At 35.7% G+C, this 132,795-nt stretch overlaps 1 protein-coding gene across 6 annotated transcripts; it reads left to right on the forward strand.

Moving 5' to 3' along the window:
- Nucleotides 1–5,564: 5,564 nt before the first annotated feature.
- LOC127877874 (serine/threonine-protein kinase Sgk2-like) lies at nt 5,565–118,596 on the forward strand. Of its 6 annotated transcripts, XM_052424182.1 has the most exons (16): nt 5,565–8,429; nt 9,360–11,376; nt 24,978–25,176; nt 34,319–34,402; nt 50,737–50,882; nt 70,897–70,996; nt 88,623–88,669; nt 89,444–89,501; nt 94,326–94,541; nt 95,881–96,030; nt 102,016–102,102; nt 104,105–104,200; nt 108,340–108,447; nt 109,503–109,640; nt 110,393–110,450; nt 114,844–118,596. In XM_052424182.1, exons 3-16 carry the CDS (start codon nt 25,018–25,020, stop codon nt 114,957–114,959), a joined length of 1,563 nt encoding a protein of 520 aa, XP_052280142.1. In that variant the 5' UTR covers nt 5,565–8,429; nt 9,360–11,376; nt 24,978–25,017; the 3' UTR covers nt 114,960–118,596. The 6 variants fall into 6 exon arrangements, with proteins under 6 accessions (XP_052280142.1, XP_052280139.1, XP_052280141.1 ...); XM_052424179.1 differs by having other exon boundaries at nt 5,565–12,063; XM_052424181.1 differs by having other exon boundaries at nt 5,565–12,058.
- Nucleotides 118,597–132,795: the final 14,199 nt, after the last annotated feature.

The raw sequence follows: 132,795 nt of genomic DNA on the forward strand, positions 1-132,795 counted from the left end.
AGGTCACAGTTTTCATCCAATGTTTATGGAATTTGGCCAGAATGTTTATCTTGATACAATCTGGGTTGAGATTGAATTTGGATCATCTGGGGTCAAAAACTAGGTCACTAGGTCAAAAACTAGGTCACTAGGTAAAATAAAAGAAAAACCTTGTATAGACAATAGAGGTCGCAGTTTTCATCCAATCTTTATGAAATTTGGTCAGAATGTTTATCTTGATGAAATCTAGGTTGGGATTGTATTTGGGTCATCTTGGGTCAAAAACTAGGTCATTAGGTCAAATAAGAAAAAACCTTGTGTAGACAAAAGAGGTCACAGTTTTCATCCAATCTTCATGAAATATGGTCAGAATGTTTGTCTTGATGACATCTGGGTTGGGATTGTAATTTGGTCATCTGGGGTCAAAAACTAGGTCACAAGGTAAAAAAATAGAAAAACCTTGTGTAGACAATAGAGGTCACAGTTTTCATCCAATCTTTATAAAATTTGATCAGAATGTTTATCTTGATGAAATCTGTGTTGGGATTGTATTTGGGTCATCTCGGGTCAAACACTAGGGTCAATAGGTCAAATAATAGAAAAACCTTGTGTAGACAATAGAGGGCACAGTTTTCATCCAATCTTTATGAAATGTGGTCAGAATGTTTATCTTGATTAAAACTGGGTTGGGATTGTATTTGGTTAGTCAGGTGAGCGATTCAGGGCCATCATGGCTCTCTTGTTGTTTTTTTCGTCTTTGCGGTATCAGAACTGGAAGCTTCACTCTATGATGCAATTTATATGGTAATACATAGCTATTATTGTGATAATAATTCTACAGTGCTTCTTGGTCATGGCAGAGGCACCATCTGATCCATTTTCTGTGCTGACACTTCTCTGCGTGAGAACATCTTGTTTACACGAAGAGCCTCATATCCTGTGATATTACTCGTGTCATAGCAAATATTGCAAGATTTCATTATTCTTTTACTACATATTTGTTCTTCTGTAGAATCGCTAACACATTGATCATCATTTCTTGTGGAGAACGACCTGTTACAAACCCTGCCCCTGTGCTGTACCCTGGAGTCGCACACTTTTTTATCGCAAAGGAAATTTTTTCTTTTCCAATTCTTTTCTCTTATATGATTCGTAGAAATCCTGAACCCCTAAAATTCAGAGTCTTCCAGGAGCGAAAGCTTGTCATCCATTTTGGCTCAAATTGTTAGCAAAACAAATTAAATACTAGGACTATGTCCTTAGTAAGGCAGTATAAAACAATAAAGAATAATATATCAAATCAATGGGTAATTACCATCCTGCAAAGCGAAACGAATCACTTGACAGCATACCAAAACAATGGTAATAATGGGTTGAACATTCTGGTATGTAGGTGAGTGCATGTGAAAGCCATAGGCTTTACGGAAAATAATGTTTTTTGGAAGCCTGATGTTTGTCCCCTACCGGTTTCACCGGAGGGGACCTATGGTTTGCGCTCTGCCTGTCAGTCAGTCTACCTGTCACACTTTTCTGGATCCTGCGATAACTTGAAAAATTCTTCATATTTTTTCATGAAACTTGAAACATGGATAGATGGCAATATGGACATTATGCAGGTCATTTCATTTTGTTCCTACGTCGAAAATTCTGGTTGCTATGGCAACACATAAAAAAAAATCTGAATTTCTGATAATGGTGGAAATTTCTGACAATGGTGGAGCCGGTAGGGGACATAAATTTTTTGACAATGGTGGAGCCGGTAGGGGACATGTATTGCTTGGCAAGAGTTTTGTTTGTTTTTGACACTTTGCCCTGGATGTAGAATTCAGATATCATATCAATCTGTATCTGAATCAGAATTGTTCAATTCCTTCAGGCTTTTCTCATATGTTGAATCGCTCACATTGCCATCAAATTCTGATTCATTTTCAGCGTTCCTTGGCTTAAAATGGGTCCTTTTAGTTCTTAAATGTCCATTTTGAATAAGCTTTCACAGAGGAATGTTTAAATCTCTGTCAGAATCACTGTCCACATTTTCACTGCTTCAGGATTGGTAGAGTCTGGATCTGAAGTGGTATAGTCAGTTGGAATATACATGGGAGGCAATATACCAAGACTGACGTTCAATTATATCTTAAAAGATGCATTTAGTTACAACTTTCTTTGATAGCCTTAATGTGCCCAATATTTTTAATTAATAAGTACATGGGATTTAAATTATAACCCAATTGAAAACAAGTAGCTGATAATCTTGAAACTATATGAATATTGTTAATACAACCTCATCACAACAACAGTTGTTGTAGGCAATGGGTCTTGTCAATGTAACCCAGGATACATTGGCATTGAAGTTTACACCTTTTCCTTTTACAAGTCTTTTTTCCTTTGCCAACTCTTACTGGATTTAAATCATAACCCCAGCACACAATCATGAAGTCTATTCCCTGAGAAGGTATAACACTTTTGCACTCTCTTCCATCTCTGGCAGTATCCACTTGAACTTGGTGAATATCGGCCGCCATTGCTGCTATGTGGTAGATCTGGCTTGGCAAAGACCAACTCTGTCCCTCTTAAGTGAACTATATAGGGCTCATCAGTCTCTAGCTCAAGATGTATACTTCAGCTGTTGAGGTAAGACTTCAGGGGCTGAGGCGTAAGCTGCAGGTGTTGTGGTGAAGACTGCAGGGACTGAGGCATAGACATATATTTGTATATTTGACTTTCCTGGTTCTTAACTTGCTTCTACAAAGTCGTATCGTATTTCCTGCATGCTTTTTTGTAGATGCTGCTAATGCTTTATGCATTAGCATCCTTGTTCTTTCAAAATAATAATACAAAATAATAACTAAATATTAAACATATGACTATGTGATATAGTTCTATTTCTTTAAACTTTGCTTTCCGAAATATGTGAGGATGAATGTTGCTAATCATGCTGTAAAAAAGCAATACCACAGGTCGGTCTCAACCACAGAACTTGTCAAAGTGGTAGATGAACTTCCCAAAAGTACATCACATCCTTTTGTGTTTAAGCAATATCCAATCCCTTATTGGAACCACAAAGTGCGTTTTGTCCTTTGGGTTGGGGTTTCGGCATACACAAAATAGGATGGCAACATTTACAGTGATGCATTACTTCAGAACATTACAGTTAGTCTTTGCTTTCCAGGGGTTATTTGAGGAACTGGCGAGTCCTTATTTGTTGGTTCAGTCATTTTGCTCTTGTTGACCCCATATTAAACTCTATTTCATCAGAATTCTATATCACAATATAGTCACAGAATTTTTTGTACCACTCACCACACCTCTCATGGATGACCTTCAGTTCCAAGTCAAACTCCTTCGGTATAGTAATGATATGCTTATTTCCATTCAAAAAGGAACAATACCACTTTTGTCATTCTCTTCCATTCTTGAATGGTGTTTTCCTTCCACTCCTGAGTTTTTCTCGCTCTCCCCCCCCCCCCCCCCCAGCCCCCATGAATAATTAGAATTCTATTACATAGGTAATTGTCCTCTGCTTCTTTTCGGAGGAACTGTTTTCCCCCCCCCCCCCCCCCCCCCCCCCCCCCCCGTGTTAGAGGGTAGGTATCTATGAAATAATCATCTTCACTGGTTGTGAGAAGTGCCCACAGTCTGCCCAACACACTCCAGTGTCATAAATTGTGAAAAGACCCTGCCTCCTCCCCCGTTAACCTAGAAATAGCCTCAACAGTCTCTACCTGGGACAGATTTTCCCCACCCCCTTGAGGTCATATATGTAAAGAAAATCTTGCCAAATCCCCCAGAGAGGTTCCTTCCCAGACCACCCTAGCCCCCAGGGCCATTAGGAAAGCCATTCACTCAAAGGGACCCTTATGTCCATAACCTGCGGGACGTGTGACCTAATTAAATGTCGTAAACTAAAAGGTTCATTGCAGGCCTCGGACCGGACAGACAGAGACACCCCTGGGCCTCTTAGGTGGACCACCATATTTCCCCCTTGAATGTTTCCACAGACCCTGAGGCCTTTTCAATGGACCTCCTATTTTTCCACCAGGCCTTTCATGCTGATCGGTTGGACCCCCTGAAAGTACCCACTGACCTGGTGTGAGACCGTGGCATGTGGCCACTGGCCATTGGGTACTGATCTATTGCCTCCCCCTATACTCCCATTTTCCACCCTTGAGATCAACCCCAACGGTGAGGGTTAAAAACTCTCCGGTCCACGCCCACTTTAAGGCTGGGGTTGCTCCCCCTCGGGGCCAAGCAAGCATGAATCGTAATCAATCTCAATCTCACCTCTATCGATCGACTGCAACTGATCGGAATCCATTCTAAAATGACAAGGGTAGAAAAAATGGAGGTGATAGATCAGTACCCAATGGCCAGTGGTCTTAGTAATCATTTGCTGCCACATAGTCTAAGAAAAAATATTAAAACCAAAAATTAGTTAAAAACATTGCTAATTTTTCAATTGAAAATTCAATAATTGTGTACTGATATACAAATAGCTGTTAAAACGAATGTTTTTAGATAATGATAATCTTGATTGGTCATTTTTTGCTCAGGTACTACTTAAATGTACCCCGGGTACTCTTTAAGTGTCCTTTCAAGATCAATATAATTCTGAATTGAAAGAAGGATCAATTGTGCGTATATATTGCGTTCAGCTTTAACTTGAACCAGTTCGTAACTAGAACTTTTAATTGTCTTACTCACTTTTGACGAAGAAAATGTTTTACGTGTATTTCGCTTGATAGGATCATGGAACAAGATATTCTTTCAATGAGCCAATCAGTGATTAAGGCTTCCATAGCAGCACGACCAATATCTACTGCCTCAAGTAGGTTGGCAGCTGCCTCAGCTTAAACAGGAACACCAGATGATAAACAATACAACTCATCCATTCCGTTCTCCACATCAAATGGGTTTGTAAAGTTGCATAGAGCATCAACGACTTTCTTAACAGACTATCCTGAAGTTGAGATGGTTCAAGTTCTTTGTGAACTGAGCAATCCTCAGAAACCATGTCTGTGATTTGTAGAGCAGCTTCAACATACTGGGCCCTGCAGTGTCGTGTGGTTCCCCAGCGATAGTTAGCAGAATAGTTTCCTGCTAAACCAAATAATGCCACCATGGTATTTTGCATGTCTGTTAATTGTTTGTTCAGTTCTTATGTCCGCTGGGTTCCTTGATTTAGGAACAGATGATCGACTTACACTGAATCCATTTCTTTCAAGCAGTTCCTTGGCACCTGGGTGCTAAGTGTCAAGATTCAAGAGTGTCATAAGATATACTGGAACATACCTTGCATAATTCTGATGGTCAAACGCAAAGTACAATGGGCACAAATGGTAGAGAGCAGCTATGTTAAGATTCAAGTCATTTTTATGCCCCCGGTAGGGTGGTTTTATGCTCCCGGTAGGGAGGCATATAGCAGTTGAACTGTCCGTCAGTCTGTGCGTTTGTCCGAAAACTTAAACATTGGCCATAACTTTTGCAATATTGAAGATAGCAACTTGATATTTGGCATGCATGTGTATCTCATGAAGCTGCACATTTTGAGTGGTGAAAAGTCAAGGTCATCCAAGGAATGTAATAAGCTTTAAAAGGGAGATAATTTCTAAACCTGCCAAATGATATTTTGACATTTTATTTCAAAGCGGGGCAATAGGGGGCATTGTGTTTCTGACAAACACATCTCTTGTCTTTTGTTGCTTGGATAAGTGTGTTTAGCATATGAACAATGTCAATGTACTGCGTCCAGAATTTCGCTGTTTTGCCTAGATTGCCTGATCAAACTGATGTTTTGAATGATCTCATTTTCTCAAAATACTGTTGTGCATCTTTATCATTGACTACTTCCATAAATGTTTCAAAGTTTTGATTTGCGCGACTCTTTATCTTGTCAATTGTCTCCCCGCTGAACAATTCATTTTGTTGATGTTGAATCTGGAAATGCTTTAACAGCAGTCTTTCAAGGCCTTCAATTAAAAGCTTGTGGAACCGTAGAGCTCGATTTAATTTCATTTCCTGAATGGTGTTTTCCTCCTCTCTTCCACTCCCCCCAGCCCCCCATCCCATGAATAATAAAAATTATATGAAATAAGTAATTGTATTCTGCCGCTTTTCTGAGTGACTTTTTCCTTTACTTACACTAGGGCTGCTTCTTCCCCGCTGTCATTTTTTTCCCATACTTCTTTAGCAGACCCTTGGCCAGTTTCTTTGGTTGAGGGTGGAAAGCTCTTTCCTTTTTGGACCAATTTTTTGAAAATTAAAACTTGCAACATAAATTGTGTTGCATGAATTTATCAATCAATATTTCAGTCAATATGATAAATGAATTCAGATAACTTAATAAATGAATAATTTGCCACATTTTTTTATTATTTATGCATCCAGATCAGGTTGAATTTGTCATGTTGCATAATAGTGTTGGAATCAGTATGAAATATGCGCTTCTTGACCCACTAATAGTCGTTCCTTGATGGAAGACATAGAACAACCATGCAAATGCAAAGAATAATGAATGGTTTTATAGTTGCAATTTCCACGTGAACCAAACCTTGAGCAAATAATTGGGTTGAGTTGGTCTGCATATTGGTTGGTCTTAGATACCATATGCTGCCACTAATCCTGACCCATGATTAGTTCAAAATAGTCATAGGGCTGGGCATCTTCAGGATGAAGGAGTGTAGATCCACCAATATAGCTGTAAGTCCTTTGGTTTCTATCATCCAAGTTTTGGTTATTCCACCAGGCATTTTATACCTCAAGCTCGTCATCATTCTCGCCGCCAAAAAAACCCAACAGGAAACCATTGTTCATCATTTCTTTGTTCTTTGCATTCATAGCCATCTGTCCTTATTTTTCATTTCAATCCCTTTTATTTGTGTCCAAATCAGTATCAAGTTCCACCATAATATTACTTCCATCATAGCAGCATCTTTGTCTGTCTATCTGCCTTGACAAACACTATTGATTCATCTTGAAAAAGCGTCTTGGAAAACCGGCCTAATACATATGTACATAAGGGCCTAAATTCTAATGGAAGTTTGTGGTTATTTCCATGGAAACTTTTGTTTGGGAAAATAGTATTTTATTTAGTTTTTGTAAGAAAATTATCCATGTGAATGGACGATATACCATGGAAATTCATTTCAGAGAAATTACCAGATATAATCTCGAGTACAAAAACTTAACTAGAAATGGCTCTGCAGAGGCCGATGCGTATCCCCACGCTTAATGTTGTTAGTAAAATTAGTGAAAATCTCTTAACCGGTCCCACCCCAACCCCCATTACTTTTGACCCAGGGGTCAGATCAAAATTCCAAATAGTGCACTGTCGCACATATGCTCATAGATACCATGTGTGTAAGCTTGAAGGTTCTAGTGCTAATAGTGTAGGAGATTGTGGCCAGGACGTACGGCAGAGAAAAACACATTTATATAATCCCCACGCTTTCTCCGAAAAGCGTGGGGATAACAAATAAATAAAACAATTAACAAATTATTATTATATGACTATTTAAATGCATTTTTTTTATTCGGTAGGGGATCTATCTGAACAATTTGTTTTCCAAATACTTGTGCTTTCTCTTCAATATTGGGCAGTGAATAGGATTGTGACAAAAATGCATTAGATTTCTTTACACACTATAGAATAGTCACCATTATATTTGTGTTATGTGGCCATATTTAAGTTTTTAAAACACTGTTGTAAATTCACATGTATTGTATTGCTATAATTTATATTGTTAAATAATGGTTCACATTTTGTATGTTGTATATACAGTTAACATTATACCCCCACAAACGAAGTTTAGGGGGGTATATAGGAGTGAGCTTGTTGGTCTGTCGGTCGGTCGGTCAGTATTAAGTGTCCGCTCTCTATTTCAAGTAGTTTTCATCAGATCTTCACCAAACTTGGTCAGAAGTTGTATCTACATGATGTCTAGGCCAAGTTCGAACATGGGCCTTGTCCAGTCAAAAACTAGGTCACGGGGTCACTGAGTGCGTTTTAAACATTCAGCATGTTGTCCACTCTCTATTTCAAGTAGTTTTCATCTGATCTTCACCAAACTTGGTCAGAAGTTGTATCTAAATGATCTTAAGGCCATGTGCGAACATGGTCTTTGCTGGGTCTAAAACTAGGTCACGGGGTCACTTAGTGAGTTTTAAACATTCAGCATGTTGTCCGCTCTCTAATTCAAGTAGTTTTCATCCGATCTTCACCAAACTTGGTCAGAAGTTGTATCTAGATGGTGTAAAGGCCAAGTTTGAACATGGGCCATGCTGGGTCAAAAACTAGGTCACGGGGTCACTGAGAACGTTTTACACATTGAGCATGGTTTCCGCTCTCTTTTTCAAGTAATTTAAATCCAATCTTCACCACTCTGGGTCAAAAGTTGTAACTAGATGATGTGAAGGTCAAGTTTGAACATGGGCCGTGCCGGGTCAAAAACTAGGTCACGGGGTCACTTAGTGTGTTTTAAACCTCACCATGTTGTCCGCTCTCTAATTCAAGTAGTTTTTATCCAATCTTCACCAAAATTGATCAGAAGTTGTATCTTGATAATGTTTAGAGCAAGTTTGAATATGGGTCATGCCAATCAAAAACAAGGTCACTTAAGGCGTTTTAAACATCACAATGTTGTCCGCTCTCTAATTCAAGTAGTTTTCATCCGATCTTCACCAAACTGGGTCAGAAGTTGTATCTAGATTATCTTAAAGCCATGTTCAAACATGGGCCTTGCCGGGTCAAAAACTAGGTCACGGGGTCACTTAGTGCGTTTTAAACATTCAGCATGTTGTCCGCTCTCTAATTCAAGTAGTTTTCATCTGATCTTCACCAAACTTGGTCAGAAGTTGTATCTAGATGATCTTAAGGCCAAGTTAGAACATGGGCCTTTCTGGGTTGAAAACTAGGTCACCGGGTCACTTAGTACGTTTTACACATTGAATATGGTGTCCGCTCTCTTTTTCAAGTAGTTTAAATACTATCTTCACCAAAATTGGTCAGAAGTTGTATCTTGATAATGTCTAGAGCAGGTTTGAATATGGGTCATGCCCGGTCAAAAACAAGGTCACGGGGTCACTTAGGGCGTTTCAAACATCACAATGTTGTCCGCTCTCTAATTCAAGTAGTTTTCATCCAATCTTCACCAAACTTGGTCAGAAGTTGTATCTAGATGATCTTAAGGCCAAGTTCGAACATGGGCCTTGCCGGGTCAAAAACTAGGTGACGGGGTCACTTGGTACCTTTTACACATTAAGCATGGTGTCCGCTCTCTGTTTCAAGTAGTTTAAATCCTATCTTCACCACACTTGGTCAGAAGTTGTAACTAGATGATGTGTAGGTCAAGTTCGAACATGGGCCATGCCGGGTCAAAAACTAGGTCAGGGGGTCACTTAGTGTGTTTTAAACCTCACCATGTTGTTTGCTCTCTAATTCAAGTAGTTTTTATCCAATCTTCACCAAAATTGGTCAGAAGTTGTATCTTGATAATGTCTAGAGCAAGTTTGAATATGGGTCATGCCAGGTCAAAAACAAGGTGACGGGTCACTTAGGGCGTTTCAAACATCACAATGTTGTCCGCTCTCTAATTCAAGTAGTTTTCATCCAATCTTCACCAAACTTTGTCAGAAGTTGTAACTAGATGATGTCTTGGTCAAGTTCGAATATGGGTCATGCCGGGTCAAAAACTAGGTCACAGGGTATCTTAGTGCATTTTAAACCTCACCATGTTGTCCGCTCTCTAATTCAAGAAGTTTTCATCCAATCCTCACCAAACTTGGTCACAAGTTTTATCTAAATGATCTCAACGACAAGTTTGAACATGGGCCATTCCAGGCCTAAAACTAGGTCACGGGGTTACTTAGTGCGTTTTTAAACATTCAGCATGGTGTCCGCTCTCTAATTCAAGTAGTTTACATCCTATCTTATCCAAACTTGGTCAGAAGTTTTATGGAGATTATCTTAAGGCCAAGTTAGAAAATGGGCCTTTCTGGGTCAAAAACTAGGTCAAGGGGTCACTTAGTGCGTTTTAAAAATTGAGCATGGTGACCGCTGTTTTTTGTGAAGACATGCAAAATATTGTGTCAATGCGGCATGTGGGGGTATTCATCACGTTTGTGACAAAGCCCTAGTTTATATTGTTAAAATAATGATACACATTTTGTATTGTGTATATACAGTCTTCGTTATTGTCCCCTAGCGGTTTCACCATCTGTCAGTCTGTCAGTCAGTCACACTTTTCTGGATCCTGCGATAACTTTTAAAGTTCTTAATATTTTTTTTCATGAAACTTGAAACATGGATAGATGGCAATATGGACATTATGCACGTCATTTCATTTTGTTCCTACGTCAAAAAGTATGGTTGCTATGGCAACAAGTAGACTAGAAATACTGCTGAAGATGGGGGTTTTCTGGATCCTGCGATAACTTTTAAAGTTCTTAATATTTTTTCATGAAACTTAAAAAAAAAATGGATAGATGACAATATGGACAATATGCACGTCATTTCATTTTGTTTCTACGTCAAATTCTGGTTGCTATGGCAACAACAACAATTCTGACAATGGTGGAGCAGGTAGGGGACTATATTGCTTAGCAATTGTCTTGTTTTTTGTTTTATAATGCTGTTGTAAATTCACATGTATTGTATCGCTATAATTTATATTGTTAAATAATCTTACACATTTTGTATGTTGTATATACAATTTTCATTATTTTTTATGCCCCCGGATCGAAAGATCGCTAATTCCCCCGGATCGAAAGATCGGGGGTATATTGTTTTGGCCTGTCTGTCTGTCATTCCTTGTGTGTGTCCCAAAACTTTAACTTCGATTAAATTTTTGCAATAACTTTTGCATTATTGAAAGAAGCAACTTGATATTTGGCATGCATGTGTATCTCATGGAGCTGCACATTTTGAGTGGTGAAAGGTCAAGGTCATCCTTCAAGGTCAAAGGTCAAATATATGGATTCAAAGCGGCGCAATAGGGGGCATTGTGTTTCTGACAAACACATCTCTTGTTGTTTTATAACACTGTTGTAAATTCACATGTATTGAATGGCTATAATTGATATTGTTAAATAATGGCACACATTTTGTATGTTGTATATACAGTTTCCATTATAATTTGTATTAAATTATAATATAACATAATAATTTAGTAAAAGCATGAAGATGATCAATGTTTTTGTTTAGTTTTGAATTATTATAAATACCATGTCAAAATTGTTAAATGTCTGGAGGCAAACAACTCTTAATAACACTCAATACTTCAACATGTACAGATTGTTCTCCCTTGTATTCTAAATAATTTAAAGATATCAAAGGTGAAAAGTCATAGGATAAGGGTGGATTACACCCATACATGTACATATGGATGATAACACCAAAACATGGTAAGCTTTTTTTGTATTTGAAGAAAATGATTTGATTTCAACTTCATGGCATTCACTATCACTTCTATGAATGTTTCATATGCAGTGTATACGCAATAACTTCGAAATTCACCAATTCGATTGATATGAATATACATAGATGTTAAACAGTGTTATTGTTTAACATATGTAATTTTGTGTAAGGAATGTCTTTTATGGGTGCACAACCATTTCGTGGGATAAACACACATTTAGGCCCTTTCATCTTGTTATTGATAATATATTTATATTTATTATTATTGTTTTAATTGTCTTTCCATCAATATGTACCGATATGTATTTGTCATTGTATATATGTTAATTATTTGCTTTAAGTATGTCAAATTTTAAAAACTACTTTGAGCTGGTTTGATGTCTTAACAGAAACAGCTGAAAAGATAATTTCAACACTAATAATGTGCAGAATACTGGGCCTGGGGCGTGCATTTTTGATTAGATAACTTAAGGTCAGGCATACCATGTAGCTACTCAAGTAAAATGTTCACATCTTACCAGCAGTTTTCAATGCACATATCTGTTTGATTTAAATTGTTTCAAATTGTAAAAGCATCTTTATTGTGTGACAAACTTAAAGCCACTACTGGATTTAAAGTTAATTGAAAGAAATTAAGTGTGATATTATTAAAGAGTTTTAATAATTCTTGTAAGGTATCAGATATTCCCATAATATCTCATTAAAGTATTTATTCTTGGATGTCTAATAAACATAAATGTTGCATTATATATGAAATTATGACAGTATAATTGAAATAGTGATTTATTTGGAATAAAGAAAATCAAAATACACAAGTGTTGTTAAGTTCCCTTGGACAACCAGAAAAAAATACCAATATCTGGTCACAATATTGAGTATAGATGTGTTTAAGAATTTCATTTACACAAACCTCCAATTTCTGGAAGTACACACGCATGCACAGTATGCGGATGACTCCAACAATTGAAATGTGAAGCATGCCTCTATATACCATCCAATCAGGAGGAACATTTGTAAATAGTCTAACACGATGTGCCTGTATCACTGGCGTTTTCGGAGAAAACCCGAGGTATTGTCATAGCCAGCTCGTTGTGTCGTCCGACGTCCGTGCGGTGCTAAAACCTTAACATTTTGTTAAGGTTTTGAACATTGGCTCTAAAATCAAATTGCTTCCACCTACAACTTTGAAACTTCATATGTAGATGCACCTTGATGAGTTCTACACGCCACACCCATTTTTGGGTCGCTAGGTCAAAGGTCAAGGTCACTGTGACCTTTAAAAAAAAATATTCTGACGAGCCTTCATTTATTCAAAACTGCACCCGTAGCCGAACGTGGCACCCATTATGCGGTGCTCTTGTTCAACCAATCCTCAATTAACTCTAAATTTTTATTGATAAAAAAAATTTCATACAATTTTTGGCTCTACTGCGAAAGGCAGGGATGGCATGGTGTCTGTCTGTGTGTGTGTGTGTGTGCGTTAGACTTTTCTTGTTTATCCGATAAAGTCTACAGTTTTCATCCGATTCTGTTCCAACTTGTTCAGTGTCTTAATATTAATGAGGACTCGAACCCTATTGATTTTCAGGTCACTGGGTCAAAGGTTAAGGTCACAGTGACTCGAAATAGTAAAATGGTTTCCGGGTGATAGCTCATGAATGCTTTGGCCTAGGATCATGAAACTTCATAGGTACATTGATCATGACTGGCTGATGACCCCTTCCCATTTTCAGGTCACTAGGTCAAAGGTCAAGGTCACAGTGACTGGAAGAAGTAAAATGGTTACTTTTTCTTGTTTATCCGATAAAGTCCACAGTTTTCATCCGATTCTTTACCAACTTGTTCAGTGTCTTAATATTAAGGAGGACTCGAACCCTATTGATTTTCAGGTCACTGGGTCAAAGGTCAAGGTCACAGTGACTCAAAATAGTTAAATGGTTTCCGGATGATAACTCAAGAATGCTTAGGCCTAGGATCATGAAACTTCATAGGTACATTGATCATGACTGGCTGATGACCCCTTTTCATTTTCAGGTCACTAGGTCAAAGGTCAAGGTCACAGTGACTCTAAATAGTAAAATGGTTACTTTTTCTTGTTGATAGTCGATAACTAGTCGATAAAGTCCACAGTTTTCATCCGATTCTTTTCAAACTTGTTCAGTGTCTTTAAATTAATAAGGACTCGAACCCTATTGATTTTCAGGTCACTGGGTCAAAGGTCAAGGTCACAGTGACGCGAAATAGTAAAATGGTTTCCAGATGTTAACTCTAGAATGCTTAAGCCTAGGATCATGAAACTTCATATGTATATTGATCATGACTGGCTAATGTCCCCTTTCTATATTCAGGTCACTAGGTCAAAGGTCAAGGTCACAGTGACTCGAAATAGTAAAATGGTCACTTTTTCTTGTTTATCTGATAAAGTCCACAGTTTTCATCCGATTCTTTTCAAACTTCTTCAGTGTATTTATATTAATGAGGACTCGAACCCTATTGATTTTCAGGTCACTGGGTCAAAGGTCAAGGTAACAGTGACTCGAAATAGTAAAATTGTTTCCAGATGTTAACTCAAGAATGCTTAGGCCTAGGATCATGAAACTTCATAGGTACATTGATCATGACTGGCTGATGACCCCTATTGATTTCGGGTCACTAGGTCAAAGGTCAAGGTCACAGTGACTCGAAATAGAAAAATAGTTACTTTTTCTTGTTTGTCCTATAAAGTCCACAGTTTTCATCCAATTCTTTTCAAACTTGGTCAGTGTCTTCATATTAATAAGGACTCAAACCCTATTGATATTCAGGTCACTGGGTCAAAGGTCAAGGTCACAGTGACTCGAAATAGTAAAATGATTTCCGGATGATAACACAAGAATGCTTTTGCCTAGGATCATGAAACTTCATAGTTACATTGATCATGAATGGCAGATGACCCCTGTTGATTTTCAGGGCACTAGGTCAAAGGTAAAGGTCACATTACTTGAAACAGTAAAATGGTTTCCGTATGATAACTCAATGCTTACGCCTAGGATCATGAAACTTCATAGGTACATTGATCATGACTGGCATATGACCCCTATTAATTTTCAGGTCAAAGGTCAAGGTTTCAGTGACTTAAAACAGTAAAATGGTTTCCGGATGATAACTCAAGAATATTAAGGCATAAGATCATGAAACTTTATAGGTACATTGATCATGACTGGCAGATGACCCCTATTGATTTTCAGGTCACTAGGTCAAGGTCACAGTAACAAAAAACGTATTCACACAATGCTGCCACTACAACTGACAGCCCATATGGGACATGTTTTACAAACAGCCCTTGTGTAAAAAGAGCAATATCGAAGCAATAAGTCCAGAATGACTTCCTCGTGAAAATGAAAAAGTTTTGAAATCCCGCTTGTTTACACAAGTAATTCCACAGTTTTCATCCAATTATTTCCAAATTTGCACAGTATCTTTATATCAATGAGGACTTGAACCGGTATTGAATATGAGCAGTATAGGAGAAATAAGTACACATTAATCTCCCCTTGGATTTGAGAAAATTCTACTTTTTTGTGCAATTAAGTACACAGTTTCCATCTTATTCTTTCCAAACTTGCACAGTGTTTATAGCAGTAGAGCGATTCAGGCCCTCATGGCCTCTTGTTTGTAAATCAGTTGTTAACGAAAGTATATATATTTGAAACATCAATGTGTATCGGTCAGTGCTCCACGTGTTTGATTTTCAAAATTGGTGATTTGACAGGTTTTTTAGCCTCTGGTGGTATTATACACATAATACTGCGTAATAGTATTTTTGGACTAGAATGGACCATGAAATACAAAAGCAGTCGGCTCTTAATTTAAAAATTAAACGAGACTTACCTTGGTTAAGTCGATGTTTGAATGTAATTCTATGAGTCATAGACTCACTGGAGGGATTAAATGAGATTGTGCTGCGCATGCGCAGATCAGGCTTTAAAGAAATTTTGTCATTATAATCCATAAGCAAGTCGTGGTTCTATAAATCTAACGACTAAGTGTACAACTTGCTGTTCTAAAAAACCTTTACCAAATATGTGTGGGGAGGGGGGGGCGGCATTTAATCCCTCCAGTGAGTCTATGACTCATAGAATTACATTCAAACATCGACTTAACCAAGGTAAGTCTCGTTTAATTTTTTAATTCTATTTCGTCATATCACTGTCAGTCTTAAATGAGATTTCAAAGCTGATAATGACAAAATTAACCATGTAATACAGTACTTACATGTACTCTAATGATGTTACTGTAAAACTGCATTTTCAAACATTGAATCGTCTTCAATGTTTAACGAATAGTACTTCTTAAATGTAGAATCTGCTGTCCAACCAGCACGCTTCATTATAACACTAATTGGCACATTGTTGTCTCGAGCTTTTGATGTTGATGCACTCCTGACACTGTGAGCACCATAAACTGTTACATCAATCCCCGACTTAATCATGACTGTCCGTATCCAACGTGATACTGTGTCTTTAGAAACAGGCCCATGCGGCCTAATATAGCATGATTAACAGTTTCTTATTTGTGGATGGTCGGACTTTCTTAGTTCGACTGAGATACTCTTTCATAACAGTATATACACAAAGCCTCCTATCTGGAGGGTAACATTTTAACAATAGAACTGAATAATCAAAGCCCGGCCGGCTTTGTTTTAACAATGAATCGAATTATACAACAAACTGTGATTTTAACTTATTAACACTCAACAAATGAACTGTCTGGGATCGAGCGGCATTCGTTAATGCAATCAACATGACTAATTTCAGAGTCAATTCCTTCATGACAAGTGTTTCACTGGCGAAAGGGATTTCAGATATGTCAGTACGTTTTGAACATCCCAAGTCTTGGTGTACTTAGATTTGCAGGGCCGCAAATTAAATACTCCTTTCATGAATCTAATAACCACTGGGTGAGAACCTGCTGGAACGTTTTCAAGTCTTAAAAACGATGACAAAGCTCCTCTGGCTGTATTAAGGGCACTATATCCTACTCCGCGTTCAAATTCTTCAGTCAAAAACTCCACTACGTCCTTTACAGAAACCGAAACTGAATCAATTTTGCACTTGTCACAATACCGAAACCATCTTGATATATACGTCTGATATTGTTTTTGGGTTCCGGATCGCCATGAAGACATGAGTATTTTGGTTGCCCTTCTAGAAAAACCTTGACATCTGAACGATTCCCGGACACTAGACATGCAATCAGAACTAAGTCTTTTGCCAGCGGATGGGTTTGATCGGAGTGTGGTAGATATAGAACTTTTTTGGTTGCCGGAAGAATGAAGGGCTCCTTTATAATCATTCCCATTAGTTTTGAAAACCAAGTTTGTGTTGGCCACAGGGGTGCTATTATCAAACACCTGGCTCTGTCTAAGGAAATTTTCTGAACGCATCGTCCCAGCATGCTGAAAGGAGGAAACACATAAGAGCATGAAAATACACTCCAATCAGTTGTAAATGCATCTACCAAATAAGAATTTGGTTCAGGCTTCCAAGAGCAGAAAACTGGCAACTTAGCATTTAGCCTTGTTGCAAACAAATCAATTTCCGGTTTTTCAATAGTTTGAGAGATTTTTCCAAACACATCAGGATACAAGGACCATTCAATTCGATCATTGAATCTCCTAGAGGGCTTGTCGGCCAAATTTTCTTTCCCAGCAATGTGAGAGCATGATAACCAGACATTGTTTTCTATGCACCAAAACCAAATTTGCTTTGTAAGCATATCACATTTATCAGAGCGAATGCCACCCATATTTGTTAGGTAGCACACTGCTGTCGAGGAATCTGTTAAAACCTTAACATGTTTCCCTATGATTTCCTCTTTCAATGATTTAACAGCAAATAATATTGCTTTGAGTTCTAGGACATTAATATGCTCAGAACTTTCGTCTTTAGTCCACCTACCGCCTACTGTTCTACTATCAATGACAAAACCCCAACCTGACAGAGAAGCATCAGTCTGTATAACTATGTCTGGATTGCCGTGACTTATAACCCTATATTGTTCATGGACATGCTGTATCCACCAATTGAGTTCCCTTTTCATCTTCCAGTTAATACCCATCTTGGCGTCAAAATTATCACAGACAAGCTTCAGCGCAACAGTTTTGCCCTTTTCTAGCTCTCTATAGTGTAGCTTGCCAAATTGCACTGCTGAAAATGCCGACACTAACAAGCCAATTACATGTGCTAGCTCCCTAATTTTTGTCTGCTTTGCATAATACAACTGCGTACATTCCAAAACTATTTGATCAATTTTATTTTGGGGCAAAAACACTTTCATTTGCTCAGAGTCTATGATATTGCCCAAGAACACCAGCCTCTTGGTGGGAATTCTAACAGATTTTTTGAGATTTACGATAAACCCAACTCTGGACATGAGGTCTTCTGTATGAAAAATGTTTTCACAGCTCAGCTGGTATGTATCCCCACAAAGAATACTATCATCAATAAATCCACTATTGACATATCCTTGACTGCGAAGTTTAGCATATACTGGCTTGAGTAGCTTTGTAAATAATCTTGGCATGCATGCTAGCCCGTTGGGACAGGCTGTGAATTGAAAAAGTTGACCTTTCCAAACAAATCTTAAGTATTTCTGCTGTTCTGGGGCAATACCAATAGAGTAGTATGCATGGCGCAAGTCAATAGATCCCATGTATGTGTCTTTTGTGATTAAATTCAAGGCTTTCTCGAAAGTATCCATTTTAAAATGGTGATAAGGAATAAACTCATTTAATTTTTTCAAATTTAAAATCATTCTATGCTCACCATTCTTCTTTGGTCTGATAAAAATTGGTGAAACAAATTGTCCTGGCTCATACACAGCCTTTACTATTACCCCAAGATCCATAAGTTTCTGAATTTCAGTGTCAATGATCTCTGAATCACGAGTGTTAAATGGTATTTGATTGCAATATTCATTTTTTGTGTTATAAAATTGCTCATGAAAAACAACATGAAAATTTTCAACCATATCAAGAATAATGGGATCACTAGTGAGCTTGCGCCATTCATCAACAAAATATTTAAGCCTTCCGGCTTCAAATTTCGATTCACTGACCTGATTTGTTACTGACGTGGAGGGCGACTCTGCCCCCGTCTCATCACGTTTTTTGGCGGGTTGGAGAACGAGGGATTAGGTCCATGTGATGCGTAGGAACCATGTCCCCTCGTATAACCCCTTGGGCTTGCCCGTGACCGCATTCGGAAACCGGGTCTTCTGAAACTACCTCCGTAACCGCCTCTCTGAACACGATTACAGATTCTGTTAGAATCTTCAATCTCTTTTGCTTGTTTGCCTACATCGTCACCGAACAGCTCGGAAGTGAATGGCAAAGAGTGATTGCAAAGATGAGCATAGTCACTACGCAGTTCTGGCCTGAGGAGATCTCTCCTTGTGAGATTTATCTGTCTGTTGGTGTGCCCCAAAAGGGCTAAGGCATTGTTGCATTGGTCAACAAGGGGGTTCATCTTTGCAGACCCCTGTTCTAGACACGCCATTTCATTCACTGTTTTAGCTAATATAGTAGCTGCCTTAATCACCGATATCTCGATGTTTTGAAGTTTTTTGTCTGTCAACCTAGCGTTGTGTGAGATGGCATCCCAAATAAGCCTATTTGTCTTAACCACTGAAAGGCCTTCACAATTTCCTGGCCTTGCAAGTTTCTCATCTTTTATCAATTCATCGTACCGATCGTCATCGATTCCATTATGGAAAAGATCATTGATATTGTCAGCTAATGTCTGATCGATGTCCTTATCAACTGTTTCCGTCGACCGAAACTTTTTTGCCATGGACTCAAATCTGCTGTGGCTTGCTTCGTCAGCAGGTCGCTTTCGCGAATTTTGAGTTTCTGAGCCATGCCCGACAGGCTGGATTTCTTCTATATCATCCGACTCGAAGCACTCACCCTCTTCGTAATAACCGTAGCCATCATCATACATCTCAACGTTATGCGATTCGACATTTTCAAGTCGTGCTCCCAAATCAGTCATTTTTTCGCTTTGCTTGATTATAGAGTCTTGCATACTTTTTAGAATCGCTAACATTTCAACGTTCGGCGAGTCCTGAATTGCCGAGTCCTGACATTTGGAAGTATCAAGTGTTTCCGACACTGGTTTCGATGGCACTTTTTTCTTTTCAGAAAGTTTAGCTTTGTCTTTAACTGAAAGTTGCTTCATGGCCTCTTTGCCGTCCGCCATCTTGTTATTGTATTTCGCACGTGGCGAGTAAACCACTGTCGAAAACTGCGGTTACTGACCGAATCCGATAGATTGGTCGATGTAAATTCTCTCTAAAGGAGAAAAAACTCCCGACAGGAGTATTTTATTATTAAAAGTTATTAAAATAACACGTTAATCCTCGAAATCTATGAAATTTTTCTTAGCAAATTTACGCCTGTTAATACTGCAAACGACGTCAGCACACTGATCTGCGCATGCGCCGCACAATCTCATTTAAGACTGACAGTGATATGACGAAATAGAATTCACTACAATGTGTCTATCAATAGCGAAAGGGACCCCTATCATAAAAACACCATGGTGTGAATGCCTAATAAAAGCAATGATGCCGATAAATTGCTGAAAAGGTGTCAAAATCATCACTGGTGCACTGTAGTGCTAGAAATCGTTTGTTTATAAGGGGCAATAAAGGGACTAGCGATGGTAAATTAAAGCAAGAGGGAGCTTGAATACAGAATTTTTTTGTGAACTTATAGAATGTAAAAAAAAATAATGTTGCTTTTTACAAATGTCTGGACACATTGTCTCATACTGGAACGGCAGGACAAACACTCCAAAAGCAGGACTGTCCCGGATGTCTGGCATGTATGATTTTTAGCTCACCTGATTGCTCAGGTGAGCTTTTGTGACCGGTCTTTGTCCGTCGTATGTCCGTCCATCCTTAAACATTTGCTCGTAAGCACTCTATAGGCCACATTTCTTGTCCCATCTTCATGAAACTTGGTCAGAAGCTTAGTCCCAATGATATCTCGGCCCAGTTCGAAACTGGATTGTGCCGGGTCAAAAACTAGGTCACTAGGTCAAAATTAAAAGAAAAACCTTGTAAACACTAGAAGTCACATTTCATGCCTTATCTTCATGTAACTTTGTCAAAATGTTTGTCTTAATTATATCTTGGTTGAGTTCAAAAGTGGTTCCGATTCGTTGAAAAACATGGCCACCAGTAGGCGGGGCAGTTTTCCTTATTTGGCTATAGAGAAACCTTGTAAACACTCTAGAATTCACAATTTTTGCCCAATCATTATGAAAGTTGGTCAAAACATTGGTTCAATTGATATCTTGGATGAGTCGAAAATGGTCGAGATCGGTGAAAAAACATGCCTGCCAGTGGGGGGGGCATTTTTATCTATATGTATATAGTGGCAGTTTTCCCTATTTGGCTATAGAGAAACCTTGTAAACACTATAGAAGTCACAATTTTCGCCCAATCATCATGAAAGTTGGTAAAAACATTGGTTTTATTGATATCTCAGACGAGTTTGAAAATGGTCGAGATCGGTGAAAAAACATTGCTGCCAATAGGCGGGGCATTTTTCTCTATATGTATATAGTGAAAACATGTGAACACAGTTAAAAGTCATTTTTGGACCAATTTTCATGAAATTTGCTCAGAACATTTGATTCCTTGATACGAGAGTTGAGTTCAAAAATGGTTCTGGTCAGTTGAATAACATGGCTGCTTGGAGGGGGGCAGTTTTCTCATTATGCCCCCCCCCCCCTTTCGAAGAAGAGGGGTTATATTGTTTTGCTCATGTCGGTCCGTCAGTCCACCAGATGGTTTCCTGATGATAACTCATGAGCGCTTATGCCAAGGATCATGAAACTTCATAGGTACATTGATCCTAACTCGCAGATGACCCCTATTGATTTTCAGGTCACTAGATCAAAGGTCAAGGTCACGATGACCCGAAAAGTAAAATGGTTTCTGGATGACTACTCAAGAACGCTTTTGCCTAGGATCATGAAACTTCATAGATACATTGATCATGACTCGCAGATGACCCATATTGATTTTCAGGTCAAAGGTCAAAGTCACGGTGACCCAAAGCAGTAAAATGGTTTCCGGATGATAACTCAAGAACGCTTATGCCTAGGATCATGAAACTTCATAGATGAATTGATCATGACTCGCAGATAACCCCTATTATTTTTTCGGTCACTAGGTCAACGGTCAAGGTCACAATGACCCGAAATAGTAAAATGGTTTCCGGATGATAAATCTAGAACGCTTAGGCCTAGGATCATGAAACTTCACAGGTACATTGATCATGACTCGCAGATGACCCCTATTGATTTTCAGGTCATTAGGTCAAAGGTCAAGGTCACGGTGACCCGGAATGGTAAAATGGTTTCCAGATGATAACTCAAGAACGCTTATACCTAGGATCATGAAACTTCATAGGTACATTGATCATGACTCGAAGATGACCCCTATTGATTTTCAGGTCACTAGGTCAAAGGTCTAGGTAACGGTGACCTGAAATAGTAAAATGGTTTCCGGATGATAAATCTAGAACGCTTAGGCCTAGGATCATGAAACTTCACAGGTACATTGATCATGACTCGCAGATGACCCCTATTGATTTTCAGGTCATTAGGTCAAGGTCACGGTGACCCGGAATAGTAAAATGGTTTCCAGATGATAACTCAAGAACGCTTATACCTAGGATCATGAAACTTCATAGGTACATTGATCATGACTCGAAGATGACCCCTATTGATTTTCAGGTCACTAGGTCAAAGGTCTAGGTAACGGTGACCTGAAATAGTAAAGTGGTTTCTGGATGATAACTCAAGAAGGCTTATGCCTAGGATGATGAAACTTCATAGGTAAAATGATCATGACTCGCAGATGACCCCTATTGATTATCAGGTCACTAGGTCAGACGTCAAGGTCACAGTGCCAAAAAACGTATTCACACAATGGCTGTCAAGGTCACGGTGACTCAGCTTAGAAAAATGGTTTCCGGATGATAACTCAAGAATGCTTACGCCTAGGATCATGAAACTTCATAGGTACATTGATAATGACTCGCAGATGAAATAATGATGAAACTTGACCAGGATGTTTGTCTGGACAATATCTAGGTCAAGTTTGACATTTGGTAAAGATTGAATGAACTGACTCCTCTCGGGCCATCTTGGCTGTCTTGTTCAAATAAACCTAAGACAAGCTCAAGGGCATATCCCTTCAAAATGGCTATTATTCCATGATACATGATTGTATCCTTGAAGAAAATGTGAATGTTTCTCCTTGATTACAGAGGTTTCTGTGGCAACAAAAATATGTACAGCATTGCATTTGAAATTTTGCATTAACATGTTGTACATATATAATAATTGTTCATAACAACAATTTAACATAAATTAGGTAAGTAAAATTAGCATAATGAAGTCATTATATACTTTGTGTTTTTGCTGTTTTGAACAAAGTGGAAATAATTTAGTTTTATATCACACGACATGGCCTTCTTTCCTTCTTGCAGGTGTTATGATGAACACAGGTAAACATTTGCTGGACATGTTTGCCTAAGACTGACTCTTAATACTTATGCATTCAATGGAAAAGGGATTTCAGTAAATATATTGTTCAAATGCACATTGGGGGGGTGATAGGTGGGAGAGGGGTCTCAGGTAAGTTCAGTTTGTTTGTGGTGACTGTCATTATCAACTTTGCATTATGTGTTTATCTTTTCCAATATTTTGATAATCAAGCAATGTCTAACAGGAGTATGATGATAGCAACAGTATTATGATAAGTTATCATTTAGTATTAAATAATGCTAGTATCAGGTGTGTGTGTCATTTTTGATTAGAAGGATTATCCCAATATTTCTATTCAAGCAGTATTTCAATGCTTAACACATATAGACACTTAAAAGTGGTATTCCTATTTTCAATAATGCAGGTCTTTTTGATAATGCTTGTATCTTATCTATGATAATTGTCATTCCTTTGTGACATCATTTTGAATTAATTGTAAGCGATGTTTGGTCAGACTGATTTCTGGTTGGATTTGGCATGCATCTTTATCAGTTTTACTTTATCTTGAGCTGATATTAATTGATAATCATAAATTACATTGTATCACATATAGGAACTCATATCACATACACTTTAATACGCGCAAAAAAACATTGTATATTATCTGGGAATGGTCAAATGACAAGCATGGCTAACTGCATTAATTAGTGGATGTTTTCCTGTATTTTGTTCTGTAATGTTTGGGGAAAAACTTGGTTTAATAAATTAATTTGCCTAAAAATGTCATAAAAACATGAGGCTGGTCCATAATGCCATTTTCTCAGTTGAAAATATTTTTCTGTTTCCAAGAAATTTGATTCGAACTGTAAATTCAATGTTGTTGAAAACTGCCGTACTAGCCTATGTATGGACTTGGAGGACTCTTGCACCTTTATTAGGCCTGTTGTCCCATCGTCATTAAAAAATCAAAGCGCTGAAGGCACTGAATTTGTTCGCTGTTGTATAATCTTAGACGCAACTCAGTTTCAAAATTATGTTATAGCTTTTTTTTATCGCAAGTTTGAAATGATCACAACCCATTCAAATTTATAAAGAGTGTGTCTTTAAACACAGGTTGAGATGTGTGGTGTTTTTTTTTCAAATAATTGATACAGCCAATCAGTGTACAGAGGCTAATCTTATTTGACATCCATTAAAAACCAGAGAAGCAGTATAAAAGGGCCACAAATTCACAAAATGTCTACTTTTCAGATGTACACTGGTGTGTAAACAGCAGAAAACATCAATTATTATTTTCATAATATTTAAGTATGTATTTAATATTTTACAATGAAATTTGGCAAACATATACTTTAGTATACAAACAATATGTATGTGTAATTTGGTGATTGAAAGTTATATAGTTATTGACTTACAAAAAAAGTTTTTTGTTGTCTGCTTGAAATTCAAATTTCCCTGTAAATGCTAAGCACCGCCCACTTGAAAGGTTATGAACTTCTCTCAGCCAGTAGCTAGCTCAAATGACTCCAATCAAGTTAACATGTAAATACAAATTCAACAGTATACCAAATGCTGTCTGCTCAAACACGTCTTTCTATTTATAAACACTCTAATGTTCGCAGCAAATCACTGGCAGATAAACCCAGCCAACTAGTTAATGTTGGTTAATATTTTACCACCACAAAATCAAGCAAATGAGATCCGGCTTTTAAGCCCCATTTTCCCTGAAAGCAGCCAATATGTACAGATTTCAATGATAAACACTAGACTGGCCAACGTTGTCTTGCTACAAGTTGCTTAATAGTCTATGTACTGTACCAGTGAGAACAGGTAGATGCGGTGATTAAAGCAGACACTTTTAGCATTATCATCTGTTAAACTTTACTGGAGTTATCCCATAGGCAGTCACGGGTTACAGTTCCTGCCGTACCTATGCCCATACTGATCCATACTGATTTGCAAAATTGCGTCTGCATTATTTGTGAGCTTTGCTCACAAATAAAAATTATTTAAGTAAACCAAATTCTTCTTTTTTTTATCAGTTTGTCACCATGATATTCCTAACTCTCCTCTGAACACGCCATGATGAGCAGCACTGGTGATGCCCAAGTGGCTACTACTACAACCACTGCTTCTGCTGCAGTGACAGATGCTGCGGGTTCTCAAGGGGTCAAGAAAGGGGCCAGGCCCTCTGTATCAATATCAGATGCCCAGACCTGGGAGAAGGAAAAGAAATATGTGGTAAGAGTGATTTCTGAACAAACATATAGGTTTTCTATAAACTTTATCTGCACAGATAATTGTATCCATGAAGCAGTAAACTTATGTGAATCAAGGATATGCCAATACTTCATTATAAAGAAATATGTTTCAGTTCTTCAAAAACCATGCCTTCTGAACATCTAATGGCTTTTTATGCCTAAGGTAGTAGGGTGGCATAAAAATTATAGCAGTTGAACTATCTGTCCGGCCGTCTGTGCATCTGGCTGAAAACTTTAACATTGCCCATAACTTTTGCATTAAGATAGCAACTTGATATTTGGCATGCATATGTATCTCATGGAGATACACATTTTGAGTGGTGAAAGGTCAAAGTCATCCTTCAAGGTCAAAGGTTAAAAAAACAAATCCATGGGAAGTAAGTTTTAAAGGGAGATCATTTCTATAAATCATTTGGCAGGTACAGATCATTTTCACATTATTTGTTTAAGGCATATAATTAAAAAAATATATAAATAAATCCAAGCGGCGCAGTAGGGGGCTTTGTGTTTCTGACAAACACATCTGTTGTTTTCTTTCTTTAATTTTGTTTTGTTAAATACTGTAACTCTTTAGTTTCGATTTTAACATTAATTTATCAATTCAAAGCATTAAATAACAAATTTCAAAACATGCCAAAATCTGTGAAAAGGTCCCTTTAACCAGAAACTTTACATGTAGGTAGATCACATTGAGAGAGTTATATTGTGGCTTTTATTGCACTATTGTTAAAACTATTTGTAGCCATGACAAAACCAAATGGTTTATTTATCGTGCAAAAACTGCAAATCAATGTTGCTATGACTAGTAACCAATTGAATCTCCACACATCTGTTCTGTGTCATTGTGAAGGGGTCACTAACCATAACTCTGAACTGCGCAATAAAACATTGAAAACCTTGTTTCAAGGCATGGCCATGTTGCTGGTTGTAACCCCGGTATTTATAAATTAAAGTTAAATCTATGCAGAGTGGTTCAAGTCTTCTAAGATGTATCATGATTCTGATTTTATTTTTATGCCCCTAAAGGAGGGCATATAGTGATCGGACTTCCTTCCGTCCTTCTGTCCGTCACACTTTGCGTTTAGGTTTTGAAAAATGCTCATAACTTCTATGTCGTTTCAGATAGCAATTTCATATTTGGTATGCATGTGTATATGGACAAGGCCTTTCCATACGCACACAAATTTTGACCCCTGTAACCTTGAACTCAGGGTCCACGTTTAGGTTCAAATCTGCATTTAGGTTTCGAAAAAAGCTCATAACTTCAATCATTTGTAGGGGGCATAAGTCATCCTATGGTGACAGCTCTTGTTTCTTGTTCAAACAATATTTGATTGCTGAAACATCACTTTATAAGTCTCCAAATCTCCATGCATTTATTGTGAGCCAAACTTGTGTCAATATAATATGTATTATGTCAAACTGCAAATACATACTTGTTCTGAAAAATATTCCATATGAAGAGATGAAAGCCATCTGGGGGAAATTTGGCATGAATCTGAATATTAATTTTATTCTGCTTGCAATTGCTTCCTTTAGGGGAAATATACCCTGCATTATATTGCACAATTTGGATAAAATGTTCTTTATCAACCTTCATGCGTTAAAACAAGCCATCAGAGATCGATGATGATATCATTATGATGAAATATTGTTTAGTTTCCGCTTTATAGGGCCTATCCTAAATGATTTTAGTGGGGGTGGTTTTCATATGTTATACAAAAGGAAGTAGCATTTTGTTAATACACTGTGCATGGTTGGAGAATGTCTCTAGATTATTCATTAAGATAGTTTTCGATGTTTTTGGAGTTGTGTAGAAACAAATGCAATTATTGCAAAGTCTGATGGAAACTTAAATGATTTGAAACCAAAAAGTGTGCAGAAGGGTTTGTGCACATTTGTTGAGAATTAAATGGTGTCATTATCTGCAGTAGTTTTAAATTGTTACATTATGTAATGGACAGCACAAGAGAAAGGAATGTAAAATAATGTGAAATACGCTGTAATACAATAAAGGATGTACTTATTTACAGCTGGCTTCCCTTTAAAGTGCTTTCTTTGTCATGGATTTTTTCACACAACGTTGATTTCTGGTATATAGTATTGTGGAAGACAAGAAAGTCAAAAGCATTTCCATATTAGTACATGCCCTATGACTAATGGTCTATAGGCATAGAAAGTTAGACCTGCCTATGGATTGGTCCATACAAAAATGATTTCTGGAGGCTTTTTGTGTCCGATGGACATATTTCTAGTCTCTGTTAATTTGATTTCTGACCCTGTGAACTAATATGCTGATGAAACAATTCAAATTGTTGTGAAATAACAAAACAATTTTGAAGTGTGAAGCAAGTCTGTAAGAATGTCTTATATGATGGGAAACATTCCATTCTGTCGAAGCCTTGACGGAGATGACAAGGTATTTGCTTACTTTTGTTGTGAAATATAATTTCTGTAAGAGAAAGAATGTTCATTTGTAAACTACGCCAATTTTGATTTTCTCATACTGAGCATCATTAGCATTAAAGCCAACTGCCTCAGGTCACACAAAAGATAATGTTTGTGCACCAGATATCAACTGCTGGCCCATATTTGAAACACATGGGAAAGACAAATGTTTTTTCTCTGTGGGGATGCATACAAATGTACTGCACCAAGTTTCAGTAGTGTCAGTAAAAGTTCAAAATCCTATACTGAGGTGTTGCTGTAAACTCATGGTTTAGCACGACATTACAGTCAAAACTGAAAACAGCGGTCAGTCTGAAGGGGTATAATCAAAGTGGCCTTTGTCCACAGGTGACTGTTGTTTTTGGATCACAATTTTTAGATGGTTGGTCAGTTTGTAGTATTGCTACGTCATTACCCCACCCAGTCGTTTGCATACAGTGTAAAAAAGGCTCATTGCAGATACCTAAGCATAATAACATAATTAACTTACATTAAATAGTACAGAATAATATCTTATAAATTTATTTTATTTCATATTGTTTAACTAAATCAATGACTATCAAAGCTAGTATAATTGTTTACTCATGCATCTTATTCATTCAGTAAATTAAGCTTGTCACGTCCTAGCAAGCATAAAAAGTGGAATCTCTGTCATAAACGGAAAGAACGGTGTAACTGTACCGTTCTCATCCAAAGAAAAAGATGCCAAAATGTTGTAAAAATGTATTCATACGCAAACATCACTCAAACAGCGTTTTCATTCTAACAACCTCATACAAAATACAAAAATGAAAAAATCCTCTTTCATAAATGCCTAAAGTTTGTTATAAATGTTTCAATTCAGTGTATGTTTTGCTTTTATGAACAATCACTAATCCTTTTATTGCCTTTATAAAAACACTCGCCTGCTTAATGTTGCTTTTAACACTTTTTCAGCGATAAAAATCAATTGACTTTGTCACGCGCTAATGCGTTATGCCTGCAGCAGATAATTGTTACTAATACATATTGTTATTATTACTTTCACCTGTTTCATGCAATTAAAATGCAAAATCAATAATAATGGTGAGACAAACTCTGACATATTTTATTTTGAAGGTACCCCCATAATTATCTCCAGAAAACAAACCTTCTCAACAACCTATTTTTTAGCTTGGCTGTTTTCGGAGAAAACCCAAGGTATTGTCATAGCCAGCTGGTCGTGTCGTGTCTCAGACCTTAACATTTTGTTAACCTTTTGAACATTGGCTCTCAAATCAAAGTGCTTTCACCTACAACTTTGAAACTTCATATGTAGATGCACCTTAATGAGTTCTTTACATTACACACATTTTTGTGTCATTCGGTCAGGGTCAAGGTCACTGTGACCTCTAATATAAAACTTTAACAAAGGCTCTAAAATCAAAGTGCTTCCCTCTACAACTTTGAAACTTCATATGTAGGTGCACCTTGATGAGTTCTACACGCCACGCCCATTTTGGGGTCACTAGGTCAAAGGTCAAGGTCACTCTTACCTCTAATATAAAACTTTAATATAAACCTTAACCAGGGATCATATTTTTTTCGGTTTTGTCGGTCCTAGACCGATTGGGCTCATGAAAGACCGATTGAAAATCCCTAACAGGCGGTCCGATTCTGTTTGCTAAAATTCCCATGTCATGAAATCGATTACACAGTGAACATGCTAACACACCCTAATTACAATCTTATCTCGATAAGGTGTGATAAACCATTTGCTGCAGTCTCTAAACTTGTCTGGACCAGTTAATTGCAAGTCAGCCGACTAGTATCAGAGTATGCCCAAGCAGCGCAGATTCGCACGGTTGTGTATTAGTCATGCGCGAATAACCCCGTGTCAAAATCAATCGATAATTTCACTAGCTTATACCTTGCACACTAATCGGTCGGTAATGTGTACTCGTCCCCGATAAAATTGTTGACAGTTACTTCGGAGATGAAAACCTCGATGTTATCCTCGTGGAAATTGTGCATTTCATGCATGATAGAGTAAACTTTCATATGAACAAAGAAGAAAATCGGATATTCTGCAATAATTGTGAATGCCGATACATTTTCCACCAGCGTAATAATCCGGCAATAAATGAATGAAAGTCGCGGATCTGATCGACAGAACAGCCGAAAGTTATTTTTATGGGCGGGATGTCACATAAAATAGTACACAAGAAAAATAATATACATTGTATAAATTTTTAGTAAAAATCGTGTTAAAATCGAAATAATTTGTGTACTTTATTGTTTATTGTTGAATAACCCACGACCGGAAGTTAAGATGCGTGGTTTCAAATCACTCGTGCTTCGCACTCGTGATTTAGTCCCTACGCATCTTAACTATCGGCCGTGGGTTAATCGACAATAAACTTTCACGTACACCAACCTACGCACAGACATTTATTCGATCAAGGCATGTTTGTAATCTATTATCAAGTCAAAAACGACTTAAAACATCGTTATAGACTTACACAGATTTATAATAGACTCTATTGACAACGATGAAAAAAGTCAGAAAAAATAGCAGACGAAACAACAATGAAATAGCAAATGATAAAACCAATTAAGAAAATTTGTATGTTCCGTTTTTAAAAAAGTGCCTAAGGCAATTAAACTTGCACATTTATTATACCACCTTCATGAATGGCAAAATCAATAGTATATATTTTAACGTAATTTGTCACGATTTCGGATGAAAATTTTCGGACACTTTTTCCCCATTTAAATCCAGACCGATTGATGTTGCGGGAAAATATGATCCCTGACCTTAACATAGGTTCTAAAATCAACAAGCTTTCACCTACAACTTTAAAAACTTCATATGTAGATGCAATTTGTTGAGTTCTACACACCACACCCATTTTTGGGTCATTAGGTCAAAGGTGTAGGTCACTGTGACCTAAAACTGACAAACTTTCATTTATTAAAAACTGCACCCTCAGCCAGGCGTTTGCACCCGTTATGCGGTGCTCTTGTTGTTTACTCGCAGCGGGCTACATTTATCATATAAAATAGACGGACAAATGATGTGCTGTGGTTTTACTTTTCATGACTCGAAAGGACTGATGCGTGACTGTTGTTTTCAGTTCGAACATGACTTTCAGAGTGATATATACTGGCTGTTATGGACAATTGACCGTTATTCTCAAGTGTAATATAGATTGATTTTTCGTATGTGGGGGGGGGATCCAAACTGACTGTTGTGTGCAGTTGACCGATATTCTCAAGTGACAAATAGATTAAATTGATGGGCATGTTTAAAAAAAATTCAACCATACAGGAAAATACCAATTGTAGAAATTAAATGAAACTTTAACATCTTGTATTCTTTTTATGCCTTGAAGGAGGGCATAGTGTTATTGGACTGTCCGTCTGTCTGTCCGTCACACTTTGCGTTTAGGTTTTGAAAAATGCTCATAACTTCTATGTCGCTTCAGATAGCAATTTCATATTTGGCATGCATGTGTATATGGACAAGGCCTTTCCAAATGCACACAAATTTTGACCCCTGTGACCTTGACCTTGAACTTAGGGTCCGCGTTAAGGTTTTGAAATCTGCGTTTAGGTTTTGAAAAATGCTCATAACTTCTATCAAAGCATTTTTCGGGGGAATATGTCATCCTATGGAGACAGCTCTTGTTGTGAAATGTTGGTTTGCTGAAATTGCAAGTTCAGTTCATTGACAGAACTTTATCACAGTTTCACAATGGAAGAGTCATGATGATGTTTTTTTATTTGGGCAAAAGTAGCTATCAGACTAATTTGCCTAGGCTACAATGCTTGTAATTATGGTCATCATTTACGTAGCTCCAATATTGGCTGTACAAAAGACACCCAATTAGTCAATCCGTCTTGATATCCTGTGAGGAACTTGCCCATTTCGTCTCTGGTTACACTTGGATGGGCAATGAAATTGGGAATCAATGATACTGGACAATGGAAGTAAGCGGTCATACAATTGGTTTTTTGCCTAAAATGTCCAATTATGTGAGCGATGTATTAATTATATCATTCTCAGATGTATTTAATTAACTCTTCTCATGTCCTGGCTATAAGATGATATTAATATCTCATGATTGCACTAATAAAATCTTCTAATTTTATATGGAGAAAACTGACAAGAAAATAATGTCCATGAAGTGTAATTTAGTGATGTTCTTAATATGCCCCCTTCTATGAAGTGGGGCATGTTGCTTTGCACTTACCTGTTTGACAGTTTGGTGGTTGGCCAGTCCATATTGCATCTCTGCACATATCTAGTGAAGTCTTGGACCTGCATCCATTTTAATTGGTATGCAGGTTACTTTTAATAGGAGGTAAGAAAAGCACACATTGATTTTGAGTTAAGCAGATCAAGGTTCAAGGTCACAGAGGCTAATTGTTACATGTTTTAGTCACAACATATTAAGACCGCTGATTAGTGCTGATGATAAATACTTATATTTGTTTTTATCCCCCGCCATAGGCGGAGGGATATTGTTTTGGCGTTGTCCGTCCATCCGTCTTTCCGTCCGTCAGTCCGTCCGGAGCCATATCTTGGAAGTGCTTTGGCGGATCTCATTGAAACTTGGTAATCTCATTGAAACTTGGTATTAGTATATATAGATAAGAGGAAGATGCGAGCCAAATGCCATTGTACCCCATCTGTTTATAACAGAGTTATGGCCCTTTGTATCTTGAAAAAATGCCCTTTTTTGTGTCCGGTGCAATATCTTCGAAGTGCTTAGGCGGATTTCACTGAAACTTGGTATGAGTGTCAAGAAGCATATTGGCGGGGATATCAATTCAACAAATTTGCTTGTTATGTTTACATCTGTCATAGAATGTTTTTATACAAAATGAGCATGTGTAATAAAATTTAAAAAAGTATGGTGTTATATTTAAACAACATAATAGTACAAGCATAAGTTGTCTTCCCTTTGGCATTCTAGTTGTCAATTGAGCCGCGTTCTGAGAAAACTGAGCAAAATACCTGTGTGTAAAGTGTCATCACAGATAAGCCCGTGCAGTCCGCACAGGCTAATCAGGGACGACACTTTCCGCCTAAATTGGATTTTGGCTTAAAAGAGACTTCATTTAAACGAAAAATGTCATAAAAGCGGAAAGTGTCGTCCCCGATTAGTCTGTGCAGATGCACTTGCATTAAGCCCAGTTTTCTCAGAACATGACACAATTGTTCCCAGTCATGTCTGTTTGCATACAGGTGCCTGTGGATCATTAATTCATGTCTCTGCTGATGTAAGGTTTCCTTCTAGGGACATAAAGTGTCAAAACAAATAGAATGTGCTTATTGCATAAACACCTAGACCAATTTCACAGGCCAACAAAAAACACAACTTGTGAATGAATTCGAAGACTAATGCAAGACATTCATCACCATAATACGATTTTTTGAGAAAATTATTGATCTCTTGTGGAAATAATTGTCAAGAAAGACAGTTGTGTGTAAAATTATCACCAAAAACATTTTATGTGAATTTTTGTTAGACCTTGGTATAATCGTTGTGACAAATGAGAAGGGCTTTGGAAAACCTGGCCTAATGGATATTTGTAAAGTATAGTCCCAGATAAGCCTGTGCAGTCCACATATTCTTATCTGGCACAACACTTTCAGACTAGACAGGAAGTCTTATCTTTTTAGAAGCGACTTCCATCAAAGGATAAATTCCATTAAAACAGAAAGTGTTGTCCCTGATTAGTCCCTGATTACCGGTATTCAAGAACAATACTTAACATACATGCAATTGGTCTGGTTTTCCTGTAGATCAACTCAAAGCTTTTTGCTAGCAATAATTAGGAGACCTTTACTGTTACAGTCTTCACACGGTGGTCACAACATGTCTGTGTTTTGAGACCCTTGGTCAAAAGTTGAGGTCAAACAGACCATAATCAAAATGAATATTATCAATGACTTGTAAGGATACCTACAGTACAGTGCAGACGTTCATTACATGTACTTGTTTTATTGTATAGTTAAAATTCTCAAGACAGAAAACTATTTGTTTGTAAGCATTTAAATTAGGAAAGGGATCCTAAAATTTTATTTGGCCACTGGAGTCGTGCGAGTCGTGTCCGCATTAATACAAACAATGGTATTGAGAAGCCAATGCTATTAGGTACAGGCCTTCTCAGTGAGGCCTCTGTCTGTGAACATAATGCATTGGAGACTGCGTTATTACTGCTTCTCAATAGCAGCGACTTATGATTTATTGCAGTTGTGCATTTAAGAGCTAGGGATATAATTAGCTTTTAAAACATACTGGACATCTGAAGGAAATCTGGAACTATTTAATGTTCTCTATGCAACAAATTTGAAGGTTTTATTTGCAAGTGAAATTACTGTATCATACTTCATGACATGAGGGACCTGCCCAAAGAGTGTTTTGTTTTTGGAATTGTTCTGAACTTTACTTGTATTAATATTTGCTTTGATTGAAAACTTGAAAAGTTTTCAAAAGTATTTCAAACATACAATTAAAATGATGGTGGAAAAAAGATGCAGAAATGATTTTGATGGCAAAAATGGGTAGCTAAGATCAACAATGAAACCAATGATAACGCGTGTTGAACAGTTAAGCAAACATGAAGAAAAAATGCTGAAATATTACGGCACTTGTAGGCGTAGTAGAATATGGAAGTTATTTAAAGGCGGCCTTTCTCTTCAGGTTTACAAGGTCGTTGTAAATCAGGGGCCAAACTCCTGGTTCATCTTCAGACGATACAATGAGTTCCACACACTCTTTGAAAAGGTAAGGTACTTTTTGGTACTTTTAATCTTGAACGTTATGCTTTTATCCACTGTTATGATTTTATCCACCTTTTATTGCATGACTTGAAATATATTGTGTACTTTTAGTCTGCCCAAATGCTTTAGATAAATACACATGCACCTTTTTAATTGTTTGTATTTTGTTCCTTAATCTTAATGGATGTAACTTTGAAGAACATTCATCAAAGATGACAAATCATGTATTTGGTAAATGTTACTATATTGCCATACACGAAAAGATATTGTGTTAAGTTTCCTGAATGGCTATGTCTTTATTTAGCTATTTTAAATGATTTATTTATACGGCATCTCCTTCAAAAGATTATGATAAAGGACATATTTGGTAGGTAATTTGCACAATTTAAATGATGACACTTTAGAGGTCAATAACTGTTTCTGTAATTATCTGTCGAAGTGCACATTTTGTGGTTACATGTTCTTAACTAATGTTTAAAAATTTAAGTTTGTCTGTATTTGCCTTGAAACTAAATAAATAGAGAATATTTGTTAACTATTGGTTATTTAATACTAAAAAATATGTTCGCAGTTTATACAGATAATACTATTTTGACTTGCAAATTTATTCAAGCCAAAGCTGCAATCTGAATAAGTTGAAATTTTCTGCTTATGTGATGACTATGAGTAGATCGGTCATTTCACAATAATGGACACAATGGTTTTGTAGCTCCGGTATATTTATTTGTTTTGCAGATAAGAAGTACATGTTACATCATTGAATTTCTTTAAGGTGTGCCACAAGTGTGTTTCTTTTTATGCTCCCTGAAAATATTTTCTGGGAGCATATATGATATAGTTGCCAGTTTGTCCTTCCTTCCTTCCGTCACAGTTTCTCATAGTGCCTTCAATATTTTATCGGTCTTTTACATATTTGGCATGTAGGTACCTTGCATGGACCTCTACCTTTTGATAAGGTTTGAGGTCACTGCATGGGGTCAAGGTCACCGAGGCTAATAATAGATTTTCATTTACACTTTTTTAGCTCACCTGAGCACATCGTGCTCATGGTAAGCTTTTGTGATCGCTTTTTGTCCATCGTCCGTTGTGCGTTGTGCAGCTTCAACATTTGCCTTGTTAACTCTCTATAGGCCACATTTATTGTCCAATCTTCATGAAATTTGGTCAGAACATTAGTTTTAATGATATCTTGGATGAGTTTGAAAATGGTTACGTTTGCTTGAAAAACATGGCTGCCAAGGGGTGGGGCATTTTTCCTTATATGGCTATAGTAAAATCTTGTTAAAACTCTAGAGGCCACATTTATTGTCTGATCGTCATAAAATTATGTCAGAAGATTCATCCCAATAATATCTTGGACGAGTTCGAAAATGACGCCGCATGGTTGAAAAACATGGCCGCCAGGGGGCGGGGCATTTTCCTTATAAGGCTTTAGTAAAACCTTGTTAACACTCTAGAGGCCACATTTATTTTCCGATCTTCCTGAAACTTGCTCAGAAGATTTGTTCCACTGATATCTTTGATGAGTTCAAAAATGGTGACCTTTGCTTGAGAAACATGGCTGCCAAGGGGCGGGGCATTTTTCCTTATATGGCTATATCTGGCTATTGTAAAATCTTGTAAACACTCTAGAGGCCACATTTATTGTCCAATCTTTATGAAACTTGGTCAGAAGATCCATCCCAATAATATCTTTGATGAGTTAAAAAATGATGCCGGTTGGTTGAAAAACATGGCTGCCAGGGGGCGGAGCATTTTTCCTTATATGGCTATAGTAAAACCTTGTTAACACTCGATCTAAAGGCCACATTTATTGTCCAATCTTGATGAAATATGGTAAGAAGATTGGTCTTAATGATATCTTGGATGAGTTCAAAAATGGTTACGTTTGCTTGAAAAACATGACTGCCAAGGGGCGGGGCATTTTTCCTAATATGGCTTTATCAGGCTATAGTAAAATCTTGTTAACACTCTACAGGCCACATTTATAGTCTGGTCTTTATGAAACTTGGTCAGAACATTCAACCCAATAATATCTTGGACGAGTTCAAAAAGATGCAAGTTGGTTGAAAAAACATTGCCACCACGGGGGCGGGGCTATTTTCCTTATATGACTATAGTAAAACCTTGTTAACACTCTAGAGGTCACATTTATTTTCCGATCATCATGAAACTTGATCAGAAGATTTGTCCCAATGATATCTTGGATGAGTTTGAAAATGGTTTTGGTTGCTTTAAAAATATGGCAACCATGCAGGAGCGAGGCATTTTTCCTTATATGGCTATCTATGGCTATAGTAAAACCTTGTTAACACTCTAGAGGCCACATTTATAGTCCAATCTTCATGAAATTTGGTCAGAAGATTGGTCTCAATGATATCTTGGATGAGTTCGAAAATAATTATGTTTGCTTGAAAAAAATGGCTTCCAAGGGGCGGGGCATTTTTTCTTATATGGCTATAGTAAAATCTTGTTAACACTCTTAGAGGCCACATTTTACTGTCCGATCTTCATGAAACTTGGTCAGAAGATTCATCCCGATAATATCTTGGACGAGTTCAAAAATGATGCCAGTTGGTTGAAAAACATGGCTGCCAGGGGGGCGGGGCATTTTTCCTTATATGGCTATAGTAAAACCTTGTTAACACTCTAGAGGCCACATTTATTTTCTGATCTTCGTGAAACTTGGTCAGAAGATTTGTCTCAATAATATCTTGTTATCTCAGGTGAGCTACTTTGGGCCGTTCAGGCCCTTGTTTACAGTTTCTCATAGCGCCTTCAATATTTTACCGATCTCTTGCATATTTGGCATGTAGGTACCTTGCACGGTCCTCTACCTTTTGATGAGATTTGAGGTCACTGGGGTCAAGGTCACTGAGGCTAATAATAGAATTTCTCAAGGTCAAACAATGGGAGCATCCATTGTTTTCAAGGATACTTGTTTTACTGCAATGTCACCAAATTTAAAAGGTTGCTCAACAAACATTTAACTGAAACATTCGGCATTTAACTGTGCAGATAAAAAAACAGAGTCATTTAAATCAAATATTGTTTAAGTGCCATGTATTGACTTAACCTTTCTATATCACATCAGACAGTGACATGCTCAACCTTCAAGCATATCATTATTAAATCTGTCAGCTTGTGTTTGCTTCCGGAAATTGGTACAACCTGCTGTCAGCTGTAACTCCTTGTTTCACAGTTGATTGTTGTGACTAACGTAAACAAACATGACATGTCTTTCACCGAATGTGTCCAGTTCGAGTATACTGAGCAGAAAAAGTACTCCCCTTGACCTGTTGTAAGCATGGCATAGTCTTCAAATTGGCATTTACTGCAAAATAATATGTCTACAGATAGGAGCATATAATTTCTAATACACTTTTACTTGGCAATTGGGGCTAATGACTTTTATCAAAGCACTTTTGACCATAAGCTGTTCCTCACATTAGTAATTAATGTGTCTTTAAAGGAGTTTAACATCTGCACTTGGCTTTCATCACTTGACCATTTTATTTAAGAATAACTGTCTAATAATTTACTTCAAATCTGCAAACTGATTCCATCTGTGTAAAAAGAATCGGAATGAAAACATTATTCAAATTCAGATTTGTATTTTTTTCCGGACTTATGTAAATACACAATGTGTTGGTGTTCATGTGTCAGAAAAGAAAGTCATACTGATACCTGTTTTGTTACGATGAAATGATGGAAGTGCATATGGTTTTATACCTGATACCTGTTTTGTTACGATGAAATGATGGAAGTGCATTGTGCCATATGGTTTTAGTAATGTTAGTGTGTGCATATCTGTGTGCATATGTTTGGCAAATTTGGGTCCAGCTTATATCTTTGTCGTTATTATGGATTTTGGACATAAAATAGCCCAAATGATCATATCAAAAGGTTGCTTGGGTCAAGGTTGCGGGGACACATAGTGTTTTCAAATATAGGAAAAAGTGGAAGTAAAATAATAATAATGTTCATTGGTGGCCCATAACCTTGTCCTGCACGATGTTGTTTCAAAATAAAGTGGTACATTAATGATCATCATATCAAGAATACATGTCCTGTGTAACAACCATGTTTCTCTGTCAATGTTTCAGTGGACACTTTAAGTTTAAAATATTCCTTTTATAGATCTCCTGAAAGTAATGGTCGTGCCCATAACTATATCCTGTCCTTAAGGAATTCTTACTTAAGTGGCACATATGATAATCATATCAAAATGACAAATTGCATGCAAAATCATGTCATTCACTTAACAGACAGGGTCACAGCGGACACTTGGTGAATATTCTTCATATAGATATGATTAAAGTAAATGTTCACCCAGGTCAACAGCAAAGGGACGTTTTAGCGTTTTTAAAATTTTTATTTGACAGAAAAAAAAGATCTTATCAAGACGAATCATCACTTGCACCAACCAAGCCTCAGGCTTACTTGTCAATGTCATAATTGTTAAATACACTTAAGATGTAACAGCAGTTACAATGGTACATACATGCTGTGTTAATTGTTTATGTAATGTCTGTCACATATTTGTTTCTGTGTTCAGTGATATAGTGGGGGCATCCATGTCCTTTGACATATATCTATTCATCTTGGTACAGTTCCATGAGACTTTAAAAAGGAGTTGTTTTTTTCCAAAACATGATCCACCATAACTTTTTCTTGCCAACCATAAACTATTTTGCTATTCCAGGTCGAATTATTGTATATTTTTCATACATTCTGTCAAATGGACTTAAATAACTTTAAATTAACTCCAAACATAATTAAACAAGCAATTTTTATTTGAATTTGCAAGATTTCTGCCATAAAACATGCTTATTGAATCGTGAATCCAAGAAGAAAATCGAACAAAACATTTGACTGACCTATGAATCCTTTCTCTTGTTCTTGTTCTAGTAGAAACAATAAATTGTGCTTTAATAGTACTCTTGCTATACTGGAGCAGCAGATTTATATGCCTTTATTTATTCAAATTCGCTATTTTAGTACTATTATTTTGATTCTTTATGTGCAACATTATTTCATCAAAACTTAATAGCTTAATGATTTACTAAAATCCATAGGGTATGTAAGTCAGAGCTCTGTTTTACAAACCACTATTGTTAACTAGAAATCAGTGTAATTTAATTCATAGTATTCCTATTCCTTTATAGTGTGATTAACCTATAAGTTTTTTGTACAACATCAAGATGTCAAAGGCTTTCACAAACAAACATGAATGAAGGTGTCAGCATGTCTCTAAAACATAACCAATCTTGTAGCTCAGGTTAGTCCAAGTGTTGTCTATTGTATGCAAGTATTTAAGAACAAACAGATGAAAAGGACATTGCTGTATGAGACATTCTAATTAGTCATATGACCTAAGGAAAGTTATGGCATTGGCCGACAGTCCTGACTTGCCAAACTTTGAGGGATTTCTATTTATGATGGGAGATTTATTTATTCATCCTTTAATGACTGACAGTTACGTAATATTGTACGTCTTGTCACAAGCTTGACGTTTGACAGGAGTTAGTTTATGGTCAGATGATGCACTGATATAGGTAACACTTGTTGGTGATAAAAAGTCAAAATCTATTATAATAGTGTCAGGGATAATAACACAATTAATCTCTACTGTTTTGGTATGTATTTACTTTCATATTCTTGTGGCTGGAATCTTTGGGATTATACACATTTGTAAAGGGTAATAGCTTGGTTGAGATTATTATATAGATCAAAGACAAGGAAAATTAACCTGCTAGTTGACTTTATAAAGAGATAAATAAGGACTCTAATAACTGATTGTAGTGAACGTTCTATGTGTATATTTTGTTTAAGTCTTGTAAAACATATAACTGATTGTAGCAGGAGCGGATCCAGGATTTCTGGTTAGGGGCGGCGGGATATTGAAAGATTTGCCAGGGGTCCAGGTGCAGGGCAAAGCCCTGCTAGGGGATCCAGGGAGGACAAAGCGCCATAAGCCCCCAATTTTAGTGATTTGGAAGGCTTTGACAACCACTTCTGGAGCATGTCACGCCTTATAATGCCAAAAAAGTGCATAGTATGTACGTAACCAGATGGATATAGCCGGAAGAAATACTATGAAGAAAAATGAGTTTAAATGGTTGATTTAGTTCTAGTTAAGTGTGAAACATCAAATTAATTTACTTTAGTTTGGCGATTTTAAGGGGGTGGGGGGATCTTGGATCTGCCTATGTGTAGTAATTATATTTATCAGCTGTTTGGTTTGTTTTATGACCAATTTGTGTTAAATGTATATGAATGACTTTGAAACCAGATAATAATGATTTTGTCCTTATCTTCTTCACTTGAAAGCAAAAATGCTCAAATATGAGAATGGCACTGGCTTTCTACATAAGATAAGCTTTGTCTTTGAACCAAAAGGTCAAATGCCATCGCCATTGAGTCAAAGGACATTTCAGCTTGTGAACAAAAATTACAATGGTGTAACAGTTATGTTAATTGTGCTTCAAGATGTGTTGTTACAATTCTTTTTGTACTATGTACATCATGGTGTCAGCGTCTTCAACTTTTAGGTCGTAGAGGCCACATTTTTAAGCCCCCAGTAGAGTGGCATATGTTGAATGGTCTGTCAGTCAGTATGTCTGTATGTCGGTCTGTCTGTCCATGCGAAAAAAAATAATTTAACGTTGGCCATAACTTTTGTATTATTGAAGATAGAAAATTGATATTTGGCATGCATGTGTCTCTCATGAGGCTGCACATTTTGCGTGGTGAAAGTTCAAGGTCAAGGTCATCCTATAAGGTCAAAGGTCAACAAAAACAAAAAAATACATAAAAGTTTCTAAGTGGCGTTCTCATTATGCTGCACATTTTGAGTTGTGGAAGTTCAAGGTCAAGGTCATCCTTCAAGGTCAAAGGTCAATTTTTTATTCAAAGCGGCGTTCTCACGAAGCTGCACATTTTGAGTGGTGGAAGTTCAAGGTCAAGGTCATCCTTCAAGGTCAAAGGTAAAAAAATTAAAATTATTTCAAAGCGGCGCAAAAGGGGGCATTGTGTTTCTGACGAACACATCTCGTGTTTGCTCATGCATTGTAACAATGTTTACTAGCAATCAGTGTCAAGTGTGTCCAATAGACAGGTCGCCAAGTTAAAGCCTTAAAAAAGCCTTGTTATCACTCTAGTAACAACATTGATGTCTCAATTATGATGTACCTTGGTAAAAATGTTGTGGTGACAATGTCACAGAGTTACAAATATTATTATATTATTTTTTTATTTTGAGTGTTGATTTTGATTGAGTACTTTATAAATTCATGCAATACAATTGTTACATTTTTAAAGACATTGAATTGATTTCTGTGAATATGTTTGAATATGATTCCTTTCTCTACTGAATTGCAGTAGAAGGTTACTTGGAACCACATGTTAACTTGATATTGATTACATTGTGTTACAGTCTTGGAAGTCTTCTCATGTTGAATTCACACTCAATATGCAGACTGTATGCTTATCAGCTCTAGCTATAAATAATGACTGTGACTAAAGATTCTTAGACTAGGTGCTAATTAATTACAGTCTTATAGAAAATAAGGAAGTGAGGTACTTTATGATGGATGAGAGATAGATATGTTTGGTCAGTGAGATGTGTGGGTGTGACTTGGCATTAAGGATCTGTATGATCGATGGATGAATGAGAGATATGATTGGTCAGTGAGATGTGTGGGTGTGACTTGGCATTAAGGATCTGTATGATTGATGGATGAATGAGAGATATGATTGGTCAGTGAGATGTGTGGGTGTGACTTGGCATTAAGGATCTGTATGATCGATGGTTTAATGAGAGATATGATTGGTCAGTGAGATGTGTGGGGTGACTTGGTATTAGGGATGAAAGGGTTTCAAAAGAGTGACAAGTAAGTTTTTTGAAGGAAGATAGTAGAGGTCAGTAAGAAAAAGTTAGAAAGTCAGTTACAAGTTAGAAAGACAGTTGGAAATAGGAGGATGGAATTTGTTAAGAAATTATGGGAACTTAAAATGAATGAATAAAAGAGTTAATGCAGCAAGCAAGTTGTGTTGATATTAATAACAAGGGCACAGATTTCCCCGGTCCGGTTACAACAATATCTTGGACAAGTTTGAACTCTTGTCAAAAGTTAGGTTACCATGTCAAATATAAGAAAATACTTTAAAGGGGCCTTTTCACAGATTTTGGCATTTTTTAACTTATTCATTAAATGCTTTATATTGATAAATGTAAACATTGGATCATAAAAGCTCCAGTAAAAAATCAAGAAAAAAATTAAAAAAAGGAAAAGAACATTGCCCGGAGCAGGTTTCGAACCAGTGACCCCTGGAGTCCTGCCAGAGTCCTGAAGTAAAAACACTTTAGCCTACTGAGCTATTCCGCCGAGTACACATTCTCGAGGTATTTATACCTTATATAAGCAATCTTCGTAGTTTCACAAAATTTAACGACAAAAACAGAACTCTCCAAATTATTCAATCGTTTCGCGTTGCAACGCTTTATAATTTTTAGGTTTTAAAATCGTCAAAAGATGCATATAATGGCTATATTAGAGCATGGTTAATGTTCAGTATTACTGTTTCCTCACAAATATCATAACTAAAACGAAAACTAACGAATCTGAAACAACTTTTTTCAATTTTGTCAATTTACCAAAGCGTGAAAAGATCCCTTTAAACCAATCTAGAAGCCCTATTTATCACTCAATCTTGATGAAATTTGGTCAGAATGTATGTGTTGACAACATCTATGTTAAGTTTATATTTAGGTCATATGGGATCAAAATGTGGGTTATCATTTAAAGTCTTAGAGAAACTTTGTCACCAATTCAAAGCCACATGTATGACTGAAAGTTAATGCATTTTGGAAAGATTATCTTATCAATATTGAGGCCAAGTTCAAATCTGGGTGGAGTGTTGTCAAAAAGTAGGTCATTAGGTCAACTCATTAAAAACTATTAACCACTCTAGATGCCATAGTCATTACTTAATCTTGATGTATCATGGTCAGAATGTTTATGTTGGCTTTATCTATGGCTTAGTGCAATTAAGGTCGACTGGGTTTAAAATCTATGTCATTTTGTTACATTACTCCAAAACCCACATATATGTCTCCATCTCAATGAAACTTATTTGGAGGTTCTATCTTGATGATATCTAAGCTGGGTCAAGTGGTTTTAACCCTTTCAGTGCGGGAACCGAATTTTGAAGGCCTTTGCAAACAGTTTGGATCCAGATGAGACGCCACAGAACGTGGCGTCTCATCAGGATCCAAACTGTTTGCTAATCTGATAGTATTCTTTGAAAAAAGATCGAAGAAAATGCTAATTTAAGAAATTCAGCAGACGACATTTTAGCAGACGACAATTTCCCAGCATGCAAAGGGTTAAAAATGAGTTAATCAGGTCAAGTCTCTAAGACTAATAATGGTGTACATTGAACTCAGATAAGCACTTTAGGGTCATAGGTCAAGTCTCTAAGACTAATAATGGTGTACATTGAACTCAAATAAGCACTTTAGGGTCATAGGTCAGGTCTCTAAGACTAATAATGGTGTACATTAAACTCAGATAAGCACTTTAGGGTCATAGGTCAAGTCTCTAAGACTAATAATGGTGTACATTGAACTCAGATAAGCACTTTAGGGTCATAGGTCAGGTCTCTAAGACTAATAATGGTGTACATTGAACTCAGATAAGCACTTTAGGGTCATAGGTCAAGTCTCTAAGACTAATAATGGTGTACATTGAACTCAGATAAGCACTTTAGGGTCATAGGTCAAGTCTCTAAGACTAATAATGGTGTACATTGAACTCAGATAAGCACTTTAGGGTCATAGGTCAGGTCTCTAAGACTAATAATGGTGTACATTGAACTCAGATAAGCACTTTAGGGTCATAGGTCAAGTCTCTAAGACTAATAATGGTGTACATTGAACTCAGATAAGCACTTTAGGGTCATAGGTCAAGTCTCTAAGACTAATAATGGTGTACATTGAACTCAGATAAGCACTTTAGGGTCATAGGTCAAGTCTCTAAGACTAATAATGGTGTACATTGAACTCAGATAAGCACTTTAGGGTCATAGGTCAAGTCTCTAAGACTAATAATGGTGTACATTGAACTCAGATAAGCACTTTAGGGTCATAGGTCAAGTCTCTAAGACTAATAATGGTGTACATTGAACTCAGATAAGCACTTTAGGGTCATAGGTCAAGTCTCTAAGACTAATAATGGTGTACATTGAACTCAGATAAGCACTTTAGGGTCATAGGTCAAGTCTCTAAGACTAATAATGGTGTACATTGAACTCAGATAAGTACTTTAGGGTCATAGGTCAAGTCTCTAAGACTAATAATGGTGTACATTGAACTCAGATAAGCACTTTAGGGTCATAGGTCAAGTCTCTAAGACTAATAGTGGTGTACATTGAACTCAGATAAGCACTTTAGGGTCATAATATGCCACTTTTGCAGAAAATGTTTTGAAACTGCAACTATCACTGAGCATGCTGTTCTATTGGCATTGTCTTTAATTGGGATGCATTGCTATACAGATACTGCTATTTCATTATTGTTGCAAATACTGATGACATAACTCTAAAATTGGCGTAGTTTTACTGAGTGTTGTCTCTGGTTGCTTCATCATAAGTAGCATCAGCAGCAGGAGACTTGATAAATGGTGGTGCCAAAATTGCAGTGGTGTGCTTGGAAATTATTGATCTTTGAATTGTCTGTGCCTGTTTGGGACATTATTTGCACAAAATGTTATATAATGTGTATCTTTAAAGCACACATTGCTTTCAATCATCCATTCTTTCACTGATACCAAAAATCTCTTGTGTGCTCCTGATTTAGCTTTTTGGTTTTAATGAGACGAGTGATTTTTAAGCTGAATGTCTATATTTCATTTACTACAAGTTTTGTCATCTTCATGAAATATTTGTGAATCAGTCAGCAATATGTCCAAGTGTTTAAATGTTTAATGTTTAAATGTTTAAAAAAATAAAAAATATATTGGCGGCTCAAACTTGAAAATGCTCAAGGGAGCAACACTGGTAGGAGTCATTTCTCCCTGCAAGCAAGTGAGTGGACTTCACAGAAAGGATGCTGGTATTTACAATCATCCACTACAATGTAAATTGTTGTTTGCCATTAAAAAATATCATTTTAGTCAATCACACATGACATAATAACAAACTGGCTTGCCATTTTAATGTTCTATTAAAAAAACACATAACTGTATAATAATAACAATAGAAAATACTGATACTTTACTGACCACATGGCTGATCTGATATTAGGGTACTAAAAGAGAAAAAAAGGTATTTTTTATTGCATTCATTAATCTGTAGAAGTTTATATTTTTGTTATTTTGCCGTGTGTAATTGATTTGAAGATTTTTTTTCTGTAAATGGTTCATTACCTTTAAACTATGTTTGTCTTACAATTTATATAATTTGAGAAAAATATGTCTCGTATATTACCTCTAGCTCTTTCAGTGCTGAAACTGAATTTTGAAGGCCTTTGCAAACAGTTTGGATCCAGATGAGACGCCACAGAACGTGGCGTCTCATCAGGATCCAAACTGTTTGCTATTCTGATAGTATTCTTTGAAAAAAAATCAAAGAAAATGCTTCTTTAAGAAATTCAGCAGACAACATTTTAGCAGAGAACAAATTTCTGGTCAGCTGTGATGGATGTTTATCCCTGTAGACTTTATGTTTGGTCAGACATAATTTGATGCAAACTGACTGGCAGAATTTCTGCTATCATTTAGCCTTATGACGAAGTATTCATGTAAATGGATGCCTCTGTAGTGTACATTTTGCGGAACAATAAGTGCCATTGCCTTAAAAATTGTCTTAACAGTGTACATTTTGTGCTACAAATAGTGCCTTGGCAGCGTACATTTTGCAGTGCATTAACTGCTGTATTAGTGTACATTTTGCAGTACAATGAGTGCCTCATGGCAGTGTACATTTTGCAGTACAATAACTACCTTGGCAGTTTACATTTTGCAGTACAAGAAATACTTCAATGGTACATGTAGTTTACTTTTTGCAGTACATCATACTGCCATCATAATGCCATGGTAACATTAGAAGTTTCCAAACAAGGTCAAAGGTAAAAAAAACAAATCCAAGGGAAGAAATAAGCTTTTAAGGGAGGTAATTATCTGTACCTGCCAAATGATAACAAAATTAAATTAATCAAAGCGGCGCAGTAGGGGGCATTGTGTTATTGACAAACACATCCCTTGTTTTGGCTTATAATCATGAAACTTGTTTTAACTATATCTTGGCAAATTTGAAAATGTTTTCTGTCTGTCTGGTGTTACAATTACGGGGGGTAAAGTTCATAACTTCACAACACAGTATATACACTTTACATTTTATTTACACACTACGAGAATAAATATATACACCAATAATGTTTATTTGTTAACTGTCTTCACATTCTAGGTAAATTCCATTCTCTCTCAAACTTCCACCAACTCTCTCATTTACTATTTGTATATTTACATCTCTACGTTCAATTCTACTCTCTCCCAGCTTCTCACTGCACCTGGCTTTTTATACAAATCTGTCCACCCTCCCATATTTTGATGTGTGGAAAGACACTGATAGGACCTACCATTTAATTGATATTTATTATTGCAACTGTTGAAATATTTGACAAGCAGACTTTGCAGAGCAACACACCTGACTAGTCTTAATTATGAAATGATGACCACGTGGTATCGGGAGGCGGAAAACTACAACGGGCGAGGCATGGTCAGGGGTGATAACTCCAAAAAAGGGTTAGGGTACGGGTTAGGGTTAGGGGTCGGGTTAGGGTTAGGGTTGGGTTTAGGCTAACCCTAACCCGACCCCTAACACTAACCCTAACCCTCTGACCCCCCCCCCCCTTGTGCAATACCATACCATGCCTCGCCTGTTGTGGTTTTCCGCCTCCCCATGGTATCCTGTTCTGATAACACATGTCCACCATGCCGTGATGGCATCAAACAAAGCAGTCTAAATTGAGTTCAGATATTAAAAATTACAACACTGGGGGCATAGCAGTTTTCCGTATATTGCTACTGTTAAAACATGTGAAAACTCTAGATGTAACATTTTTCCAGAATCATCATGAAACTCCCTCAGATGACATTTGTCTAATGGCATTGCAGGCAAGTCTAAAAATGATTCAACTCTGTGGAAAAAACATTCTTAGAGTTCATATTTTTTGTTCATTTTAACGAAACTTGGTCAAAACATGACATTGTGTTCTGATGATATATTAGCCTTACATTGAAAATAGTTTGTACCATTGAAAAAGACCTGCTGGCAGTTGGGTTGCAATTTTCCTAATCTGGCTATATAGTAAAACATAAGCAGCTCAGCACAGTCAAGATCCTGCGGGTCTTAGGTGAGCATCTGAGAGCCTTTGGCACTTTTGTTTTATTGTTAATACATCAATACAGTTCTATTGTTTACTTAGCATATTCATTGGTAATATCTGGCTTTGATAGATTGTATGTTCTGTGACCTGTCTACACTATCTGACCTCTGGCAGACTCTTCCAACCACCAAGGGGGTGTCAGGAGTAATCTATTAGTGGGATACTGAGGATATGTTGTCATGAGGAATGCAAGGATAGCTATTGACCCATCCTCAGAAATGTGTATGTTTGAAAGCTACAGGTTTTGTCATGTTAATGTTTTTGCACAGTTAAAGCAAAAAGAATCTCTGTATCACCCTTTGCTAATTGTTAAGCCAGAATTTACTTTTGTGTGTGTCTGTTAATCTGAGTTGATCTAAAGATAAAAATTGTGCATTAAGTTGACCATTAAGTGATTGACCAATAGCTGTCCCAATAAGTGATGTGCAGAGTCATAAAGTATGTCAAAGAATAATGAAATATTTATAGTCAATGAAGTGAGGATTTATGCAGAAATACAGACACAAACTTGAAAATCATTATTGTAACGAATACATAATATTTCGGTTTACAGCAGGTCATATTGAGTATGAAAGCATTCGAATTAGTTAGGAATAACCAACGAGCCAGAGTATAAACAGTGTGCTACTTCAAAGGGAAGGATATATGGTCTTTCTGCAAGTATTATTGTTTAAAAGATTTCAAGGAAGTTGATAATGCAGTCTATTACATTTGAGTATGGCGAGCAGCTAGATGGGAAGAGTTTAGCAAACAGGTGTTCAGTAGTCAGAACTTCTGTTTACATAGACCAATTTTGATGAAACTTTTGATATAGAAAGTTAGTATTGAGATCTAGCTTGATATTTTATTCAAATAATTTCTGGTCAGGGTCGAGGTCACTGTAACTAAACATAGAAAAGCTCTAACTGTTAATAACTCTATGAGATCAAACACTTTTTTGTGTTCTAGTAGTTAGTTTCTTTGTTTTTGCATTTAGGGTCAGTACAATCAAGGTCCAAATCATTATTACTAAAATAAGAAAAATGGCAAAGGCTGAATTACTTAAGTATTGATGGAGGTTTTGTATTCAGTTAGAGCTCAGTGGAAGCCAGCTGGATAAAGTTAACTTGATGGAGGTTTTGTATTCAGTTAGAGCTCAGTTGGGGCCAGCTGGATAAAGTTCAGGAGGTTTTGTATTCAGTTAGAGCTCAGTCGAGGCCAGCTGGATAAAGTTCACTTGATGGAGGTTTTGTATTCAGTTAGAGCTCAGTGGAGGCCAGCTGGATAAAGTTCACTTGATGGAGGTTTTGTATTCAGTTAGAGCTCAGTCGGGGCCAGCTGGATAAAGTTCACTTGATGGAGGTTTTGTATTTAGAGCTCAGTCGAGGCCAGCTGGATAAAGTTCACTTGATGGAGGTTTTGTATTCAGTTAGAGCTCAGTGGAGGCCAGCTGGATAAAGTTCACTTGATGGAAGTTTTGTATTCAGTTTGAGCTCAGTCGAGGCCAGCTGGATAAAGTTCACTTGATGGAGGTTTTGTAATCAGTTAGAGCTCAGTCGAGGCCAGCTGGATAAAGTTCACTTGATGGAGGTTTTGTATTTAGTTAGAGCTCAGTCCAGGCCAGCTGAATAAAGTTCACTAAATGGAGGTTTTGTATTCAATTAGAGCTCAGTCGAGGCCAGCTGGATAAAGTTCACTTGATGGAGTTTTTGTATTCAGTTAGAGGTCAGTCGTGGCCAGCTGGATAAAGTTCACTTGATGGAGGTTTTGTATTCAGTTAGAGCTCAGTCGAGGCCAGCTGGATAAAGTTCACTTTACCAATAAATAGAAAAAAAGTATCTGCTTAGTAACTTTAGTTTGGATGGAGATTTGGTGCTGAAGCAGGTAGCTTACTTGTTAATCTGACTTCTGATTCATTTTGGAAGTAGTTTGATCAATTTAAGGTAATTATGTTCCACAGTCTATACTGGGTGACATACTGTTTTGCCCTGTCTGTTTGTTTGTTTGCGTCAAACTTTAACATTGGCCATAACTTTTGCAATATTGCAGATAGCAACTTGATATTTGGCATGCATGTGTATCTCATGGAGCTGCACATTTTGAGTGGTGAAAGGTAAAGGTCAAAGGTTAAATATATGGGGGGCATAGTGTTTCACAAACACATCTTGTTTTTTTCTTAAAATAGAAAATATGTTACCTCTGAAAAGCTTGAGTGCTTATGGGGGTACGCATCTGAAATTGTGTATTTTAGTAGCTTACATGCACACCTAGCTTTTGATTGCATTTGTAGCATTTGCGTTGAAAACTGGTTCTGTGGCATTGCCTTGTTTCTTGCACCTTTTAGACACATCACCCTAAAAAATTATTTGAGCTAACATATATATTCATATACAGTCCTTGCAATTTTCAGAAAAACACCCTTCAGGTGTGTTATATATGCCTATCAGAATATGAATAATTGTGTAATTAAAGATGAACAACAATAAACTAATAATTATTTCTATTTTAACATGGTCTGAGTGTATATTCTAAAAAAAGATACCTACTTACTATACCTGTCAGGTTTTGGAATATTTCGCAAACAATTTTATGTTTAATATAACAATTACAACTTCATGCTTTGTATTAATAAAAAATGTGTTATTCTTAGACAGTAGCTAGTGAGTTGGTATTTACTATTATGGCAAAACCTTTAATGGTCATTTCATTAACCAAACAGTAATATTATCTGGAAATCTTTAACCATTGAGTTGCATTTGGATATAGATTGTTTTCTCTTTTTCCCCATAAATATTAACAGACATATCCATTTGTTTGCGACCATAATTTGGCCACCATATGAGCAGATTTATCTCAGTGGATTGTTATTATTGTAATTTTCCTTTGAAATACTACTTTACTGTTTTTAGGTGAAGAGGATATGCCCAGACGCCAATTTGCGATTGCCGGGAAAGAAAATATTTGGGAACTTGGATCCACAGTTTATACAACAGCGACGTGAGGGTCTGGACGAGTTCATAAAGAATCTAATACTTCATCCAAAGCTTTCACAACAGTGAGTGTTTATTGATAAAATGATTTTTCTCTTTTGCAGATTCATATCTAGAATTATGACATGGCCAAGTAATAACAAATGATTCATTTCTTTGCCACAGAAACATTTCTTAAAAAGGCAAAAGTTGATGTATTTGTTATTATAAAAATATGCTAAATGTACCAGTATAATGATTTATGTTGGGAATATTCAGTATGGACAAGTAGTTGAGTAGTTTATATATATTGTATATTTATGATAATGTGAAGCTTTTTATTTTCTGACACCCCTGTACAGTAAGCATCTCTTATATTTTATTATTAACTTATTTTTAAAAGCCCTCATTCTTAGGGACAGGGGGAGGGGTCCAACAATTGGAGTTGTGGCCCCTCTTTTAGCAAATAATTAATTATCCCCCGCCACAGGCGGAGGGATATTGTTTTGGCGTTGTCTGTCCGTCCGGAGCCATATCTTGGAAGTGCTGTGGCAGGTTTCCTTGAAACTTGGTATGAGTATATATATATGGATAAGAGGATGATGCACGCCATATGGCATTGTACACCATCTGTTAATAACTGAGTTATGGCCCTTTGTATCTTGAAAAAATGCTTTTTTGTGTGTCTGGAGCCATATCTTGGAAGTGCTTTGGCGGATTTCATTGAAACTTGTTATGAGTATATATGGATAAGAGGATGATGCACGCCAAATGGCATTGTACACCATCTGTTAATAACGGAGTTATGGCCCTTTGTATCTTGAAAAAATGCTCTTTTGAGTGTCAAATATAACACTTTTGTGTCCAGAAGCATATTAACGGGGGATATCAATTCAACGAATTAGTGTCATGCCTCACAAAAGTGTTGCTGCAAGAGTGCTTAAACTTTACAAACTTATTAGCCACGGTATGAAGTTTTATAACTCCATATATTGGTTCATGTTTTTCCAGTGTAAGCAAAGTGTTTCACTCACCCAAGCATGAAGTGCCTAATCATTAATTGCTGAGTTATTGTATTCACTCTATGTCTGTTGTTGTGTGGCGTGCAGCGGCAGGTATGCTTCATGAACCTTAAGCTGGTTACCGCTCTAGAAGCAAAATTTGTTTTCCAATCTTTATGAAACTTTGGACATATTGTGTATCTAGACCCTCTGAAGTGTATCAAGGCTGAGTTAGAATCTCGATTAAGGTGAGACATTAGGTTTCTAGGTCAAATCATAGAAAAGCTTTTTAGAGGCAATATTCATGACTTAATCTTGATGAAACTTGGTAAGAAAGTTAATGTAGACAATGTCTAAACCATTTGAATCTGGGTTATGTGCCTCAAAAAACAAGGTCAACTGGTCAAATGTTAGAGACACCTTTAACCACTCCAGAGGCCTATTTATGAATCAATCTTGATGAAACTTGGTCAGAATGTTCTTTCTGGTAATACCGGGTCTTTTTGGAATCTGAATAACCTGCACACAAAAATAGGTCACCATGTAAAATTTTAGAAAAACCTTGTAACCTTTAGAGGCCACATTTATTGCTCATCTTCTTTGAAACCTTGTAAGAGTGTTAATCGTTACAATACTTAGGCCAAGTTTCAATCGGGGTACCTTTTGTCTACAAACTGGGTCAGCAGATCAAATTTTGTCACTCTTGAGGCAACAGTATGACTCAAGCTTGATGAAACTATATCAGTATGATTATCTTGACAATATGAAGGCCAAGTTTTAATCTGGGTCAGAAGCGTCTAAACACTAGGTCACCAATATGTTTGCTTTTAACAACAAAAAGACTTATTAGACTAAAACACGTTAATTGCAAAAAAATTAAAAATTATATTCAAGTAGCACAGAAAAGATGGATGTAGGTTTCAAATATGCACATGAAACAAACTTAATAATGTTTAGAGTAAATGTGTTCCTTTTGACAAAAAATTGTGTGTGTCATACAAACTGTTTCTTTCTCTTATCAGTGTTTCCATGACTCTTGGATAAATCTATTTGCCCTCTAAGTACAAGTCCAATTTAATCCCGACTATAATCGTGGTCTCATTGTCCCAGGTTGCTTTAAAGTGGTTCCACTGTAGTTTACCATGCTCCATGGGTTATCTGTTTATAGGGATTCCACTGTAGTTTATGATGGTCCTTGTGTTGTCCTGTTTAGAGAGTTTCCTCTCTAGTTTTTCATGGACCCTGGGTTGTCAGTTTATAGAGTTTCCACTATAGTTTATCATTTAGGGATTTTTGATGCAGTTTATTATAGTCCCTGGGTTTTCCTGGTTTTAGGGTTACCGCTGTAGTTTACAATGGTCTCTGTGTTGTCCAGTTTTAAGAGTTTTTACTTAAGTTAACCATGGCCCCAGGGTAGTCTGGTTTAGAGGGTTTCAACTGTAGTTTAATCAGCCAGCACATAATCAATACTTTGAAGGTCTGATGCATACTTCAAGGGCATTTAAAACCATGCATCAGGAAAACAAAATGTATTGATTAGCATGAACAATGTTAAAGAGGAATATAAATGTTTTGAAACCAAAATAAGGTGGGGATTATTTGTGTGCAGTCGCTAAAACTACTTTTGACAGACATTGCTCAGAATCAGGGCTAGTATTTGTGTTGTTAATTGAGAAGTTTAACAAAAATTGCATCTTTTTAGTGCACCTGAGAATGCACAGCTCATTGTTAGCTATTGTGGTCACTGTATGTCAAGTTTTAGCTTAATGAGACCACTTTTTATGCCCCCAGAACATAGGGACTGGGGGCATATAAAAATCGCACCGTCCGTTAGTAAGTCTGTCCGTCTGGATTAGTTTCCGCTCAATAAGTCAAGCAGTTTTCATCATATCTTCACCAAACTTCATGAAATGTGTAAGGCAATAACATCTAAGTCAAATTGAATAATCAGCCAAATTGACCCAGACACTCTTGAGTTACGGCCTTTGAATCAATCGTAAAATTGTTTTTTTTCTCGAATCCGCTCAATAAGTCAAGCAATTGTCATCAGATATTCACCAAACTTCATAAAAATGTGTAAGGCAATAACATCTAGGTCAAATTCTATAATCAGTCAAATTGATCAAGACACTCTAGAGTTACAGCCCTTGAATCATTGTAAAATTGTGTTTTTTTTCTCGTTTCCGCTCAATAACTCGAGCAATTGTCATCAGATCTTCACCAAACTTCATGAAAATGTGTAAGGCAATAACATCTAGGTTTCAGTTTGATAATCGGCCTATTTGACCCAGACACTAATGAGTAAAGGCCCTTGAATCATCATTAAATTGTTTTTTTTACTCATTTCCGCTCAATAACTCGAGCAAATGTCATAGGATCTTTGACACACTTCATGAAAATGTGTAAGGTCTTAATATCTAGGTCAAGTTCGAAAATCAGCCAAATTGACCAAGACACTCCTGAGGTATGGCCCTTGAATTATTGAAAAATTTTGTTTTTTCATGTTTCCGCTCAATAACTGAAAGCAATGGTCATCGGATCTTCACCAAACTTCAAAAAATATTTAAGGCAATAAAATCTAGGTTAAGTTCAATAATCAGCCAAATTTATGTAGGCATTTCTGAGTTATGGCCTTCGAATCATAAAAAAAATGCGTTTCCGCTCAATTACTCAAGTAATTGTCATCGGATCGTCACCAAAACTTCATGATGTAACCTTCATATTTGGTATGCATGTGTATATGGACAAGGCCTTTCCATAAGCTTACAAATCTAGACCCCTGTGGCCATGACCTTGAAGTTAGGGTCAGCATTTACTGGTAGGTTTCCAAAATTTGTTCTGTTATTTATCTGTCTTACATAACTATCCAAGTGTTTTTTCAGGGGCATATGTCATCGGATGGAAACAGCTCTTGTTTCATCAAATAATGATGGTACATTTATGAGGGAAGTTAAAGGATAGATAACATAACCCTGTTGTCCTTAAAACAAGATTTATTACTCACCTTTGAGCCAGAATGTTTATCTTGAGAATATTTTGGCAAATAAATCCTGGGTCACTTTTGTTTTAAACCTAGATCACTAGGTCAAATTGCTAGAACTCTAGGGCCGCATTTATGACTCAATGTTGATGAAACTAATAATATTTGTCTCAACAATGTCAAAAGATTCATGTTTGAATCTGTGTCACAAGTCACAAAAGTAGGTCACCCGGTCAAATCTTACAAAACTTGTTACCAGTTGACAAGCAACATTTATAACTATCTTAATGAAACTTGGTCAGAATGTTTATCTTCCCAATATCTGCACGGAATTCAATTCTGGGTCATGTGTATAAAAAACTAAGTTACTGTTTATAAAAACACTTTGTTACCATTCTACAAGCAAAATTAATGACTCATACTTGATGAAACATGGTCGGATTGGTTATCTGGACATTTTTTGGGCCAAATTTGAATCTGGGTGACGTGAATTGAAAAACTTAGTCACCAGGTAAATTCTAGACAAATTTTCTTACCACTATAGTTGCCACATTTATGACTCAATCTATATTAATTTTATCTAACAATCATGAATGTCTTTGACAAGCCAAATCTCAGAAAGAAGTATCCAAAAACTAGGTCACCAGATCAAATGGTATGCTACTTACCTTTTAAAATCTTAGAAAAACAACAACATGTTGGAACTCTAGCATCAACATTTATGATGCAATCTTGATAAGACATGGTCTGAATGTTTTTCATGACAATGTCAAGGCCATATTTGAATATGGGTCAAATAAATAAAAAAACTAGGTAACCAGGACAATTCTTGAGATTAGGTGAGTGCTTAATTTTATATGGTTTTCTTTATCTGTATAAACATCAGCTAGTATCATCGTTCTTGTATCAAAGGACTGAATGGACTTATTTCAGGCTCTTTAAACTGTGTTGTTTGTAATGAATAGTACATGGTTGCATATTAGCAAATCCATTTACTTACTAACAAACAAAAGATATAACTAGAAATGGCGCGGCAGAGGCTGACGCGTATCCCCACGCCGCATGTTTGACCCAGGGGGCACCCTAGGGTTGGTAATGGGGCCATGCATAGTTGAGATTGGCCGTATCGTCATAAGAGATGTTCAGTATCAATTTGAAGTAAATCGGTGCAGAAATGAAGAAGTTATAGTAAAAGGCAATTTTGGGTGGGCGTGGTGTATGTGGGCGGGGGTGCCCCAGGGTTGGTAAATTGGGCCATGCATACTTGAGATTGACCGAATTGCCATAAGAGATGTTCAGTATCAATTTGAAGTAAATCGGTGTAGAAATGAAGAAGTTATAGAAAAAGGCAATTTTGGATGGGCGTGGTCTTTGTGGGCAGGGGCGCCCCAGGGTTGGTTATGGGGCCATGCATAGTTGAGATGTAGTGTATTGTCATTAGAGATGTCCAGTATCAATTTGAAATTGGTGTAGAAATGTAGAAGTTATAGTAAAAGGCAATTTTGGGTGGGCGTGGTCTATGGGGGGGATGCCCCAGGGTTGGTAATGTGGCCATGCATGATTGAGATTGACTGGATTGTCATAAGAGATGTTCAGTGTCAATTTGAAGTAAATCGGTGTAGAAATTAAGAAGTTATAGTAAAAGGCAATTTTGGGTGGGCGTGGTCTATGTGGGCGGGGGCGCCCCAGGGTTGGTAATGGGGCCATGCATAGTTGAGATTGACTGTATTGTCATAAGAGATGTTCAGTATCAATTTGAAGTGAATCAGTGTAGAAATGAAGAAGGTAATGTAAAATAACATTTAAAAAATGAGTGAAAATCTCTGACCCGGCCCCAACCCAACCCCCCTTACTTTTGACCCAGGGGTCAGATCAAAATTCCAAATAGTGCAGAGTCGCACATATGCTCATAGCTACCATGTGTGTAAGTTTCAAGGTTCTAGTGCTTATAGTATAGGAGGAGAAAGTGGCCAGGACGGATGGACAGACAGACAGACAGACGGCGGAGATAACCACAATATCCCCACGCTTTTCAAAAAGCGTGGGGATAACTATTTTATGTCTACTGTATACAAAGTTTTGTAAATAATACAACCTCTAAGCACTTAAAGCTAACAGTTTATAATAATGTTGAAATGCTTCATTCGCCTGTTAAAGCAGATGTATTAAGTTTACACTGTAATCTTGTTTGTTATGCAAGAGTGACTGCCCTTATAATTAAGCAAGTTAAAAAATCAGTGTTTATTATAAATGCTAATTACCATAAATAATCAACTTAAGTAGAGCATGATACAAATGTTAGCATTAAGGAAATCCTCATAAGTTTTTTATGAGCCTTAGTCATAAAGAGAAGAATCGCTCTTATGCTTATAGATTTGTCAGTTGACATACAAAATGATCGATGTACAAAGAATTTCAGGTTATTTCTTGGTATAGCAGTTTATATGATTACTACTATTTAAATTTTGTGGGGGGCTAGACATGCAAAAGTTGATGATTGTGTCCATTATGTGCCTTGCTATAATAAAAGAAAGCATTATATAACTGATAAGAGTTTTGCCTTATTGGCTTTTTAACCAGGTTTTCCGAAGGAAAAAACTGGTTATTAGATTGGCGAATGCGGGCGAGCTGGCGGGCTGGCTGGCTGGCGGGCTGGCGGGCGGGCGGAACAAGCTTGTCCGGGCCATAATTATGTCGTTCATTGTCAGATTTTAAAATCATTTGGCACATTTGTTCACCATCATTGGACGGTGTGTCGCGCGAAATAATTACGTCGATATCTCCAAGGTCAAGGTCACACTTTGAGTTCAAAGGTCAAAAATGGCCATCAATGAGCTTGTCCTGGCCATAACTATGTCATTCATTGTGAGATTTTAAAATCATTTGGCACATTTGTTCACCATCATGGGACGGTGTGTCGCACGAAAGAATCACGTCAATATCTCCAATGTCAAGGTCGCCATGACTAAAAATAGATTTAAAAAAAAAAAAAACTTACAAAGGGGGTTAATTTTGTTTGTTCATTTCAAAAGTTCAGTTTGAGTTTTCTCCCTTTATCAGATTTTTTTTCACAATGAAAACCTGGTTTTGTGACAATTTTGTCCCTTGTTTAAGATTTCTCTGATGCTTATGCAGCTTAAAGGGGCCTTTTCACAGATTTTGGCATATTTTAAAGTTTGTCATTAAATGCTTTATATTGATAAATGAAAACATTGGATCTTAAAAGCTCCAGTAAAAAATCAAGAATAGAATTTAAAAAAAGGAAAAAAAAGTAGCCGGTACCAGGGCTCGAACCAGTGACCCCCGGAGTCCTGGAATAAGTCTGAAGTAAAAAGGCATTAGCCCTCTCGGCTATTCCGCCCGATATACACAGTTTAAGTATTTTATACCTTATATAAGCAATCTTCGTAGTTTCGTAAATGTAAACAACATCAACAGAACTATCCAAATTATTCAATCGTTTTGCGTTACAACGCATTATAATTTTTAGGTTTTCATATCGTCAAAAGATACATATAATGGCTATATTGGACTGTGGTAAATGTTCAGTAATACTGTTTCCTCACAAATATCATAACTAAAACAAAAATTTGCGAATCTGAAACAACTTTTTTCAATTTTGTCAATTTACCAAACCGTGAAAAGATCCCTTTAAGTTGATTGATACATTAGCGGGTTCTTAACGGAATATTTAACTTAGGTAAGTGACATATAAATCAGTTTAAGACCATGTTTTAAAAACTTTAAGTTTCAACCTTTTTGGTTTTGCTTTATTGTAATTAAAGTTTGAATAAAATACTTAAGAGGACTTTAACTTTTGACCAGTGTCATGCGAAAATGGGTCTTATGCCATATGCTGCTAGCATAGGGCAGTCTGGTCAGGAGCTACCCTTTCTGCTAGTGAGACCACAAAGCCTTGCATGACTTGATTGCAGAGAGGGTAGCTCCCGTTCATACTGCGGGTATGCCCAGGCTGGTCTGGAGTGTGGCTTGCAGTATATGGCATAAGATCCATTTTTAGCTTGGCTGTTTTCGGAGAAAACCCGAGGTGTTGTCAAAGCCAGCTTTTCCACCGTCTGCGTCATGCTAAAACCTTAAAATTGGCTCTAAAATCAAAGTGCTTCCACCTACAACTTTCATACTTCATATGTAGCTGCACCTTGATGAGTTGTACAGGACACCCATTTTTGGGTCACTAGGTCGAAGGTCAAGGTCACTGTGACCTCTAATATAAAATTGACAAGCTTTCATTTATTCAAAACTGCACCAACAGCCGAGCGTTGGCACCCGCTATGCGGTGCTCTTGTTACATTATGTGGTTCTTATTGCTAAACCTGTACATGGTGTCATTGTAACAGACATCATTTAAAGACTTCCAATTAAAGTTGCACTCAGATGAAAAGATTGTCTAAAGGAACTATGCTATTTCAACATTTATATATATACAGTCAATCTTGTGGATGCGACAACTTGTATTAAGCAACCTTTGTCTTATGCGACCATTTTGAAATCCCACGGAGCTTTTTCGCTATATAATGATATTGTATTAAGCGACTTTTGTCTTACGCGACCAGCGACCGCTGATATTTGTGTATTTTGATGTCCGAATCTTGAATTAAGCGACCACTAGGAGGTAAAAGTGGTTAATCTATTGATCTTTCAGGGACAAATCCGTGTTATTTGTTTATCTAAGCCGATGTTAAACCTCTGCTTTGTTTTCACACCAACCATTATGATTATGCTTTGTCTCGTTGACCAGTTCTGACCGGTATTGTTGTAGACTGCGTATCAATTTATTGAGTTGAAAAATAGAGGAATGTATTGCGCACAGTCTACAGCATAAATAGTTTACTATGTGGAACATTAAGAGACAACGTCGATTTTTCTCGAGTATAGATAACAGGTGCAGAAACAATGCACTGTACGCGACAAACATTTCCTGAGAAGTGCAGAAAATAAACTATTAATCGGCAACATCTGTTGAAATCCGTACATTACCAATTTGTAATTATGCTAATTAGTAGATATTTGTTATTTACTTAATAAATTTTCCTATCAGGTCTGTTTGTTTGTTTTCAATTGACGTGTTTTAATTTTTTCAGCTCATTATGTATCATAATCGAGTCAGATTTCTTTAAGCGTACATGCAGAAATTAAAATGTCAAAACGAAAAGTGTTAACGTTGAACAAGAAAATTCGAGTTTTGGACGTAAAATCGCAGATGAGTCGGTAAAACTCAAATTCAGAACATTCTTAAGCGTAAAGACGAGTTGCTTGAAGATGTGGAAAATAATGTGTCAGGTGAAAAAAAAACGCGAAAAATATTATCTTGTCTATGTTGTTTTTGCAAATAAATATGTACACACAATTCATTTATAATAAATGATAATTTATAATAAGTGAAAAAATAAAACACATTTTAAGTAAAATATTGTTTATGTATTGTGTTTATATTCATTTTATTATAAAAGTTAAAATCATTGTTGACATAAGAGATTATCCTTCATATAGATTTAAATTCCAGAATGGCCTTTTTTATTTAAAGACCATTTAATTAAGAGACCACTTTTGATTACTCCCTTAAGTGGTCTCTTAATACAAGATTGACTGTATTATGAGGAAGCAGCTTCCAAACAAATATATAGGGTGTTAAAACAGTGGGCATAGAGCAATACAATATGAGGAAAATTATCTATGATCTCAATCTTTTTTAGTTCATAGATCTCATTATGACAATTAAATTGATATAATAGTCTCAATATTGACAAAAGTACATGATGAAAGAGGTCAGTGTATTGGTTATTTTAAAGACAATTTAATTAGCAAGTCTAGTCTATTGGCAGACTTGAATCTAGAATCCCATATGAGGAATGTCTTGGCACCCAGATCATTCATTACATGATGTTTGGGTTTTTTTGGTCAGAGAAACCTTTCTCTGCATTCGACTTTGTAAGAGAGAACTTTCTATTTAAATTATCAAGTGATGTTTAGTTTGATGTGATGTTATTATTATTTAACCATTTATGGCAAAAAGCAGTCAAAGTAAAGATCATGTATCTTTTGGTTACCATTGATGTGTCAGATGTCATAGCTTGATGCTCAACCATCTGAAATGTTGCCTGAAAGCGGTGGCATTTAAGGTATGCAAACTTTCATACTGTGCTTTTTGGCTATGCAGTAATGCATTGCAAGGTTCATAGACCATAGAAGAAGCATGTATTTTAATATGACTGGGTACTTAGCACCTTTGGTAGTTGACCTCATGTTCACATTACTTTTTACATAATTGATTACCTTAACACCCTCCCTAAATCAGATAATTTGATCATGTTATGAAGGTAATTCATAAGTACTTCTTTGTTCATTGTGTCTTGGTTTGGTTTATGGCGGTATGCAAATGCTGCCTGTGCATTAACTACATAATACATATTAGCTGTATACTTGTTTAGTATAAGCATAGTGGATTGCTCGTTAAGGTTATTGGAAATTATAGGGTATGTTGAATGTTGTTTACTCTTTGATTTTCTTTTGCTATACTTTAGGACCAACCTTTGATCAAATTACTGACTTATTAAAACTATATTTAAGTCAAACAGTAGAAGCTTTACTAAAAAATTAATTACCGACATATAGTAACTGTCATATTATGACACAATCTGCTATCAATCCCTCACTTGATTACCAGTTAAAAGAGTTGAATAAATGACCCTCGTCATGCGACAATAGGTCCTATGCCTTATGCGACCAGTGTAGCCCCAGACCAGCTAGCAGACTTGTCGGGAGCTTCCCTGTCTGCCTGCTGTATTCAGGCATAAATTTGTTGCTAAAAAATCTGAAATAATTGTGGAAATAGAGCAATGTTACGCTGTTTGTCTGAAATCCAGGCCTGATCTGGCGCGTGTTTTTGAATAATTGTCAGCTGTTTAATGTAATCAGTGTGTAACCATAATTTCTTCAATTAATTGTCAGATTTTGCTGTCTGCCTGTTATCAGCCTGTTGTCACAGTACTATTGTTTTGTTATAAGTAAAGTGCTGAAATTTATTAAGTATTTTATCCTTGAAGTATTTGCTGAGTGTTTTAGTTCTCTGTCAGTTTAATCTATTTGTAATGGTGTTTCCAAATCTGGTATTACACTGAATATATTGAACTTGCAGCATGCTGTGATATCTGGTGATAATATAATAACAAAACATCAAGCAACTAAAAAAGAACAACCGAAAATGCACCATAAAAACACTGACATCACATTTGATTTCGACTAACAATGTACGTATTAATTGTTCATAGGGGTTAACCATGTCCCTTTTACCAAATAAATCCATCTTGATTCTCTATCCCAAATATTGGTTTATTAATTGCCTTAGGGAAGACAAATACAAAAGCAGTTTATGTTCTGTTTAATGGTCACTGGTTCAGCAATAAATTAACATAAGATGGGCACAGATACAAGTTCTTCATATATTATCATTTGTATTATTTGCATAAAATATTGCTCCATAACACTTGTCTCATCAGCTTTATTTACCAGAATATGCAGCCATCTTATTAACACATGTATTGACACAGTTTAATGTAGTTTAGCCATGCTCTGTGAAAATGGGGTTTAATGCATGTGCGTAAAGCGTCGTCCCAAGTAAAGTTGCAGACTGCACAGGCTTATCAGGGATGACAATTTTCGCTTTTATGGTATTTTTTGTTTACAGAAAGTTTCTTCTTAGCAAATATCCAGTTAAGGTGGAAATGTTGTCCCTGATTAGCCTGTGTGGACTTCACATGCTAATCTGGGATGACACTTTATGCACATGCATTAAACCCCTTTTTCACAGACCATGGCTCATTTATAAAATGTGTACCCTACTTATTTTTTTTATTTGCCAATTTTTGTCTGCATAAATCTAAAAATGTAAACATACTTATAAATTAACAAATGTTCCACATCAAAAATGCCCATGCAAATTGATCTTCAAATGACGTTTGTTGTGACATATTTAATTGTGCAATATCTAACAGTGTATTGTGGAGTTGTTTCCCTTGAGATATCAATAATTTGCCTTTCCTATTTTTACCATATCAATAATCATTTAAATAATAATTTACAACTGCATGTAACTGTGTTGCTTGAAAAATGTCAAACTTTAAGGCCATTTTTCCCAGAGACCAGCCTTTTAAAACACCCAATCAGACACTTGACAAGAAGGTGGAAAGAGGAGACATGGAGAAATTTTCTAATTTGTAAGATTGTTGCACCAACTAGCTCAGTTATTAGAGTGCTAGACTATAAATCCCAGGATCGTGGGTTCGATCCCTGGTCTCAGGTAGCCACATAACTTGTGGATATTGGTCCTAATATCCTACCTCACATTCCAAGATCCTTTTGCTGTACAAAGTCACATGAAGATTTATTTGTTTTATTATGCTCAGCACTTTTTAGAGATGATTTGAGGCAAAGGTGTAAATCTTAGGAGGCACTCATTGGATCATTAATTTATAATTTCAGGAGATATTTCAAGGAAAAGAATAGAATATATGCCATATTCGTTGATGCTATCTAATGATGAACACACCTTACGCATTTTAACACGTGTAAAACACTGATGATAACATCACAAAAATAATTATAAAAGTATTGAGATCTATTGAACTCACATTGGGAGGGGAAAATGTCAATTGATGCTTTTGCACTTGAAGCATTTTATAATGTTTGTGTACTTTAAGCAGATGTTCAGAACAAAACATGTTGTTTCACAGTGTCTGCTGATCAGTTGTTGATTTGCTTAACATTTTAACTGAAGCATTGTTTTCTTAATCATTCATAAAAAGTATTCAGGGCTTTGTTTGGAATTATTTTATAGCCCTTATTTTGTCACATTCCCAATGACAAAAAGTGTCTTGTTCTCCCAAATCCAGTCTAAAAATTCCCAATTGATTTTTTGACTTTCAGATGTTTGGAAATAGAGCTGTTTAGTACAGAAATAATGAGTTTGAGGTTGAATTACATTGAACTCATATCTTTATGTTAATTATTGTATGTTTTATTAGAGTTTTATCAATTATTATGCAAAAGTAATATATTAGGCAATAATACTTTATTCCTGTTGAAAATTAAAATGATAAAATTCCAAATATCACACCAATTCACAGGTATCAGTCGTTGTCCAAAACTGGTGAGAAAAGCCCTGGTATATAAACTAAATTTTTCTATTGATTTAAAAAATAACCATCTTAACTTATTGTACACTATATGAAAACTATAAGCAAAGATAAAATACCGGTACTAATACATTGCAATTGATGGATGAACACTTAAATAAATTGTCTTTTCCAATGCACATAAAGGAAAAATATGCAACTCAAGTTTCTATCAAGCCACATAAATACTCAAAATCAACTAATATTTTGTAAAATATTTCATAAAATAAAGTTAACCCATAAAATTCAGTGTTTCTTAGAGCAATTGCCAAAATGTCAACGCTAGATGTGGTCTGGTAACATAGATTTAACGAGATACAAAGTGCTCATTTTTATTTTGTGTGTGACAATTTATTCTATGTTAATTTCTCGCAACGATATCTGAACATTAACAAGCAATCACGAGATTGGTTTCTGGAAGTTCATGAAAACAACGTCCTTCTTTGACCCTGCCTGAAGCCGATCTCGTGTCTGTAAGCTGCGGGCATTTTGTCTGTTATTATTTCATAGCTGGCTGTATATCAGTTTAGTGTAGCCTAGCTGATAGTGTAGGTACAGTATAACAGCTGATCAAGGTAGATTGACTTAATAGCCAGCCACAATAAGTTTGTAGCATTCATTGAGTGGTTGTAGCTGAAGTTTTAAATCATAAGAAGTAACAATTGCTGGTTGTGTCTATTGTTTCTTTTCTTTTTGTGGAGTTGACTTGGATTGGGATGATATTGGTGCCTGCAGTTGTAATAATATAAATGAAATTAATACAAATTAAATATTTTAAACACATATAGAAAAAAAATATTCATACGAAAGAAAATGCAGCGTGGAACTGTCATACTTGTCGCTCTGCAAGGAACAGAGACATTATCCTGACAAGAAAGGACCTTAGGCTTAGGTTTACTTATTTGCCAAAATTCCGCGAAGGAATGAAGGAACCAAAACCAGAAAAAAATAATAGCAAAAAAGGAAAACCAAATATGGGAGAGAGACGGACCCTTTTGGGTAGATTGATGAAAAAGTTTATCATACAGTAAGTAGTTTTTTCTTGTACCAATTGCATACCGTTGAAATAATGTGAATTGCATTTATTTTTATGCATCATCAAATAATTGTAATCTTATAATTTGTGTTAACCATTTGTCTACTTCTTTTCTATACATGGTAGCAACACAATAATTGACATGTTAAAAAGTAAGACTGTTTGCATGGAAAAGAAGATTGTTGAGAAATATACAGAAAGCAATTTTATTGCAAAATAAATTTGTTAGCAACCAGTTGCAATTAGCAAACTTGTTTTGTGTACTTAAGTTTTGACATCTTAAATAAATCATGGAGTTTAACTCCAGGGACTCCATCAAGAGAGAATTTCATAATATGTTTTACCTACTTTTATAACAGAACACCAGCCATTATCATAAAGTAATTAAAATTTGGATGCTGCCTTGGAGTGGTAAAATTGCAAATCTTTGAGTCTTTAAACTGGTTAAATGGCTCCTCACTCTTGGTCCAGACACATCATAGATGACTTAATTCAATGAACATTATACCATAAAAGCAGAGGTATTGGGTGGCACTTAAGGAGGCAAAATTGGTTTCCTTGTTTTTTAAAGAAAGATGGCCATTCCAAATGATTTTACTTCAGTCACAGTAAGTCCATGATTACTTCACCCTGTACAGACTGTACACAAATATCTCCATCTCAAAGGACATCTAAAGGAGCCGTGCTCTGTGAAAATGGGGTTTAATGTTTGTGCGTAAATTGATGTCGCAGATTAGCCTGTGCAGTCTGCACAGGCTAATCAGGGACGACACTTTACCCCTAAACTGGTGAATGGACACCCAATAATGGTTATTTATATTAACGCTGCATGGTACAAAGGTTTTTCCATCTAAAAAAGCTCTTATACCTGTTTTATTTCAGAATGGTTATTTTTAATTAATTGGATTATAGTGTAAGCCAGTGTTACACTCCAATTGACTCTATTGTATGAAAATTGTGACTGTGATAATGCTGGCTTTATCTCTTTTGTATTGGAGTGTTGGCTGCAACAATAGCAACATGAATGTATTATCAAAATCCACAATTAATTCGATTATGTGACCATTATCTTATTTTGTGTAAAAACAACATCATAGCTTGTAGTTTGCTTACTTATGAATTGTCAGATTGCTTGGTCTTATATTGTTGTGTTGCATTTAGTTTCTTAAAATATAGCATTACAATAGAGTATCACAATATACAATTTTTTATGTAAGGAATACATTTGGTTTAATTATGTTATTTAGTCACTCAAACGAACGATGTCACACAGTTAGAAATTAAGAAAGGTTTAGCTGCTTAATTATTTTATAAAAATTCAAGCATTAGCCTTTTATAATAGATAAATAGTTTTTAGAAAAAACACTAACAAACAAACAAAAACAACTTCAACAACAAGTATACTTTTAAATTGGTTCCATGACTAATTGATAATGGAATGGCAAACTGAAATCAAAAGAATTTTAAATCAAAGTATTAAAGGGGCCGTCCAACAGATAAAGCGTCGTATCGATGTGATTCGATATTTTGGGAAACTACGAGGATTGCTTATATAGCTAAACAATACGTCCGCTCTGAATATGAGCGTGGATGGTTGAGTGGTGTAGGTGGGAGGCTTTTTACTCCAGGACTCCAGGAATCCAGGGGTCAGTCGTTCGAGCCCTGTTGAGGGTTACTTTTTTTCCTTTTTTGTAAATTGTTTTCTTGTTTTTTTACTGGAGATTTTTAGTTCAAATGTTTACATTTATAAATATAAAGCATTTAAAGCATTTAATGACAACCTTCAATACATGCCAAAATCTGTAGGACGGCCCCTTTAACCAATAGGGTTTATTACAAGCCCAATTATTTTTCGTAGAAGTAACACACTTCAAAATAACAATAAATTACTTAATTACCATTACACTGAGGGTTTTAATCTGCATATAATGAAACCAAACTAATTGTCATTTGCCTTCATTATTTAAATCACGCAGCTTTTTAATGTATTCATTTATTCATTGTACAGTATTCATTTGGTTCAAGACAGAACCTGAATGATTGATTTATCACACAAGTCATTCTTTTTTATTTTCATGTTTTTCATTACTCAGCTGTTACTATGAGTAGGAGGGGCAATTTCACTCACGACTTGTATTAACCTTATAAGATAGATTTTGTATGAATGAAATTTACATTCTATAAAATCGTGACAAGGCTACATATTCATTCAGGAAACATTAAATAAAATATTGATATATTTAGACTTATGTATAAATCAGGGTTGGGCATGAGTGTGTTTTTGTCAGTTCTTTGTCTCTCTTAATTCAGGTGTGAGTACAGAATTCATGCATGTGCTTTTTTAGCTCACCTGAGCGATAGCTCGAGGTGAGCTATTGTGATCACTCAGCGTCCGGCGTCCGTCCGTCCGTCCGTAAACAATTTGTAAACATCTTCTTCTACTAAACCATTGAGCCAATTTCAACTAAATTTCATGTGGAGCATCCCTAGGTCATGGGACAAAAGAATTGTTAAAAAAAATTTGATCGCATAACCAAGATGGCCGCCATGACAATATATGGTAAAAACCTTAAACAATCTTCTTGTCAGAAACCGCTCATCAGATTTTCAAAAAATTTCACAGGGATGACCTTTGAGGGCTCCCCTGAAAAAGTTGTTCAAAGAAATTTGATTTGTCAAAAAACATGGCCGCAGGAGCTCGTTGAACTTTGCATGTTTATTCGTTTTTGCCTATTTTGTGAAAACTTTCAAAAATCTTCCACATTTTTTGTCCGATCCTTTCCAAATTTGCACAGTGTCTTTATATCAATGAGGACACGAACCCTACAAAAAATGAGCATTATTGGTCCATGAAGTACAGAATTACCTCCCCTTGAATTGAAAAAATGGTGTTTATGCAATAAAGTCCAAATTTTTCATCCAATTCTTTCCAAACTTGTAAGGATTTAGCATGGTTCAAACAAGGGAAACAACTACGGTTTATGCATGTTCTTTTTATTACAGATTTGCCTCCCTTTAATTCATTCAAAATCTCATTTTACAGCAAAGATTCCAAATCTGACCTGTAAATGAGCCCCATATTTACTGCTGGTTCTATGTTACCTTTTCCCATTTGATCATTCTTAAGTATTGGTCTTGTAATGCTGCTACTGCTACTGCTACTACTACTACTACTACTACTACTACTACTACTACTACTACTACTACTACTACTACTACTTCTACTACTACTACTACTACTTACTACTACTACCACTACTACTACTACTACTACTACTACTACTAATACTACTACTACAACTACACTACTACTACTACTACTACTAGTACTACTACCAACCCACCACCACCACCACCACCACCACCCACCACCACCACCACCACCACCACGTCTACTATTACTACTTCTACTACTACTGCCACTACTACTACTACTTTTACCACTACTACTACTACTACTACTACCACTACTACTACTACTACTACTACTACTACTACTACTACTTCTACTACTACTTCTACTACTACTACTACTACTACTTCTACTACTACTACTACTACTACTACTACTACTACTATACTTCTACAACTACTATTACTACTACTACTACTACTACTACTACTACTACTACTACTACTACTACTACTACTACTACTACACCACCACCACCACCACCACCACCATTCACAGTGACAAAAAACGTATTCACACAATGGCTGCTACTACAACTTATAGCCCATATAGGGGGGCATGCATGTTTTACAAACAGCCCTTGTTTCTATGGGATTTTAACCACAACTGTTCATGTTTATCTCCGACACATATTTTTAGGTCACCTGTCATGAAGTGACACGGTGAGCTTATGTGATCGTGTGATGTCCGGCGTCCGTTGTGCGTGCCTGCGTGTGTCTGTGCGTCCGTCCGTCAACAATTTGTTTGTGTAGACAGTAGAGGTCACAGTTTGCATCCAATCTTGATGAAATTTGGTCAAAATGTTTATCTTGATGAAATCCGGTTTGGGATTGTATTTGGGTCATCTGGGGTCAAAAACAAGGTCACTAGGTCAAATAATAGAACAACCTTCTGTAGACAATAGAGGTCACAGTTTTCATCCAATCTTTATGAAATTTGGTCAGAATGTTTATCTTGATGAAATCTGGGTTGGGATTTTATTTGGGTCATCTGGGGTCAAAAACTAGGTCACTAGGTCAAATAATAGAAAAACCTTGTGTAGACATTAGAGATCACAGTTTTCATCCAACCTTTATGAAATTTGGTCAGAATTCTTGATGAAATCTGGGTGGGATTGTATTTGGGTCATCTGGGGTAAAAATCTAGTTCAAATAAATAGAAAAACCTTGTGTTGACAATAGAGGTCACAGTTTTCATCCAATATTTATGAACTGTGGTCAGAATGTTTATCTTGATGAAATCTGGATTGGGATTGTATTTGGGTCATCTAGAGTCAGGAACTAGGTCACTAGGTCAAATCATAGAAAAACATTGTGTAGACAATAGAGGTCATAGTTTTCATCTGATCTTAATGAGTCAGGTGAGTGATTCAGGGCCATCATGGCCCTCTTGTTTCTTATTATACTTAATAACTATAAAATCAATATTCAGGCATACATAAACAATCGTGTTAAAGAAAATAAATCCATAATTTTGATCTGCTATCTGTTAATTTTTTTTTTTCATAATTTGATGTTCATCATTCATTTTTGTGTTATATTAGTCCAGTGTTGCATAACAAATGAGTTGGTTCAATGAACATTAAGAAGTAATTTTGCAATTCAACATCAACCCTAACTTGTGTATTGACAACTTTACAAGAATTTTGGATGAACATGAAGATGTTGTTGATGCCCAATATATTAGTTGAATTTTTCACGGCACACCGCTATAGTGTATTGATGATTGTTCAAATATCATAAAAATAGCAAAAGAATTACAATTGTAAATCCAGCAATCATCTTACGGAGAACATAATCATGTTAGACTGCTAAAAATGTCTTAAAACTGGGTTAAGTTTTAAGTGACCTGATATTAGGATGTTCCTGCATCCTGCTGTGATATCTCTCTTAAATCACAGGGTTAAGTTTTCTTTCTGTGTAAAACTGTGTTGTAAACTTTAATCTTCATGTAAACTTTGTGAACTTTAAAACAGCTGTGTGTCATTTAAATATATTTTAAAATGTTTGTATTATCCAGAAAGACAAAAATGTGAAATTGCTATAAAATTGACAGAAAGTAAATAGACTGAATAATGTTGATTGGTAAATGTTTATCATGAATCTCAGTCTATAATTTTCTTATCATAGTTTCACTATAGTTATCATATTCAGCACTACCGATACTTTTTTGCCACTTTTAAATGCATATTTATTTTCAGTTAAATTGATAAATTTCTATCCAACTGCTTGATACTTTTAATACTTTAAGTTTGCTATGGAATAATGGATAAGGTGTCCGCCTAATAAGCGATCCGGAGGTCTCGGGTTTGATCCCGATTCGGAGAGCATTCTCTAGCTCTTGACCTCACTAGACACCAAGTACTGGTTATAGGCCCAGGAAACCGACTTGAGAGGGTTTCTATAAGCCTGAGGCTTTTGATGCAATCAAACTAAAATAAATAGGTTTAAACTAATACTTTCATAACACTTTCACTGTTTTTATTCCCACTCTGTCATATTCTGAGTTTCTTGCTCAGCAAACACTGTAATTTGGGGTCAGTTTTCCATTGAATCTGAAACTGGCATGTTTCAAGTCTTTGATAGTACAAGGTTCATGTCTGTACACTTTCAATGGATTTTCCCAAAATGACTAGAATAAGGCCTGACTTGCTATTTTTAATTAATAAAGTGAACTTGATATATTGCTCTCTGTTGCAGACCTGAAGTGAAATCCTTCCTTTCTCTGGACAACCCAAGAAATAATGCTCTTGATTCCGTGGACCCAGATCTCAACTCCGAAACTTCCACCGAAACAATGGTAAGTACTCAATGTCATGAAACCTCCACCGAAACAATGGTAAGTACTCAATGTCATGAAACCTTCACCGAAACAATGGTAAGTACTCAATGTCATGAAACCTCCACCGAAACAATGGTAAGTGCACAATGTCATGAAACCTCCACCGAAACAATGGTAAGTACTCAATGTCATGAAACCTCCACCGAAACAATGGTAAGTACTCAATGTCATGAAACCTCCACCGAAACAATGGTAAGTACTCAATGTCATGAAACCTCCACCGAAACAATGGTAAGTGCACAATGTCATGAAACCTCCACCGAAACAATGGTAAGTACTCAATGTCATGAAACCTCCACCGAAACAATGGTAAGTACTCAATGTCATGAAACCTCCACCGAAACAATGGTAAGTACTCAATGTCATGAAACCTCCACCGAAACAATGGTAAGTGCACAATGTCATGAAACCTCCACCGAAACAATGGTAAGTGCACAATGTCATGAAACCTCCACCGAAACAATGGTAAGTACTCAATGTCATGAAACCTCCACCGAAACAATGGTAAGTACTCAATGTCATGAAACCTCCACCGAAACAATGGTAAGTGCACAATGTCATGAAACCTCCACCGAAACAATGGTAAGTGCACAATGTCATGAAACCTCCACCGAAACAATGGTAAGTACTCAATGTCATGAAACCTCCACCGAAACAATGGTAAGTACTCAATGTCATGAAACTTCCACCGAAACAATGGTAAGTGCACAATGTCATGAAACCTCCACCGAAACAATGGTAAGTGCACAATGTCATGAAACCTTCACCGAAACAATGGTAAGTACTCAATGTCATGAAACTTCCACCGAAACAATGGTAAGTGCACAATGTCATCCGTGTTGGATATATCTCTATGACTCCTATAATGATCTGTATGTTGTCCCATGATGCCACTTTTTAGGTGATTGACACTGTAATATTGTTTTAAATACTATCTCTTTTTTTTTGGGGGGGGGAGAGTTTGATGATTAATATAATTTCTGTAATCAATTATTCTTACAAGCATTCATTCGATAAAACAATTGGATAACACATTTATTAGTAAATATCCAAGTTCTAGGTCTGCTTTCAAGACTACTCCTTTTTGGGGGCATACTGTACTTTGCATGATCTTTCATCATTCCCTTTATATTAGAAGTATAAAATCACAATGAACATGAAATCTGTGTGTAATAGTAATGTTTGTTATCAATGTTTTCTCACTTAGAATCATAAGTGAAGAACTTTGGTGTGTATACGACAGTATGTTACATTTATATGTAAATCTGATGTCAATGTTATTTTAATTATGTGTTCAGTATGAGTGCAAGCAAATTATATTCTTAGTCTTTGCTTTATTTGGCCATCATTTGGATAATACACCGATATTGTCCCAAGGAGGAAATGTGTGTATGTTGTTGTGTTGGGCAACTTTCATAAAGACAGAAACCATTCCCAACTTATCAATAATACAGGCTTTTGAGGTGCTGAATGTCCCTGTCCTGAGAAATTAGAAGCTTTGGTACCATAAGATCCTAGTAATATTGTTTTTAGGCCATTTGATAATCCAAACATCTCCTGCTTAGAAGCTAAAGAAAAAAAAATAGCCTCGACTTGGAAAATTTGGGCTTCATGCCTCTTCAGTGTTTTCCTAGATTAGCATGTCCTGTCTCAATAGGCTTATCTTGCACCACAATTTATGCTCATGCATTAAAACCCATTTTCCAACAGCAAGGCTCCAATATTAAACTGTATTAATTGCAATAAGACCCTAAATTAGGTTAATTGCATCATAGTGGCTCAGCATGCCACTGCAGGATACAGAGTTTGTTGTTCAGTCCATTACCTATGTATACTGCTCTACATCGCTTAGTTATAGCAGTTTAAGATTGTTCATCTGGACCAACAAACTGGTTTATGCACCGAAATTACTCATCTAAGTAGCTCACATTTCACTCTAGCATGGTATGTAAACAATAACAACAATTTTAAGACTTCAGTATCATTGCTGCATCTTAAAAGTCATCACTGCATGGTTTCATGATAATTGGTGTCCTTTATCACCATAGCATAGGCCAAGCCCAATCATGCATCAACACTATCTTTGGTTAAAAATCAGTGACCTTAATTTGGCACTTAAGTTACATTAGTTTATTTACACCTTTTGTTCCTTTTGTACATGAGATCATGTTAACAATTTTGACTGCTTTTTACTGGTTTGAAGGATTTGGATAGTCAGCTGTTGTCAAATGTCATGATGGTGTTACATGATTTGGGAAGTCTGTTCACATGTTTTTGGTGCATTATAAGAACTGTCAGCATTCATGTTTTCTTGTTTTTGCATTCAAAACAGCTTGTGGTGAAATGGATGTGATTTGGGTGCCAAAAAAAAAAAAATTTGCATCACAAAATTAATTACGTCACCCCATTTTAGTGTGAATCCAAATTAAACTAGTTTTGACATATTGTATTTGTTTTAGTACTTTGTTGGTTTTAGGAATTTAGTGCAAACTGGTTTTTGCCGCCCATTGACATAAATTAAGAGTCAAACAAACAAAAATTCAAAATATCCATAGGGGGAATTGTTTTTATGCTTCCCCAAATTTTTTTTTAGGGGTCCGTGCACAATTTTTGTCCGGGTTATTTCTCAGCAACTAATGACCGGAATTCAATGAAACTTTATGGGAAGCTTCACTACCAAGAGGAGATGTGCATATTATCAGCAGGTTCTGGGCGGATGATTTTTCACAGAGTTATGGCCCTTTGAAATTTTCCATTAACTGTACATATAGTGCAATTCTTGTCCGGGCTATTTCTCAGCAACTAATGACTGGAATTCAATGAAACTTTGTGGGAACATTCACTACCAAGAGGAGAGACGCATATTATCAGCTGGTTCTTGTTGGATGATTTTTCACAGAGTTATGGCCCTTTGAAATGTTCCATTGTACATATAGTGCTATTCTTGTCTGAGCTATTTCTCAGCAACTTATTACGGGAATTCAATGAAACTTTATGGGAAGCTTCACTACCAACAGGAGATGTGCATATTATCAGCCGGTTATTGTCAGAAGATTTTTCACAGATTTATGGCCCTTTGAAACTTTCTATAAACTGTACATATAGTGCAATTCTTTCTCCCCAACTACTGTCTGGAATTCAATGAAGCTTTATGGGAAGCTTAACTACCTTGAGAAGATGCGCATGTTATATGTGGGTTCAGGTTAGATGATTTATTTATAGAGTTATGGCCCTTTGAAATTTTTTAGTTGCTAAACCATCCATCGTATTATTTTGTCCAAAGTTATGCCCCTCAAGACGTTTCTTTTTATCTGAATATATAGTGCAATATTGTGACAAAAAAAACTTTTGGGGAGCATCACCCGTTTCCGACGGTTTCTTGTTGTTCTTCTGTTTTAAGTGATCATATACCTTTTGTCAGTAAATGACTATTCTTTTGACACACATGCATACACCTTTGTGTACCTAGCTTAGTTAGTTTAGTTCCAACCAAGATCTCTTTTAATATTTTTTATGGGCTTTTTTTGTTTGTCCATAATTATACTATTTATAGCTCTTGTGCCATTAAAGTTACCCAATATTGGTACGATAATTATTTAGTTACTGTTTTTGCCATTTTGAGCTCGACTATTATATATAAAATATATAGTGGAGCTATCCTACTCACCCCGGCGTCGGCGTTAGCGTCTGCTTTAGCGTGCAAATGTTAAAGTTTTCGTACTACCCCAAATATTTTCTTTGTCTCTTGACATATTGCTTTCATATTTTGCATACTTGTTTACCAACATGACCCCAACCTATAAACAAGGGCAGACAACTCTATCAACTATTTTGTCATAATTATGGTCCCTTTTCCACTTAGAATATGCAGTAAATGTTAAAGTTTGCTTACTACCCCAACTATTTTCAATGTCCCTTGACATATTGCTTTCATATTTTGTGTACTTGTTTACCAACATCACCCCAACCTATAAACAAGAGCAGACAACTCTATTAAGCATTTTGTCATAATTAGTGCCCCTTTTATACTTAGAATATGCATATTATTGATAAATCTATGTTAAAGTTTGCGTACTACCCCAAATATTTCCTATATCCTTTGACATATTGCTTTTATATTTTGCATACTTGTTTACCAACATGACCCCAACCTATAAACAAGAGCAGACCACTGTATCCAGCATTTTTACATAATTATGGCCCCTTTTACACTTAGATAATTGAAATTTTGCTTAAATTGCCATTACTTCTTTATTTATGATCACATTTTATTAATACTTTGACAAAACAACACTTACCTGAATACCACGATGGATTCCACCCAAACAATACCCCACGCCCCTACCCAGAATCCCTTCTCCCCCATAACCCCCCCCCAATTTTTTTTTATTATTAAACATCATCTAATAAATTACCCCACCCCACATTATACCCCCCTCTCACCCCCCCCCCCCCTACCCCTCCCCCCCAAAAAGTTTTTTTTTTAAACATCGTCTAATAAATTACCCCATTCCACATTATACCCCCCTCTCACCCCCCCCCCTACTCCCCCCCCCCCTCCCCATCCAATTTTTTTTTCTCCTTTTTTATTTTTGAAAGATTGTCTAATAAATGACCACACCCCACATTATACCCCCTCTCAACCCCCCCCCACCCCCCCCCCCCCCCAATTTTTTTATTTATTTGTTTACCTTTTTTTATTTTTGAAAGATCGTCTAATAAATTATTGAATATGAACAATTTTCCCATGATGGCTTATGTTATAATGTCAAGCACTCGAATAGTCGAGCTCGCTGTCCTCTGACAGCTCTTGTTTAATTAATTTATGGAGTTAGAGCATTTGGGTTGCAAATTTTTGAAAAGGTTTTAAGGTGCAATCATAAATGAAAAAGCAAAATGAAAAGAAAAACACAAATAATTTTTAAAAAAGGACATTTATCATTATTATCTCTTTTATACTAGGAATGTATCTTACAATAGAAATATATTATAAAGTTATAATAACCAATCCAAACCCTTATAAATGTCAATACAAAACCAGATATATTTATTAAAAATATTTTGTGGAAAGAGCATTATTACACCAGACTTGTAATATGTCCTATCCATCGTTTTCTAGCCAAAGGGCATGGGATCTGACATTAATTTTGCTCTGATAGGATGTTAAATTGTCTCAAGATTTTGCTCTAATAAAACAACAGTAAAGTTGCCATTAGAAATCATCTTTTTATGTCTGAAAAGACATATTGGTCCAGATTTATTTGCTACGTTAGAGAGTAAATAGTGTACCATAACCCACAGGCTAGTATGGGACAACACTTTGGGAACATATGTGTCATGTTCTGAGAAAACAGGGCATAATGCATGTGCGTAAAGTGTCGTCCCAGATTAGCCTGTGTGGACAGTCCACACAGGCTAATCAGGGACAACACTTTCTGCTTAAACTTGATTTTCGGTAAGGAGGGACTTCCTTGAAACTAAAATACCATAAAAGCGGAAAGTGTGGTCCCTGATTAACTTGTGCGGAATGCACAGGCTAATCTGGGACGACACTTTACGCACATACATTATGCCCAGTTGTCTCAGAACAAGACACATATATTAAACCACTGTTAACAGAGCACGGCCCAAATATAAAATAATCGCTCATGTGCCTGTTGAAGGACGGAGAATCATGTTCTGGATTTACCAGCTCTGTGAGATGCACACTCAGAAAACGGGGCATATAATGCATGCGTGCACTGGCAAATCGGGGACACCACTTTCCACTTTTATTGTATTTTTTATTTAACCCATTTATGCCTAGTGTCTAGAAAAAAGGCCTTGGCAAACAGCGTAGACCCAGATGAGACGCCGCACTATGCGGAGTCTCATCTGCGTCTGCGCTGTTTGCTTAAGTGAATTTCTGTAAAAAATATTTTAAATATAGAAATAAATATACTAGACATCCCTAATTTTGGAAATTAATTGATCCAATTTAGAAGGATGGGAGAGTTCACTAGGCATAAATGGGTTAAAGAAAGTCTCTTCTTAGTGAGAATCCAGTTTAGGCGGAAAGTGTCACCCTGATAAACTTGAACAGACTGAACATGCATCAAGTATATTCCTGCTCTAGTGTGCTCAATGAGCTAATGTGCATTGAGTTTTAAATGAACCAGTTAGTTCATGAAATGAACCTCAGAGAGAACTTTTTAAATAATTTTATTAAAATTTGAATGTAATGTAGCCTAAAAGAAGGCATGTATGCTCCCAAAAGAGTGACTTTTCAAGTTCAATATTATCACTTAAATTGCAAACAAGACAGAATAATTGCCTTTTCAGTCCAGCCCAAACTTAGCAACGCATACTTTTTAGCTCACCTGATTGCTCAGGTGAGCTTTTGTAACTGATCTTTGTCCGTCGTCCGTCCGTCAGTAAACATTTGTTCGTAAACATTCTAGAGGCAACATTTCTTGTCCTATCTTCATGAAACTTGGTCAGAAGCTTTGTCCCAATGAAATCTCGGTCGAGTTCGAAACTGGGTCATGTCGGTTCAAAAACTAGGTCACTAGGTCAAAAAAATAAAACCTTTTAATCACTGTAGAAGTCACATTTTATGCTCAATCTTCATGTTACTTTGTCAAAATGTTTGCCTTTATAATATGTTGGTTGAGTTTAAAAGTGGTTTGGGTCCATTGAAAAACATGGCCGCCAGTGGGCGGGGCAGTTTTCCCTATTTGGCTATAGAGAAACCTTGTAAACATTCTAGAAGTCACAATTTGTGCCCAATCATCATGAAACTTGGTCAAAACATTGGTTTTATTGATAGCTAGGACGAGTTCGAAAATGGTCCAGATCGGTGAGAAAACATGGCCGCCAGTGGGCGGGGCATTTTTCTCTATATGTATATAGTGGCAGTTTTCCCTATAATAATTTGGCTATAGAGAAACCTTGAAAACACTCTAGAAGTCACAATTTTTGCCCAATCATCATGAAAATTGGTCAAAACATTGGTTTTATTGATATCTCGAACGAGTTCGAAAATGGTCCAGATCGGTGAAAAAACATGGCTACCAGTGGGCGGGGCATTTTTCTCTATATGTATATAGTGAAAACATGTGAACACTCTAGAAGTCACATTTTTGGCCCTATTGTTATGAAATTTAGTCAAAATTTTTGCCTTAATGATATGTTGGTTGAGTTCAAAAGTGGTTCCGGTCCGTTGAAAAACATGGCCACTAGAGGGCGGGGCAGTTTTCCTTATTTGGCTATATAGAAACCTTGTAAACACTCTAGAAGTCACAATTTTTGCCAAATCATCATGAAAGTTGGTCAAAACATTGGTTTTATTGATATCTTGGACGAGTTAGAAAATGGTCCAGATCAGTGAAAAAACATGGCCGCCAGTGGGGGGGACATTTTTCTCTATATGTATATAGTGAAAACATGTGAACACTCTAGAAGTCACATTTTTGGCCCAATTTTCATGAAATGTGGTCAGAACATTTGTTTCCTTGATACGCGAGAGTTGAGTTCAAAAATGGTTCCGGTCAGTTGAATAACATGGCTGCCGGGGGGGGGGCAGTTTTCTTTTATTTATATAGTAAAAAAAGCTTGTGAACACTCTAGAAGTCATAATATTTGCCCAATCATCATGAAACTTGCGGAGAAGATTGGTTTTATATATATCTCAGATGAGTTCGCAAATGGTCCTGATCGATAAAAAAAACAACCGCAAGGGGGTGGGACAGTTTTCCTTATGTGACTAGAGAGAAACCTTGTGATCAAGCACTATAGAAGTCACATTTTTTGCCTAATCATCGTGAAACTTAGTCAATACATTGGTTTTATTGATTTCTCGGACAGGTTTGTAAATTGCTCAAATCATTGGAACCCCCATTTTTAGCTCACCTGATTACTCAGGTGAGGTTTTAGGATTGGTCTTTGTCCGCTGTCTGTCCGTCCACATTTGGTTTGTAAACACTCTAACATTCACATTTCTTAAGCTTCTTTATCAAAGTTGCTAAAACAGATCTCGGTCAAGTTTGATAATGATAAATAAATCACATCATTAATGCCATAATTATTGCCCTTAGATTGTCCAAATTTTCATTATATTATACAAAATCCTTGTAAACACTCTAGAGGTCACAAATTTGTTTCAGATTTTATGAATTTTGGTCATAATATTTATTTTTGTAAGCAATTAAGTTTGATGTTTGGTAAGGGGGTCAACTCAAAATATAGGTAACCAGGTCAAATCTTACAAAAACAATAACACTTCATACGCCAGAGTTTTGGTTCAATAATCATGAAACTTGACCAGGATGTTTGTCTGGACAATATCTAGGTCAAGTTTGACATTTGGTAAAGATTGAATGAACCGACTCCTCTCAGGTGAGCAAACTAGGGCCATCTTGGCCCTCTTGTTACATTGATAGTTAAATTGGTGTCTGACAAGACAAATGGGTCTATTTGATGTTTTTAGAAAAAAAGACTAACTCAATTTATTAACAGTAAACTTCTGGTAGTCAAAGCATGGGTAAGGGAATAGATTCTAGTATAGTAACTAGTAACATAGATATTATTTTAATTTCATGGCATTGTTCATATAAGGCTTTATATTTTTCAGTTAAAACAGGTCGAACTGCTTGCAGAGCAAATTAACTGCAAGGTACATCATAATCATGTATACCTGTCGTATCCGCTCATTTCTTACTAACACTCGTACTCACAATGTTTTATACTCAGATATCATCAACAATACATAAAAATGCTTAATTTGTACAAAGGGCATTTTTCATGTTTTCATATACAGATATTGACCCAACAACAACAATCATATGTCTCTTTAAAGGTTGAAGAACTTTGTTTACAAGGAATACTGCACAATTTTTAGGTAACAAGTTCATAGAAGAAATAAAGCTCCAGTACAGATAATATACCTTGCAATGACTTCAAGAACTGCTTATGAACTGTTCAATATTGATGAGAACAACTTGTTTTTCCATGATATATTTGTCATGAAGTCACAATGGAATAAATGCCAATTTTTTTCACATTCATGCACTGCCCACATTCTAAGAAAAAACTACAAAGCATTTGTGACTGAGCTATAATGTCAAAAAGCTCTTCTTGCTGTTTTACAGTGTTACTTCTATTGTCAATTAGGAAGCATTTGATGACCTACCAGTATATGCATCTTTGTTAGCAGAATTAATATGAGAATAGGTAGTTTGTATCATCACAAGAATAACAGTATTTAATTGAATAAACCCATTTATTCCTAGCGTCTAGAAAAAAAGGCCTTGGCAAACAGCTTACCCAGATGAGACGCCACATGATGCGGCGTCTCCTCAGGGTCTGCGCTGTTTGCTTAAAGAAATTTCTGTAAGAAATATTCTTAATATAGAAATAATATACTAGACATCCCTTATTTTGGAAATCAATTTATCCTATTTAGAAGGATCAGGGAAGGTCAACTAGGCATAAATGGGTTTAACGCCGGGCTTGTCTGTACAGGCTTCTACCTTATTGCTTGCAGAATGGTCAATATAACCCATCACAGATTTGCTACCATCACCATATTTGTTATGTTTATTATAAGTATCAATTCTCGTAAATTTAATACCCAAGAAATTAATACATTAAACAAAACAATGACAGTGACACTAGACTGGGTTAAGAGAGCATGACTGTTACATGGGGAGGACATGTATCAAGCGTGGTGAAACAGTGATCTCTCTCCGTGTGACTGATTTACTCCCTTGACGCCTTGTCTTGTTTGACGTCTGACAGCAGGACACTTGACAAGCATGTTTCCATTTTCTACAACTTTCTCTCATTAAGCATTCATTATTCTGTTTGTTAAGCGCATCAGTAATGCTCATTAAAACCAGCGTTCTTCCAAGAATAAAAACTTAAATCGTGCAACACTTGAATAAACATTTATTTTCAAAAACGTTTTGATGTTGTGCAATCAATTAATTTGCAATTTACAAACCAGCTTGAATCCAAAACATGCATGCATTTGGAATAATATCATTGCATTTTTGCAGTGTTCGTTCAGTCAGTCGCAATGCAATATTTAAATTTTATTCGTCGAATGTCACGAACAGTGTTTGAAGGCTAATTCTTCAACCCAGTCCAGTCAAGATCTTGACCAGAATTCACTGGTTACATGTCGTAAAAGATTGCAAAAACTCTGCACATTATGCTGTGTGATGTTGAAACCAATTGTACCACTGTGATTTATGCTGAGCAACTTTTCTCAATTATTCAAAATCTGTCACGATATACGTCTTACAGTTTTTAAGGGTGTGATCTTGGATAGAAACTGTGACAGGTTGAATAAAATTCAGTTTTGTTTGTCAATGGATCGAACAAGTACCGGTAATCAAAACAGAGCCATAAAACAGTTGTCCTATGAATGCAATAAAAACTATAGAAATAAATTATGTGTTAAGCTATAAATAAAAAATATTTACTGCAGTAAATTTACTGTATATATATTGTTAACAAATTTCACACATTCCTATAGACTTTCATTTTCCTGACAAAGAGATCATAGTTTGTTTGAAGATTTATTTGGCTCAAAGCTTAAAATATAATTATATTGTTGTAAATTGTTTGATACAATCATATTACTGTTTCAATATTTATAATATGCTTACAAAATGAATTAATAAACATTTGAGTGCATTGCCCTCTTGAAAATAAAATTTCAGTGCAATGTTCTCATGGCTGTGAATTTTGGATAAGCAGAAATGCATGCAGGTTAAAAGCCGGTTACCGGCCTTCCAGATTTGGTCCCATATAGAGAACAATATAGTATGAAATTTTGGTCTAGGGTGTATTAGACAATGCAATACTCAGAAGAATACACAGTTTTTCAATTGAGTTTGTTTATGTTATAATTGAGTCTGTTAATGTTATAATTAATACATACCTTAGTTTACTTGGAAAGTTGTTGGTTTTGCAAAACAAAGTTGTACTTGTCTATTATGTTTACTTTTACTATTGATGGTCTTTAAGTTTGCACATTACATTGCAACACCTTGAATTGAAAAGTGTAATCATGACTTTGTGGCGAGAGAAATAAAGTGCTGTACACCTAGTAAAGTGACAACATGACATCGTGGTTTGTGAAGGGAGTGGTGATCACTGATGATTGTAAATTGTTTTTAAAAGGTTATTTAAAACATGTGGCTTTCCAAAATAGCTTTCTAGGAATCACAAACACCTTCATCACTTAAACTAATAATGTCTTAAACCTCGAAGTCGTTATGAGCCTCATATAATACATTTTTATGTCAAAAGATATACCGGTATTATGTATACAAGTTAATCTCTCAATCCTTGATATCTATTTTAAGGTTTATGCTTCCTAAATTTGCACTCATTACATGTTTACACTATAAAGCCATAAATAATTTATGCCATGTAAAGTAAGTCAATGGTATGGGTAAACATTTTGTAAAGTAAGTCAATGGTATGGGTAAACATTCTGCTTAAGATATCATTGGGTACACAAGGGTTCACTGATAGCCTCCTTTGAGGACACTTTAGCTAGTATACATGCCCATGACCGATAAGGAAAACAGAACTATTTGACGCGGAGACGCCAAGTTGGCCTAGAGGACTTGATTACCTTGATGGTTTGAGTTCAGTTTGGTTATTTTACTTAAATACATAAATGAGCTGTTCTTCACAGACTTATCAGGGAGGGCACTTTCCACATAGACTGGGTTTTTTGTTTAGAAGAGACTTGTAACCCGTGAATGTAAACTTCCATAAAATCCGACAGTTTAGTTCCAGATAAGCCTGTAGGTTTCATGTGATCATCAAGATTAATTGATTTGATCAATTAAGTTTTAATATTTTGGTAGAAAATTATAGCACTGATATTTATTAGTAATAATCCAGTTGATTTATCTCAAATTCTCACAAAAACAGTAATACAAATGAAACAAGTGTTCATCTACTGTAGAATTTTGTTGGCAAGAAATTATCTGTTATGATAATGCATAATCACTGCTCATTTTAATGTTTTTAATAATCTTTAATAAAAATAGACATGGTATATATTTTATATTGATGGTCATTCTAAAGGTAGCGCACCCCTAATGGGCATATATCCAAATATAATTTAATTAATTATTTTCCTAATCAGCATCATTTCAGCATGCAAATTTGTAGGTAGGCTTTCCATGCTTTAAAAAAAAATATACCGATTTTTTCAAAACCACCCTCACGCTTGGCTTTTGTCCAGTTTATTTTCACCCCTGGGGTATATAAAAGTTCCATAATTCATTCAAATTTCCAAATATGGGCATGCAGTTGGTGTGTACAGAAGCAGTTACAAGGTGCATGTCAAAAAATAACCCACTTTCATACCAAAACACACTTAAGCCAACATAAAACTGTGTTTTTTCTGAGTTTTTCTTAGCGGAAGTTGGTTTTTGCTAATAAAAGTGAGTTTTATGTGCGCTAAACTGTGCTTAACTGAGTTTAAAGTTGGTTATTTTAAGAAGATGTGTGTTTAAGCGAGTTTTTTTCTGTAAGAAGTCGGTTTTTTGTGTGTCAAAAGTGAGCCTTTTTATTTATGAGTTGGTTTATGTGTGTTTAAGTGTGTCTTTTTGTTTTATAAGCGAGTCTTTTACAACAGAAGTTGGTCTTTTTTTAAACAGAAGTGGGTTTAAGCGAGTTTAACTTGGTCTTTTTGTAAATAAGTTGAGAGCTGCAACGAGGCTTAAAGACTCATTTTAACACACTTTTCAACAAGTTGGTCTTTTGTTTATTAATATAACTCATCAATGAAACAATAATTCTTCAACTGGGTCTTTGTTTGATGTTTATAGCCATAAATAAAACAAGTCAATTGTAAAGGGGCTTTTTTTACAGCTTGTTTGCCATTGTTCCTATTGTACATTTGTGTGCTCCCCATAATTTTAAGGGAAAATTGGATGAAAATGGCTCTTTCAGAACATCACAGGTTCACAGATGGACAACAAGTATCACTGACAAAAACTATAACAATGGTCAAGCTTAGTTTTATACATGAAAATGAAAAGAGTTTGTGTTTCACTTTGAATTTTTATCTTTATGTTTGTTTTTATTATATATATATCTTATGATTGTTTTATGTCTTATTTTTTTATTTTTTTTAACAATCTCATATGATTGTTTATATTTGTTTAAAACAGTATTTACTTGTTAAATCTGCATATTTAAATAATTATGGTATTGGAAACATTATTTTGGAAATAATCTATTTATTTTTGTACATAAGTTATGCAAGATTTTGATATTTGCATATGATACCATCATATCCATTTTCTTAATTTGCAATAAAATAATAAAATGCCAAACATGACCTGTGTTACATAAACTGTCAACAAAATAACAAGACAATACCTAAAAACACCCTTATTTCACACCACTAACAATAAACAGATAACAATCTGTCAGGCATTCAGAGCTAAACAGGGTACTGATTATCTAGGGGCAGATAAGGCTACTGATGGGGTTTGCCTAGAGATAAGGCTGTGTGGAATAAGATATAAGGCTTTTGATTGGCTATTGCACTGAGGAAGTTATCTTTTTGAAAACAACAACTTTTGAAAAACAAGCTGGTGTCAGCAATTTAATATTGAGCTAAATTTAATTCAGCAACATTTATATAAAGAAGTGAAAGACTTATAATGATAGTGTAAAATGTCTTGAAATTCTGTCAGCATGAAGTATTGTGTGTTGAAAACAATGTGTTTTTTACTGCAATGTGGAAATCAATAATAAGTTGGTTGGAAAGGGGGTTGAACTGCCTGCTGTTGTTTTTGGAATACTGAAGAACAGTTTTAACAGGTTTGTATTGTCATTTCTTCAACCCTTTTTTATTTAGTTTATTGAATTAATTATGATCATTATCATATTTATGTATTGTCACTGGGAAATGTAAATGGATAAGTTATTGTATTGCAATTTAAAGGATAAACAACACATTTTGAAGCAAAAATAGATAAACTTACACATGAAAAAGTGTAAATGTTTTGTACAGTGAATAATTATGGTTGTGTTTCATGGTTATTGTCATCTAAAATTTTATTTATATCTATTTCTGGTTATTACTGAACGGATTTCTTTCCCTCATACTTAATTAGAACTTACATGTATATTTTTTAATTTTGAAGGTTAAACTCTTGCCACAAGGCAAAATTGACATGGATGGGAAGATCCTTTGGAAAGAATGTGCATCATCGCCTGCCTGATGTATGGACTTTTAAACCTGGTTTTTAACCTGCACAAGCTGGCAAACTTGAGGGGAACAAGAGTGGGAAAACCTCGCCCTGTCCTTGACCAAGAAAGCTCTATTTGTTGAGAGGTAAACTATACAGGTTATTGCATTTACAATGCCACAAGACCACACAGCCAAATGAGACCACGCATCTTGGTACATTTTCAAACTGCATTTTCTACCAAACGCAATTTCTTTTAATAATTGATGAAAAGTGCTAAGTCACATGTGATCACGGGATTAAAATTTCAAAAATAAACAAACAAAAACAACAAGCAAATAACTTAAATTTATTATTATTAAAGCAACAAGATTACCATAACAGCAATATTTCATAGTTAAGTGGAACGAAAACATAACCAATCAACATGTTTGAAGAATGCCTTGCCCTTTTGAAAGTGATATGGTATTAATCCTTTGCAGATCAACTGGCATAAGAGATGCTCAAGATGAGAAGGACACAAGCAGCATCAATGGTACAACTACATGTCGCTCCAGCGCCCGCTTTCCAGGTCTCTACCAGCTGCTTTCCAGGTCCCTCCACCCGCCAAGATCAGGTCTTGGTCCCTGCACTGGCTGCTTTCCAGGTCCCCTAGCGGTCAAGGTCTCTCCAGTAGCTGCTGTGCAGGTCCCAACACCGTATGCTGTCAAGGTCCCTCCATAAGCTGAAATCCAGGTTCCTCATTCCACTGCGGTTCAGGTACCTCTAACAGCTGAGATCCAGGTCTTTGCAGCAGCTGCGGTCTAAATACTCCACCCGCAGTGGTCCATTGCGGTCAACCTTTTGCTTTAAAATCTTCCATAAATGTCTATTATTGTATAATGTATTGTAAAAATAATCTGTTTGTATTAATTTGAGGTGTACTATTTTTGTCATATAAACATAATTTTCGTACACATTGTGTTTTTTTCCCTTTTAACCACATGGGGCTTATAATGAACTGTTGTAATTGCTTCACAAAAACCATTTTTTCTAGAACATATCAGTCCAAAATTATTTTTTTTCACACTGCAAAATTCCACAAAAGGCTCACAAAAAACCTACTTTCTTAAAAAAACTCACTAAAACACTGTTAAAACCCACAAAAATCAACTTACCCAAACCCACAAATTGCTTTTGTTTTTTTCACAGATAAAATACTGTTAATAACTAGGTTTAAAGCGAGTTAAAAGCATGTTTTCACTGTGAAAAAAACTAACAAAGGCGTGCTTTCAGCTCACTTTTCGCTCACTTAAAAACCGTGTTTAGCCTGCTTATAGCTCACATAAAAAACACACTTTTTACCCACTTAAAACCAACTCCACAGACAGAAGTTGGTTTAAGCATGTTTAAAAAACCTCAAAAAACCAACTTGTAGAAAATCATACTCACTTTAAACCCACTTAAGATGGTTAAAAAACCCACTATGTTGGTTTAAAGCGAGTTAAACCAAGATTTAACTCAGAAAAAACCAAGTCGGTAAGCTAAAAAACCCAGTCGGTAAGCTAAAAGCGTGTCTGAAAAACCCGCTTTTAGCACAGTGCAAATACCGCAGAGTTAAACACAGATGCCTGAAAAAACTCACTTTAAACCCACTTAAGACGGTTAAAAAAACCACTATGTTGACTTTAAGCGAGTTAAACCAAGATTCAACTAAGATAAAACCAAGTCGGTAAGCAAAAAGTGTGTTTAAAAGACTCGCTTTTAGCTCGGTGCCAATACCGCAGGGTTAAACCCAGTTTAAAACTGGGTTATAACCGGATTTTGCTCACTTTTTTGACAAGGGTGTTTGGAGTTTAAACAAGATGAAATAAGTATTCTTTTACAGACATTTATTTTTTACAAATTTTTATCTATGGAATAGCGCCATGAAATGTAAGTGATTTCAGCCGAGTAAAAATTGGGTCGGTTAAAAACAAAGTGTCATAAAATTCAAAATAGTATCATTTAAGTTATATTTTAATCTTAGTTTTTATAGAAACACTATATACAGCAAAAATACCAAGAAATAGACAGATTTACCGTTTACTTTTTGAAATAAAAATAAAAATGCAACATGCATCATTCGTATTTTCAGCAGTAAATTACCCAATTTAGCCATAACATTGTTTTAATTTTAAAACTTGAAGGATGTGCATACAATTTTCAACATATTTAACAATAAACATAGCTTATATGCTATATTAAATAAAATTACGTTAGAAAAGAAATAAAACGCGTCGCAAAAAGTATGCGATGTTGGCAGGATTCGAACCTGCACGGTAAGATCCCAAAAGATTTCTAGTCCATCGCCTTTATACCCACTCGGCCCTTGACAACTTCACATCAGTGCAACCTTAAATTAGATATCCATAAGTAAACAGGTAAAAAGGCTCGTCGATCTTTGAAAAATCGCGAAATCGTATTTTTCAGATGATAATTGGATCAAAGTCAATATTTATAGTGAAAATAATGTATTCTTAATGAATTAGGTAAACACATATCAAAATTCGAAGTTTGAAAAAAATAAAATGCATCTCTCGGAAATAACTGATCATTGAAGATCGGCAATGATCGTAAAATAAATCGTGGGAAATCATTAGAGGTGCGCTACCTTAAGATTATTGAACATATATGAACTACTGGTATACATTTGCCAAATTATTTGCTTAGTACATACGTTATTGCTATGACATTGACAACTGTAACCTCTTCATCGATCAAACAAATTGACAACATATAACCTGCTCACGTGCAAGATTGGACAGGTTTGGTGACCATTAAGTTCGTAATTTGTTATTAGCTGTTCGGACCTCAATGTTCACATACATGTAGGCTACCATATGTCTACATTATGGCAGTAGTTGTCATAGGATACAACAATAATTAGTTTACAGCCCTCACCTATATCTTCAGTTTCTGGCCACAAAGTCAATTAACTGCAAGTGTTCTTGCAGTATTTTGTTTCTTAAGATGGTTGTATTCCCAGAATTAGATAATTATATCCACTGAAATTGTCTTAAAATATGGTGTTATTAAGCCAATAATTGTGTTCAGCAAAGTTTTGAAGATTATGTATCAGCTTGCATGTTTTGCATTAAGTGTACTCTTACCAGTGAACAAAACTAATTATTTTGCATGAAATGGTAATACCAGCAATTACAATATAAATACATGTGTATTGTAATACAGGAAGTCGAATGAATTTATCAGAAATTTACCAATTTAAATGATAAAACACTGTAAATGCTATTACATATATATATGCAATAGATGCAAAAAAAAACACAACACAAAAACTAATTTGTCCAAGTCCTTTTAGTTTTTAAATGCAAAAGTTGTTTTTCTTGCAGAGTAAAGACGCCAATCCAGTCAACCTTGGCCCTAGTGAAAAGAAAAGGTCAGAACATTCAACATGTTAGGAATGTAAGATAGTCCCATTTGGCAACAAGTCGCTGCACACGCTTCTTAAATGTCAAATAAAAGCTTGATGTTGATGAAATCATAGGGCTTGGTGACAGATTGGAACCAGGAAAATAACATCAAAGGACATGATGAATATACAAAAATAAGCATATTATAATGATATCATAAGCGCAAATATTTTCATAGCATTAATTGTGAACATTTCCAATATTTATAGCTGCTTTTGAAATTGAGTCCAGGTAATAAGATATTTTACAAGTATTGTTTGTACTCAAGTTTTACATGTTGTATAACACTGCCAGATTTATCAAGAATACCGGTATATTATTAAAAAGTCTTGTAATAATTTTGTTTTGCATTGACACATTGTATTGCTGTGCGGATTTTGAATTATTTGGTATACTCGCAGAAAACCTGATGCAGCGTAAAGTTCTCAGCTAGTAACCAAGTATTCATATCCCTTCATATTAAGAATGTCCATCCCAGGTGCTTAATTGAGAACAGGTAATTTGAGACAAATGATACAGAACAAAGAAGTAATTACTTTTATTTACCATGAAATAAATGACAGGGCTAGGTTTTATTTTTATATTATGTATTCATTAGTTGTCATTGATAACAATTGTTAACACAATTTAAGTGTAGCAGTTTTGGTGTCTTTATATTTTTTCTATTTCAAAATATTATATTTAATGAAATTTTATTACAAATAAATGTCTTATGAATTGTTCAATTCTTTATATTTCAGTGTTAAACCGAGTGACTTTGAATTCTTGAAGGTCATAGGCAAGGGAAGTTTTGGAAAGGTAAAACAAGTTAATGTATATGAGGTATAGCTTTAGAAAAAATGTTACTTAAGGCATGTGTGTACATTTAGTATCGTCGTAGATAATAGGCTCTGCAGTTCGCACAAGATAATCAGGGACAACACTTTCTGATTGTATGGGATTTTTTGTTAAAAGGAAGTCTCTTAGTAAAAATTCAGTTTAGTTGGCAAGTGTCCTCGTTGATAAGCCTGTGCCCACCTCACAGGCTAATCTGGAATGATACTTAAGGCACATGCATTAAGCCCTGTTTTCGAAGAGTGTGGCTTATATACTGCATAGAGTTATGCTTTATTTTACCCATCTAGCCAGAACTTTTAATGGGAAATTATTGATTGCATTTGTAGTTAATGTTTGAATTGATCATAAGTTTGCTAAACTATGTAACAGTTGTTTTATTAGTGATATTTAAGTGCACATGATTTCATTGAATGATTACATAGAATTACCATTATCGTAAACACTACAATTGCAGCCAAATTTTGTGTTGCAGTTTTGCATAATCTCTGCATGCAACTGCAGAAGTTTGAAATACAGACACTTTCAATGAAGTCAGTAAAGCTATTTCAAATGTTTATAAATATCTTATACAAACAATACATTCTTTTATATCAATTTTAGATTTGGCTTGCATAAAGCAGGCATAATCAGGGCCTGTTTAAATCATTGCAACATGCTGTTGAACATTCTGTGTAACTGTATTCCTGGATTGGACATCATACAAGTTTTCCAAAGCAATTACATGCTGCTTTAAAATTATGTTTTACTTAGCAGCTGTATATGGCACAAGTACAGATAAGTAATTGGACGCAATCATTAGCTAATCAGAAATTTAATGATTCGTTTTCCATCATTCATATTGAAGTTTCAATGTCAGCCATTTTCAATTTTGTGGTCAAGTTTGACTTAATTGTAGAAACAGAAGTCTTACTTCTGAAAAAAAAGAGTATTAAAAGTTTTTTTGTCAATATTTAAATCGAAAAGAGGCGCTAAAAGTCAAAACAAAGTAAATTTAGATATCAATTCTTGTTAAGGTGGCAGCGGGCAAAATGACTATGGTTGAAAAAACTAGTGAAGAAACAGGAAATAATTTCTGGCAGAACAGTCAAGTACCATACAATTTTAATCAATAACAACATCCAGGATGATTTGGTTAATCCTCGATAATCTGCTACTATTTGGAAAAAGAACTACATAAAATGTAGTCATGCAAAAAAGCTTTCTGTTTTGAAACTTCAGAATGAAAATCATGAAAATTTTAGGGCACACTATGTTCGTGATATGTACAGTTTTTTGGTGTCTAGCAAAATAGTGTCAACGTAACAGTGAATGTATCAAATAATTTTCTCATAAATTGGACCTCTTATCAATGCGGTTAAAGGTCGAGTATTAAAAACTGTACCAAAAATAGGAAAAAATGACTGTAAGCAAGCCATCAAGAAAAGTAGTTTTGCAGCAAAACTTGTTTCTAATTATTTTCCCCTCTCTATGTGCCCATCAGCTGTTTGCTGTTGATAACAGTTCAAGTTCAGTTCAGTTCAGGTATGAATGTGTCAGATAAGATAATGTCCATTTTTCGGCGTAAGCTGTATTAAGCCAGCTTTTCACCTTAGCCTGACCTTTGTTAGCGTCCAATATAATTCAAATAAAACTTCCCGCGGCCAAGTACAGATGAATACACTTCATTGACTGCATTGGCTGATTTGAGCATACGACCAGAACATTGGAAACATGTCCGCGTCTTTGTAACACTGTTTTACTGCGTGTTCAGCATGAAACAATTTTATATCTAATGAAAAGGCTTAATAGATAGAACAGTTTTACACTCAATCACGACATCAATACAGTTTGTGCGTCCACCTTTTATTTTCAGAAGGTTTTCAGCGCGAGAACGTTTGCACTTAAAGCTATTTTCTCATATTTATTACTAACTTCCATATTCCTGTCAACATGTTAACATGTTAAAGTATAGAGAGCAGTGGAAGCGAAGACTCACTTTAATGCATTGCATTTCAACTCGCGAGGTATATCGGGTCAATTTGCGGCCACTGTGTGTGAATGTCAGAGTTTACATACAGGTCATCGCTGCGTCTCTACCATATGTGCTGATCGGAGTTCGCGGCCAGGAAAATAATCGTTACATAATAAAGACGCTATAGCGTGAACTAGGTGAACTGGAATTTTCTTTAGACCAGACAGATGTTAAATGAAGATATCCAGCGATATCATATGGTATGTCAATAATAGATTCTTAATGTGTTTTACAACAATACCATGATAAATATTATTTTTAATTATTTTAACAAGAATTATGCCATCATATTGACTAATGAATTAAGCATGAGCGCAATGATTCTCGATACTGTTAAAAATCGAATGAAATAGCAACGCCAGACAAACCACTAAAACAGGTTTGTTCGAAGAACGCGCGTATAAATATTTAAAATATATACGGATACTTCGCGTGTGGCCGGTTGACTCATATGTTTTAATTTCACTTCCATTCTTCTTTTGGTTTTCTGTTTTGTATCTATACGTTTATGACCAGCAATATGAAATAATGTAAAATAAGCCGCGAAAACTCCGCGTATCATCCCGTACTGCGTTTGCTGCAGCTAAGAACTGCACAGAAAAAGACATTCGCTATCTTTGATCTCATTCATTGAAGTCTTTACCTTTCATTAACTGCAACCACAATCAACGCCGTATATCTTTTTTAAAGATATTTCTTGTTTAGAATAAAGTTGGTAATTGGACTATTTAATGCAAGTAATGTCCTAAGGCCAATGTTCGCATTACGCGGGTCATTCATAGAACACGTGAACATAATTAAGCTCTTGTGAGAAGAATGAAAACCATTGCAAATATTGTATCAAATACAACAATTAATTTTAATTGAAATGTTTGTTCAGTTTTCTAGTATGAATGAATGAACTTGTAAATATTAAAAACCTTTATATACCTTTGATTTTTACAGCTTTCTTTAAGTTACATTTAAGAATTATATTGACCCTAAATTAAAAGGTATCATTAGGTCATTAATATTTACATGGTCATTCCAGCGTACTGGAAAAATGTACATTATCTTCAGCAAATTAATTGTCCTGCAAACTTGAACTGGACGATTAAGTATTCTTAGTGATACATTCATGGTCCTGCAGACTTCAACAGAGTTCTGAAGATACTTACTGCATGAAACATATTGGTTCTGCTCGAGACATAGTCCTGCAGAATTGAACACAATTATTGAAGTAATCTAAGTGAACGAGACATAGTCCTGCAGAATTGAACACAATTATTGAAGTAATCTAAGTGAAAGAGACATGGTCCTTAGAAGAAATAGTTCAAGAAATATGATTGTGCAGATTCTTAGTTCAAGAGACATGAATCTACAGACTTAAATACACTGATTTAAGTATTTTCAGTGCAAGAGATATGTTCCTGCAGACTTGAACAGAATGATTGAAGTATTCTTTGCACAAGAGACCTTGTCCTGCAGACTTAAATACAATGATTGAAGTATTCTTAGTGCCTGAGACATGTTTAGTTATGCCATGGCAAGAAAATGTGGCATTCATAAATGACTTCCCTTCTGAATTCCAGTGGTGTGAATGACATATGATTGATAAACAAATGCTTCAAACTGCCACAAATTTGACCCATTTAAAGTCTTCTATCTGCTGTGAGTACAGTTCATGACTAGGTTGAACCTGATAGTAACCAGGCTAATGCTGTTGACTGATTATTAATTGTTTATTTTGGTAAACAATCCCAATCGGCCACTGATAGCCACTTTTCAGTATAATGTTGGCAGTTAGCCTAACTAAGGTAGGGCAAGGACTTAGTATGAACTGTTGAAAAATACTTATTTAGCCATTGACATAATAAATCTTTTGGTATTATAAAGCATTTGCATTAAGTACTGGTGATCAAATAGCACATTTGTTGTTTAAAAAAAAAAGGCAATTGCAAATTATTCCCTTGACGCATTTCTGTCATATAAACACATAAATATAAACACATATCCTATTTAGTGTCAGTGTAAGGAGGAATTTATTTTTTCATTCATATTTGCTGTTTTAAAATGTTTATGTCAATAGCATACACCAGAAAGACTTATTAAACAATGATTGTATAGCTGTGACAGTTACAATATTATTTACAGTATTATATAGTTGCAGGCAGGTGGTAAGTATGTTATGATAAGCCATTTAGCGTATTAAACAGGGTTGTAGAAACAATTCTATTAGCATTAGCTGATTAAATTTGATATGTTGTTTATTTTGTTGATTGAATGAAAGAAATTTAATTAAATGAAAATTTTACAAACATTAAAAGACCAACAAGTGCTCATTGTTGGGTTGCAAATAGTTGCAGCATGAAAACAGTGTGCTGAGCAACCATTGAAACTATTTCCTGCTCACATACACTGCCTCGTCAGCGTTTGGTTGACAATCTGTTTTGAGGAAGTTTGTTAAGGATGTTGGTTGCAAAAACTGTTTTTTAGCTCGAGTGCTAAACCAAGCATGGAATAGGATTAAAATTTATGATGCATGTGAGATTCTGTAAATTTCCCATGCTTTACCTATCTGTCAAGACCTTTTCTACTTGTGACATAAGCATAATTTATATTGAAAGTTTTCCCATGTAGGCTTTAGTTAATTTCAATCAATTTTAAAATTCTGTCTTAGATGATGAATGTTTGTAACATTGCAGTGAAAATTTACCCATGAACATATAAGTTTTTGTTAATTACAATCTATATTGAAATGCTGTCTTATATGAAGCCTTTTTGTAACATTGCAGGTACTGTTGGCGCGTCACAAGAATGAGGGCGGGGTCTATGCCGTGAAGGTGCTTCAGAAGCAGGCGATCATGAAGCGGAACGAGGTGAAGCATATCATGGCGGAACGGAACGTGCTCCTCAAGAACATCAAGCACCCGTTCCTCGTCGGACTACATTACTCCTTCCAGACTCCAGACAAGCTGTACTTCGTGCTTGACTACGTGAACGGTGGAGAGGTAACATCAGCAATTATTGTCTATTTTACCTGCGTTGGGGGTTGAAAGGGGCCCATAGAATGAAAACATTTAGGAAATATGATCATGAGATGTACATTTTGAAAATGTTGATAAAGCTAGGTTTGGATTGACATCAGCAGTGGACATACTTTTCTTCTTTAAATGATTTTGTCAGAATTGTATCAGACTGAAATTAATGCTTCTTATAAGTGCATATGTAAACAGTCTGTTAAAAAAACATTATACTTTATTATATATCATTACAAAGCTGCAACATCAATTTCACACCTTTTCTTATAATTTTACTTATGACAAAACTCTATGGACATTGATTTTTGATGATTTTTATCAGATGGTTGATATTGTTCGATTGCACCATTTTAATAACACTTCAGAATAACAAACTCTGCAGAGGGTGTGCTCTTTTTCATCATATTTATACCGTATTGCATTATGCCATCCATTTACATAATTTAAAGTAGATCTTGACCAATGCCAAGAGGAAGGTTTTCTTTGAATGGAGAACGGTCTTTAACAGTATTTTATTGATAATTAAATATATTTATATTTTTATTCCCTTATATAAATTTATTCCATTTTGACTCTTTAAGTGTACAGTAATGACATTTTTATGATAATAAAATGATAAAAGTATCAATAAACATTATCTTTCAATGACCACCTTCAAGGACTGAATCTTAACTATGGATCTAATATATCTGGCCACAGGCAGGAAAGATATGGTAAGGGTTTAAAGTGAAACATTAATTTTGTATCTGCTTAACAATAGTTGTGCGCTCAACCCTAGATGGATGTATGGCCCATTGCATGAGTAACTGTCCCACATTCTGTCACCTAGTGACTGATGGTTGAAGGCCACATGTCACTAGAGTGAGAGAATACATCAGAGATTCTGCACTTGTTGATGGCAGGAATTAATGCTACTTAAGATTTCTTATAAATGTATTTACACAGTGAACTGTTTTTAAACTCCTTTTTTACATTCTTTACATTATTAAGAAAACTTGGAAAGACCATTTATTTCTCCCAGCTTTTTATTCAATCTTATCTATTCGGTTTTAAATCTTAAGTATTCAGTAATATTGCTTGAACCGAACATTACAGTATATACCGAGTATATGCGTATAAACCCCTTAAAGTGTTGACAAAAAATGAAATTCTTTACTGAATGTAGCAATCCAAAGTGAATTTTCATTTGTAAAGTATTATATCTTCTTAAGTAATTTCTATGTCATGTCATTCTTTGACCAAAAATAAAATGTTGTTTATACAGTGTATACATTTTGATCTAAAAAAATGCTTACTTTCTGCCTTGTAGTTGTTTTTCCACTTGCAACGAGAGCGTTACTTCTCGGAAGTACGAGCGAGGTTCTATGCAGCGGAAATGGCAAGCGCGATTGGCTACCTTCATTCACTCAACATCATCTATCGTGATCTCAAACCAGAGAACATCCTCCTAGACTCAAAGGTGAGCTTCAGGACTTATTTTGTTTGTTTGTGTGCTTTTTACGCCCATTTCAAAGGTATTTCAGTCATATCAACTGATCTGTAAATTAACACAATATTTATTGGAAAGTTGGTTTTGCAGTACTTAGCACACTACCGCTTCAAGACAATAACACAATATAAATCTGATGTAGGACTAGAAATGCCAAGGAAATATTTTCATGACCAGCTCCCAATCAAATTTTGCGGACAGGCTGGGAATCAATCCTGCAATCCTGGGATTTGTAGTCAAGGGCTCTACCAACTGAGGTAGCCTGCCAAGTAAAGATAACATGTATTGTTTAACTACTATGGATTGTGAACACAATAGTGATTTCTCTATCATAGGTTGTTTCCAATTAATGCGGCAAGACCACTCAACATTTTTTGTTGGGTTTTTAAGTTAATCTTTGATAAGGGTGTTTGTTGAATATACATTATAACAGTTACTGCAGCCATTGGACAAAAACCAGAGCCTATTCAGTTGATGTTACATAAGCATATCTATGAGACCTTACAGTTGTATAACATTATTGATAAGGTTTCTTGTGTGAATACATTAGTACACTTGCTCTGGAATATATGAAGAATAAAAACAAAACCGTAATCAGTTGATTTTAAATAAGTGGTTTGTACAGGTAAAAAACCAGATCCTATTCAGTTGAAGTTATGTAAGCAAATGTATGAGACCTCACAGTTGTATAATTAATAACACATTTGAAAAGGAAATGAGATACACAGCATTTACAGGAAGCTGTCACCTTGATGTGAAACCATGAGATGATTAATGATTGTAAACCACAGCCTGAATTTTTAACTTAGGCATGCAGGCATCCTTTGTTAAAATTGCTGGTCTCCCTGGTAAGACTTTGTCATGTCACAGTGTCATTTATTAGTTAAAGGGATTTGTTCACATATGGTCAAAATGACATTTTTTTATCACATATGGGACAAATTCAAGAACACTGATTGAGTTAAATAAAACTTCTGAATGAAACCCATCCTTGAAATACACTTTAAATACAGAAGTTATCATAAGAAATTAACAAAGTTATTAAGCGTTAAACACATGAAACAATTGAATAATTTGTAGTTATTCAATTTGTAGTTATTCAGTTGTGTTGTTATATTTTATGAAAATATAAATTATAAAATGCTTCATTTACTGCTAAGATGACCGAGAGGTTAAGGCAGTAGCTTTGTAATCCAAAGGCAAGTGATTTTAGCCCAGGTGGGGGTAAACTTTTTTTATTTCTTTTCTTTTCATAAATTATATTCTTGTTTAATACTGAAGCTCTTTAGTTTGGATATGTCAAATTATCAATTTAAACCATTCTATGATGAACTTCAAAAAATGTCAATATCTGTGAACAAGTTTGTAGAAGACTCCTTTATTGATCACTTGCAACAATTTAAGCCCAGGTCTGTCTTTCTGACTGAATCAGACAGAGTCATACCTGACACTGTTTTAAAGGCTTCTCATGTCAATGTCAGGATCTTCACATTTCATTGTCTATGTTTCACATTTTAATGTCAGTTACAGGGAGAGGGGGGGGGGATTCTCTGGTAAGTTTCAATTTTGATTGGTTTCCACAAATTTGTTATTCCATTTGAACAGTCAACCCTTAGTCATTTTCCAGGAATTAGGATAATTATTCAGGAAGTCATGTTGATCACTCTGTTTTTAAATGTTGAAACAATATAAGACAAAGGCTGTTATTGCTTAGTTGATTATAATTTGAAACAAAATTAGCATATTGACATGTAAACAGATGCCTTTTGTTTGATTTATACGTACTGGGCATTTATACCTTTTAATGATTTTGACGACACAAACAATGTTCTGTACATCAAGTACATCAATAACATCAACATAACATTTGTTATATTTGGAGACTGACCTTGAGCGATAATCATTTACATTTGAATTCCAGTCGCAATGAACTTAGGGCACCTTTGTACAAAAAAGGTAAAAGAGCAAAATAATTGTGCTATCTAGGATAAGGTGGTCACACAAATACTTGCGCTGGAGCAGCTGTTCAGAGTATGATAAGCAATATTTAGGCTTTTTGTTCAGGATTACTTGCATTTAGCTTAAGATGTCATCAAATCATATATGTTGACACTTTTATTGACCGTTTTAAAATGTCTGGAAGAAAAAATAAGAGACGCTGGTCTAGAAATGAAGGGATCGAAAACAGTTCTATATTTCAAACTTGATCAATTTGATAAGACATTTTTACTAGCGTTTTAAGATCACTCACATGCTGAAATGATCATAAAATGTCCAAATATGGCTGCATTTGGTGGAAACATCTTGTGAATGTTTTTTGCAGTGATAAATAGATTATAAACATGTCAAAACTTAAGGCAGAATGGTAAATATCCAAAGCCCATCAAAACCTACTAATAGGACCTGGCTCACTAATTGGAACAATTATGCTATAACCACTTGCAACAAGGCATATGCAAAATATTAGACAGCCAAAAATGGGCTTTTGATAACATTTGTTATGCCCCCGATAGGGTGGCATATAGCAGTTGAACTGTCCGTCAGTCCGTCTGTCTGTCAGTCCGTGCGTCCGTCCGAAAACTTTAACATTGGTAATAACTTTTGCAATATTGAAGATAGCAACTTGATATTTGGCATGCATGTGTATCTCATGGAGCTGCACATTTTGATTGGTGAAAGGTCAAGGTCATCCTTCAAGGTCAAAGGTCAAATATATGGCTTCAAAGCGAAGGGGGCATTGTGGTTCTGACAAACACAATTCTTGTTTTAAGAGTGCTAACTTGGCTTCAACATCCATGTGAACTTTACTGTTACGTTGTCTTTTGCTTGTAAAGTTTCTCCTATTATGTTATGCAAAATTTGTATTCAGGCATCTGAACTGAAATGCTCCATTTAACATTTTAGTACTGCATTGTCATAAGATACCAATCTAGAAGAAAAGGTCATACATTAGCTAGCTTTGTTCAGCCTGGGGTTACAGGCCACTCATTTACCTTCTTGTTAATTTTGGCTGTTACCGGTATATTGGTTTATTTAAATGTTTTATTGGTACGATTTTATCATCGCTGGTCATTTACCTCTGGTCATCTTTCTAATGCATTTGTGTGCCCCGCAGGCAACTTCATATTGACCAAGGCAGGTGTATAGGCCATATATGACTGTATATGCTTTAATTGGCTAATGAGCTGTATATTTTCTCTAAAGATCCTCTGTAGCTGGGTATAGCTTGTATTTATAGCTTGGGCATTTAGATCAAAAGTACTTGATGTAAAATACTGTTCACCGATGCAGATTATGACCTTTAATAAAATCGTTGTTATTGAAATCCTGCATCAGTTGCTGTACACGAATATCTATATTGTTAAGTGTTTAATTGTCTTACCAAATAAAACACGAATATCTATATTATTACGTGTTTAATTGTCTTACCAAGTATATAACAGAATAAGTGCATTTTGAAATTGGACATATATTGTATATTGTTAAACATACAGTTTGGTGAATATTGCACATTTAGGGCAGACCTATTAATGTTGAGCTTGGAAATTATTAGGAAAACTAACATCTGAAAATTAAATTTACCTTTTCCATTGGCTTGTATGGCATTACGGAAAGTCCAACAGACAGTTTGGTGTTAAACCTATTTATTTTAGCTGATTGCAGACAGTTTAGTGACATAAGGTTATGCAAGGTATTTACAACTTCAATGTAAGTCCCTGTTTTCCTCAAAATTGGAACAATCACCTGGATTTATGGCTATTTTCATTACCATTCATACATTAGCAGGTGACAGGTATGCTGTAACAAGAATAATTGCCATCATATCTTGCCTAGGTATATTAACATGACCCTTGAACACCAGAAAGGCTACCAGCAGTGTGTGTGTATCTACTGATGATGCATTATGGCTTTCAAGTTAAATAGTATAGCTTAAAACATTGCAGTGACGTTAAGCCATTATTCTTGCTAGACCTTGAGACCATAAGACCTTGAAAACTGGTAGCTATCCGATATTATGCATTATTGTCCCCTACCGGTGAAACCGGATGGGACTTATGGTTTGCACTCCGTCTGTCAGTCAGTCTGTCACACTTTTCTGGATCCTGCGATAACTTTAAAAGTTCTTCATATTTTTTAATGAAACTTGAAACATGGATAGATGGCAATATGGAGATTATGCACGTCATTTCATTTTGTTCCTACGTCAAGAATTCTGGTTGCTATGGCAACAACAAAAAATAAAAAATTCTGACAATGGTGGAGTTTCACCGGTAGGGGACAATATTGCTTGGCAATCTCTTGTTTCAAAATATTTGTCAAAAATTAGACCCTCAAGATCTTTTTCAAAATGGACAGTCTGAGGCTTAAATCTAGCACATAACTTGTATTTAAATAAAGCCCGTTAGTTAAACAGGCATTGATCACACCTTTTTCATCCATCTTTATCCATTTTGTACCAGTCCTTTGATCATTCCTTGTTTGTGTGATAATTGTGTCCAGCTCTGACAAATGACATTTATAGTGCTAGTGACCAGCCTGTACTTGACCATTGTTAAAGGTCATTGAACTTGACCGCTTATATAAAACTGTTAGTATAAGTCAAGGATGTTTTTATCTATTGGATCTTATTGTTTGACCATGTACACTCAACCACATCAAAAATCCCCAGTTAATGTATTCTGGTTTGGGGCAAAAACACTTAATATTCGGGTATTTTGAAGATCTTTGACGATATTTGAACATGTTGGTATTTAAGATACAAACATAACTTGCACCAAATCTATCAACAATTTACTAAAACACTGATAAATTATCAAAGCACATAAAGTTCTGAAGTAAGCTCTTTTCATCAGTTTACATTAAAGTAAAATATATCAGTAATCATTGAACTGTGCATAATGCATTCACTACAACTGATAAATTAGCTGCACTTTTAGATAACCATCTGTAAGATATGTTTACAAAGTAAAGTGTTAATAAGTACTGCTTGTCTCAATCACTACCTATTGATCTTGGAAAATTTATGAAACTACAAAAGGAAATGCAACATGTGCAATGGTTGCTTGGTTGAGAGATAAGGTACAGCAGTTGAAGCACAATAACATAATGAGTGTTTAACCCTTTCCCCCATAAGAAGCAAAGTGAAAAGGGCTTTTGCAACCAGCATAAAACCAGAAAAGCCTGCAAGTAACTTGCAGTCTGTTCAGGTTTTATGCTGTTTGCTGCTGATCAGTATCTAAGGGATGGAAAGATAAGCCCTTAAAACTTTAATCTGCTAGTAAAGAAGATTTTAAATTAAATATAACTTTCTAAGGGACTAAAAATGCTTCAAAATACTTATCTAAGTGATAAATGTTTAAATACAGGAGTTTTCGTCTCTAGCTGTAAATGGAGGCGAGTGTCATACCATCTTCTGATGTCAATGACATGATCACATATTAAAACTGAACCTCTTATCGGACATCGTTATAGCAGCTGTTTGACTAATATTGACCCAAATACTTGTTTTTTAACATTAGAGAAAACTAATGGTATTTAATCCAGCCAATACTGATTTTTGGATGGTATTTCAAGACCTTTATTTGTGCAAAAATGATATGCTCCTCCAGTTGTAGAATAAGTATTAAAATTATAATGATGAACTAGGTTTTCATGTACTATAAATGTACAAACTGAGTTTAATGGTTAAAAACAAAATTGAACCTTAGAATTTCTTGTGTTTCAATTAATGTAGCAAAGTTGATGCGCCATTATACTGAATTATACTGAATGAATACCCAAGTATTATTGCAGACAGGTGTATCTTCAGTAAACTTATATTCAATAAAATACTAAAACACATTACATAATCCACTTGTTTATTGTATATATATTCTTGCCTAAATTTAAGTCTCTGCGAGGTCTGTGCAATCATATATTTTTTCTCACAGTTGCGAACCCAAATGTTTGTTTCAGGGCCATATAGTTCTCACTGACTTCGGACTGTGTAAGGAGGGAATTGAAGGCATGGGAACAACAACAACATTCTGTGGGACCCCAGAGGTCAGTGGGACATGGTAGTCCTTTTTAATCACTTTCATCATGCATTTAAAAAATGTATACCAACAAATGTGATTCAAAGCATCACAGAGTGATGTAAATGTTTGGCGATTAAATGGATAACAGAAAAAAGAATTTATCAAAAAAGTGACAATGTGCCTTAAACGTTACTCTTCTTATACATGATTGTTTTTATGCCGCCGATAGGGTGGAAAATAGCAGATGAACTGTCCGTCAGTCCGTCTGTCAGTCTGTGCATCCGTCCAAAAACTTTAACATTGGTCATAACTTTTGCAATATTGAAGATAGCAACTTGATATTCGGCATGCATGTGTATCTTATGGAGCTGCACATTTTGAGTAGTGAAAGGTCAGGTCATTCTTCAAGGTCAAAGGTCAAGGTCATTGTCAAATTTTGCAATTTTGAAGATAGCAACTTGATATTTGGCATGCATGTGTATCTCATGGAGCTGCACATTTTGAGTGGTGAAAGGTCAAGGTCATCCTTCAAGGTCAAAGGTCAAATATATGGCTTCAAAGAGGCGCAGTAGGGGGCATTGTGTTTCACGAACACAGCTCTTGTTTCTTCTTTTTTTTAAATTAATATTTTGTCAGTGTAGAAGCAACTTACATTTACATTTACTATTTCAACATTATATAATTAACTTGTGTTTATTTTGATATGGCTTTTGTGACAAAACAGTTTAAGTAATACACTTACTTTTTGTATATTAAAGTCTCACAAGTATGTCAAATATATAATTATACAAATTTGTTTACTGAATTGTTGAAAATGGCATATAGGGGTGCACAATTTGAAATAAAACAGATATTTTATACCCCCCTTCGAAGAAGAGGGGGTATATTGCTTTGCTCATGTCGGTCGGTCGGTCGGTCTGTCGGTCTGTCCGTCCACTAGGTGGTTGTCAGACGATAACTCAAGAACGCTTGGGCCTAGGATCCTGAAACTTCATAGGTACATTGATCATGACTAGCAGATGACCCCTATTGATTTTGAGGTCACTAGGTCAAAGGTCAAGGTCACGGTGACTCGAAATAGTAAAATGGTTTTTTGAATGATAATTTTAGAATGCATACGCGACCAACAGTGCACACTCTGAACAATATAACTGAAGCAACTGGTCTGTTATCCTAAATCTATAATTATCAGTCCAATGAAACATCATCCTTTTAGTAAAATACAGTGGATCAGTAAAAATATTATCAGAATATGAGATTTTTTGTATATTTTGTATATTAAATATTGTTTTAATGTTTAATTTTGTTGATTAATATAAATATAAGCAGGACAGGGGAGGTAATACACTACAGGGGAAACAAATGCAATAAGTTTAAATTTATTGTTACAGATTTGCCTCCCTTGTAATATATTTAAATTTTACCAAATGTAAGGCTAACTGCATTTTTGTAATGCATACTACTACTACTACTACTACTACTACTACTACTACAACTACTACTACTACTACTACTTCTACTGCTACTACTACTACTACTACTACTACTACTACTACAACTACTCTACTACTACTACTACTACTACTACTACTACTACTACTACTACTACTACTACTACTACTACTACTACTACTACTACTACTACTACTACTATTTCTTTTGCTACCACCACCACCACCTACTACTACTACTACTCTATTACTACCACCACCACCACCACCACCACCACCACCACCACCACCACCACCACCACCACCACCACCACCACCACCACCACCACCACCATCACCATTCACAGTGACAGAAAACGTATTCAGTGACAAAAAACGTATTCACACAATTGCTGCTACTACAACTTATAGCCCATATAGGGGGGCATGCATGTTTTACAAACAGCCCTTGTTATTTTTGAGATTTGACATTTTATGAATTGTGCAGACTTAACAAAATTAAATAACATACAGGATTCTTAAAATGCTGATATTTATAGGGACTAAAAGTCATACCAATAATTCTGAATTTTTCAGTATTTAGCACCTGAGGTTTTACGGAAGCAGCCGTATGACAAGACCGTAGACTGGTGGTGTTTAGGTGCAGTTCTCTACGAGATGATGTATGGACTGGTATGTGAATTGAAATTTAATATTTTCTTTCTTTTAAATATTATATATATTATATTTATCTACATTGTATGTATAATTTAAAGAACCCAATCACATTCATTTATGCATCACAAATGTGCAGTTAACTTTGATAAAACATTGCAATATTGATCTATTTTTGTGGTGCTTTATGTGTTTTTGTTATACATGTACTGAAGAATTCTTTAAATCCTATTGATACAAGCTAGCATCATTATGTTCTCTTTGTGATAATGACATATTTTTTATGTTCTAAGTCATTACAGAACTTAAATGTCATTATACCATTATACCAAGAAGTTCTTTTACAAAAGCCATTAACAAAAATGGCTTCCATTCAATCATCTGTCAAAGTCAAAACTTTATGATATTAGTTCCCTGAAGCGGCAAATTTAATTATTTAAACAAAGGCAGCTTCTTTAATTTTTTAATGGCGTAAACAAGTTGAGATCAAAATTTATGTATCTTTTATGAACATATGAAGCAAACCCTTGATGTGCTTTTAACAGCAGCATATTTGTTTTGTGGATATTTATAAACTTAAGTCATTGTCCTAAGAGTTCATCAAGAGGTTCTTGGTAATTAATATGGTCCTGCATGTCACTGTGGCAAAGGTATATCAGGTTTGCCGGATTCAAAAGCTATGTTGTTTGTCATATTACTGAGCCAGCTGTAAAAACAATGTTGTTTTGACTTATAAATCAAATGTCATTTTGACATTTTCCATTTCACTGTTTGGATGGTTAGTGTACATTAGACATTTGTCATATAGTTCTGTAATTATTGCGTAACCAAACAAACTTGACATGAAAAAAAATGTGTTGTTTACATGAAAACTCTTTCGGTTCATTTTCATTTATAATATTTACAACAGCCGTAAAAAAAGATAGGGATGAGCACACATACCGCCATTCCCTTATTTAAGGGTTGTTTCAGTCCATAACATAATGCTGACACAGGTGTAAGGTTAGTGACTGCATTCTTAATTTTACCAACAAAATAAAGCGTCCATTCATCAACCAGCACTGTATGGTGACTTCAGGTAATTAATTTAAAGAAACAACATCATATTTGCAGACAACTGTGTTACTATATATAAAACATATAGCTATATTTAGCTTGCATACATTGTATTTTCTATAATTCAGTCAAATGTGTTGTTGTCTTAAATAATTGTGAAGTATTTATGAATGAAATCTTCTGCTGTTACAAAAGAATAGTATTTGATTTGCTGACATTTGTATGTGTGTGCCATATTGTAATTACATTTTGAAACCAGTTTGAATTGTTTGGCTTGGGTTTGCTATGGGAGCTTGAGCACTGAAAGCTGATTTGATTACTGAACAAGTTTTGGTTTTGATATATTGGACAATGGTGATCATTATGATATAGATCATTGTAATGGTGGTGATGGTCATGATTATCATGATGATGATGATGATGATGATGATGATGATGATGATGATGATGATGATGATGAAGGAAGCTTTGCATAGATGTCTAACTCAAGTGATTGTCAGCTCTTCATGTAACTTCCTCATTAAATTAAGCAATACCAGCCAGAAATTGTTTCATTATGTGGTTTTGAATGGACTATGTTAATTTTTTCCATAAATTTTGCTTTTGTGGTACAGGGTTGTGTCATTTTCCATTTTGTAAAAAAGAGTCAAAGTGAAGTTTTTTCTTATTCATGTTTTTAATGAAGGCCAAGGTTTGAGAATGAAAGTGTCACATGCAGTGTGAAATATGCATAGGGACATTGAAGTCATTTATATGTATTAATTATACATTGAACTGCCTGATTCCAAAATGGGTCTTATATTTTGCCATATGCAGTCAGTGTAGTTCCAGACTGCGCATGGAAATGTCTGGTCAGAAGCTACCCTGACTTAAAGGGATCTTTTCACGCTTTGGTAAATTGACAAAATTGAAAAAAGTTGTTTCAGATTCGCAAATTTTCGTTATAGTTATGATATTTGTGAGGAAACAGTAATACTGAACATTTACCATGGTCTAATATAGCCATTATATGCATCTTTTGACGATTTTAAAACCTAAAAATTATAAAGCGTTGCAACGCGAAACGATTGAATAATTTGGAGAGTTCTGTTTTTGTCGTTAAATTTTTTGAAACTACGAAGATTGCTTATATAACGTATAAAATACATTGTGAATTTGTAAACGGCGGAATAGCTCAGTAGGCTAAAGCGTTTTTACTTCAGGACTCTGGCAGGACTGCAGGGGTCACTGGTTCGAAACCTGGTCCGGGCAATGTTCTTTTCCTTTTTAGCCGGATTTTTTTCGAAAAAATCTCGGCTTATAGATTGATGTTGTCGGGCGGGCGGGCGGGCGGGGTGGCGGCGTGCTCGAAAATGTTAAAGTTCTTATTTCATGGTATAACTTTGGTATGCTTGGACCTAGAGTCTTCAAACTTGACATGAAGGTTGGCCAGGATTAACAGATGACCACTGGTCATTTCAAGGTCATTCATTTGAAGGTCAAGGTCACTGTGACCTTCAATATAAAAAATGTTAAAGTTGTTATAACTTTGGTATGCTTGGACCTAGAGTCTTGAAACTTGACATGAAGGTTGGCCATAACTAGTTAGTAACCACTGGTCATTTCAAGGTCATTCATTTGAAGGTCAAGGTCACTGTGACCTTGAATGTAAAAATGTTAAAGTTCTTATTTCATGGTATAACTTTGGTATGCTTGGACCTAGAGTCTTCAAACTTGACATGAAGGTTGGCCAGGATTAACAGATGACCACTGGTCATTTCAAGGTCATTCATTTGAAGGTGAAGGTCACTGTGACCTTCAATATAAAAATGTTAAAGTTGTTATAACTTTGGTATGCTTGGACCTAGAGTCTTGAAACTTGACATGAAGGTTGGCCAGAACTAGTAAGTAACCACTGGACATTTCAAGGTCATTCATTTGAAGGTCAAGGTCACTGTGACCTTGAATGTAAAAATGTTAAAGTTGTTATAACTTTGGTATGCTTGGACCTAGAGTCTTGAAACTTGACATGAAGGTTGGCCAGAACTAGTAAGTAACCACTGGACATTTCAAGGTCATTCATTTGAAGGTCAAGGTCACTGTGACCTTGAATGTAAAAATGTTAAAGTTCTTATTTCATGTTATAACTTTGGTATGCTTGTACCTAGAGTCTTCAAACTTGAAATAAAGATTGGCCAGTACTAGAAGATGACCACTGGTCATTTCAATGTCATTCATTTGAAGGTCAAGGTCACTGTGACCTTAAATGTTAAAATGTTAAAATTGTTATAACTTTGGTATGCTTGGACATAGAGTCTTCAAACTTGACATGAAGGTTTGCAAGCACACTTAGATGACCACTGGTCATTTCAAGGTCATTCATTCTAAGGTCAAGGTCACTGTGACCTTGAATGTAAAAATGTTAAAGTTCTTATAACTTTGGTAGGTAAAAATGTTAAAGTTCTTATTCCATGTTATAACTTTGGTATGCTTGTACCTAGAGTCTTCAAACTTGACATAAAGGTTGGCCAGTACTAGAAGATCACCACTGCTCATTTCAATGTCATTCATTTGAAGGTCAAGGTCACTGTGACCTTCAATGTTAAAATGTTAAAATTGTTATATGCATTCAAAACATAACACAAGGTTTGCTCATGCCTTGAAAAGTACTTACATTTCATTTTGACCTTTGAACAATATTTCAGTAATTTAAGTATTGCATTGACAAAAACACGAAAGGTACTTTCCTGTCATTTAAATAAAAAATCCGGCTTCAATGCGGTCATCTCCGACCGCGGAACTCTTGTTTAAATTTTATTCTTGATTTTTTACTGGAGCTTTTACGATCCAATGTTTACATTTATCGATATAAAGCATTTAATGAATAAGTTAAAAAATGCCAAAATCTGTGAAAAGGCCCCTTTAAGGTTTTTCTTGACCAAACTGCCCAAATAGAAGGCAGGTCTGCATCAATTCTGGCCGCATGTTGCATAAGATCCATTTTCATTTGCCTTTCCAGGCCTACATGATTTAAGCTTTCATCAGATGATGTACGTCTTAAATTCTCCTTGTAACTCTCGTTGACCATAATCAGGTGTAATAAATGCGTGTTCTCATTTCAGCCGCCATTCTACAGTCGCGACACAGCGGAGATGTATGACAATATCCTGTACAAGCCTCTCCGTCTTCGAACTAATGTCTCAGCGTCCGCTAGATCACTACTTGAAGGGGTGAGGAACATTATTGTATGAGAGCTAGAATGCCTTATCAGCTTGCATGCCCAGCAGGCTGATAGGCCCTTTTTGCTTGGTATTGATTAATTATTTTTCTTCCTACTGAAGTGCTTTTAAAATTTAAAATTAAAACAGTAAATACCACAATGATTTTTCTTCTCAGGTGTTATAGCATTACATACTGTTTAGAAGTTAACATTTAAGTCTAAAATCACCTCAAAAGCTAATAATATGATTATTTTGGTTGCTGCCATTAGTGTGCTTTGTCAATACAACACATTTTAAGTAAATTGTGCGGGCCCGGTATGTAAAACAGACTCTGAATGTTGTATTAAAAAAAAGCATTAAAACAGCTTTAACTTTTCTTTATTTCCTGAATTTTTTACAACATTAATACATAAAGCATTTCATCCTGATGAAACTATGTCAAATTTTAGACACAAAAGTTTTGCACTGTTTTGGAAAAAGTATTTGGGGCTCTTGTGACAATTATCTAATAAGTAAAATGTGAATTCATTGACATAGATAACTTTTGCATACATTATGTTTTTCATATAAAATTTGAATTTATTACTATCATGAGAACATAACCAAGTTCTATATATATTTATAGCGGTAAATTTATAACACGTTGTATATAATATGCAAACAAATTCAGGTACCTGATATTCTGCATTTCTTAAAGGACCGCTGATAATGACCACAATAATGTCACATGTTTACCTAAATGTAAACCACTTACTGCATATTCATTTGCAGTATGTTTCATTTTTAATCTCATTTAAAGGACCACTCTATAATTATCTTCTGAAGAATAAATATTTCATTCAAGAGACATTTTTCTTAGTTTGAAACAACTATAATGAGCACTTTTGACGCATATGAATTATTACAGAAGTCTGCAAGCCTTAGCTGTTAATTTTTTTTATGCATCAAAGTGATTTTGTTTTATCAGATAAACAACAATAAAGTGGAAAAAATTCTGACAATATTTTATGGTTTAATGACAAAGAACTTGTTTAGTTGCTTATTGCTCTTTAATTATGTTTTAGTTATTACAAAAGGAAAAGGAACAAAGGCTAGGAGCCAAGAAGGACTTTAGTGAGCTCAAGTCACATGGTTTCTTTGCGGACATAAACTGGGTAGACCTTGATGCGAAGAAAATTGACCCTCCGTATAATCCAAATGTGGTAGGTAGCTTGAAATTCATGTGATTAAAATGTGAGGTTGTGTTAAGCATGTTTGATTAACATGTGTGATTCTGTTTTACTTGTTAGATTGAAATGTGAGATTGTGTTAAACACGTGTGATTGAAATGTGTGGTTGTGTTAAACACGTGTGATTGAAGTGATCAATACATCAAACATTGAGGAAAGATTGTTGGACAAAATAATAGGTGTTGCCATAACTTCCATATAATTGTTAATGAATTATAATTATATTTCATTAAATAAGACAATAATATATTTTTTGCTTTCACCAATAAAACAAGATACAGTTTAATTTTATATCTGAAAATTAAGTGTGTGGATGCTAACATATAAGAAAGTGTGCTACTTATTTATAAAATACAACTTGGTTTTCAACATAAATATAAATAAAGGGAAGTAACTTTGTTTACTACCCTTTCAAATATAAATGAAGGGAAGTAACTTTGTTTACACCCCTTAGAAAGGGATGTACCAGTATTATCTGTTGAGTTTAACAATACATGATCTTGTGATTAATTGATTGTATTTTAAAAAATGAAGAAAAAATTGTCAGTCATTAAATTTAATTAAGAGTTTATTTGAAGTTTAGAAAATAAGAATAAAGTAGTTAAAATGTTTGCTGTCAGGACTGTGACATAAACATGTCCTTAAAAATCCCCTGCATGTTTTGTTATTTTCAATAATTTCTTATCTTGCCCAATCTGCTTAACATGTTTTTGCATATTTCACAGACTGGTCAGTTGGATCTCCGCCATTTTGACCCAGAATTCGTCAGAGAACCTGTACCAGGTACATTTAGATTCCCCATACAATTTTTCTGTTTACTGATAACAGTATCTTTATTACATGTTTTTATGCTCCCCAAAATTTTGGGGGAGCATATAGTCGCAGCTTCGTCTGTCCGTGCGTATGTCCGTCTGTCCGTGCACAATTTTTGTCCGGGCTATTTCTCAGCAATTAATGACCAGAATTCAATTAAACTTTATGGGAAGCTTCACTACCAAGAGGAGATGTGCATATTATCAGCCAGTTCTGGTCGGATGATTTGTCACAGAGTTATGGCCCTTTGAAATTTTCCTCAACTGTACATATAGTGCAATTCTTGTCCGGGCTATTTCTCAGCAACTAATGACCGGAATTCAATGAAACTTTATGGGAAGCTTCACTACCAAGAGGACATGTGCATATTATCAGCGGGTTCTATTCAGATGATTTTTAGCTCATCTATTTTTTGAAAAAAAATTATGAGCTATTGTCATCACCTTGGCGTCGGCGTCGGTGTCGGCGTCCGGTTAAGTTTTGCGTTTAGGTACACTCTTCTCATAAAGTATCAATGCTATTGCATTCAAACTTGGTACACTTACTTACTATCATGAGGGGACTGGGCAGGCAAAGTTAGATATTGAAAATTTTGGTTAAGTTTTGTGTTTAGGTCCACTTTTTTCCTAAAGTATCAAAGCCATTGCTTTCATACTTGCAACACTTACTAACTATCGTAAGGGGACTGTGCAGGCATAGTTATGTAACTCTGACTGGCATTTTGACGGAATTATGTGCCCTTTTTATACTAAGAAAATTGAAAATTTGGTTAAGTTTTGTGTTTACAACATGTAGGTCCACTTTTTTCCTAAAGTATCAAAGCCATTGCTTTCATACTTGCAACACTTACTAACTATCGTAAGGGGACTGTGCAGGCAAAGTTATGTAACTCTGACTGGCATTTTGACAGAATTATGTGCCCTTTTTATACTTAGAAAATTGAAAATTTGGTTAAGTTTTGTGTTTAGGTCCACTTTTTTCCTAAAGTATCAAAGCCATTGCTTTCATACTTGCAGCACTTACTAACTATCGTAAGGGGACTGTGCATGCAAAGTTATGTAACTCTGACTGGCATTTTGACGGAATTCTGGGCCCTTTTTACTTGAAAATTTGGTTAAGTTTTGTGTTTTGGTCCACTTTACCCCTAAACTATCATAGATATTGCTTTCATACTTGGAACACTCGCAAACTAACATAAGGGGACAGTAAAGGACAAGTTGCATAACTCTGGTTGTCATTTTTACCGAATTATGGCCCTTTTTTGACTTAGTAACTTTGAATATGAAGTATCAAGGCTATTGCTTTTAAACTTTAAATACTTTCATGCTATCATGAGGGTACTGTACCTGGCAAGTTTAATTTTACTTTGACCTTTCAATGACCTTGACTCTCAAGGTCAAATTATTAAATTTTGCTAAAATTGCCGTATCTTCTTTATTTATGATTAGATTCGATTGATACTTTGACAAAACAACTCTTACCTGACAAACCACAATTGACTCCGTCCAAACCCTCCCCCCCCCACCCGAATCTCCCCTCAATCCCCCCCCCCATTATTTTATTTTTAATTAAAGATCATCTAATAAATGACCACCTCACACTATACCCCACCCCAAATAAATAATTTTTATGCCCCCGGTAGGGTGGCATATAGCAGTTGAACTGTATGTCAGTCAGTCTGTCAGTCCGAAAAAAACTTTAACATTGGACATAACTTTTTCACTTTTTAAGATAGCAGCTTGATATTTGGCATGCATGTGTATCTCATGGAGCTGCACACTATGATTGCTGAAAGGTTAAGGTCATCCTTCAAGGTCAAATGTCAAATTTATGGTGTCTGTCCGTCCGAAAACTTTAACATTGGCCATAACTTTTTCAATATTGAAGATAGAAACTTGATATTTGGCTTGCATGTGTATCTCATGGAGCTGAACATTTTGAGTGGTGAAAGGTGAAGGTGAAGGTCATCCTTCAAGGTCAAATGTCAAATATATGGCGTCTGTCCGTCCGAAAATTTTAACATTGGCCATAACTTTTTTAATATTGAAGATAGCAACTTGATATTTGGCATGCATGTGTATCTCATGAAGCTGCACATTTTGAGTGGTGGAAGTTCAAGGTCAAGGTCATCCTTCAAGGTAATAAAAATAAAAAATTCAAAGCCGTGTTCTCATGAAGCTGCACATTTTGAGTGGTGGAAGTTTAAGGTCATCCTTCAAGGTCAAGGTCATCCTTCAAGGTCAAAGGTCAAAAAACAAATAAAAAATTTCAGAGCGGCATTATCATGAAGCTGCACATTTTGAGGGGTGGAAGTTCAAGGTCAAGGTCATTCTTCAAGGTCAAGGTCATTCTTCAAGGTCAAAGGTCAAAAAAATATTTCAAAGCTGCGTTATCATGAAGCTGCACATTTTGAGTGGTGTAGGTTCAAGGTCAAGGTCATCCTTCAAGGTCAAGGTCATCCTTCAAGGTCAAAGGTCAAACAAAATTTTAAAAAATCAAAGCGGCGTTATCATGAAGCTGCACATTTTGAGTGGTGGAAGTTCAAGGTCAAGGTCATCCTTTAAGGTCAAAAAAAAATAAAAATAAAAATAAAAGCGCCCTCTCATGAAGCTGCACATTTTGAGTGGTGGAAGTTCAAGGTCAAGGTCATCCTTCAAGGTCAAGGTCATCCTTCAAGGTCAAAGGTAAAAAAATAAAATCAAAGTGGCGTTCTCATCAAGCTGCATATTTTGAGTGGTGGAAGTTCAAGGTCAAGGTCATTATTCAAGGTCAAGGTCATCCTTCAAGGTCAAAGGTTAAAAAAAAATAAATTCAAAGCGGCGTTATCATGAAGCTGCACATTTTGAGTGGTGGAAGTTCAAGGTCATCCTTCAAGGTCATCCTTCAAGGTCAAAAGTCAAAAAAATAATATTTCAAAGCGGCCTTCTCATAAAGCTGCACATTTTGAGTGGTGGAAGTTCAAGGTCAAGGTCATCCTTCAAGGTCAAAGGTAAAAAAAAAAAAAAAATCAAAGTGGCACAATAGAGGGCATTGTGTTTCTGACAAACACATCTCTTGTGTTTTTCAAACATGGTTAAAAACACAAATATTTATTTTTATTATTTTATTTTTGAAATACCGTCCAACCATCCCACCCAAGAATCCCCCCCCCCCCAAAATTTGTTTTTTTTGCATTTTTGGAATAAATGACCACACCCCCACACTATACACCCCTCTCCACTCCACCCCTCCATCCTTTGTGAATAAAATTGAGATAGGTCCCTATACCTTTAAAAAGAAAAATAGATGAGCGGTCTGCACCCGCAAGGCGGTGCTCTTGTTTACACAGAGTTATGACCCTTTGAAATTTTCCATTAACTGTACATATAGTGCAATTCTTGTCCGGGCTATTTCTCAGCATCTAATGACTGGAATTCAATGAAACATTATGGGAAGCTTCACTACCTAAAGGAGATGTGCATATTATCAGCCAGTTATGGTCCGATGATTTTTCACAGACTTATGGCCCTTTGAAATTTTCCATTAACTGTTCGTATAGTGCAATTCTTGTCCGGGCGATTTCTCAGCAACTAATAACTGGAATTCAATGAAACTTTATGGGAAGCTTCACTACAAAGAGGAGATGTGCATATTATCAGCCGGTTCTCGTCGGATGATTTTTCACAGAGTTATGGCATTTTGAAATTTTCCATTGTACATATAGTGCAATTTCTCAGCAACTTATTACGGGAATTCAATGGAACTTTATGGGAAACTTCACTACCAACAGGAGATGTGCATATTATCAGCCGGTTATGGTCGGATGATTTTTCACAGTGTTCTGGCCCTTTGAAATTTTCTATAAACTGTACATACAGTGCAATTCTTGTCCGGGCTATTTCTCCCCAACTACTGACTGGAATACAATGAAGCTTTATTGGAAGCTTAACTACCTTGAGGAGATGCGCATGTTATTAGTGGGTTCTGGTTAGATGATTTATTTAGAGAGTTATGGCCCTTTGAAATTGCTAAAACATCCATCGTATTATTTTGTCCAAAGTTATGCCCCTCAAGACATTTCCTTTTATCTGAATATATAGTGCAATATTGTGACAAACAAAAAAAATTTGGGAGCATCACCCGTCTCCGACGGTTTCTTGTTTTTTTAATTTGTACACTACTTATTCAGATTTTGTTCCCAAAAAATGTTAATTGTTTAATTCTGAAATATAACAAAAAGGTTTAAAATGTTGTAAATATTTCACAGTATTTCCATCAAGAAATAACAATTTATATACTAAACACCAGTTAATTGACTGTTTTTTAGGGTTTTATTGTGTAATATTTCATACGCAATATTAATATGCTTCATATAATGTTTCAGCATCAGTTGGCAAGTCGCCAGGCATGAACAAGCTTGTGAGCGCAAGTGTCATGGAAGCTGACGGAATGTTTCAGGGATTTTCATACGTTCCCCCAGCAGAGGACGCGTTCAACTGATGATGTGCTGCGTTTTAGAGACAATGAAGTTACAGTTTTGATATCCTGGTGGGTGGGGATTGTGTTAGAATCTAGTGTGTTCAGATGGCACCAGAATGTGGATGTTGTTTGGGATCCTTTATTGGCCACATGGTCAAGGTCTGATCAAATGTTTGGAAGAATAAAAGTGCTATTGAAAATGAAACAATATCTTGACGGTAGTATTTACATGGTGCTTATTGATCATCTATGCAGGGTCACATGACAACTTGTGTTTTAGCTGTGTTTTGATGTCTAGCTATGCAAGTTGGTCATTATGGCAGTTGTGTTATACACATGTATAGTGTTGTCTCATGGAAGCCAGAAATGGCTATCGGCCATTTTTGCTGTTGGGCTTACAATGCTGCTTTGCTTGTCAATGACAATGTGTTTGTAGTTTTGAAATTGCAGTGTTTTGAAATAACTATATGCACTTGTTTGCTTTGAAATAATTCAAAGAATTTATTGTTGAACTTACTTTTGTACATTCCTTGTCTGTGAACTTTGTGCCAAAGTAAGTGGTAATAATACATTGTAAGTTTGACACAGTCTGTAATGTTGTAAACTATTGTAGACTTTCCAGTATTTTCTGGTTGACAATAGTTAGCATTTTGCCTAATTTGTTCATGCACCAGTACATTGTAATCAAAAGCCTCATTGAGCTTATGTGATACGGCAGTTGTGATTGTATTCAGATGTCTGTTTTAAGTATTTTACTTCTGTTGGTCCTGTTTTAAGTATTTTACTTCTGTTGGTCCAGTATGTGGATGTATATAAATATGATGACAGCATTTTACAATGTTTTAGTGAGAAGATAGGCATACGTTGTTTTGTATTTTTAGTTTTTGCTGTGTTGTGTAATTAAAAATTTCAAACTTGCAAGGCTTATTCAGTTTAAATAAAGTTAAATAATTCCTCCAAAATGTGGTCAGGACGGATACAAATCAATGTTTTGTTAAACAGTATGCTAGCAATTCTTTATCTAAATAGTAAAAATAAATGTCTTATTGGCCTAAATGACTGCTTGTCCATAAACAAAAGCAACAAGAGTATTGAATACAAAATGAAACAGTATTTACTACTAATACTTTGCAAGCATGTTTAATGCCACAGTAAAAGTATGTTAACTTTATTTAATACCATATCATTATTTACTTTAATTTGTAAAGATTTTGTGTTTAATACTTGAAACTTTCATAGTTTTTCAACATGGTCAATTTATTGTGTGGATAAGATATTGCTAAGTTATGGCCCCATGACTAAGGTTGTGATAAATGGGTGTGTGCCCTTATATAGTGACTTTGATGTTTTTGTCATTACCAGGGGCAAAAGGAAACTTACTCATGTCATTATTGTCCCCTACCGGTTTCAACAGAGGGGACCTATGGTTTGCGCTCTGTGCGTCTGTGAGTCTGTCACACTTTTCTGGATCCTGCGATTACTTTTAAAAGTTCTTAATATTTTTTCATGAAACTTGGAACATGGATAGATGGCAATATGGACATTATGCACGTCATTTCATTTTGTTCCTACGTCAAAAATTCTGGTTGCTATGGCAACAAATAGACTAGAAATACTGCTGAAAATGGTGGTTTTCTGGATCCTGCGATAACTTTTAAAGTTCTTAATATTTTTTCATGAAACTTGCAACATGGATAGATGGCAATATGGACATTATGCACGTCATTTCATTTTGTTCCTACATCAAAAATTGTGGTTGCTATGGTAACCAAAAAAATAATCTGAAAATGGTGGAATTTCTGACAATGGTGGTGGAGCCGGTAGGGGACCATTTTGCTTGACAATAGCCTTGTTGTTATTGCATCTAAAAACTGTTGTTAAAAAATGTTGTTGTTATTTTGAATGTTTTGTATTTAAATCGGTCACGATATTGTTGTAATATATGCTTTTACCGAAAGTTTATCCAAGATTTTATTTTTATGTATATAAAACATTGTAAAAACATATATATTTGTATTGTACTTTGTGATTTTGGATTTTCAAGAAGCACATACTGTCAAAATATGAATTATAATTTATACTCAAGATTTATTAATAATTCCCTAAATGGCTTTCTTTTGTTGTTATTTGTAAACAATTTGAGATTTTATTTGAATATTTTTAACTTTAGTAATTGATATGATTAGTTATATATTTGTAAAAGTGAATATATCATATATAATTGATTACATGAAAGTGTTCTGGTATTGCTTAAAAATAGTGTGTTAATGTGCTTTACATACTTTTGCCCTACCGAGAAGAACTTCTAACGCAATGCTTTTATACTTAAAATTTCTTAAAAAAAACTCAAGATATCAATTTGAATTCTTAATATTTTAGCTTATAGGGCTGATGTCAAGATCATTAAACAACAAGTAATGAAGATTCAAGTGTAAAAACACGCACTAACAGTATGCAAATATAAAAATAGTAGACATAAGTAACCCTTTTATTCTTTTACGCCACAGACGAACTTCCATTGGAATGACATAGGGTTATACATATATAATTGTACTTCTGTATCAAGTACCCTGGTGTCTTGATTATTATTAAGTAATAGACTTAAGGCATCTGTCATGTCATAATTTTTTGAAAAATTTGTGTTTTCCCTATAAAAAAAACATATATAATTTGACTACATGTTTTTTATCATTTCATTTTTTACATTTCATTCCAAACACCTATAAATTTTGGTGACACTTTTGTAAATATGTGTTAAAAGTGAAACCCAAATTGCTGAAGGTTTGTTGAAACTTTTGTTTTTGCTCAACTGTGAACAATAAACAAAAGATTATTTAGTCAAAATTAATAGTCATTATTTTGTTGCCAATTTGTTAATCATCAGCATTATTTGTGTCGTGAAAACCTTGCCAATTGAACTTGCTGCGAATAGAGGTTAAACTGGTCAAATTTTAGATGCAAGTGTTTTTTTTATGATTTAGATTTCTGTTAAGACATATTGTTACTCGTACACCATGTATAATAAACAATAGTACAGAAAATGATGACCTCTTTGCACGGTTTCATGTTCAATATACATATATGATATTATATAAACTATCGGCCATGGGTTATTTGACAACAAAATATAACGTACACAAATTATTACTTATTTGGTTTTGTTATGGTCAGTAGCCAACCTACGCACAGACATTTGTTTGATTCAGTGCATGTTTGTAAGCTATTGTCGAGTCGACAACGATTTAAAACATCGGTATAGACTTACACAGATTAATAATATTGACAACGATGAAAAAAAGTCTGATACAACAGCACGCGAAACAACAATGAAATAAAATGATAAAACCAGTTGATAAAACTCGTATGTTCCGTAATAAAAAAAGCCTTAGGGAATTTTACTTGTACATTTATTATACCACCTTCATGAATGGCAAAATCAATGGTATATATTTTAACGTAATTTGTCATGGTTTCGGACATAACTTTTCGGATACTTTTTCCCCATTTATATCTGGACCGATTGATGCTTCGGGAAAATATGATTCCTGATGATATATGTACTTTTATTATAAATGCACAATGTGATGTACAAATAGAAGTTGTTAAACCATTTATTATGGTTATTTCAATGAAACACAAATAAAACTCAAAACTTAAATGCGTGTTTGTCCTCTTGTTATTAATAGCAAATTTATTCCAATGATTCACTTATTGAATGCAGTTGACGTCCATGGGCGACAATAACCCATTTATGCCTAGCATCTAGAAAAAAGGCCATGGCAAACAGCGTAGACCCAGATGAGATGCCGCATCATGCAGCATCTCATCAGGGTCTGCGCTGTTTGCTTAAAGGAATTTATGCAAAAAATATTCTAAATATAGAAATAAATATACTAGACATCCCTAATTTTGGAAATAAATTGACCCAATTTAGAAGGATGGGATAGTCCACTAGGCATAAATGGGTCAATGATGGGGTGGCTGTGGATAACTTTCTTGAAGTCTTGTATGAGTTGTTTTAAGTCAATAAGGTCCTCCTGGGCCCAAGGCGGATATATTGAAGCTGGTACATGCACATATGTAACCTTAATAATTATGTTTGGAAAGACATTTGTACATTAAAAAGAATATGGCTTCAAGTCTTGGAATTTACCAATCGGGAAGAAATAAGGGCTCAATAAATTATTTTTAGGTTTCACAATATTCCGGTTAGAAATGCTCGTATACGTTTATTCTTTAAATAGACAGGAAATATCTTTTGAAAAAAAAAGATGTTTGCTGTACACCATGACGGTGAAATAAAGGTAGAAAATGTACTTTTCTAAGTTGTGAAATTAAAAAAAAGGTTTAAGTATTGTGTTATTTTTCACGTAAAAGTCTCATATCCACTGCACGAAATGTTTTTCACAAGGTGCACATATATTGAACCACATACTATTAGCGTTTTGGGCTGGTATTCATAAAGCTCCTAAGGATAAACTTAAGAACATTCCTTTAATAATTAAAAATTCCTTAAGTCTTTTGCTCTTTCATTTTGGTGTCTTTTTAGCTCCACTGGCCAGAGGCCGGCGGGGCTTATGTAATGGTCCTGTTTCCGTCGTGCGCGCGTCCGTGCTTGCGTTAACTTAAAACATCTTCTTCTCCTAAACTACTGGTCCAATTCTGATGAAATTTCACAGGAATGTTCCTGATGTAAACCTTTTTCAAATTTGTTCAAATTATGCCCCTGGGGTCAAATTTGACCCTGCCCCGGGGGTCACAAAAATGAAAATTTGCTTATATAAGGCCTATTTTGTGAAAATTTCAAAATCTTCTCGTCCATAATCATTGGGCCTAGGGCTATCAAATTTGGTATGTAGAGACATCTAATAGTCCTCTAGCAAATTTGTTCAAATTATGCTCCCGGGGTCAAATTTGACCCTGCCCCGGGGTCACAAAATTGAACATATGCTTATATAAGGCCTATTTTTGTGAAAACTTTCAAAATCTTCTCGTCCCTAACCATTGGGCCTAGGTCTATCAAATTTGGTATGTAGAGACATCTAATAGTCCGCTACCAAATTTCTTCAAATTATGCCCCTGGGGTCAAATTTGATCCTACCCCGGGGGTCACAAAATTGAACATATGCTTATATAAGGCTGATTTTGTGAAAACTTTCAAAATCTTCTCGTCCATAACCATTGGGTCTAGGGCTATCAAATTTGGTATGTAGAGACATCTAATAGTCCTCTACCAAATTTCTTCAAATTATGCCCCTGGGGTCAAATTTGACCCTGCCCCGGGGGTCACAAAATTGAGCATATGCTTATATAAGGCCTATTTTGTGAAAACTTTCAAAATCTTCTCGTCCATAACCATTGGGCCTAGGGCTAATAAATTTAGTATGTAGAGACATCTTATACTCCTCTACCAAATTTCTTCAAATTATGCCCCTGGGGTCAAATTTGATCCTGCCCCGGGGTCACAAAATTAAACATATGCTTATACATGTATAGGGTCTAACCGGTCTATTTTGTGAAAACTTTTCAAATCTTTCTGTCCATAACCATTGGGCCTAGCGCTACCAAAATTGGTATGTAGTGACATCTTATAGTCCTCTACCAAGTTTTTCAAATTAAGCTCCTGGGGTCAAGTTTGACCCTGTCCCGATGGTCACAAAATTGAACATATGCTTTTATAAGGCCTATTTTGTGAAAACTTTTAAAATATTCTTGTCCATAACTGTATGGCATAGAGCTACCAAATTTGGTATGTAGTGGCATGTAATAGTTCTCTTCTTAATTTGTTCAAATTATGCCCCTGGGGTCAAATTTGAAACTGCCATGGGGGTCACAAATTTGAATATATGCTTATAAAGGTCTTATTTATTGAAAACTTTCAAAATCTTCTTGTCCATAAACATTGCGGGTAGGGCTACCAAATTTGGTATGTAGTGACATCTTGTAGTCCTCTACCAAGTTTATTCAAATTATGCCCCTGGGGTCAAGTTTGACCCTGCCCCGGGGGAAAAAGTAGAAAAATTCTCTTGTCCTTAACCATAAGGCATAGGGCTACCAAATTTGGTATGTAGTGACATCTAACAGTTCTCTACCAATTTTATTCAAATTATGCCCCTAGGGTCAAATTTGACCCTGCCAGGGGGGTCACAAAATTGAACATACGCTTATATGGGGCCTATTTTGTGAAAACTTTTAAAATCTTCTTGTCCATAACCATTGGGCCTAGGGCTACCAAATTTGGTATGTAGTGACATCTAATAAATCTCTACCAAATTTGTTCAAATAATGCCTCTGGGGTCAACTTTGACCCTCCGTGGGGGGTCACAAAATTCAATAAACGCTTATAAAGCGCCTATTTTGTGAAATCTTTAAAAATCTTCTTGTTGAAAACCATTCAGACTATGGCTGCCAACTTTGGTATGCAGTAACATCTTATAGTCCTCTACCAAGTTTGTTCAAATTATGCCCTTTGGGTCAAATTTGACCCTGACCCTCGGGTCAAAAAATTGAACATTACATACGCTTATATCTTGCTTATTTTGTGAAAACTTTAAAAATATTCTTCTCCTTAACTCTAGGACCTAGGGCTACCATATTTTGTATGTACATGTAGTGAGATATAGTAGTCCTCTACAAAGTTTGCTCAAATTATGCCCCTGGGGTTAAATTTGACCAAGCCCAGGGGGTCACAAAAGTGTACATCTGCTTAAATAGGGCCTATATTTAAGTATTTGCACATGCAGAGAATATTTGAATAGCCTTTTTTCAGCAGTGGAGCGATACAGGGCCATCATGGCCCTCTTGTTTTTCATTTAAATGGTTTAAGAAAATTTTTCATAGAAGAACAGTATTTTGGCATTACAAAACTGAAATCATTAGAATTTCAATAGAAAATTGAATTTTAAAATTTTCCCTTAAATCCAGCATATATAGCTTTATGAATACCAGCCCTGAGATACACATTTAAGAAGTTGTGATCACATCATATGTTTCCTTACGTGGCCTATTGTGAATTTATTTCTTTTTCATTGAAACATTTGATATGTGATTAAGACCCAGTTTTCTTTCCATACATTCAAATTAGACTGTTACATCCGCGTCATGCAAAAATTGGTCTTATGACATTTGCTACCAGGGTCGCTCAAGCCCAGCCTGTACTAACGCTAAGTGGGCGTCATATTGCGTAAGACCAATTTTCGCATGATGCAGATCTTACAAATCTAATTGCATCTTGTAATTGGAACATCAAACCATGATACTTTCCGATAAAAAATAAAAGTTACATTGGGCTAATAATAGATAATCCGCAAATGCCGGTAGTCTATTCTGAATTGAAGGAAAATTTTACAGACAGACTAACCGCGTACGTAACACATGTGTGGCTAAATAATTAAACGATTACCCTTCTATCATCGAAACTATTAGTACCCCGGTATACTATTTCGGTAGTTTTGTCTCATAATGCAAGACAAATGGCATTTACCAATAGGTTTTCATTAATTTCTTTCCTTATAATATGTGTTATTTGATAGCTTAAAAGCAATACTGTGTTATTAACATACGGCATAAGTTAATAATAGATTCCATCTTCACGGCCGTTAATCACGTACGCCTCCAGTTTGTTGCGATGCATTGATAAATGAGCCAATGCTACTTCCGAGGTGGCGCTAAGGACCGGATGTTTTTGAAATTTTACTGATAAGTCTTCAGGGTGTGTAGGTTGTATATGTTTTTTTCAACATATTAAGCATATGTTTGAAGGGTCCTCTTCACAGATTTTGGCATGTTTTGAAGTTTGTCATTAAATGCTTTATATTGATAAATGTAAACATTGGGTCTAAATATCTCCAAAAAACAAGAATACAATTAATGAATTATAAAAAAGTAACCCTAAACGGGGCTCGAGCCTCGAACCACTGACCGCTGGAGCCATGGAGCAACAGTCTACCGCTCTATCCACTAGACCATCCGCTCTTATACCATTTTCAATGTTGTTTTTTTACCTCATATATGCAATCCTCGTAGTATCAAAAAATACAACGACAACAGAATTTTCCAAATTATTCAATCGTTTCGCGTTGCAACTCTTTATAATTTTCAGGTTTTTAAATCGTCAAAAGATGCACATAATGGATATTTTAGAGCATGGTAAATGTTTAGTATTACTGTTTCCTTACAAATATCATAACTTCGAGAAAAATTTGCGAATCTGAAACATTTTTTTCCCAATTTTGTCAATTAACCAAAGCGTGAAAATGCCCATTTAAAATCGGACAGTGTAGTGCGATTCAGCGAAGATTTATTCGTCCACATATCTTTATAAAAACATATGAAAGCAACCCATTTGGAAACGAGATGATCTTTATAAGATGAACCATATTGATATATGTAAAAGAAAATCGATGTATTTTGCTAGTGTGACGAGCTAATTTCCACCAAATGAAATCGCTAACAACATCAAACAATTTCTTTGAACACGGGTGAGCTGTATCATTCACAGAAACATTGGCTTCTTATCATTCTAAAGGATTATTGGGTGTTTTTCCAAAAGAGATGGAGCCATTGCCAATGAGGTGGCAGATTGTGGCGTCAATGCACATTTTCAACTATTTCAATTTTCGATATCGACCATTCACTTTTGTGTCATATTCCAAGTTGAGTATTCGATCTTTTTTCTTAATTCGATCATAATGAAATGTAATACAAAAGTAAAGTCTGTGTAATTATGAAGAAAAATGTGTTGCAAAGAGATTTTTTCAGATTTTTATTTTTACTACAAAACGGGAAAGAAGCTTGAGTGCAATAAACAAAACGGTAACGATTAAAGCCGAAGCTATCTTAATTTTGCAGATATATGTAGGAACAAACGACATAGGTTAGCCTATTTAAGATCCGTTGACGTTTGCCTTTTAGTGAATTAAGCAATGGTAAAAGGGGACAAAACTTATCGTTTCAAGCAGAAGTATTTTTTTAATTACTTCTTGAATTTTGTTATTGCATGAACACATTTAATGTAGAAAAATAGTTTGAGAATGTTGAGAATTTAGGTATTGGAGTTATTGAATATAAAAAACTTTAGATTTATTTGGTACAATATGTTTTTCAGTTATTTACTTTTTAATTGAGTTTGTTACTGATATATTTACATACAGTTCAGAGGCGAAGGAGCTGGAGCGGCAAATTTTCGGCAAAAATGAAATTTCGGCAAAGACCTTTTTCTTGTTTTTTTCATTTCAATACCCGTATAATTGAAAATATCTTTACCACGAAGAACGGTAATCACGCTTTCGCGGATATGACACGTGTATTGTTAATTGTCATCACCCGCCCGCGGTAATGTACGTGTCAATTATGTTGTTAATTGATCGGTCTCTTTTATAACGATAATCACTTTCTTTTTGAGTAATTAAACCTGGGAATCTTTAATTGTCGGTATGATCTTAGTCTTTGCTTCTTTTTATTAATAAAAAGGAAAGTATTACATGAAACAAATGTGCCGATAACCGATAGTCCTTAATTATTACAAAATTAAAGATATCCCAATATACCTGAATTAATTGTAATAACTTAAAGTAAATCGATAATTCTAAAAACTTATATAATGTTTTTACCACTTTTTGTGTCATTTCATTATGTCTTCTCCAATCCAACCAACGAATATCAAATTTCCAAAGCGGAATTTCGGGAAAAAATTCCCGAAGAACGTTCTTTCAACCCACATGATCCCTATTGATTTGTCGCCTGCTACAAAGTACAAACTGAGAAATATAAAGATCACATCTCTAGCGTCTGTCTGTCTGTTACAACTTTTGTCATTCAGAATATGCCCGCAAAAGACGTGTATAAGCAGGTATCAGGCATTAAAAAACGCACCAGAATGCGCCATTTGACGCTACAATTTGAAAAAAATTCTGGGGGAGGCTCCCCGGACCCACACCAACGGGAGGGGTATATACCCTCCCACAACCACCCCCTTCGCCGCCCCAATGTCAATTTGCTTCCGACGTATCTGATACTTACATCTTGGGATTTTGACGATGCTGCGAAGCAGCTCGTCTAAGTTATCATACCATGAAAAAATTCTTCACAATGGCGACCTATGTAAAAGACCGAGCCAGTCCGATTGAGATAGCTCAATTTTTCTAATCGGCATACCTCGCTGATTATTATTGATAAAGGTAAAGGAATCTCAGCTATACATAGGACAGCATATTTTGGGGAAAAGATTTAATAATAGTTTAAAAACATTAATTTTAAATCAGTTATATTCAATCCATTATATGTTCATAGATCAATGAAACAACTATGCATTTTCTGTATTGTATTTGACATTTGTCGTGATTTTTAAATAAATTGCGAATGAAAACGTGTATAATTAACGTTTAACACGATCATGAGTGAAAAGAAAACGTATTATTTCGAACCTGCCATTTGTAAACGTTATAGCAAATATGGTATATAAACAACATAATAGCCGTACGATATCTATGAAACTCGCTTTTATGCGTGCTTTCTCATTTTGCATATTTAATAAACTTTCAAACACAAATTACAGAGCCACATCAGTGAACATACTATGTTTGATAATTCATTCGTTTGTTGGATATTGTTTGCTGGTTTAAACATATATTAGTTCATATCGCGGAGATTTAGTTAATCTTACCATGTGTTCATGGGCGAACTCACGTATTCAAGTGCTCTTACGACTATGTGCTCATACCTACTTTCGGGAATCATCATAAAAGTATTGTCATACTTAACGAACAAACATGCCTAAGCTTATTGAATAAGAGAAAAAGCAATAATCAAAAGAGCAAAAAAATATATGTTCATACACATGGCCATGTGAAATCACTACCGTACACAATTATCATTAACTTAGGAAAGGAAACAACGAAATATAAAGTTTGGTATGATATTCTTGTGAAATTAAAGAGCATGTTGTAATTAAAGAGCATGTCAAGTTTTTAATATATCTGCTGAAACGTAATGCTATAACCCACAAATGTTTGACTGTAACAGAAAGTTTTTTAAGATAAGTGGTACAGAAAATACACGTCGACTATTTTTTTTAAAGATATTTCTTGTTCTATTTGATCAAGAATGAAACCCGCCTGCCAGATTCGCTGAATGGGTCAAGTTCCCCACGGGTACTACTTCCCCGTACCCCAAATGTTTTTTCGTACCCAAATTTATTTTCCTACTCATTTTTTTTCGTAACCAAATTTTTGTTCTTATCCATTTTTTTTGCATAATTTTTGTACCCAAAATTTTCGTACACATTTTGTTTTCTTACCCAAAATGTTCGTACCCACACACACAATTGTGGTGATGTAGATAAACTTAAATTGATGCTTTTATATCCATCTTTTTCAAAAGCATCGCCACACCAGTTCTGTCAGTACTTTGATTATAGAATGTGTATACATGTATGTTCTGTATAGATTTGGGTTTCAGTAATTACGTTGAAAAAAGAAAAATAAATATAAAAAGGAACAAGTGATGATTCATATATCGTGCATTGGCGCCACCTCATGCCCTTAGCTCCGCCTCCTTGGCATTGGCTCCATCTCTTTCGGTAAAATACAACATTAGCTTTTAGATCTGCAAGAAGCCAATGTTTTGCCAAGGCAAAGTACATCGTCTTGCTTTCAAAAACTCCATGTCACAACTTAAAAAGGTCCTCAAGTTTCCAAATCGGTTGTGATTGTATGTTAATGTACATTTGTCAATGACTTAATCTTCGCTGAATCGCACTTCATTTTGTTCGATTTTTACAATATTGCGAAATATGTTGGAACAAGGGCTGTTTGTAAAACATGCATGCCCCCCTATATGGGATATAAGTTGTAATAGCAGCCATTGTGTGAATACGTTTTTTGTCACTGAATACGTTTTTTGTCACTGTGAATGTTGGTGGTGGTGGTGGTGGTGGTGGTGGTGGAAATAGTAGTAGTAGTAGTAGTAGTAGTAGTAGTAGTAGTAGTAGTAGTAGTAGTAGTAGAAGTAGTAGTAGTAGAGTAGTAGTAGAAGTAGTAGTAGTTGTAGTAGTAGTAGTAGTAGAAGTAGTAGTAGTAGTAGTAGTAGTAGTAGTAGTAGTAGTAGTAGTAGTAGTAGTAGAAGTAGTAGTAGTGTAGTAGTAGTAGTAGTAGAAGTAGTAGTCGTAGTAGTAGTAGTAGTAGTAGTAGTAGTAGTAGTAGTAGTAGTAGTAGTAGTAGTAGTAGTAATAGAGTAGTAGTAGTAGTAGGTGGTGGTGATAGTAGCAAAAGAAATAGTAGTAGTAGTAGTAGTAGTAGTAGTAGAAGTAGTAGTAGTAGTAGTAGTAGTAGTAGTAGTAGTAGTAGTAGTAGTAGTAGTGCAGTAGTCGAAGTAGTAGTAGTAGTAGTAGTAGTCGTAGTAGTAGTAGTAATAGCCGTAGTAGTAGTAGTAGTAGAGCAGTAGTAGAAATAGTAGTAGTAGTAGTAGTAGTAGTAGTAGTAGTAGTAGTAGTAGTAATAGCAGTAGTAGTAGTAGTAGTAGTAGTAGTAGTAGTAGTAGTAGTAGTAGTAGTAGTAGAGTAGTAGTAGTAGTAGTAGTAGTAATAGCAGTAGAAGTAGTAGTAGTAGTAGTAGTAGTAGTAGTAGCAGTAGTAGTAGAAGTAGTAGTAGTAGTAGCAGCAGCAGCAGCAGCAGTAGTAGCAGTAGTAGTAGTAGTAGTAGTAGTAGTAGTAGTAGTAGTAGTAGTATGCATTACAAAAATGTAGTTAGCCTTACATTTGGTAAAATTTAAATATATTACAAGGGAGGCAAATCTGTAACAATAAATTTAAACTCATTGCATTTGTTGTCCCTGTAGTGTATTACCTCCCCTGTCCTGCTTATATTTATATTAATCAACAAAATTAAACATTAACACAATATTTAATATACAAAATATACAAAAATTTCTCATATTCTGATAATATTTTTACTGATCCACTGTATTTTACTAAAAGGATGATGTTTCATTGGACTGATAATTATAGATTTAGGATTACAGACCAGTTGCTTCAGTAATATTGTTCAGAGTGTGCCCTGTTGGCCGCGTATGCATTCTAAAATTATCATTCAAAAAAACATTTTACTATTTCGAGTCACCGTGACCTTGACCTTTGACCTAGTGACCTCAAAATCAATAGGGGTCATCTGCTAGTCATGATCAATGTACCTATGAAGTTTCATGATCCTAGGCACAAGCGTTCTTGAGTTATCGTCTGACAACCACCTGGTGGACGGACAGACCGACATGAGCAAAGGAATATACCCCTTCTTCTTCGAAGGGGGGCATAAAAATATATATATAACCTACTAACGCTGAAGAATTATCCGTACATTTTCAAAACATCCGGTCCTTAGCGCCACATCGGAAGTAGCATTGGCTCTAGTATTTTTGCATCGCACAAAAGAGGTGGCGCTCGTGATTAACGGTCGTGGTCTTCTACTTACGATTTACTGACCCAGCAGTGACCCCGAAGGTCGTGGGTGGATTTTTGTCAGTAATGCGTTATTGTAACTGGGCAAAAAAGAACATGCAGAGAGTAGTCTGCATTTCCCTGCAGGGATTAGTGTAACTTTCTATACTATGTGTAAATCACTAAGTTTATTGACAGGTCCTCTCTTCGTCTTCACGACATACATTTCAATGTACCGTCCTGCCCCATATGACCTTTCAGTAGTAAATATTTAATTTTGAGCCAAAGTAGGTCATTTTTACCCCGGCTTTCCGAATATTCGCCACATAAATAATTTTGATCTACTTTGATCAGAGCCCGTCGCCCCACGCAATTGCACCCCGCCGACCAGGCCAAACCCGGCCCGCCTGCAAACACCACCCCATCCCGAACCCCAAACCGCCAACAAAATGCTCCACCTTCTCGGTGCCAGTGACAACAGATAGTCCAAGATCGACCAAGGAGCCCCACAGACCCCATCCGGAGCCGCAATTGCCCATTCCCATCCATTGTCTGACCAACAACCAGGCCGCGTACCAAGCGGGACAGCGGCAAACAAGCGCCATTCTCCTACCGATTTGCTTTAACTTTCTATTATTATTTAGCGTTTTAACATTATAAGATTTGTAATGATGGAATAATAGTTTACCGGTAAGATATAGGTATAACAATATTGTTTTATTATTATTTTGCCTATTATTAGTATCACCATTATGAATAATAATATTATCACAAGAATTAGCATTATTATTATTGACATTATTATTTATTTCTTATAAGGCTAAGTTTTTTATAGACTCTGTGTCAATTTTAAAGCACCGTGCTTTCAACGCGAAGTCTGTGTTCAGTCATTTGACGGTTTTAACAAATATTTCCTTGTTGATTACATGACAACTGTATGGTTCCTGTACAAAGCCCGTATTGGAACCACACCTATGACAGGCACGCATGACAGTCGACATAAAATACAATGTTTTAATGATTATAGAAACCGTCGTGTTTAGATTTTCAAATTATTTTTGTGTATTTCCATACAACCTTTTAATATTTTAACACTGTAAACATGCGAACATTCACTTAAGTGTTTATATTCATTTTGTCTCTTGAAAATTAAATCGACGTAAACATAAAATATGCACTATACTGTTTGTTTTCATTTCTTGATTTAAATTTAAATATTAACAAGAAATATCTTTAAAACAAGAGGGCCAAGATGACCCTAGTTCGCTCACCTGAGAGGAGTCGGTTCATTCAATTTTTACTAAATGTCAAACTTGACCTAGATATTGTCCAGACAAACATCCTGATCAAGTTTCATCATTATTTTATCTGCGAGTCATGACCAATGTACGTATGAAGTTTCATGATCTTAGGCGTAAGCCTTCTTGAGTTATCATCCGTAAACCATTTTTCTAAGTTGAGTCACCGTGACCTTGACAGCCATTGTGTGAATACGTTTTTTGGCACTGTGAATTTGACCTTTGACCTAGTGACCTGATAATCTCTTAGGGGTCATCTGCGAGTCATGATCAATATACCTATAAAGTTTCATGAACCTAGGCACAAGCGTTCTTGAGTTATCATCCAGAAACCATTTTACTATTTCGGGTCATCGTGTGACCTGAAAATCAATAGGGGTCATCTGCGAGTCATGAGCGTTGAACCTATGAAGTTTCATGATCCTAGGCATAAGCGTTCTTGAGTTTTCATCCAGAAACCATTTTCAATATTTTAGGTCACCGTGACTTTGACCTAGTGACCTGAAAATCAATAGGGGTCATCTGCGAGTCATGATCAATATACCTATGAAGTTTCATGATCCTAGGCATAAGCGTTCTTGAGTTATCATCTGGAAACCATTTTACTATTTCGGGTCACCGTTACCTTGACCTTTGACCTAGTGACCTGAAAATCAATAGGGGTCATCTGCGAGTCATGATCAATGTATCTATGAAGTTTCATGATCCTAGGCATCAGTGTTCTTGAGTTATCATCTGGAAACCATTTTACTATTTCGGGTCATCGTGACCTTGACCTTTGACCTAGTGACCTGAAAATCAATAGGGGTCATCTGCGAGTCATGATCAAAGTACCTATGAAGTTTCATGATCCTTGGGATAAGCGCACTTAAGTTATTATCCGGAAACCATCTGGTGGACGGACGGAAGGACATGAGCAAAACAATATACCCCATCTTCTTCGAAAGGGGGGGGGGCATAATGAGAAAACTGCCCCACTCCCAGCAGCCATGTTATTGAACTGACCGAAACCATTTTTGAACTCAACTCTCGTATCAAGGAAACAAATGTTCTGAGCAAATTTCATGAAAATATGGCCCAAAATGTGACTTCTACTGCGTTCACATGCTTTCCCTATATACATATAGAGAAAAATGTCCCGCCCACTGGCGGCCCTGTTTTTTCACCGATCCCGACCATTTTCAAACTCGTCCGAGATTTCAATAAAACCAATGTTTTGACCAACTTTCATAATGATTGGCCAAAAATTGTGACTTCTAGAGTGTTTACAAGGTTTCTCTATAGCCAAATAGGGAAAACTGCCACTATATACATATAGAGAAAAATGCCCCGCCCACTGGCGGCCATGTTTTTTCACCTATCTCGATTATTTTCGAACTCGTCCGAGACATCAATTGAACCAATGTTTTGACCAACTTTCATGATGATTAGGCAAAAATTGTGACTTCTAGGGTGTTTACAAGGTTTCTCTATAGCCAAATAAGGAAAACTGCTCCGCCCACTGGCAGCCATGTTTTTCAACGGATCGGAACCACGTTTGAACTCAACCAAGATATCATTAAGACAAACATTTTGACAAAGTTACATGAAGATTGGGCATGAAATGTGACTTCTACAGTGTTTACAAGGTTTTTCTTTTTTTTTACCTAGTGACCTAGTTTTTGACCCGGCATAACCCAGTTTCGATATCGGCCGAGATTTCATTGGGACAAAGCTTCCGACCATGTTTCAAGAAGATGGGACAAGAAATGTGGCCTCTAGAGTGTTTACAAGCAAATGTTAACGGACGGACGGACAAACGACGGACAAAGACCAGTCACAAAAGCTCACCTGAGCAATAAGGTGAGCTAAAGAGACATTATTAAAAATGTTATCTGGGTCGCGCTCTATTATCCCAACAGAGATCTTAACAAGGGCTATTTGTAAAACATGCATGCCCCCCATGTGTGTTGTCGGTTGTAGTGGCAGCCATTGTGTGAATACGTTTTTTGACACTGTGACCTTGACCTTTGACCTAGTGACCTGAAAATCAATAGGGGTCATCTGCCAGTGATGATCAATGTACCTATGAAGTTTCATGATCCTAGGCGTAAGAATTCTTGAGTTATCATCTGGAAACCATTTAACTGTTTCAAGTCAAGTCATTGTTACCTTGACCTTTGACCTAGTGACCTGAAAATCAATAGGGGTCATCTGCCAGTCATGATCAATGTTCCTATGAAGTTTCATGATCCTTGGCATAAGCGCTCTTGAGTTATCATCCGTAAACCATCTGGTGGACAGACGGACCGACATGAGCAAAAAAATATAACAATAAAAAATAGACCTTTGACCTAGTGACCTGAAAATCGATAGGGGCCATCTGCCAGTCATGATCAATGTACATGTTAATATTCATGATCCTAGGCGTAAGCATTCTTGAGTTACCATCCGGAAACCATTTTACTGTTTCGAGTCACTGTGACCTTGACCTTTGACCTTCTGAACTGAAAATCAATAGGGGTCATCTGCCAGGCATGATAAATGTACCTATTAGGTTTCATGATCCTAGGCGTAAGCATTCTTGAGTTATCATCCGGAAACCATTTTACTATTTTGAGTTACTGTGACCTTTGACCTAGTGACCTGAAAATCAATAGGGGTCATCTGCCAGTCATGATCAATCTACCTATGAAGTTTCATGATCCTAGGCCTAAGCATTGTTGAGTTATCATCCGGAAACCATTTTTCTATTTTGAGTCACTGTGACCTTGACCTTTGACCTCGTGACCTGAAAATCAATAGGGTCATCTGCCAGTCATGATCAATCTACCTATGAAGTTTCATGATCCTAGGCCTAAGCCTTGAGTTAACATCCGGAAACCATTTTACTGTTTCGAGAAACTGTGACCTTGACCTTTGACTTAGTGACCTGAAAATCAATAGGGGTCATATGCGAGTCATTTTCAATGTACCTATTAAGTTTCATGATCCTAGGCGTAAGAATTATTGAGTTATCATCTGGAAACCATTTTACTATCTGAGTCACTGTGACCTTGACCTTTGACCTAGTGACCTGAAAATCAATAGGGGTCATATGCCAGTGATGATCAATCTACCTATGAAGTTTCATGATCCTAGGCCTAAGCGT

Source organism: Dreissena polymorpha, chromosome 4, assembly GCF_020536995.1.
Source record: "Dreissena polymorpha isolate Duluth1 chromosome 4, UMN_Dpol_1.0, whole genome shotgun sequence".
Lineage (NCBI taxonomy): Eukaryota > Metazoa > Mollusca > Bivalvia > Myida > Dreissenidae > Dreissena > Dreissena polymorpha.

Bases quoted from the DNA above. Each gene is read 5' to 3' on its own strand.
- LOC127877874 (XM_052424179.1), top strand. From the start codon at position 25,018: ATGATGAGCAGCACTGGTGATGCCCAAGTGGCTACTACTACAACCACT. The intron at 50,883-70,896 runs GTGAGTGTTTAT...TCTCTGTTGCAG, and splicing joins CATCCAAAGCTTTCACAACA to ACCTGAAGTGAAATCCTTCC. The intron at 104,201-108,339 runs GTATGTGAATTG...TTCTCATTTCAG, and splicing joins ACGAGATGATGTATGGACTG to CCGCCATTCTACAGTCGCGA.